This window comes from Phyllostomus hastatus, unplaced genomic scaffold, assembly GCF_019186645.2.
Source record: "Phyllostomus hastatus isolate PE091 unplaced genomic scaffold, TTU_PhHast_1.1 phas_contig_304, whole genome shotgun sequence".
NCBI lineage: Eukaryota > Metazoa > Chordata > Mammalia > Chiroptera > Phyllostomidae > Phyllostomus > Phyllostomus hastatus.
This window is the reverse complement of record NW_025333845.1, coordinates 1,060,827-1,205,005: the sequence shown is the minus strand read 5'-3', so window position 1 is coordinate 1,205,005 and position 144,179 is coordinate 1,060,827. Positions and strand designations below refer to the sequence as shown.

Genomic DNA, 144,179 nt, shown 5'->3' with positions numbered 1-144,179 from the left:
GCCAACATCATACTCAATGGGCAAAAACTAAAATCTTTTCCACTAAGATCAGGAACAAAATAAGGCTGTCCACTTTCACCACTATTCAATTCAATATAGTACTGGAAGTTTTAGCCACAGCGATCAGACAAGAAAAAGAAATAAAAAGCATCTAAATTGGAAAGGAGGACACAAAACTGTCACTGTTGCAGATGACATGATAGTGTACAGAGAAAATCCTATAGACTCCACCAAATAACTGCTTGGCCTAATAAATGAATTTCGCAAAACAGTGGGATACAGTCAATATCCAGAAATCAAAGGCATCTGTACACCAACAATGAAACAGTAGAAGCAGAAATCAAGAAAAAAATCCCATTTGAAATAGCAAAAAGAAAAATAAAATATCTAGGAATAAATCTAACCAAAGAGGTAAAATAACTGTATTTAGAAAACTACATAACACTTAGGAAAGAAATCAAGGAAGACACGAACAAATGGAAACATATACTGTGTTCATGGATAGGAAGAATTAATATCATCAAAATGTCTATACTACCCAAAGCAATCACACATTCAATTCAATTCCTATTAAAGTACCAATGGCTTATTTCACAGACATAGAATAAACACTTCAACAATTTATATGGAACTATAAACGACCCCAAATAGCTGCTGCAATTTTAAGAAAGAAGAGTAAAGTAGGAGGGATCATAATACCTGACACTAAACTATACTACAAGGCCACTGTAATCAAAACAGCCTGGTACTGGCATGAAAAAAGGCACATGGACCAATGGAACAGAACAGAGAGCCCAGAAATAAACCCAAGTCGCTATGGTCAATTAATATTTGACAAAGGGGCAGAAGCATAAAATGGAGTAAAAATAGCCTCGTCAACAAATGGTGTTGGGAGAACTGGACAGCCACGTGCAAAATAATGAAACTCAAGCACCAACTTATACCTTATACAAAAAATAAATTCAAGGTGGATAAAAGACTTAAATATAAAACGTGACACCATTGAAGTCTTAGAGGACAATGTAGGTAGGAAAATCTCAGATATTTCACTCAGAAACTTTTTTACTGACATGTCTCCTAGAGCAAGGAACATAAAGGAAAGAATAAACAAATGGGACCTCATCAAAATTAAAAGCTTCTGCACAGATAAAGAAAACAGTATCAAAATTAAAAGAGAACCAACTGTATGGGAAAACATATTTGCCAATGATACCTCAGACAAGAGTTTAATCTCCAAAATATATAAAGAACTTACACAACTGCACTCTAAGAAGACAAGGAATCCAATTAAAAAATGGGCAAAGGACTTGAACAGACACTTCTCCAAGGAGGACATACAGAAAATCCAAAGACACATGAAACAATGTTCAATATCGCTAGTTATCAGAGAGATGCAAATTAAAACCACAATGAGATACCACTTCACACCAGTCAGAATGGCCATCATAAACAAAGCAACAAACAACAAGTGCTGGAGAGGTTGTGGAGAAAAGGGGTCCCTAGTGCACTGTTGGTGGGACTACAGACTGGTACAGCCATTATGGAAAGCAGTATGGAACTTCCTCAGAAAACTAAAAATGGATCTTTCTACCTTTTGACCCAGCAATTCCACTGCTGGCACTATATCCTAAGAACACTAAAACACCAATTCCAAAGAACCTATGCATCACAATGTTCATAGCAGCACAATTTACAATAGCTAGATGCTGGAAGCAACCAAGATGCCCATCAGTAAATGAATGGATCTAAAAACTGTGGTACATTTACACAATGGAATTCTATGCATCAGAAAGAAAGAAGGAGCTCCTACCCTTTGCAACAGCTTGGATGGAGCTGGAAAGCATTATGCTAAGCAAAACAAGCCAGGCAGTGAAAGACAAATACGATATGATCTCACCTTTAACAGGATCCTAAACAACAAAATAAAGAAACAAGCAAAATATAACCAAAGACACTGAAATAGAGGACAGGCTGACAGTGACCACAGGGGAGAGAAGAGGGAATTTCAGGGGAGAATGGGAAGGGTTTACGGGAACAAATTTAAAGGACACATGGATAAAAACTAGGGGGAGGATGGTAATGGGAGGGAAGTGGGGAGGATTGGGTGGGTAGGCTGGTTTGGGAGTAAAAGGGAGAAAACTGTACTTGAACAATTATTAAAATAAAATTTTAAAAAAATTCACTGAGTTAGATAATTCACTTAATTAATTTAGTCACTGAGAATGTATTTGTTTTTATTAAATTTATTTTTATGAGGCATAATTGACATATAATAATGTGTAACTCCAAGGTGCATAACCTGTGTTGATTTAATACATTTATATATTGCAATTGATTATGAATGTAGCATTAGTTAACACCTCTATTATGTCACATTTCATATATGCGGTGAGAATAATTAAGATCTAGTCTCTCAGCAATGCTGAAGTTTAGGATACAGTGTTGTTGTCTGTAATCATTACACTGTGCACTAGATCTCCAGGCCTTACTTATCTATTAGTTCCAAGTTGGTACCCTTAATTGGCACATACTTAGTTCCTCACTCCCAGCCTCTAATAACCAACATTCTTTTCTCTGTTTTTATCTTTGTCGTTTTTTAACTTACATAGAAGTGATATTATACAATATTTGCCTTTCTCTATCTGACTTATTTCACTTAGCATAATGTCCTCAAGATCTGTACATGTTGTCACAAATGACAAGGTTTTCTTTTTTCTCATGACTAACATTCCATTGTGTATATATAAATAAATAGAAGCATTCAGTACTAAAATAAACTGTGAATTATGATTCTGATTTTAAAAATCATTACACACATATGGAAATAAAGGTGCACAACATCTTAATAACAGGTGTTTCTTAGTATCAGAAGTATATGTTATATAAAATGTTCTTTAATTTCATTCTTCTCTTTTGAAATTAAGAATTGTAATATTTGGAAAGTTGAAACAAATAAACACTTGTAAAACCACACAAATCTATATGCACTTCATCATACTTTTAATTGTCATGAATTCACTGTCAAATTATGAAAGTTAAAGTACAGTAATATTTGAAGACTATAAGTGATAATGTGTCTTGTGTCTCATAAGATAAACACTTTCGTCTTTGCTTTTTTTTAATGAAGGTGTTTATATGATAGTGTTTAAAATGCTGCTTGGTGTAACAGGTATAAAATAAATTTCACAAAAGAGGGAAAATTAGATAAGTATTTTCAACTTCTATTCCTAATGGTGGTGTATCTGTACTATGGGAATTACTTTCTGGACTGCCCTCAGTTGGGGGCCAGCTGTAGTTGGGAGTTTTATTTTTCCCAAATACTTATATGAAGCTTTGTAGCATGCTTTCCCTTAGAGCTCTGTGGTCCCTGGCGGTTCTTAAACTCTGTTTTACATTGAGATTTGGGAATCTGGACAATATGAAATTAAGCCTATGTCCTGTGGGAAGTCAGCAAGACTAAGCACTTCTGATTTAAGGTTTATAAGGTGAAAATAGGGTGCCACCATTACCTACATTCCTGGGCCCTCTCTCTGGCATGAGCATCTTTCACATTTCTTCTTGTCTGGAACTATACTGTGGGTTAAGTAATGTCTTTCAGATGTTTTGCTCCTAGGCTTATTGTGCAACAAAGCCTAGTCTTATTCCATTCTGCCTGTGTCATCACAGGGATCAAGGACATTGTTCTACAGAAGATGTTTTAGGTACTTTCTTAGTCTGGAAAAACTGGGAATAATATGTTCATCCCACTTTCAAAGCCAAAATAGTGCCAGCAAGGAATGTGTGGTTTTGTGTTGGCCAGGGAAAAGGTAGGTGCTCTCAAAAAGACTTCTTTATAGTACAGATAATTCTTCTCTTTATATGCATTCATTTTTATAAATATATTTTATAATGACAGTGACAGGGAATTCAGCAATAATAACCTTATAATGTCTCAGATCATAAAAAGATAAATAGGTGTATCTTTTTCCCTCCAAGTCACTATTATACCCTTCCCCACCCCCTTTCATCTTTTCAGTTCAGTGAAATAACTTAAATCAATCTATCAAACTCCAATTTACTTCTTTTAAAATCCAGGTTCTATCCTCATTAATGGGGTAAAATAGGTGACAATCTGGCCTATATACTAAAATAGTTCATGGGTCAATTAAGGGACAGTTCTAGCACAAGCCCACAGGTTATCACCATTTTTAAAAATGGGGAAAATTTTAGGGTAACAGAGAGGGACTTTCAAGTAGAAAACCTGGTTTGGCTTAAGAGAGGAGGGGATGTGTTTCACCAATTTTTAGTGCAGAGGTCACAGAATTCTGTATTTTTTTGGAAAGCTACTGAACCTATTGAATCTTGGTTAGATAAAATAGCTATGAGAATATTGAACTGGTTGACTTATTATAGGACTATATTTAAATTCAAAACTAAATTTAAATAATAAATAAGTAAATAGATTTCAATAGGTAAATATAGACAACGGAATAGTATTGCTGATTTTTTCTATAGGGATATGGGTAAATATTTGATTAAGTATGCAAGTTGGCTATTTATATAAAAAGGTAAACATAAAAGAACTAAAGCAGAAGCATAGGACGTTCTTGTACTAGGTGCCAAAGAATTCATTGGCTGGCACATGGTGAAGGATTAAAGGAATTTTAGAAAAATTAACAAATGGTTCTTGTCCTTTTCTGTCTGATTTATTTGGATTAGCATGATATTCTCAAACATGAAATCTATGTTGTTGCAAATGACAGTAGTGCATCCTTTTCTTATAGTTCAGTAGTATTGCATTGTATATATGTTCCACAGCTTCTTTATCCAACCACCCATCAAAGGACATGAAACAGAAAGCAACAAATGAATAAACAACAACAAAAAAATCTTATAGACATGGACAAGAATGTGATGGTTCTCAGAGGGAAAGCGGGTGTTGAAGAAGGTAAAGGAGGTTAAGCATATAGTCATGAAAGGAGACTAGACTTTGGGTGGTGATCACACAAGGCAACATGCAGATCAGGTGTTATAGAAGTGTATACTTGAAACTTGTAGAATCTTATTAACCAATGTCACCTCAATAAACAATAAAAATTAACTAATGGAATTGTCTAACTATAGTTAGAATCTATACGCTTGAAAAATTCAGTCTCCATGATAACACTATGTATGCCAAAATTTTAAATTGGACATTTTAGGAAAAACATTTCAGGACAACTATAACAACAACAACAACAAAAAGATGAAACCATCTAAGAGAATCTAGAACTCTCTTTTCTGGATTCAGCTTTCTTTTTCTTTTCTTTTTTTTTTTTTTGACATCCCTCTCCAGGGAATCAGGGAGAGGATTATTCAAATAATTCATAGAATTTTATTCTATGTCCCAAGCCCTAAATTCCTCTAAAATGGTATCCTAGGCCATCTCTAGAATGCATGGCATATAAGTGAGAGGAAAGTGAAAATCGAACCTTGGTGGCCTTCCTAGATGCTAAGCAGTGCCTGCATTCATCCTAATTTTCCTGGGCAGTAAGATCAAGCGAAAATCTAATGTGCTTGTTTTCTGTTTTAAATAGCCAGAGGCAACAATGTGTGTTGCACATATTTTTTGTCAAGTGGCTGCCCAGTGTGGGATGAGGAAACAGCAGAAGCAACAGGGATTGCATCAATCACTGTACTATCCATCGAAGACTGGAAGCTTAGGCATGTGATTCAGGTAATGGAAACTACTGTCATCAAGGAGGAAAGTGATATTGCGGTTGGTGTAATGTGGTATGCTTTTCATAGTATAGTGTTGCTTTGTTCCTTTCATTGAAAAAAGGCTCAATGTAAGACTGAAAGAAGACCTGGAGGTGGACTTCCCTTCCTGTGTTTTGTCACTATTGGAGTTCCAATATTTTCCTATATTCTGTCTCCTTTTTACTTCCCCAGAACCACAGGAAAAAAATTAGTGGGGTAAGTCTGAATGGTACTTGTAACCAAATTACCTTCATCTTTGAAAGGGAAAGTTTACATTGCCCTATACAACTCTCTTATATTTACCTAGAAGATGGCTGAAATACCAGGCAAGGAGAAATTATAAGAAGCAGGAGCTGTAGAAATCTCAAGTTAGAAACATGAAGTCTTATATTTCTCTGGAGGTGGCTGGGAAGCAAACAAACATAAAAACAAATAAGTGAGAAAATAAAGCTGCTGATTAACAGCTCCTTAGACTTTATAAAGGATTTGGAGAAGTCTGAGCTAGAAAAACCTGGATTTCACTCTGAATTATTAATAGTTTTGGGCAAACAAGTTAAACATCCTGTGCCTGAATCAGGAAACTAAGTGACTATCACTTACCCTGAACTCTGGAGTACATATTACTCTTTAAAGAAAATGACATTTTACCTCAGTGTTCAAAAAAGACTTATCAAGATGAAATATGACAGAGTGATTTTCAAAGAAGGGAAACAAATTGAGCAAAGTCAACATAGTATCGAGGGGGGAACCGCCCAAAACTGAGATAACATTCTGAGGAGGGCCCTTTGTAATACAGGCTATCTGTGCTAGGTGAGTGTTCTAGGAACCCATCTGTGTCAGTGTACCAGCTGGCATTGTTGTGAGAGGTTGTATTCTGCTTCAGCTCTTTCAATGCATTTGTCCATTTCATGATGGGTGATTTGTGAGCACACCTGCCCACACCAGGCTGAGTGTTAAGCAGTTTTTGACCCCAAAAATCCATGATCCCAATGCCCCACTCTCCCTATTCACCTGATTTTGTTCTGAATGATTATTGTTTGTTCCCCTGGGTTTAAAAAAATCCTCAAGGGGAAACATTTTGCCAATATGGAAGAGATGAAAGAAAACGGCAGAGCACTGAAAGGCATCAAAATTGATGAGTTCAAAAACTATTTTGAACAGTGAAAAAAGGTTGATAGGTGTATTGCATCAGATTGAGAGTACTTTTAAGGTGACTTGAGTTTAAACATGTGAGAATAAACACATAATTTTTTAATAAGTAAATTTCTTTTGGGGGAAGTCTCCATCATATGTAGTATTTTTGGACTGGCAAGTAGTCCAGCAAAATTTAAACATGGAATGTTAGGACGCAGTATATCATTCAAATCAGGACATTTCTGGGTGATTAGGGAATGGAAAGAAAATGGGAAAGAGTTTAGACAAGACCTAAATTTTACTTTTTTGAATGTCATGCCAAGAAATTTGAGCCTTAACCTCAAATTTATGGAAAGACATTGAAGATTATTAAGCACTGGTTTAAAATATCTTCAAGCCCTGGCTGGGTGGCTTGGTTGGGATATCATCCTTTACACTAACAAGGTTGTGAGTTTTATCCCTGGTCAGGGCACATAATCTAAGTTGTGGGGTCAGTCCCCGATCAGGGTGTATACGGGAGGCAACCAAGATGTTTTTCTCTCACATTCATGTCTCTATGTCTCTCTCTCTGTCTCTCTCTCTCTCTGCCTGTCTGTCTCTCTCTCTGCCTTCCTCTCTTTCAAATCAATAAGTGTATATCCTTGGTAGGGGTTAAAAAAATAAAATGTCTTCAAAATTATGCTATAAGACAAAATTGATTTGAAAAGAGGCAAAGCACAGAAATAGGTGGATGTAGCTACATGGTCTTTAAAACAGAACAGAATGGTCACAGAATAGAAAGGCTGGTATTAGAAATATTTCTGCATTAAAAATAGAATACTTTTATTGTCTGAGAATAGAACACAGATAACAGGCATGCTGAACCAAAGCAATTTGAGCTATAAAGAAATTATACCCAAGATGTGGTAGAGAGGCCCTGATGAAGATCACAAACATGTGGTAGATGATAGTACCCCCCCACCCCCCAAAAAAGACAGATCTCAGAAATAGAGCCCATTTTTGGTGTGGGATAGAGGCAGAAGTGATGAGTTTAGTTTTGGACATGATGAATTTAAAATAGAAATATCCAGTATGCATTTAGAAGGAGGACTCAGCAATTATGACATAGCTTTCTTAATAAATTACCTGAAAATTATCTTCTTGTTGGCTATACTCAAGGTCATGAGAGTGGACATATTTTCTATAGAAGGAATAAAGGGGGAGTCCAGAGAATATTCTGCTCCTGAATTACGTAAAGCCAAAAGACATGGAAAGAAAATAGATGACCCAATGACTTTGGGGGATTACAGGGTATTTGAGAAAGGGAGATCTCTTTATTTTTTCTCTTTCATGGGATAATCAAGTTAGATTGAACTTCTTGGCCACTGTTTTTGCATCTCATATCCATATAGCATCTACACTTGTATTTTGAGTTAGTATATCTAGTTCATCAGGTTACTAATCTAGGAGTAAAATAAACCTCTGGTTATTTTTCACAACTCTTTCCAGTAGCTATCATTAGCCTCACCTAAAATGAGCAACTGAGGCTTCAAAAATGAAATCATACAATTTGTATGGAAAGAGCTGAAATTTGAATAAGATCTTATTTAGCATAAATAACCATAATATCATTACATGTTGCCACACAACATGTAATAAATAAAATTCAGGCCATCTTTCATGCAATTATAACATGCTGTCACAAGCCATGTGCACTCTATCAAACCAGGATGCAGTGTAAAGATTTTGCATGAAAGTTAGAGTCATATATGAATATCTTTTATGTCCCTGAATCTAATTTTGTAACATTCAACATTATTGGATCTCTTTGTGTCTCAGTTTCTTCTTGTATTTGATGATAAAAAACAATCGCAACTTTATAATTATGACTTTAAAAACTTACATTTAGATTCTCTTAAAACTTTTAAAATATTACCTGTAATATAGTATTATTCAATAATTATATAGCATTTATGAATACTGTGCATAAATGAATATAGCATTTTCAAAGTCACTATTATTCAAAATCATTAGTACCATAATAGATGTAATTTTACTCCAAATTTAAGTTTTCATTCTCAAGGATGATCTGAATTAAATTTCTATTTCTTAATTTCTTCTCAGAATAGAGACTTCTGGAAAACTAATGTTCATCTATTGAATTAGTTATGCTGGCTTCTAACAATTCATATGTGGCTCCAAAATCTTTTATTCTTAATGGAATTCCTGATCTGGAAAGAGTACATGTATGGATCTCCCTCCCATTCTGCACAATGTATATCATCTCCCTTGTGGGAAACCTTGGCCTTGTGTACCTCATTCATCATGAGGAGGCCTTACATCGTCCAATGTATTTTTTTCTGGCCATGCTCTCCCTCATTGACCTCTTTACCTGCACCACCACTCTACCCAATGCACTCTGTATCTTCTGGTTTAATCTCAAGGAAATTAACTTCAATGCTTGTTTAGTTCAGATGTTCTTTGTCCATGGGTTCACAGGTGTGGAGTCTGGTGTGCTCATGCTCATGGCTCTGGATCGCTATGTGGCCATTTGCTACCCACTGCGTTATGCTACCATACTCACTAACCCTATCATTGCCAAAGCTGGGCTTGTCACCTTCTTGAGGGGTGTGTTGCTAATGATTCCTTTTCCATTCTTGGTCAAGCGTTTGCCCTTCTGCCAAAGCAATATTATCTCCCACACATATTGTGACCACATGTCAGTGGTAAAATTATCCTGTGCCAGCATCAAGGTCAATGTCATTTATGGTCTGATGGTTGCTCTCTTGATTGGAGTGTTTGACATCTGCTGTATATCTGTGTCTTACACAATGATCCTCCGGGCAGTGGTCAGCCTTTCATCAGCAGAGGCTCAGCAGAAGGCCTTCAGCACCTGCACTTCCCATCTATCTGCCATTATCATCACCTATGTTCCAGCATTCTTCACTTTCTTTACCCACCGTTTTGGAGAACACACTATCCCTCCTTCTCTTCACATCATTGTGGCTAACCTTTATCTTCTTCTTCCTCCAACTCTGAACCCCATTGTTTATGGAGTAAAGACAAAACAGATCCGAGACAGTGTCATAAAGCTCTTCCAGCATGAAAAATGTGCAAGGATCCAGGACAACAGAAATTAGAAAAAAGATGAATGTAAAACAACAAAAAAAGAAACTCATGAGTGGTGTCATACATTCACTCATGTGGTATCATACATTTTCCATTGTCTATCTCAGATGTATGTGGGGGGACCCCCAAAACCTAAATTATCTTCTGGAGGGTAGGCACCTTGTAGTACAGGCTTTCCCCACTAGGTGGGTGATCTAGGAACCCATTTGTATCATTTTACTAACTGACCCATTTACTAACTGGTGTTGTGAGAGGCTGCATTCGGTTTCAATGAATTTTTTTTTGAAAACTCTTTCAGTGCATTTGCCCATTTCATAATTGGTGATTTATGAATACACCTGCCCACATCACATGGAATGTTCAGCAGTTTTTGTCCAAAAATGGCATGTCCCCCACCCCCTACCCTCCCTATTCACCTGATCTTGCTCTGAGTGACTTTTTTTTGTTCCCCTGGGTGAAAAAAGTTTTCAAAGGGAAACATTTTATCAATGTGGAAGAGGTGAAACAAAAAAAATGGCAGAAGTACTAAAAAGCATCAAAACTGATAAGTTGAAAAACTATTTTGAGCAGTAGAAAAAGCATCTCAATAGGTGTAATGCATCAGATGGAGAGTACTTTGAAGATAACCTAAGTTTAAACATGTAAGAATAAATACACAAGTTTTTAATAAATAAATTTTGTTTTGGGGGCTACCTCTTTATATGTTTTCCACAACTATAGTGGGAAAATTTATAGTTAATTCTGGATTTATATCCTGGTCTTTCTCTTATGTTTTCTCCATCACCAACATAATTAGGTCACTGATATTGGCTCATTACAATTTTTCTCTAATGTGTCCATATAAGATATTTTATAAATGTTTTGAGAGAGTCTTTAAATGTCTCATCTATATTTGTAATCTTCATTTTAGATATAAAATGAAATGGCTTCTCAGGCAGGTCACTCCAGCCTGCACAGTGTTTGGAGCTAAAATTGAGCTTATGAATTATGCTGATAATATATAGGTGAAAATGGCAGTCAGGGATTTTAAAAGAATGGCATTTAGTAGAGATAATGTAGTAAAAACCATTTTACTCAAGAAATAAGGAATATGTTATTATATAGGTTAGTCCTCAAAAATGATAAATGCAATAGCTGACTCATAAAACCTACATTGTTTCTAAATATTAACTTATATTCCTTCAGTCATTTACTAATATGAGTTTTTTCTATTAAATAAAATTTTCTAAGAATACCCATGGACATTTACATAAATAATGCTCACAATACCAGGTGTGTGAAAATGTCTTCATATAGCTTCTCCATGATAGTCACTCACTTCAAACAGCTATAATAATATAGCAGGTTTATTATAGCTATTTTTAAACTTATTAATAAACATTCTAAGGTCTGATCAAGAAATTGAACAGGCAGCCTTCTGGTCAAATTGGCAGAGCAGGTAAATGCTGTGCTTTCCTCTTCCCAAGGACACATTAAAATTACAACTAAAACTATAGAACAACCATCATTGAGAATGAGCTAAAAACTAGCTGGACAAATGTTCTAAAACTAAGAATATACAGAAGAAGCCACGATGAGACTGATAGGAGGGGTGGAGATAGAAAAAAGTATGGTTCCACACCTAAATGTGGCAATTAAAAATCAGGAGAGCTATCTCAATTGTGGAGGTCCCCGCATGAAGATCAAGGAGCTCCAGTCCTTGCCAAGTCCAACACCAAGTTCCCAGCCCAAGGTTCCAGTGCCAGGAAGAGAAGTTACCATTACTTTTGGCTGTGAAAATCAGTGGAGGTTATGGCTGAGTGAGATGGAGGCTTCTGGTGTTCTAGGTGTTTCTCTTAAAGGACCCATGCACTGTCTTAATTGGATTCACTCAGTCTGAGCTTCAGTGCTGGGGAAACAGCTCAAAAGGTACTAGAGAAATACAGAAAGAAATTAAATTGTCTGGTTTTAGGATGAAGACTGAAGGCTCAGCTTTCTGCCAGAGAGAAGTACTAACAGAAGCCATTGTGCCTTTGCTGACCACTCCCCTGACACAGCCTGCTCTTGCAGGTGGGTGCCATATTTGAGTATCTATCAACCTCACTAGCACTGTTCAGTCCGCTGTTCACTCCACTTGCTTGTGCTGTTCACTAGTGACTCTCTGAGGTCCCACCTAATCCAACTTGTAGGCTCACTTAAGCTACTTCCAGTGGCTTTTCTGTACAAACTGCCTGACTTACTCATGTTGTGAATTTTCCTAAAAATCTCTCCAAAGTTCACAAACCCTAAACAAGCAGTATCTGGGTTTGGCATGACCTGCAATTCTTGCTAAGCAGCCCTAGGCATGGCATTAGTGGCAGATGGCCACAGATCATGGCTTAGGCTCTCCCAGGGACCACCAAGCCCAGCACAAAATGTAACCATCTGCATTTCACTTTTTAACAATTACAAAGTGGCCCTGAGTACAGAACAGGCAGCAACTGACCTTGGCCTAAACCAGAGCCTCTTCCAAGATAAACTAGAACCAACGCATCTGGTAGCCAGTTTCAGACCATACTAATGCACCACCCTACTACCTACACAAACAACGCACCCAAAGGGTATACTGGACAGGTACCTGGCTCCACTCAAGCAAATTCTGCTCAACATTCCTCCATTATATTCCTCCATTATATTCATGGCCAGTCCTCATAACCAATTAACATGAGGGTTAATCCCTTTCATAATGTTCCAACAACAATCAAGACTCAATTACAACAGGAGGGCACATACAACCCACACAAGGGACACACCTGGAACACCTGGCTTAAGTGACCAGTGAGACTGTGCAACTGGGCTCCCAGGGTGCTTACTACATAAGGCCACTCTATCAAGACTGGGAAATATAGAAACTCTACCTAGTACATGGAAACAATCACAGGGAGGCAGCCAAATTGAGGAGACAAAAAAAAAATAACATGTCTCAAATGAAAGAACATAACTGAACTCCAGAAAAAGAACTAAACAAAATGAAGACAAGCAATCTACCAGATGCAGAATTCAAAACTCTAGTTTTAAGAATGCTCAATGCACCCTGGCTGGTGTGGCTCATTGAGTTTAAGCCTACAAACCAAAGGGTGATTGGTTAGATTCCCAGTCAGGGCACATGCCTGGGTTGCAGGTCAGGTCCTCAGTTGGGGAAATAGGAGAGGCAACCACATACTGATATGTTTCTCTCTCTCTCTCTCTCTCTCTCTCTCTCTCTCTCTCCCTCCCTCCCTCCATTCCCTTCTCTCTAAAAATAAAGTAAGTAAAATCTTTTTAAAAGGTGTAAAAAAAGAGTGCTCAGTGATCTCAGTGAGAACTTCAACAAAGCAATAGGGAACATAAAAATGGAGAGAGGAGCCATGAAAAAGAACCAGTCAGAAATAAGGAATACAATAACTGAAATGAAGAATAAATTAGAGGGAAATGATAGTAGATCAGATGAAGCAATGGATGAAATCAGCAGTTTAAAAGTAAGGTAACAGAAAGAACCCAATTATAACAGAAAAAAGAATTAAAAAATGAGAATAATTTAAGGGCCTCTGGGTCAACATCAACTGTACCTACATTCATATCATAGGCATAACAGAAGGAGAGGAGAGAGAACAAGGAATTGAAAACCTGTTTAAAAAAATACTGACAGAAGCCCTGGCTTGTGTAGCTCAGTGGATTAAGTGTGGGTCTGTGAACCAAAGGGTCATTGGTTCGATTCCCAGTCAGGGCACATGCCTGGGTTGTGGGCCAGGTCCCCAGTATGGGGAATGTGAGAGGCAATCACACACTGATATTTTGATCTCTCTCTTTCTCCTTCCCTTCTTTGTAAAAATAAATGAATAAAATCTTTAAAAATTATGACAGAAATCTTTTCTAACCTGATGAATAAAATAGATATACAAGCTCAGGAAGTGCAGAGAATCCCAAACAAAATGAACCAAAGAGGCCCACACAGAGACACATCATAATTAAAATGCCAAAGGTTGAAGACAAAGAATCTTAAAGGCAGTGAGGGAAAAGCAGTTAGTTCTCTACAAGAAAGTTCCCATAAAACTGTCCGTTGATTTCTCAACAGAAACTTTACAAGCCAAGAAATACTCAAAGTGATGAAAAGCAAGAACCTACAACCAAGTGTACTCTACTCAGCAAGGTTATCATTTAGAATCAAAGGACAGATAAAGAAATTCCTGAACAAGAAAAAAATAAAGGAGTTGATCACCACCAAACCAATATTGTAAAAAATGTTCAAGGAATAATAAAATGTCAATAACCACATATCTATCAACAATTATATTAAATGTAAATAGTTTAAGTCTTCCAATTAAAGGACATAGGGTGGATAAATGGATTAAGAAAATAAGACCTAACATATGCTGCCTTTAAGGGACTCACTTCAGATTAAAATACACAGAGAGACAAAATAAAGGGAGACAAAAATGTATTGCATGAAAATGAACACCAACAAAAAAAAGAGAGAGAGAAAGCTGGTAGCAATACTTATACTACACAAAATAGACACTAACACAAAGACTATAACAAGAGACAAAGAAAGACCCAACAATTCCACTTCTGGTTATTTTTTTCCATTTTTAAAAATTTTATCGTTGTTCAAGTACAGTTGTCTGCCTTTTCTCCCAACCTCCACCCCCACCCCAGCCATCCTCACTGCCCTCCCCTGATTCTTCCACCACTTGGTTTTATCCATGTATCCTTTATTGTTCCTGAAAACCCTTCACACTCCCCCCCCCTTAACCCCTCCCATCTGACCTCTGGCTACTGTACATTTGTTCTTAATTTCAATGTCTCTAGTTATATTTAGCTGGCTTGTTTGTTTTGTTGATTAGGTTCCACTTAAAGGTGAGATCATATGGTATTTGTCCCTCACAGCTGTCTTATTTCATTTAACATAATGCTCTCCAGTTCCATCCATGCTGCCACAAAGGGTACGAGCTCCTTCCTTCATTCTGTTGCATAGTATTCTGCTGTGTAAATGTACCACTGTTTTTTGATCCATTCATTTACTGATGGGCACTTAGGTTGCTTCCAGCACTTGGCTGTTATAAACTGTGCTGCTATGACACTGGGGTGTATATGTTCTTTTGGATTGGTATAACAGGGTTCTTAGGATATAATCCTAGCAGTGGAATTGCTGGGCCAAAAGGCAGTTCTAGTTTTAGTTTTCTAAGGAAATTCCATCCTGTTTTCCATAGTGGCTGTATCAGTTTGCAATCCCACCAACAAGGGGATTCCCTGTTGGGTTCCATTTTCTCCATACCCACAGGGTTTCCCTTTTCTCCACACCCTCTCCAACTGTTGGTGTTTGTTACTTTGTTTATGATGGCCATTCTGACCAGTGTGAAGTGGTATCTCATTGTGGTTTTATTTTGTATCTCTCTGATGGCTAGTGATGTTGAGCATATTTTCATGTCTCTGAACCCTTTGTATGTCCTTCTTGAAGAAGTGTCTATTCAAGTCCTTTGTTCATATTTTTAATTCAGTTATCTGTCTTCGTATAGTGGAGTCATGTGAGTTCTTTATATATTTTGGAAATCAACCCCTTGTCTGTGGTATCATTTGCAAATATGTTTTCCCATATGGTTGGTTCTCTTTTCATTTTAATGCTGTTTTCGTTAGTTGTGCAGAAGCTTTTTATTTTGATGAGTTCTCATTTGTTTATTCTTCCCTTTGAGTCCCTTGGTCTAGGGGATATATCAGTGAAAATATTGCTGCATGGAATATCTGAGATTTTCCTGCCTATGTTCTCCTCTAGGACTTTAATGGTGTCTTATATTTAAGTCTTTTATTCATCTTAAATTTATTTTTGTGTATGGCCTAAGCTGGTGATCAACTTTCATTTTTTCACATGTTGCTGTCCAGATCTCCCAACACAATTTGTTGAAGAGGCTATTTTTACTCCATTTTATGCTTCTGCCCCCTCTGTCAAATATTACTTGACCATAGAGACATGGGTTTATTTCTGGGCTCTCTATTCTGTCCCATTGGTCTATGTGTCTGTTCTTATGCCAGTACCAGGCTGTTTTGATTACAGTGTCCTTGTCATAAAGTTTGATATCAGGTATTGTGATCGCTCCTACTTTGTCTTCTTTCTCAAAATTGCAGCAGCTATTTGGGGTTGTTTATGTTTCCATATAAATTTTTGAATTGTTTGTTCCATGTCTGTGAAATATGCCATTGGTACTTTAATAGGTATTGCATTGAATATATAAATTGCTTTGGGTAGCATGGACATTTTAATAATGTTAATTCTTCCAATCCATGAACACAGTATATGCTTCCATTTGTTTGTGTCTTCCTTAATTTCTTTTTTTCATTTTGTGTAGTTTTCTGAGTACAGGTCTTTTGCCTCTTTGGTTAGGTTTATTCCTAGTTATTTTATTTTACTTGTTGCTATATAAAATGGGATTTTTTTTCTGATTTCTGTTTCTGATATGTCATTGTTGGTGTACAAAAATGCCTTTGATTTCTAAACTTTGACTTTGTATCCTGATGTTCTACCAAATTCATTTAGTAGGTTAAGTAGTTTTTTGGTAGAGTCTATAGGATTTTCTATGTACACTATCATGTCATCTGCAAATAATAACAATTTTGTTTCCTCCTTTCCAATTTGGATGCTTTTTATTTCTTTTTCTTGTCTGATTCCTGTGGCTAGGGCTTCCAACACTATGTTGAACAGAAGTGGAAAAACTGGGCAACCTTGTCTTGTTCCTGATCTTAGTGGGAAAACTTTTCATTTTTGCCCATTGATTATGATGTTGGCTATAGGTTTCTCATACATGGCCTTTATTACATTGAGGATGCTCCCTCTATTCCCACTTTGATGAGTGTTTTAATCATAAATGGGTGCTGTACCTTATCAAATGCTTTTTCTGCATCTATTGATATATCATATGGTCTTTGTCTTTGCTTTTATTTATGTGATGTATTCCATTTATTGATTTGCAAATATTGAACCATCTTGGATCTCTGAGATGAATCCTACTAGATCATGGTGTATGATCTTTTTAATGTATTGCTGGATGCAGTTTGCTAATATATTTTTTAAAGATTTTATTTATTTATTTTTAGAGAGGGAAGGGAGGGAGAAAGAGAGAGAGAAACATCAATGTGCGGTTGCTGGGGGCCATGGCCTGCAACCCAGGCATGTACCCTGACTGGGAATCGAACCTGCAACACTTTGGTTCACAGCCAGTGCTCAATCCACTGAGCTACACCAGCCAGGATGCAGTTTGCTAATATTTTGTTGAGGATTTTAACATCTATGTTCATCAGAGATATTGGCCTGAAGTTTTCTTTTCTTTGTTATGTCTTTATCTGGTTTTGGGATTAGGATGATGCTGGCTTCATAAGAAGAGTTTGGAAGTCTTTCATCTCCTTGGACTTTTTGGAATAGTATGTGATGGATAGGGGTTAGCTCTTCCTTAAATGCTTTGTAAAATTTTCCTGTGAAACCATCCAGTCCAGGGCTTTTGTGTTTTGGGAGTTTTCTGATTACTGCTTCAATTTAGTTAGCTGTTATTGGTCTGTTCAGGCTTTCTGCTTCTTCTTCATTTAGTTTTGTAAGACTACATCTTTCTAGAAATTTGTCCATTTCACCTAGGTTTTCAAATTTCTTGGCATATAATTGTTTGTAGTAATTTCTTATAATACTTTGTATTTCTGTGGTATTAGTTGTAATCTCTCCTCTTTCATTTCTGATTGTGTTTATTTGGGTCTTCTCTCTTTTTTTCTTGATGAGTCTGCTTAAAGGCTTGTTGATTTTGATTATCTTTTCAAAAAACCAGCTCCTGGATTCATTGATACTTCGATTTGTGCTTTTAGTCTCTATATTGTTTAATTCTGCTCTGATCTTAGTTATTTCCTTCCTTCTACTTGCTCTGGGCTGTCATTGTTGTTCCTCCGGTTCTTGTAGATGTAGAGTTAGGCTGTTTATTTCTTTGAAATGTCTCTATCTCTTGTAGGTAGGCCTGTATCACTATGAACTTCCCTCTCAGGACTGCCTTCGCTGTGTCCCATAAGTTTTGGATTTTTGTGAGTTTGTTTTCATTTGTTTCCAGAAAATTTGATTTCTTCCTTGATCTCATTCTTAGCCTATTCATTGTTTAATTGCAGGTTATTCAATCTCCATGAATTTAAGTGTTTTTGAGCTTTTTCCTTGGGGTTGGTTTCTAGTTTCAGTCCCCTGTGGTCAGATAAAATGCTTGCTATGATTTCAGTTTTCTTGAATTTGTTGAGGCTTGCTTTGTTTCCTGTCATGTGGTCTATCTTTGAAAATGTTGCATGTACATTTGAAAAGAATGTGTATTTTTAGTTCTGGCCAAGATGGAGGCATAGATAGAAACCCTTCACTTCCTCACACAACCAATATAAAATCAATAAACAACCAGAAAATCAAACTGCATGGAACTCCAACAACCACAGAATTAAAAAAACAGTCAAGCAGAAAAGCTAGACTGGTAAGATGGAGGATGGAGAGAAACCATTCGAGGTGGTGGACCAGGTGGGTGCAGCTGGCTGCAGCAAGGTGGTAAGCTGTGTGGTCAGGGCTGACTTAAGGCAAAACTGAGACTCAGAGCTGGCTGTGGACTGTGGTGGTTGCCACAGTGGGAGAAACTCCCAGTCTCACATGAGAGTTCCTTGAAAAGTGGGCTAGAGATGAGCAGGGAGCTGCATTGTTCCTTCTCTGGTCCCTTCACCACAAGCAATGTGGCAGCACAGCAAGGAGGGTTGCTGTGAATACCTAAGGCCCTCCCCCTTACAACTTAACAGGGGCCCCACATAAAGAAATAGGACAAAATGAAAGAACAGAACAAATCTTCAGAAAGAGAGCCAAGTGATAAAGAGATAGCCAACCTATCTGCTGAAGAATTTAAAGCCCTGATAATCAAAATGCTCACAGAATTGACTGAGCTTAGTTGAAAATGCAAGATACCCAAAAATAAATAAAGCAAAATATTCAGGGAATCAACAGAGATAGGAAGGGAACCAGGACTCAAAGCAACAACTTGAAACAAAAGGAAGAAATAAACATCCAAGCAGAACAGAATGAAGAAACAAGAATTCAAAGAATTGAAGAGAGACTTCTGAACATTTTCAACAACCTGAAATGTTCCAATATCCAAATTATAAGGGTGCCAGAAGGGAAGAACAAGAGCAAGAAATTGAAAACTTATTTGAACAAATAATGAAGGAAAACTTCCCCAACTTGGCAAAGGAAATAGACTTCCAGGAAGTCCAGGAAGCCCAGAGAGTCCCAAAGAATTTGGACCCAAAGAGGAACATGCCAAAGTATATCATCATTAAGTTACCCAAGATTACAGCAAACAGTCTTAGAAGCAGCAAGAAGAAAGGAAAGAGTTACTTACAAAGGAGTGCCCATCAGACTATCAGCTGATTTTTCAAAAGAAACCTTACAGGCAAGAAGGGGCTAGAAAGAAGTATTTGAAATCATGAAAGGAAAGGACCTACATCCAAGAATACTCTATCTGGCAAAGCTATCATTTAGAATGGAAGGGCATATAAAGTGCTTCTCAGATAAGGTCAGGTTAAAGGACTTCATCATCACCAAGTCCTTATTAAATGAAATGTTAAAGGGACTCATCTAAGAAAAGGAAGATCAAAAATATGAATAGTAAAATGACAACAAACTCAAAACTATCAACACATGAATCTAAAAAAAAAAAAAGAAAAAAGAAAAGAAAAGAAAAACTAAGCAAACAACTAGAACAGGAACAGAGGAATGGACATCACATGGAAGGATTTCAGGGGTTGGGTGAAGGGAGGGATAGGGGGGAAAGGTACAGGGAAGATGCAGCCTAATTGGTAGGCATTAAATAGATGGGGAGAGGTAAAAAATGGTATAGGAAACAGAGAAGTAAAAGAACTTATGTGTACAACCCATGGGCATGAACTAAGGAGGGGGAAGCTGGAGGGTTGAGCAGTGAAGAGTAGAAGGTGGATAAAGGAGAAAATTGGAAAAAGTGTAATAGCATAATCAATATGCTATTAGTTTAGATTACATAGCTATGTAATAACACAATAAAAAAGAAAGAATGTGTATTTTGCTTCTTTGGGATGAAAGGTTCTATATATACATATCAGTTAAGTCCATTTGATCTAGGACATTGTTCAATGCCACAATATCTTTGTTGATATTTTGTTTGCAAGATCTATCCATTTTTGACAGTGAGATGTTAAAATCCCCTATTGTAATTGTGTTTCTGGCAATATATTTCTTGAAGTCTCTAACATTTTCCTAATGTATTTTGGTCCTCCTATGTTGGGTGCCTATATGTGTATAATGTTTATGTCTTTTTGATGAAGTCTTCCATATTCTTCCCTTGACTATTATGAAATGTCTTTCTGGGTCTCTTTTTATGCCCTTGTTTTGAAGTCTATTTTATCTGTTATGAGTATTGCTACAGTGGCTTTTGTTTTCCTGTTCATTTTCTTGGAATATTTTTTCCAACCCTTTGCTTTCAGTCTGTGAAGGTCTTTTGTTCTGGATGAGTCTCTTGTAGGCAGCATATGTGTGGGTCATTATTTCTTATCCATTCAGCTACTCTATATCTTATAATTGGAGCATTTAATCCATTTACATTTAAGGTTATTATTGATAGGTACTTATCATTGCCATTTTACTTCCTTCGTACCTGTTTTCCTCTCTCTCTTGTTCACTGGTTTTCTTCCTCTTCTTAAAGCAGTCCCTTTAGCATATCTTACAATGCTGGTGTGGTGGAGGTGTATTCTTTCAGCCTTCTTTTGTCTGGGAAGCTCCTTATTTGGCCTTCCATTTTAATTGAGAGCCTTGCTTGGTAGAGTTGCCTTGGTTGCTGGCCTTTGCTTTTCCTTACTTTGAATATCCCTTGCCATTTCCTTCTGGTTTGTAGTGTTGCCATTTAGAAGTCAGCTGCTAGCCTTATCAGGACTCACTTGTATGTTACTTCCTGTTTCCCCCTTGGTGCCTTTAGGGTTCTCTCTTTGTCTTTGTACTTTGCCATTTTAATTATGTTATGTCTTGAAGTGAGCCTCTTCTGGTTCCTGTTGATTGAGACCCTCTGTGCTTCCTGGATTTGTGTGATGTTTTTCTCCCATCAAATTAGGGAAGTTTTCCATAATTACTTTTTCAAACAGATTTTCTATTCCTTGCTCTTCTTCTTCACCTTCTGATATTCCTAATACATGGATATTATTATGTTTCAGATACAGCTTAATTGTCACTTGTCATTCACTTATAGGGTTTTGATATAAGTCTGCAAGCAATTGATTTATTATGGTCTTCTGTGCAGTCAAAACTCTCTGCTAATGATAATTTGTATTTGCAGCTGCTCCCCAGTGCTAGCATCACTGCCTCAGCTCCACTTCAGATCATCAAACATTGGATTTGCATAAGGAGCATGCAATCTAGATCCCTCACATGCGCAGTTCAGAGTAGGGTCCATGCTCCTATGAGAATCTAATGCTGCCCCTAATCTTACAGAATGTAGAGCTCAGGCAGTAATATGATCATTGGGGAGTGGCTATAAATACAGACGAAGCTTTGCTCACTCAACTGCCACTCACTTCCTGCTGTGCTGCCAGGTTCATAGCTAGGCCCAGGACTTAGTGAACCCTTCTCTAGCTATTCCATTTCTTCTTGTGATCCATGAGAGTGAATCATACCTGACTTCCAGTACAACAAAGACAATAATTCCTATTGGGTTAGGCAAATAACAAAAATGTCCATATTCATGATGGAAAGAGATACTGAATCACACATCTGAGATTTTGGGAATTACCATTTTCAAAAAGAACACCCAATCTTTTACAACACTTATGCCTTCCAATGTGTGAATAGAATCAAATGTGTATTCCTGAGACTATAATAAATTCATAAACCCTCGATGCCTCTTACCAATTTATCTTAGTTCTAACAACAACAAAAGTCTTTTCAGTTGTCCTAATTTTGTGCATCCCTTGATATGTATTTCTTGATAGTGAAACAGTTGACTGGATGTCATTAGGTCAGGTATTCAGAGTATTGGTTAAAAAATCCTCATGGCTATACCATATATATTTGCACAGCCATCAACCTCTAACTCCCTTGATATCATATTATTGAGCTGAATCTCTAAAGGAAAACATGCAGTATATTTCAAGGGGATATTGCACAGTATTAGAGATACAGGTGCTGGTATAGGATAAACACTAATGGAGGAGGAAAAATGTGGAAGTTTTACATTCTTACTGCCTATAAGATTATCTACAAATAAGAGAATGATTTTATTTATGAGTATTATATTGGTGTGCTTGAATGTGAAAAAATGTGACTGGTAGTGGGAAAAATGAACACAATAAATTATAATGAAAATTAGTGATTTTAATATGTATTGAAGAGTTTTGTTTCTTTCTGTTAACATCCTTTAGAACAGAAGTGGAAGTAACTTACAATGTTTAAGAAAGTTTCTGTCACTATCACACACATTCACATGTTCTATTTACTTTCTTTTAAGTAATGCAGAGGAATATCATGTCATTTTAGAAATATACCAAAAGTTCAAATTGTTATGCACACATATATATCAGAAATATCTTGATGCTCAAATTTTGAGATCATAATGATGATGATTTTAGCAATTATGAAAAAGACAATAACTGATTCAATTTTTACATGACATTATTTAAGAGTCATTTCTGCACATTTCAATTAAATGAAAAATAAAATGAGTAAGAAAGAGTTAAAAAGAACTAACATTCTATAATGTATAGAGGTATCCTGTTAAATTTCTTAATATATCCTTACTATACATGTTTTTCAAAAAGGTTTGTATATTACCATATTAGAACAAAAAATTTGCCACTTTCTTTTTTTTAAGATTTTTATTTATTTATTTTTAGAGAGGGAAGTGAGGGATAAAGAGAGAGAGAGAGAGAGAGAGACATCAATGTGTGGTTGCTGGGGGCCATGGCCTGCAACCCAGGCATGTGCCCTGACTAGGAACCAAACCTGCAATGCCTTGGTTCACAGCCTGCGCTCAATCCACTGAGCTATACCAGCCAGGGCAAATTTTGCCACTTTCAACCAATATTATGTAATAGTCATGTTCAAAACAGGATGATTCTGTAACATTATGATAAATAAAAGTACATCACAGGTGTTTACACAATTTTCTTAACCATTTTAGTACTCATAGACATATATATTCTTTTATTTTACAGAAAATGGTACAACAGGTATATATGTGGAGAATATCTTAGCAGTGTTTTTTTTTAAATTTTATCTTATTTTGGGGGAGGTGAAATACATGTCATAAAATCACCCATTTAAGTTTTTTGAAAATGTACAATTACTCAATTTTTAGTACGTTTGCAATGCTGTGCAGTGATCAGCACTATGTAGTTTTAGAACACTTTCATTACCTCAAAAGGAAGCCCCATTAACCATTAATCAGTTACACCTTAATGGCCTTTCCCTCTAGGACCTGGCAAAAGCTAATTTGCTTTGTGACTTAATGGTTATACCTATTCTGAACATTCCATGTAAGTGGAGTCATACAATATGTATCCTTTTGTGTTTGCCTTTTTTTACATAACAACATGCTTTCAAAGTTTATGTAACAGCATGAATTAATACTTCATCTTTTTTATAGATCAATAACAATCTTTTGTGGTAATGCCTAGATTTGATCATCCATTCAGCAGCTGATATCTGACTTGGGTTCTTTCCATTTGAGGCTCATAATGCTATCATGAAAATTTATATACATTTTTAAAAAGATTTTATTTATTATTTTTAGAGAGAGGGGAGGAAATGGAGAAAGAGAGGGGGAGAAACATTAGTGTAAGAGAGAAACATTGACTGGTTGCTTTCCACACGCACTGCTACTAGTTACCAAACCCATGACCCACGCATGTACTCTGATCAGGAATTGAACCTGCCACCTTTTGCTTTATGGGGCAATGCCCAACCAACAGAGCCACAAGGGTCAGCTCTGTATACATGTTTTTGTTGTAGCATTTTCTTTCAGTTACTTTGGGCATACTTAGTAGCTGGATTGCTGAGTCATACCATAATTGTGCTCAACTATTTGTGCAATTGTCATGCAGTTTTCCACATGTCCTATATGATTTTCTATTCCTACCAACAATGTACTATGTACTAGGACTCTATTGCTTCCACAAAATCTCTAGCACTGGCCAATTAAAAAAATGACAGCCAGTTTATGGGATATGATGGTATCTTGTGGTTTTCATTTGAATTTGGCTAATGAATAATGATGTTAAACATCTTTTCATGTACTTATTAGCCATTGCACATCTTTGTGAGAAAGTGTCTATTTAAAACTTTTATCTATTTAAAAAGATACAACACATTAGAAAGCAAACAGACAAATGGCAGCATTAAGTCTCATGCTATTAATCATTTAATCAAATATACATAAGTTAAATTCTCCAGTAAAAATGAAGCCACTGGGAACTATTTGCTCTGACTACCAATATTAACATTGCCTGGAAAAGCTAGGTAAGAGAACAAAATGCATATTACAGTTGTCTTTCCTTGAGTTCCTTGAGACAATAAACATCATTGTGTTACTCATCTTGAATTTTACTTGATAACAAAGATTTCATTTTATTTTTTTCTGGGTCACATCTTTATTTCATTTTTTAAGTATTTTTACTCTTTTTTATTTTTGTTCAATAACAAAGATTTTAAATATTAATTCCACCACTTTTCTCTTTAAGTTTCATTTATAGCCACTGGTTCATTATACTAACTGTAAAGCTGCCACAGTGTCCATGCTCTTTAGTTCTTCGGCCATTTGAAGCATTTGGAGACTATAACAGAGAAATATGTGACAAAAGTTCATAAATGAACAGTTTCTTCATGTTATCAATAGTTGCTGTTGATGTGTGGCTTGAAAAGTTTATACAAAACCTGTGTGAGCTCTTTGTTTTTGAGTGTATACACCATGAGGTTGAGGGCAGGAGGAATGACAATCTCTAATATAATGAGTAGCACTGGAATGATGGAAACTGTCACTGCTGCATAGTTAGTGATGGAAATAGTAACAGCAGGTGTATAGAATAGAATTAGGATTAGGTGAAATGTGCAGGTAGTTAGGGCCTTGGATGCAGTTTCTGCTGAGTTCAGCTTAAGCACAGAGTGAAGTATCAAAGCCTATGAAAAAATAGTCAGACCCAGATCACAAACCAAGGTTATCCAGGCCAGAAGTACCTGGTAGATTCTGCTGATTGTCCTGTCATCACAGGATAGATTAGTGATACCAGAATTAGAGCACACACAATGTTGTTTAGTTCTGAGATCAGTAGTGTCTCTGAGAAGCCAATACAGGCACTGGGATTATAGCAAGGGTGTTTCTGAGTGCCATGAACACAGTTGCCTTGACCACAAAAGATTCACTAATTATTGGTAGATAGTGTGGTGGTCAACAAATAGCTACATATCTATCTATTGTCATGCAGGCTAAGACACCTGATTCCATGGCCACAAAACAATGTAGGACATACATCTGCAGAAAGCACTCAGGGAGACTGATGGCCTTAGCATTGAACCACAAGATAGCCAATATCCTGTGCATGACAATGGAAGCCAGGCCTAGGTCTACTACAGCCAGACGCCCAGAAAATAGAACATAGGCTGGTGCAATGTTGGCTTGTGATTGATGACAATCAGGATAAGAATGTTGGCACTGAGAGCTAAGAGGTAAAGCAAAGTGAAGGGTAGGGAGAGCCAGTGCTGCCAGCTGTGAATGCCTGCGAATCCCATCAGAATGAATTCAGAAACCTGGAGCTTAGAGATGCTGGAGGCTTTGAGATTCTGGAACATTCTTCACAAAGAGGAAAAATATTCAAGTTTGCCGTTCTGAAGAATATTTATGACACTATTTTCAAATGAGTTACCTAATTATTTATATTGAAAGGGTGGGGTGAATTCATCATTGTTCATTGTTCTCATTCTGCCTTTAACATTTACTGAACTTATCTAAAGCAAGAGTTGTTATACCACATCCTTGTTACCTTTTTAATCATCACAAAACTCCATAAGACAAATCATATTATTTCCACCCTCTTATACCTGAGGATTAAAACATCGGGAATATCATGACCTTGGTCATTGCCTTCTATATTTAAAGTCATGGAATGTGGACAAGGAGAAATGATCTGATATCACAACCTATTGCTGCCTATTTCAGCAGCCCTTTTTTTTTGGGGGGGGCTACATTTTCTGTATTGAATTGCTTTAGCATATTTGTCAAAACATTACTTGAGTGTATTTGTGGGGGTTTATTTTTAGATTCTCTATTATGTCCTATTGATCTGTGTGCCCATCCTCTGCCAATACTACAGTATTGATTACTGCAGCTATATAAGTCTTGAGATTGTGAAGAATGTTTCTTCATTTTATTATGTGGTTTTCTTGTTTTAGCTATTATAGTTCTTTCAATGTTCCAAATGAATTTTTGAATAATCTTGTCTGTGTCAACAAAAAAATCTTGCTGGAATTTTTATAAGAATTGCATTACATTTAAGTGTTGGTTTGAGGAGAATTGGTATCTGAACACTGTATATATCTCCATTTATTGGATTTTTAATTTTTTATGAACAATGCATAGTTTTCTTAAATATAATAATATTAACAGTATTATAATATACCATGATGATATATTGTTAAAATATAATATATATGGTAACCATTATTCTACTTCCTACTTTTATGGATTTGACTACATTAAGTCCCTTATATAAGTGGAATCATACAACATACACACTTCTGTGGCTGGCTTATTTTACTTAGGATAGTCCTCACAGTCCATACATGATGTAGTATATTACAGAATATCCTTATTTTTATGCTTGGACACTATTCCATTGTATGTATATACTACATTTCTTTACCAATTCATCCATCCATAGACATTTAAGTTGCTTCCATATCTTGGATATTGTGAATGAGGCTGCAATGAACATGGGAATACATACACCTCATTGAAATCCTCCATTCAGTTCTTTGGGCTAAATATTCAGAGGTGGGATTATTGGATCATATGGTAATTATGTTTATAATTTTTTAAGGAACATCCATACCATTTTCTGTGGTGGATGCACAATTTTACATTTCCACTGACATGCACAAGAGCTCCAATATCTCCACATTTTTTTCAACAATTTGTTTGATTTTATAATGTCATCCTAACAGGATGTGAGGTGACATTTCACTGTGATTTTAATTTTAATTTCTCTGATAACTAGTGATGTGGGACATCTTTTCATATACCTGTTGGTAATTTGTAGGTCTTCTAGTAAACTAGGAGTAACGAAAAACATTAAAAAATTTCTGAAGTGAAAAAACCAAAAATTTATCAAGATATGGGTAATATAAGATTGAATTTGATATTCTTGATAGGTAATATTAGATGATCCCAGAAAGAGGCCTATTAAATTTGTGAACATGGAAGTCACTAGTGAAATTGGCAAAAGCAATTTTAGGTGATGAATGGGAGCACAGAGAGACTATTGAGAAATGCATCATTCAACATGCTCTATTGAACATGGTATATTCAAAATAGTATTTCCCAAAATATTTTATTGGCTCCTATCTAAAAAGGAGCTCTTCTTTCTCCTGGAAATATTCCTTTCATATGCTATGGGATTTGGTATCTTTAGAACGTGAAAGGATCCTGATGACACAGTCTCGTATCTGCTTGGTTTTTACCCCATAGACAACAGGATTCATAGTGGGAGGCAGGAGGAGATAAACATTGGCCACAATAATGTGGCAAGATGGAGGGACTGTATGACCCCCAAAATGGTGGGAAAAGAAGGAGAAAAAGGCTGGGCTGTAGGAGAAAACAATGGCACAGATGTGGGCAGTGCAGGTGCTGAAGGCCTTCTGCCGAGCATCTGCTGAGGAGAGGCTGACCACTGCCCTTAAGATCATGGAGTAAGAGATTGTGATGCACAGGATGTCAAAACCTCCAATCAGGAGTGCAACCATCAAACCATAGATGGCATTGACCTTGATATTTCCACAAGATAATTTTGCTACAGACATGTGGTCACAGTAGGTATGGTATATTATATTGCCTCTGCAGTAGGGAAGTTGCTTGGTGAGAAAGGTGAAGGGAATGATGAGCAACACCCCTCTCAGGAAAGTAACAAGCCCAACCTTTGCTATGACAGGATTGGTAAGGATAGTTGAGTAGCGCAGAGGGTAACAGATGGCTACATAACGGTCCAAGGCCATAAGCATGAGCACCCCAGACTCCATTCCTGTGAAGGTGTGGATGAAGAACATCTGGACCAGGCATTCATCAAAGCTAATTTTCTTGAAATGAAACCAGAAGATGCAGAGGGCTTTAGGGATTGTACTAGAGCACATGACAAGGTCTGTTAGGGAAAGCATGGCCAAGAAGTAGTACATGGGCTTATGCAGTGATTCCTCATAGTGGATGAGGTAAAGGAGTCCACAATTCCCTACCACAGCCACAAAATACATGGAGCAGAATGGGAAGGAAATCCAGATGTGTATATCTTCAAGTCCTGGGACTCCATTAAGAATAAATGAGGTTGGGTTCAGTTCTGTTTTATTCTGTGTTAACATGATCATTTAGGCTTAAATTTTTTGTGGATTTTTTCTAGAGTAAGAAAAAGAGAAGAGAAAATGTAATTTATGGTTTCTATGTCCCTCTTATCATATGATTTAAAAATTTATAGTGCATTTTAATGATCAAACAGCCACATTTTCTAAGTGCCAGGGAGTAGCTCTTTTGTTTATTTGTGGCTCATTTATTGATTAATTCTTCTGCTCATTCAACAGATTTTTGTCAGGCAGTCCAAGTTCATATCACAGACAATAATTTTACTTCAATCTTTAAAAAAGATTCTGATCCTCATAGATTTATATTAAAGTGTACTTCTGTTACAAATTCTGTAAGGGAAGTTTTTTAGGATACCTTACTTAACTATTTATTACTGTATGCATCTCTCTATTGATGTGATCTTGAAGAAAATTTCCTTGGTAACCTGATCAATGACCCAACAAATATCATTTCAACTTTATTCTTGTTGTTAATTACTGGATGATAATAGTTTTGATTATGAAGGTACTATTTTAAGCATTTGTAAATATTAAATTATTTATTCTTCTATTGAGCTTGGGGTTTCACAATTCAGTAAAATGTTTGATTTAATCTTTTCAATTTTAAGAAAACTCATTGTATTATTATACCTCATCTAGATGCATTTATATAAATTCTTTTAAATTTCTGTTCAGAAAAAACTTCTAGTAAAAACTGGAAGCAGCTGACAAATCGTTTCTTTTATTCTGTCTTTTAAGAGATCTTCCTGATTTATCTTCAGGCATTGCCCTCTAAATTCACCTTGTGTCTACAGAAAATACAAAAACAACAAAACATCAACCAAACAAACAAAAAAGTAGTATGATATTATGATATCCTACTGGAGAGATTGGTGTATTTTGTCTCAGTTATGCTAGTTTTTCTAGTAATATTTATCATTCAATATTATGTTAACATCTTTAACATATTATTATGAAAATAATAATAATTTTTATTATCTTCTCACTTGTTCTTTCTTATCTTTCAGGTTTACATTTTTATAACTTTAACAATGGAATCTATTTTAATTGGATTTTAGTGTAAGTTAATATGAATACAATTTTATATTTTTATTTCTAACCACACATCAAACTTATTTCTCATCCAAGAGCAAAATTAATTAATTTCAAATTCTGTACTTACATCAAAACCTATTTTCAAGCTAATTAAATTTGGGGGTTGAAGAAATGGCATTAATCTTTTTATTTTTCATAAATACTTTTTGAATACCTACAATATGACAATATGGAGAATGAGACACATTTTCACCTTTTAAGGAATTCAGAGTTTAATGGAGAGATCAAGATGCATATAAATAATCACAATAAATTTAACAAAGAACTATATGAGAAGTATATGCAAGGCCCTAAATGAGCACTAGACTACTGACTATGTTGAAGAGAAAGTGTTTGATACTTATTTTGAAGGAAGAAAATTGTGAGGAGACATATTTGTAAAGGGATTTTAAGAAAGAAAATAAACACTTAAAATGTAGAAATTGAAGCTATCAAGTCTGTGAGAATTCACTGGTGTGAAGGAAAGTGGTAAGCTAGATATTTGGCCAGGAGCTAACACATAAAGAATCTTGTGATTATCAAATAATAGGAAATATCTTGGTTATGGAGAATAAATAATAAATAATTCACAAGAATCCAGAGGGTCATGAGTTAACTCAATGGTGCTTAAGAAATTTGTTAGATACTGAAGAAGTCAGAATCCTCTTTCTACCCATCCCTCAAGAAAATACCCTCCACCCGTACTTCCCAACCCCTGCAGTGAGGATGAGAGAAAGAAGGGAAAAAATACTAAGTTATTGTAGTCTCTGCCCAACAGATAGCAAAATAAAAATTAATGAGAGATTCAGGCTGATTAGAAGAACAGATAAATCTTCAGATAGCACAAGAAATTTATGTAAGCTTTCTACTCAGTAGAATTCTAGAAAGAAAATCTGTAACCAAATTTGCCAAATAACCCAATTGGCTTCCATTAAACATCTTCCCAATAACCTATAGTTATCAGAAACAGAAAATAGTTTATCTGATTTTCTTTCCATAGAGGCATCGTCAACTAACTGTGATGGAAATTCCACCAATTTCTAAGGACACCTGGATTCCAGAACTAATTTTTATAATTCATTTAATCTCACTGAGCCTTTTTGGATCTCTCATATCCTCTAAGATCAGGAGTTTAAGAATAGTGGTAACTTAATGAAATATATGGATTTTAACCTCATTTTCCAATTCATAAGGATATACATGTGGAAAACTTTATGACTTCCTTAAATAGAAGATTGCCCATCCTTTTAATTATGGATGAAAATGCTTTTCAAGAAATACAAAGTCCAGAAATCAAATACTGAAAGATATGTTAAGCCATCTAATTTGTGACAAAGGAAACACTACAGATTGTGGAGAAAAAATGCTATTTTCAATATGTATTACTAGGCCCTGGTGGGCATGGCTCAGTGGATTGAGTGCCAGCCTATGAACCAAAGGTGGCCGGTTTGATTACCAGATAGGGGACATGCCTGGGTTGTGGGCCAGGTCCTCAGTTGGGGGTACATGAGAGGCAACCACACATTGATGTTTTTCTCCCTCTTTTTCTCCCTTACTTCCCCTCTCTCTAAAAATAAATAAATAAATTTTTCAAAAAAATAAGTATTACTGAGTTAATGAACATATGTAGAAAAAAACACAATTTGTTCCCTAAATCACATTTTTTCTCTAAATACACAAAAGCAATTTTAGAAAAATATTGGAACTAATGGTAAAATGCAAAACAAACATGTTTTTTGATATATGGAGTTGGCAAGTATTTGAAAACAAAACACACAAAAAAGCTGTCCATAAAAAATGACAGGTTAAATTAAGTTAAAATTACAATTTTGTATATTCTCAACCTGAGCAGCAATTCTGGCATGCTTACAAAAATTAACATCACAGAAAGCAATTGAGTACCAGTAAATGAATTGTGTTCCTTCAAAGGAAATAATCATTCTACCCTTCACTAATAAAATTGACTATTTTAAAATCATCATCTAAAATGAAATATAGTCAAAAGGAGATTCTACAACATAAAGTGACACCAAGACAGCTCAGATTTTTCAAAAGGTAACTTGATTTGGAAATAGGAAGGAAACACAGGTTGAACATGTTAGTATGCATGCTCTTCAAAGACCACTCACATGTCATCAGTTCAATGAAAATATTGGTATTAAGGACAGTGTATGCTTATATTTTCAACTCCAGTGTCCAGCAAATCATTTGGTACATATCAGATACTCAAAAATGAGTAAATAAATAGATGGATGAATGAATTATTAAATTATAATTTAAACAATATCACTTTGAATGCATAAAAGAAACTGCTATGAGAAAAATAATACAGAATGTCTTTCCTGAGTTTACCAGAAAAGATAAATAAATAAAGCATTTCTATCATAAAGTAGGGAAACAAAGAAAATACAAAAGAAATAGAAAAAGTAAGATGACAAAAGTAGAACACATACCTTGACTTTGGCAATAAATACAACTTACTTAAATTATCTATTAACTTGAACATAATTCTGGATAAGTTTTAAAAATTAATATACATTACAAAAGAGTATATCAGAATGAAAAGTATACAGAAAGGTTCAAGAATGTATATACATACACATGGTTTAGGTAAACAGATACCAAAGACTTAGGGAGGATATATTCATAGCAGAAAGAGAGAATTCAAAGCAGAATATTTTGGGGAAAGAAAATACTTGGTGGAGTGCAATTTAAGCTGATTGCAACAATTTGTTTCATTCTAAGTTTTGATAAGGTTTCTTCACGGCTCAAATCATGAAAAACAACTAAATTCATTTTCTTAATTGAATAATACAGAGGGAAAGTCCTAAAATGAGAACTCAAATTTACACTTAAAGCACATGGCAGCTTATTAAACTGACTTTAAATTTCCTACTTATGATAAGCAGTTTATTTGTAATTTAAAGTTTAACTTAGGAATTTCAAGGAGTATATTAATACCCATTTTGTATAAAAGCATAATATGTGATCTTCACAATATCAAAAACACTTTTTCTTGAAGATCAGGGTTGCTGACAAGGTTCTGTCTTTAGAGTTCATAAATTCATAATTCATACTGATAGTCAATATTATATTTTCTAGTTTTATTATACCCATATCATGAAGATATTTACATATAAGTTTAAAACAATATGTATGTATACAACATACATATATGAACATATTCATATACAATTACATTTGTAATAAAAATATTTATAATTTTTTCAATAATTTATAATGATTTAGCATAAACTGGTCAATCAAATCAATATTTTTTCTCCCTCTATCCCACTTGAGTACACTGAACCGTCTCTCTTAACTGAGATGTTCAATATCTACTTTGTCTATACATTGTATTATAAATAGCAGGGCCCAACGTCATACTGCAGCTTTTGGAGTTAGGGTCTCACAACAAGAATAGACAATATAGGCTCAATATCTTCATAATTTCTGCCCATAAAGAAAAACTACCTAAAGAAAAAGACACTATGTTTTTATCCAAGTATATTTCCTTAGTCTGTTTCATTTTAATTACATATTCATGTATAAAAAACAAGTAGTGAAAATAAGGCAAACATCAGTACTACTAATTAAAAATATTTATCTGGGATTGTATATGCACTTTCTGAAAGATGAACTTTTTCATATTAGATAAATATTCTATTTTTACTTCTGAATTTTCTTTTTATAGTTATAGATTTAGCCACAAAAGTTAGCTTTATGCTTACATAAAAATTTAGGTCCCTTCTTCCATAAATTTGAAAAGCTTTCCAAGATCTATGTTAGAGATCTAAATATAAAATGCAAATTTAAGCAGTTTTCTTTTTCAAAGCAAATTTAAAACAATTTTGATACATCAGAATTTAATTTCTTCTGAAAATAATGTAACTTGTACCATGCTGGCATGTAGACAGGGTTACTGGAATAGTAATATTAACTAACACATGACAGTCACCACTTATAAAATACAACTTTGATATCTCCTGTTAATCCTCATTCTTAAACCCTATGGGTAATAATCTTGTTTTTTTTTTTTTTTATAAAACCATCTCTACCCTTTAGGACCATGTCCTTCTTTTCATATGAGGGTTTTGGCTTCACATAGTTTTTGCTACCCAAAATAAATGAAACAAATTTATAGTTCCATCTCTCTAGAAAAAATTCAAGAGAACTAGACTATAAGTTTGAGGAATAAAGCTGAGACAGGTAAGACACAAGAGTAATCTGAAGATTAGTCTAGTGGTCAAGAACAATTTCATCGCTTCCTATTTTTCCTTATCATGGGAGTGATTCACCCCTGACTTTCACCACTATTGAAATAAGGATTCCTGCTTGGCTAGAGAATAACATAGACAGTCATAATCAGTATGATATTCAACTGAATTTTATTGCCCTATTTTGGAAAACACACATTTTCCAGGAATACTCAATTTCACACAGCACTTTCTGCCTTCAAATTGTGTGAATGAAATAAAAGATTCATACCTGAAAAAATACTAAGCAATCAATACATATACAAATCCCCTCTCTACTTTATCTTAACTGCCTATGGAAAAAATTCTGCAACTATCCTCTAATTATATGTCTTAAATACCTTAGTTTCTGGATAGCAAAATAGCTGAACACAATCTCTTCCAGATGTGGAGGATCTTGTTTATAAAAATCACAATTCTAGAATAAATGTGCATGTGTAGTCACCAAACTCTAACTTCCTTTGTTCTGTACTATTGGCTGACCCTTTAAATGAAAACTTGTATTATGTGTCCCAAAGGGATATTTCTAAGTATTATAGACACAGGTGTTGGTGTGGGAATCAAACTAACCTCTATGGGGAAAAAAAAAACAGCAAAAAATTTAAATAATTCGTGCTCAAATAACTATACACATAAGTGTGAATAAACACTTATGTGCATGTTTGTGTGTTAGCATGTCTGTTTGAGAATGTCCAGAGTGAAAATGAACACAGTTATTTTTAATAAATGATGATTTACTGTTTACCACGTATGTATATTTCTTTATTTGCCCACTGCTCTGTAAAAAATATTCAAGTAGAGAATTTTTTAAAATTCATAAACTGATTCTTTTCATTTTTTAAAAAAATTTATGTGTTTTTTTATCTCTCCATTTAATTAATATTTATTGAGAGTTTTCTACTCTCCAATGTAGGCTAGAAAATACATAAACATGGGCCCTGATTTGAAAAGCTTTCTTTAAAGGGAGGAAAAAGATGAATAATATGGTGGTCTAGAAAAGCAAGTTATCAAAAGTTTAGGTTTATTACATTTACTTAAGTTAGAAAAATAGTTACATGAATATATAAACATTGAAATAATGGTTATCATGAAAACAATAATTTTAAAAAGTAACTGATTCTAATTTTTTACCTATTTAAAGTATATGAAAGTAATGCCACCATATATTAGGACATATAGAAAGGTATTTTATTTTTTAAAAATATGTCTTGGTTTATTTTTTACATTTTTTTTTGTTCAAGTATAGTTGTCTCCATTTTCACCCCACCATAGTTCTCCATCCCACACATCTCTGCCTCCCATCCTAGAACCTACCCCTTTTGGCTTTGTCCATGTATCTTTTATGTATGTTCCTTGATGGCCCTTACCCTATTTTCCATTATTATCCCTCTCACTGCTCCCCTCTGGTTACTGTCTGCTTGTAATCAGGATGATGCTGAACATCCTTTAATATGTCTCTGGGCTCTTGGTATGTCCTCCTTAGAGAAGTGTCTGTTCAAGTCCTTTGCCATTTTTGAATTGGGTTGTTTGTCTTCCTGGAGTAGAGTTGTGTGAGTTATTTATATATTTTGGAAATCAAACCTTTGTCCTAGGTATCATTGCCAAATATGTTTTCCCATATGGTTGGTTCTCTTTTCATTTTAATGCTGTTTTCTTTAGCTGTGCAGAAGCTTTTTATTTTGATGAAGTCCCATTTCTTTATTCTTTCCTTTATGCCACTTACTCTAGGGGACATATTGGTGAAAATACTGCTGCATGGAATATCTGAAATTTTCCTGCCCATGTTCTCCTCTAGGACTCTTATGCTGTTACAACTTATATTCAAGTATTTTATCCACCTTAAATTTACTTTTGTGTATAATGTAAGTTAGTAACCAGCTTTCATTATTTTGCATGTAGCTGTCCAGATCTCCCAACACCATTTGTTGAAGAGGCTATTTTTACTCCATAATATGTTTCTGCCCCCTTTGTCAAATATTACTTGACCATAAGACTTGGGTTTGTTTCTGGGTTCTCTGTTCTGTTCCATTGGTCTATGTGTCTGTTCTTATGCCAGTACCAGTCTGTTTTGAATACAGTGGCCTTTAATACAGTTTGATATAAGGTATTTTTTAAAGATTTTATTTATTGATTTTTAGAGAGGGAAGGGAGGGAGAAAGAGAGAGAGAAACATCAATGTGCAGTTGCTGGGGTCCATGGTCTGCAACCCAGGCATGTGCCTTGACTGGGAATCGAACCTGTGATGCTTTGGTTCGCAGCCTGAGCTCAATCCACTGAGCTACGCCAGCCAGGCTGATATCAGGTATTGTGATCCCTTCTACTTTATTCTTCTTTTTCACAATTGCTGTGGCTATGCGGGGTCGTTCATGGTTCCATATACATTTTTGAAATGTTTGTTCTATATCTGTGAAATATGTCATTGGTACTTTAATAAGGATTGCATTGAATCTATAAATTGCTTTGGGTATTATGGACATTTTGATGATGTTAATTCTTCCACTCCATGAACATGGTACATGCTTCCATTTGTTTATGTCTTCCTGAATTTCTTCTTCATTGTTGTATAATTTTCTGAGTACAGGTCTTTTACCTCCTTGGTTAGGTTTATTCCCAGGTACTTTGTTTCTCTTGTTATTATAGCAAAAGGGATTTTTTTCTGATTTCTGTTTGCAATATTTCATTGCTATTGTACAAATTGCCTTTGATTTCTGAATATTGACTTTGTATCCCACTGTTCTGTAAATTCGCTTACCAGGTCAAGTAGTTTTTTGGTGAAGTCTACAGGATTTCTATGTACACTATCATGTCATCTGCAAACAGTGACAGTTTTACTTCCTCCTTTCCAATTTGGATGCCTTTTATTTCTTCTTCTTGTCTGATTGCTTTGGCTAAACTCCCAACACTATGTTGAATAGAAGTGGTGAAAGCAGACAATCTTGTCTCATTCTTGAAATCTGTGGGAAATCTTTCAGTTTTTGCACATTGAGTATGATGTTGGCTGTAGGTCACTCATAATGTTACTATGTTGTGAAATGTTCTCTCTATTCCCACTTTGCTGATTGTTTTTATCATAAATGGGTGCTGTACCTTATCAAATGCTTTTTCTGCTATTGATATGATCATGTGATTTTTGTTTTTCTCATCGTTTATGTTTTACATTTATTGATTTGTGAATATTGCACCATCCTAGCATCCCTGGGATGAATCCAACTTAATCATGATGTATGATCTTTTTAATGTATTGCTGGATGTGGTTGCCAATATTTTGTTGAGGATTTTAGCGTCAATGTTCATCAGTGATATTGGCCTGTAGTTTTCTTTCTTTGTTGTGTCTTTATATGGTTTTTGGATTAGGATGATGCTGGCTTCATATAAAGAGTTTGGGAGCCTTCCCTCATCTTGGATTTTTTTTGGAATATTCTATGAAGGATAGCAGTTAGCTGTTCCTTAAATATTTTTTTAAATTGTCCTGTGAAACCATCCAGTCCAGGGCTTTGTGTGCTGGGAGGTTTTTGATTACTGCTTCAATTTCATCTACTGTTATTGGTCTGTTCAGGCTTTCTGCTTCTTCTTCATTCAGTTTTGGAAGATTAGATTTTTCTAGAAATTTGTCCATTTCACCTAGGTTTTCAAATTTCTTTGGCATATAGTTCTTCATAGTAATTTCTTATAATCTTTTGTATTTCTGTGATTGTAATCTCTCCTCTTTCATTTATGATTATGTTTATTTGGGTTCTGTCTCTTTTTCTTAGAGTCTGCTTTAAGGCTTGTCAATTTTGTTTATCTTTTCCAAGAACCAGATCCTGGACTTATTGATCCTTAGAATTGTTCTTTTAGTCTCTATATGTCATTTAATTCTACTCTGATCTTTGTTATTTCCTCCCTTCTACTTGCTCTGGACTTCCTTTTTTGTTGTTCCTCCAGTTCTTGTAAGATGTAGGGTTGGGTTGTTTATTTGAATGTTTCTATCTTTTTAGGTAAACCTGTATCATTATGAGCTTACCTCTCAAGACTGCCTTTTCTGTGTCTCAATGGTTTTGGACTAATGAGTTCATTTTCATTTATCTCCAGAAAATCTTTGGTTTCTTCCTTGATCTTATTATTAACTCATTCATTGTTTAATAGCATGCTATTCAATTTCCATGAGTTGGAGTTTTCTTTAGTTTTTTTCCTTGAGGTTTGTTCCTAGTTTCAGTCCCTTTTAGTCAGAGAAAATGTTTTCTATGATTTCAATTTTCTTGTATTTGTTGAGGCTTTTTGTGTGTGTGTGTCCTATCATGTGGTCTATCTTTGAAAATGTTCCATGCTCATTTAAAAAGAATGCATATTTTGCTTCTTTTGGGTGAAAGATCTTATGTATACCAGTTAAATTCATTTAATCTAGGGCATTGTTCAATGACATAGTATCTTTGTTGATAATTTGTTTGGAAGACCTATTTTTGACAGTGGATTATTAAAATCCCGTACTATAATTGTGTTGTTGTCAATATCTTTCTTGAAGTCCTTCAAGATTTTCTTTATGTATTTGGGTGTTCCTATCTTGGGTGCATATATATTTACAATGTTTATGTGTTCTTGATGGATTCTTCTCTTGAGTATTCTGAAGTGTACTTCTGTGTCTCTTTTTATGGCGCTTTTTTTTTGAAGTCTATTTTGTCAGATATGAGTATTTTTTCCTGTCCATTTGATGTGTCTTGGAGAGAGCCTATTTGGGTTCCTCTTGATTGGGACCCTCTGTGCTTCCTGGATTTGTATGGCTTCTTCTCTCATCAAATTAAGGAAGTTTTCCATCATTACCTTTTTAAACAAGTTTATATTCCTTGCTCCTCTTCTTCTTCTTCTTCTGGTATCTCTATTATAAAGATATTATTACATTTCACGTTGTCCTGCAGTTCCCTTAACCCCTCTTCATTCTTTTTGAGTATTCTTTTCTTGCTTTTTCTCTGAGTTTTTTTTCTACCTTTCCTCCATCTCACTTATTTGATCCTCTGCTTCATCTAGTCTGCTTTGGATTCCTTCTACTATGTTCTTCAATTCAGAAATTATATTCTTCATTTCCTCTTGGCCCTTGTTGATTGTTTCTATGTCCTTTTTTTATGCTAATATAGTTTGCAACAAGTTCCTCAAAGTTTCTCTGTATTTTTTGGTAATTCTCAGTGAGCTCATTGAGCTTCATTATAACCATTGTTTTGGACTCATTATCTGTGAGTTGATTTGCCTGTATTTCATTTAGCACTCTTTCTAAAGATTCCTCACTTCCTTTTGATTGAGGGTTGTTTCTTTGTCCTCCCATTGTTTGTGAGACTCTTCTTGTTTGCTTCTGCTTCTTAAATTGATCTGATTTGACTTCTTGACTTTGTGGTGTGAATTTCTATGGTAGAGGTCTGTGAGAATCAGTGGTGCAGCCTCTTTGGTCACCAGAACTTGATGCTCTTGGGATGCCCTTTATGCTGTTTATGTTGATTTTCCAGATGTAATTTGGTTTTGGTTGTTGTTGGGTCTTCCTTTGGTGGGTCCTTCCCTCCAACTGGTTTACTGAAGGTCACACTGCCTACCATGTCTTGTGTGCTGTTGTACAGGTGAAGACAGGTTGTGCTGAAGCTGATTCTTCTGTCTGTCCAAGGTTATAAGGCTCCTCTCTTGCTATTGCTCAGTTGTTTGTTCTGGGTGATTTCTTCACTATTGACTTGTAATTCCAGATTGGCCCTGGGAGCAGCTTAGTGTGACTTCCATCCACTCCTCTGCCATCTTCCTCCCTCTATGTGGGCTGTCTAGGTATAATTATGTTTTGGTTGTTGGTGGCTCATTTGTTGGTGGGTTATTGCTTCTGGCTGGCTGACCGAGATTCACAAAATTACCATGTCTTCTACACTGTTGTACAAGTGCTGCCAGAATAAATCAAAACAACCCAGGACAGAAAACCCACACCAGTAAAAATACCCCACACCACAACTGCAATATCAACAAAAAAGAGAATAAGAATATTATATGAAAGAAAAAATAATATGAGGTGACTAATGGAAAGACAATGATTTTGAAAGAGTAGAGGTAGGAGAAATAATAAGAGTAGAGAATAGAAACAAATCTAAGAAAAGAACAAAATAAAATTTAAAACAAAAACAAGAAAGGGAAGGTTGGAGGTGAAATGGAGTAGAACAGGAGAACAGTAAAATATGAGGTTTGAAGTAAAAGCAGTGAACATCTGGGAATAAAATTGAATAAATGCAGCAAGAACTACACAACCATACTATCAATGACAAATGAGTAGAGATTAATAAAGTGGAAAGAGAATAAGGATATTATAAGATAGGAGAAAAGAATGTGAGATGACTAATGGAAAGAAAAGTTGTTTTGAGAGGATGGAGGGATAGAATAGTAAGAGTGAGAAATAGACACATGGTATAGAAAGGAAAAAAATTGAATTTAAAATAAAAATAAGAAAGGAAAGGAAGAAATCAAAGTTAGAGACAGGAAGAGTAAAATATGAGATTTGAAATAAAACTAAAATAAAAAATAGTGAAATAATTTTTAAAATGAAGAAAATGTTAAAATGTATGCAGGAGAAAAAATAATGAAAAAGAATGAGGTAGAATTCACCTCATTCTTCTGCAGAAATTTCAATTCAGAAATTATATTCTCCATCTAGATCATTTTCTGGTAATGTCAGATAAGATCCCAGTCTAGCTTTAGGGAGCCTGTTTCAGGCTACAGGTGATCCACTGTTTGTGTCTGTCTCCTTCAGGATGGTTGGTCCTTGCTGTTCCTCCCTGTTTTTATCAGTACAAGGCCTAGGGTTGGTTCATCTTCCTGGCTCTCCCCTGGGAAGTGCTATTCAGTCTTCAGGGAAGATGGTGGGTGTGTTCTCCCACTCCTGCACACCAAGTCTTGGTCCCAGATTATGTCCAATAATGTATAGTTTCTGAGGACTTAACTGTCCATTTCATGAGAGGGGCTAATCTGTGTAAAAGGATCAGCTCTTTCCTGCTTGGTGCTGATAGTATCTCTGTACAATAGCTGAGGATAGGTGGGACCCTAAATACCTCTTGCTGCTCAAATTTCTAATCTTTCTGCTCTGCTTTTTTCAGTGGAATAGGGTCCAAAGGGGAACCAGTACAGCTTTCACATCTATTAAAAGTTCAGAAAGAGCTCATGTGGAGATTATTTTTATTTCCTATGTGGATATGCACCAGCAGGGAATTCTTGAGTTTGGCCATAGTATTCTATGCAACTTTCAATCCTGTAGGTGGGCTTTGGGCACACCTTCTTCTTCCCAGAGCTTTGAACTCCGTGGTGTGAGGGACCTGCCTGACTGCAAAGAATCTCAAGTGCTCAGCTCTTGCCCATCTAGTTCCCAGACTACTGCTCTCTCAGGAGCCTCAGACCTGATCTCTCCATTTGGTGCACAGATCTCCTCTTGCCAGGTGCACTGGGTGGGGCCCTGCAATCAGTTTGCCATCCAGCTTTCTAATCTTTCTGCCTAGCTGGATTCTGTGGGTACAAACTGTGTTTTCAACCTGGTTTATTTGCTGAAAAGAGCAGCTGCACATACACGCAGGTTTCCTGTCCAGCCACATTTAAGTTCCCCTTTTAAAAAGTGTCTATGTGGCACACACACTGCAGCACCAACCACTGCCCAGTTCTCCATACCCTCAACCTCACCAAAAAGCAGAATCTCACTCTCAGTCAGAGCTGGCTGCAGCCTGCCACTGTATCTGACAGTTTTAGAAGATAGGATTTCTGTCTGGAACTCTCCTGGTTGATACTGCGGCTATAGATGTGTTGCTCATTGTGTGTGTGCAACCTGAGTCTCTCAGACTCTGTGCATCTTCCTAAGTCTCTCCTGATTAGGGATGGGGGTTCCCTGTGCAGGACTTGGGCTTCCTGCTTCTGGAAGGGAGGGAGCAACTAAGCTGCATTTTCTATTTGGTCTCCCCTGCTGCAGGCACCTCACACAGGGTATTTTCCCTTCAATTTATAAAATCTCTTACCAGATGGTACAAAGCATCCTCTGTACTTCTTGGCTTCAAAAATTCATATCAGCTGAGATTCCACTGATTGTTCAGGTCACTTGTCAGAAAATCAACTGAAATTCTGTGCTGGGGGCATGAGCAAGTGGGCTCATCTTCCACCTACTCTGCTGCCATCTTCCTCCTCTTCTTCTTAAGTCCCTTTAATATGTTTCATAATACTGGTTTGGTGGTGATGAACTCCACCTTTTTCTAATCTGGGGAGGTCTTTATGTCTCCTCCTATTCTGAAGGATAGTCTTGCTGGCTAGACTAATCTAGGTTGTAAGTCCTTGCTTTTCATCACTTGAATGTTTCATGTCAATCCTTTCTTTTCTGAAAAATTTCCATTGAGAAATTAGCTGATTGTCTTACAGGACGCTCCTTTTAAATAACTAACTGCTTTTTGCTTGCTGCTTTTCAGATTCTGTCTTTGTATTTTTCATTTCTTACTGGGTCTTTTTTTTTTTTTTTACATTTTCTATCTCCTTGTTGAAATTCTCACTGAGATCATCTATTCTTCTCCTAAGTTTAGTGAGCATCTGTATAACAAGTGCTTAGAGTTCTTCATCTATCAGATTGCTTGTTTCCATTTTGTGTAGTTTTGTTTTGGGGAAGTTTTGTCCTGATATTTTGGCTGCCTCCCCATGTTTATATCTATGTATTATATATATTTGCCAAGTCTCTCCATTTTGGCAGAGTGGCCTTGTATAGTAGGTGTCCTTTAGTATTTCTTTTTACCTGAACAGGGTGCTCCAGGGGTGTTGCTTCTGTGGGTTGTATGTCTCTTTTGTTGTATTGCTCTTGGTAAGTTGGTGGATGGGATTGATCCTCAGAATGAGTGGCTATGAGGAATAGCATTTACTACAGTGAACAAGCTGACTCCATGGTGAGATCATTTTAGTGAGACTCTAGTACCTGCTAAGTACACCCTTTGGAAGTGCCATTTGTGGTGCTAATTGGTTGGTGCTCAGGTATGGTTTGAATCTGGCCACCAGATTTGTTGGTTCTTGGGCCTCTTGTGGGGGGGCTATGGTGTAGGCCAAGGTCAGCCACTGCCTGTGTCTGGCCCAGTACCACGTGTTAGAGGCTACAAAGAGATGTGAGGTTGGTGGTTACCTGTGCTGAGCTTGTAGGTGCCTTGGAGAGACAGTACTATGTAATTCATTAGCTGTACCTTCATTTTATTCATTTTATAAGTTCTGGTTTTGGTGGATGGTTTAAAAAGGAACAAATGTTTCACACAGGAAGTGGGGAAATTGAGCAATCATGGAGGTGTGTGTTACCTGGTGAAAGACTATACTTGAAGAGCACCATCTGTTAACCTCTATGTTCTTCATTATCTACAACTGTGCCAGTTGCTGATAACATGTCACTGGCACAGGTGTACCACCATTATGTCAGGAAGGCTTTCTCACCTCTCCTGCCTGGGTCAGGAACAAAAACTGGTAATTAACCGGTGGACTCCTAAGATTCAGTGCTATTGCCCTGAGCATGTAGTCCAGTTGGTTAGAGTGTAATCCTGATATGCCAAGGTTGTGGGTACCATCTCTGGTTAGGGCACAAAAATGGAGCAACCAAAGAATGTATAAATATATGAAACAACAAATCTCTCTCTTTCTCTCCTCTCTCTTTCTCTCTCTCTATAAATCAATCAATAAAAAATAAAAATATTCAATTGTGTTGTGGAAACATTTTTCCAGTAGGCTCAACATTTTTCTAAATAGCAGCTCTTTATAGCTCTTTGTAGCTGCTATTTAGGGGGAAAAAAAAGAGAATATTTTCTAAAATGTCATTTTTACCTTGCACAATGACAGCTGCTACCACTCAGCTCAATTTAACAGAGCTGTAACACCGATCACACTCTGTATTATAAAGGGAAGGTACCCAGGCTTTCTGGATCATGATTTTATTCTTAGTAAATAGTTTAGGACATTAACTAATTGTTATAGGATTAAATTAAAATTCTGAGTATTCAGACAAGCTGTAGAATGTATCATTAGAATGCACATTCTTATTAATCATTGAAATATTCTGCTAGAATAATTTGCATAAGGAATAAAATACAGTGGTTGAGTGCCCAGCTGATGTAGGTGCTAGAACATACTGAGGCATTAACTTCCCAAAAGTACCATTAGGTGGCAGTGTTATTAAATTTTGCTCTGCTTTTTTTGTTTTGAATTTAACTTTCATTTCTCTTCCTGTTCCTGTGGGGAGCTCCTCCTTGGAGAGCTGAACTCTGGCTTGATGAGTGAATCTTGACTAGTCCTACACCTGATCTTCTCCACTGAATTTAGACTCCTGTACTTCTGAAGGTAAGTGGGCCAGTTTCTGAGGAGGAAGGAGGAGGCTTTGAGGGAAGATATTGAGTGTGTTTGGTGTCTTTAATGGTAGTTCTGAGCTGGCTCTGCTTGGGCGGGTTTTTGCTGAAGTGGCAGAAGGGGAACATTTAGTCTGGGGAAGAGTGACCTTTAAAGAAGTGAGGTTTAGAAGGGTAGAGTCTTATTTGTTCCTTGGAAGGACCATTATTTCCCCAGGCTGTGTTACCGTCATCTTCTTCTTATTCTGTAGTTTTGACTTTCTACCTTGTCAATTTGAAACAGAATACTCTCCCCCACCCCCACCCGCCATCAGGCAGATAATCCTTTCCTCTTTTTCTCCTCAGTGAAATCTGTTTTGATGGAGCCCTCTTTTCCCTCTTCATAAAGCAAAAGCTCTTGTTAGGTACAGGTGAAATGAGAGCCACTATCTGAATGCATGTGTGAGAGACGGGTCTCAGGAACTTGCCAGGAATCACCCCTTCTATTGCTATTGTTGTACTCTTGTCCTGGTAACTTTTGGGAAGCTGTGCACAATCTCCCTGATAAATTGCCTAGCCCTTTGGCAAGCCTGATGAGAGGTTGGATGATCAGGTTGCTGCCAATCTCTGTAGCTCCCATGTGGTCACTTATTTCTTTGGGGACCAGGCACAGGGAATTTGTTGTCCCCTGAGTGCCATGGCTTATTCTTACTTCAGTGTATCCCATGACCCTCTGGTGTTCCTTCCTGTTTTTGATGTTTTTGTTTATCATCTAGACATACCCTTCTATTGTTTATTACGTCAACCCCTAACTCAATTTTCCCTTGCAGTAAGCTAAGAAATGGATTTGGTAATTTTTCTGGGAAAAAAAAAAACCTCTATTCTTTGTCTTAAAGCATAAAAAAAGTTAGAGTTGATGTTTAGCTTCAAATGTACAATATCATGATTACACATTTACATAACCTAAAAAGGGATCCCTCAGATAATTCTAGTACCCATGTGACACCATATGTAGTTAATACAATTATTGACTCTATTCTCTATGATGTACTTTATATCCCCTTGAAAATGTTCTTTGTATCTGTGAGTCTATTGTTATTCCTGATCATTTATTTTGTTTTTTTTTGTGTGTGTTTTAGATTCTACATACAAGTGAAATCATTTGGTGATTGTCTTTCTCTGTCTGGCTTATTAATTCAGCAAAATATCCTTTAGGTCCATCCATGTTGTTGCAGATAGCAAGATTTCATTCTTTTTTATAGTTGAATTGTATTTCATTCTATGTATGCACCACTCCTTTATCCATTCATCTTTCAATAGAGACTGTTTACTTTACTTCCATATCTTGGCTATTGTAAATAATTCTGCAATAAACACATGGATGTATATGTCTTTTGGATTTAGTGTTTTGGATTTCTTCAAATAAATACACAGAAGTGGAATTGTTGGGTCCTTCCTTATCTGTTCTCATAGCTTTGATATTTAAGCCTATTTTGTCTGGTAGAAATATTGCTATCACAACTTTTCATTTGTTTTTATTTTCCTTTCAGTCTGTGCGTGTCTTCTTATTTGAAGTGAGTCCCTTGGTAACAGTATATATAAGAGTCAATCACTGTGAGTATTTAATACCTTTGCATTCAAAGTAATTATTGATAGATATGTATTTATTGCCATTTTACTATTCATAATTTTTATATTTTTTATTCTGCTCTTTAAAGAAGATGTTTTTATACTTGATTAACTTCTTTAGCTTTTTTTTTTTTTCTGGGTAGCTCTTTACCTGACCTTCAATTCTAAAACAAATATTTTTGCTGGGTAAAGTAAGAATGAATGTAGGCTTTTGCTTTTCATCAGTATGCAATTTCCATGCCAATGCCAACAAAGTTTCTGTTGATATATCAGCTGACAGTCTTATGGGAGTACCCCTCTAGTTAACTAATTGCATTTCTCTTGCTCTTTCAAGATTCTCTATTTGTCTTTAACATTTGGCATTTTAATTATGATGTGTCTTGGTGTGGGCCTCTTTGGGCACATTTTGTCTGAGACTCTGTGAGCTCCTGGACTTGTATGTTGAATTTCTTCACCAGGTTAGGAAAGCTTTCAGCCATTATTTTTTCAAATATGTTTTCAATTTCTCTTTTCTTTTCTTGCTCTCCAATTATGCAAATGTTGTTTTGCTTAAAGTTGTCCCAGAGGTTCCTTGTATTGCACTGTCCTCATTTTTAAGATATTTTTTCTTTTTGCTGTTTTGATTGGGTGTTTCCTTCTTTTTTATCTTCCAAATCACTGACTTTATTCTCTGCTTCATCTACTCTACTGTTGATTTCCTGTAATGTATTCTTTATTTTATTTAGTCTATTCTTCATTTCTGACTAGGTTTTTTTTAGGTTTTCTTTCTCCTTTTTTTATGTGTCTTATCTCTTTAAGTTCTCACTGAGGTCATCTATTCTTCCTCTAAACTCACTGAGCAATCTTATAACCAGTATTTTGAACTCTGCATCTATTAGATTGCTTGTTCATTTTGTTTAGTTCTTTTTGTGGAGTTTTGTTCTGTTATTTCATCTGTGATATGTTTTCTTGTCTCCTAATTACCACTACCACCACGTGTGAGTTTCTATGTATTAGGCAGAGCTGTTACATCTCCCTGGCTTGGTAGAGTGGCCTTGTGTAATAGGAGTCCTATAGAACCCAGTAGCTTAGCTTCCTTTATCACCTGAGCTGAGTATACCATGTGTACCTACCATGTGGGTTGTGTGCTTCTTTCTGCTGTAGTTGAGCCTTAATGATGTTGGAACATCAGTGGGTGGGATTAGTCCCAGGCCCATAGGATGGGAGGACTGGTTGAGACTACTGTGAAGAATTTGCTATGCTGGGCACACCCCATTAGCAGGACATTTTTCAGCAGGGCTCATGTACCCACCAAGTGCATCCTTGAATGTGTTGCTTATGGTGGTGGTTGACTGGTGTTTCAGCATGATCTGAAGTTATCCACTGGGTATACTGTCTCTGGGGCCTCCTGGCAGGTACTGGCCAAGATCAGCTGCCACCTGTACCCTGCAATGGGCCATCTGGCATGGGTTGCAAAGAGATCTGCAGATGACTGCTACTTTTGCTGGATTGGAGGTACCTGAGAGTCCAAACGGGTGAACCAAGGCCAGGTGATGCTTTTGCTGGGACTGTGTTGTCTTCACAAATGGTACAGAGTACACAGAAGTCAGATGCTGCTTGTTGGAGCAATTTCAGGAAAGTCTGTGGCATGAGCCATACAGATTGATTCTATGGAAATGCCTCTGGATGAGGTTGAGTGGGGCCAAAAGTTGTTTTGGGTGGGGTTTCAGGGAATCACCAGGGCTGGATGAACAGTGTTAGCCACACTTATGGATACTCAGATATGGTACCCATCTGCCAGCTCTGTGAGGTGAGGGCACAGCAAAGTAACAGCAACTTCTACCAGAACTTCTGTTGGGGAGAAACCTGCTCCTTCTCCCCTCATCCTGAAAGAAAGACAATTCAGTTCCTCCTCATATGTTCCTGGCACTTTTGGAGCTGCTGCCCCCATGCTGGCGCTCAGAGGTAGTAAGTTCAAATAAGTTTGTGCATAGGCCCTTTTAAAAGGAGGAGCCTGGGACTTCAGGAACCTCCATCTCAATCAGCCAACATCTCCTCTGCTATTCACAACCAGAAGTTATGGAGAATTCTCTTCCTGGTACTTGAACCCTGGGCTGAAAGTTCTGGTATGTCGATAATATCCCCAGTTTCTCAGAAAGGACTTCTGAAGCTGAGATTTCCCCAAAATTTTTATCTGCCACATGTGGGTGTGGGACCAGCCCATTCTTCATCTCCACCCCTCCTACCAGTCTCAGTGTGGCTGCTTTTTTATAGTCTTAGTTACTGAACTTCTGTTCATCTAGGTTTCAGGCAATTCCGAATGGTGGTAGTTCTGTAGTTTAGTTTTAATTTTTATGCCCCTGTGGGAGATGTGAGCACCGTGTATACCTACACTGCCATCTGGACTAAAAGTCAAAAGAACTCCATGTTAATTTCACCTTTGATCATTTTGTACCTTGATATCTCTTTCACATATGTTTTGATGTGTATTTTCCTTTTCTCCTTCTTTTCAGAAGTCAGGAGTCTGTGCATTATACATGCACCATGTCCATATCTAATCTGTATTAACTGGCTCCTCAGGAGTTATCAGAAGTCCCAAGTACAGGACAAAATAAATATTTATAAATGTTGAACATATTTCATTAAAACCACAAGAACAAGTGCGCGTACCTGTGGTATAAACTGTATTAACTTATATCAAACCTACAATAAATATTAAGTACCTACAAAAATTATATCTCCAGACATGAAAGAGAAAGTAAACATGCAGAAAGAGAAAGGTGTTATAAAAGAAAATAAAAATTACTATGTTATAAATGTAAAACATTGAAAGAACAACAATAATAAATCAAAAGGGTTACAACAGGACAAGTTATCTGTAAACCATTGGTAAAAAGCTTTGCAATTTTAAATAGATTTCAGATGAAGTCTCAGTGTGGGAAGATGATTTTGAGTAGAGTCTTCAAGGAAATGATGAAACCTGTCCTAAGTGATTAAGAATCATAAAGGTGGCAAGAGTGTGTTGTGGGGAAGTTAGGCTGAGAGGGTGAAGAAATAGAAGGGGATGTGTAATGTAACCTAACTAGACCATGATAAAGTTATTTGCAAACAGGGGGCTGCTCTGTGCACAGGGAAGAGCCCCAGAACAAACTCTGCTATTTAGATATCTCATTTACATAGAACATATCTAAATGGAATTCTGGGTGGAAATTGGATTTATAAAGTTTGATCTCCCCTTTGTGGAGGGAAACACAATTGTGTTGCTACCCGAATCTGTGTTTCCAGGCTGCAGCTCCTTTTGCTCCAATACATAATTTTTATTCTTTATTACCATTCGAAGTTAATTTTTGTTTGCATTTTTTACTCCATCTTAGGGAGGACAGATAGACTCTGGGGATAGGAGACAGGGCCTGCTGGCATGGTTCTTCAGGTGTGCTCTCAGTGATATCTTTTGCAGATACAGGAGGTACTTTTTCCTGTCACTTCAGTCTTCTAAGAAGCCAGACTAAGGATATGAGTGAAATTTTAGTAAGCACTAAGATGAGCATGAGCAGAATAGGAATAATGGGCCAGGTACAGAGGATCACCAGGGTGGAAAGCCCCAGGTACCTAGCAATAGCAAAACTACTGTCTCTTGTACAACCACCTGCTAACCACTGGAAATAACATCTAGGCCCCAGGTGTGTTTCAGCTCCAGGCCCAGAAAGGCAGCAAGGCCAGGCAGAGCAATGCCATGGATAACATCCAGACCAGCTGCAGTGACTAATGACCCCCGTCCTCTAGTGCTGACCAATATGTTGAAAACTTGACCCTGAGGAGACACATGGAGAAAGCTGGTGAATATTCTATTGAGATCCTCCCCTGAGAATTCAGAAAAAAGCCCCCAGGACTGAGGACCCAGTGAGGCTCTCTCTCTATGGAGCAAACCTGAAGCTTTCCTCACCCCCTTCTTTTCCAGGGCTCTCACGCTCTCACCTGAACATGCCTGAACCTTTTTTTTTAATTGTTGTTCAGTTTTTTTTTAATTGTTGTTCAGGTACAGTCTTCTGCCTTTTACTCCCATCCCAGCCCATCCCCCAGCCCTCCCCGCCTCCCTCCTGTTTCCACCCTGAACCTTTCTTTCTTTTCTTTCATCTCTCAAGGCACATGTCTCTCTCCTCTCTCTCTCCCCTCTTAAGCTCCAAGGGCCCTACTTTTGCCTCTGTAACTTGTTTCTTGAGCCATCTCTCCTACAGTTCCCTTCTACCTCTGTGATTTTCTAAATAAATTCTTTCTTATAATTGAGTCTTGGCTTTGAATGCTTCTCTTAGCCAGAACTCAAGTACCAAGGTTGTTGAACCAAGGTCCAGTCTGACTCCACTGGTTAAAAACTGGTGCCATTTTTGCCACTTACAAAACTACCATTGTTTATGTAAGCCTAGTAATTACAGAGAACCAATTACCTTGTGAAAGCCCATGAACACAACTTCCGGGGGCCTAAAAGAAGCATAGTAAGTTATGAGTTACATGTCACTTATGACAATTAAGGTCTATGATAACTGGTGTTTAAAGGCCATGTAAAGTCTCTGTAGTCCAAATGTATTTTACACATTTGTTCATTTTTACTGTCTGTGATGTTGCCTTGCAAGGCAGCCAACCTTCCACTTTATTGTGACCTGGTAGGTGCCCCTGGCCCCAACCCTCTGAAAAACAACAGCAAAACCCAGCCTACTTGATGAATAAGCCAATATTACCTTTACAGGAATAAAGAGCCTGGACCTGATGTTGATCCTTTGTTCCCACATGATCTAACTCCCCTCCTGTCTTCTTACTTCACAGTATGTCTCACTCTCTCATCCCCTGTTCTCTGTTTTTTTTTCCATCTCCTTGTCCTAAAAGCTGTCATCATCTCTCCGCTGGGCAACAGTGCATGCATCCTACTCACCTTCCCAACTCCACTGTCAAAGTAAAAATGTCAGAACTTGGAGAGAGTTTTTTAAAAAATTTATTTGAGCCAAACAGACGATATGCCTGGAAGCAAGACCATAACAGACTGAGAAAAATACTTCTAGAAAGGCAGTTTTCAACTTCTTTTATACATTTGGAATTAAGCAGGATAGTGAGGAATATTACACAAAAGTTGGCAAAAGAAAGGCAGGAATTACAGGATAGTCAAGATTATGTGCTCTCCTGAGGGTGGTCACACTTCTGAGGTCTAAAAATGGGACATTTCGAAGGTGTGCTAAACCTAAATGCACAGAAACAACAGACAGGCCTTGCTTAAGGCAAACATAATTCTTTGAGCAAAGAAGTTGTGTGCCTGAGGGTGACTTGTCCAGTTAGGAATATATGATCAGATCACCTTACGAGGTAACTATCCACAGAACCTCTCTTTCAGCTACTCCAACTAACATTGTACAACCCACAAAGTGCAGAGCCAATCATGTTCCCTGTGTTCTCTGGTGGGAAAATATGGATAATATCTTTTGCTCCTGGAAAAGAGTACCTAAATGTTACATATTGGGAAAATGCCATATATCATGGTCACTACTGGCTTGTGTGATATCAAAGGGCTGGAAGTTTTGTGTACACAAGCCATACTAGCATTTACAAACTAAGACAAGGTGATATATATCTTCCATTAACAGGTCATTTCCTCTACCTAATACTTTTTTTTTCCTCTCCCTCAGTTTTTTCATCTTTTTCATTGGTCAATTCAACCTTTATGTTTTCAAGATGGAATTATTGGACAACCCTTTATCTGCCCCCATTATTGGATTTCCCAACAGAATGCACATCTCTCTTTCAGCATTTTTTACATCATCTCATTTGCACATATATATGACTGAATTATCTAATTTACTACTTATTTCCAAGTGAATGTCAAGGTCCTAGTGGTTTAAGCTCTCTGTTTAGACTCACCGTGGTGTTTGAGTATTAACCCAGTTATTAGCATGTAATTCATTGTCAGTGATAATTTGTTGAATGATCTTTCCTCAGTTTGTCATTGGTTGATTCAGTGGAGTAGGAATACATCTCTGAAGGGAGATCCCAAATACTAGTTTCATTTCAACTCTCTGTATTGAAGATAATGATTTTCTTAATTCACTTACTATTTCTATGTATACATCTGATACTTTACTTTTGCTGCGTGTGCAAACACATTGTCACATAGTATGTCATGATAATACGAGAAGTTGTAAATGTGGAACAAGTGATGACAATGGTTAAACTGTAAACAAGCAAATGAAAGCAGGTCTTTCTGATAAACAAACATGACAGGAGGAGAGTGAGTCCTACTGATATTAGGGGTAGCACTGCCTGCTGAGAGAAGAGCTGGTATAAAATCCAGGAAGCATGAGTGGCTTGGTGCTTTTATCATCAAGGGATCGTATGGCTTAGGAAGAAAGAATCAAGAGAGATGGAGGGTCATAAAAGGACTTTGGTAGAAAAGATGTCAGGTCATTGTTTTTTTTTTTTTTAGTAAAATAATAAAAATAACAACAGTTTCATATATAAAGTTATAATTTGTCATTTGAGATGATCCAGAAGTTAAGTGTTTGAAATTTTTATGCAAAACCTTTATAACCAGGTTTCCAACTTTTTTCCTTGTTTCTATTATTTTTTTTCCTTCAATTTTGGTCACTGCCCACTTTGATTTCTAAACAGTTATCATGATTTACTCCTACCTCTCTTACTCTGCTTCCTTTTAAACTTTGATATAAAGTCAGGATCTGTGAACAAGAGAAACTTTGGACATCAGGACAAGTAGGAGTAGGGGAACAGCTGCGATGGCTTCAGGAATCCTGGTGAACATGAGGGAGGAGGTGACCTGCCCCATCTGCCTGGAGCTCTTGACAGAACCCTTGAGCCTGGACTGTGGGCACACCTTCTGCCAAGCCTGCATCACTGCAAACAACACAGAGTCCATGGTCAGTGAAGAAGGAGAGAGTAGCTGCCCTGTGTGCCGAATCAGGTACCAGCCTGGGAACCTGCGGCCTAATAGGCATGTGGCCAACATAGTGGAGATGCTTCAAAACGTCAAGTTGAGCCTAGAGGAGGAGCAAAAGACAGATCTCTGTGAGCGCCATGGAGAGAAACTCCTGCTCTTCTGTAAGGAGGATGGGAAGTTCATTTGCTGGCTTTGTGAGAGGTCTCAAGAACACCGGGATCACCACACTCTCCTCACGGAGGAGGTTGCTCAGGAGTACAAGGTAACAGACCAGGATGGAGCAAAGACAGGACAGAAAATAGTATTTGATGGGAAATTTCTGCTTTGCATTTGGCTCTAATTACCTTGCCAATGTATTCTTGAGGCCTGTGATCACATTTCTCCCTATGCTCAGCTTCCAAGGTCAGAAGGACTTTTCTGTGCATTCCACACAATTACAAAATGATGTGCAGATTCAAAACCAGAAGTTGATATTTTTATAGCTTGTGGTAATAAGTGGAGGTTTAGTGTCTAAGCAAAGCTGTCTTTGCCCCTTTGAACAGGAAGGGTAAGTGGGCAGCTGGGTGGATTCATGTCTAAGTTCTTTCCTTACTGCAGGATCAGGTTTCTTCTTCAAGGACACAGGGAATCAGTCTCCTCCTGATATGGGAATGGTAATTTCTATCACCTGAATCTTAGAGAAAATATTCACCACATCAGGTTTCCTTTAAGTCACAGATTCTAATTGTTGTTTCATAGTTACTGTATACTATAGTTTCTTCAGAGATTGGCCTGATTTTTCCCCAGTTTTCCTCTATTTTGATGCTGAAAATGCCCATAGCTTGCTTGACTCTGATGTGGTTCCTCTTCACAGGAGAAACTCCAGGCAGCTCTGGACAGGCTGAGGGCTGAACAGCAGAAAGTTAAGAAGTTTGGCGCTGACATCAGAGAAGAGAGAACTTCCTGGGAGGTAGGAGATACTTCTTGAGGGAGTTAGATAGGATTTGGGTGGATTTTAGTCCCAAGGAGCTCCCTTCCTCCTGTTCCCTGACAGTCAGTATGTCCAGATTTATTGATTAATCATTCTTTATCCTTTCCCTGAGAGGGATTGGGACTGAAAATGAACCTGTCACAAATTAACACAGATATTTGTAAGTTAGTGATTCTCATAGACAGCCTCTTTGGTAAGGATAGCTAGTGACTTCTCTGTTCATTTTTGTCATTATTTTGAGCCTTTAACTCTTCCAGGGGAAAACAATTGCCAATGTCTCATGGCTCTGTCCTCTGGTTCTCAATGTTAGGCTGAGGATGGAGGTCATGAGTAATGCAGGAGGCATGACAGTCCTACACAGCTATGTGAAAGCTGAACCACATCCAGGGTCCCATTGTGGTGCAGGGTTGGCCTGAATAACGCAAATTAGAGGCCAATATTTTAGAATGTGATTAAGAGAAAGTAATAGGAAATATTACTCCCTATAGGAAATATAGTCCCCCCCCGGCATTGCTCCCCTGCTTCCATCTCCCTTCCCTGTGAGAACTTCCAAATCAAATAGTTCTTTATTCTGGCTCCCAGTCTCTGCCTGATAGCCTGAGTTCCTCTCTCTTTTTGATTCCTGAAGAATCAAATAGAAAGTGAGGTCCAAAGTGCCCAGGATTGTTTTAAAAAACTGAGAGACATCCTGTACAACAAGGAGCAAGAAGAAGTGAAAAAGCTGGAGAAGGAAAAGAGATATATTTTCCATGTCCTGGAACAGTCTGAGAGTGAGCAGGTCCAGCAGAGCCTGTTGTTGAGAGATCTCATCTCTGAGCTGGAGCTTCGGTTACAGGGGTCAACGATGAAGATGCTGCAGGTAAGACTTGGGAAGAAGCCTCAGCATCTGAACTTGAGGAAAATGAACACTAAATTTCCTGCACTGCTGTGTGGCTGTGCTGTTTCTGGTGGTGACACTGAGGTTCCCTTGGTCTTCCAGTAAAATTTTCCTGCATTTCAGAGTTTATAGGAATAATTGTGTGCATGAGTAACAAGGAAAAATCTTGTTTTTTTTTAAATTAATGTATCAATTTCAGTGCAAAAATTTGACTATGGATAAAAGGTCCATTGTGTTTAATTATATTCTATAGGCCCATATATCTATGGGTATACAATATTTTTGTGATACCTCTTCATGATCCAAGATTTTTTTCTTTAGAATGAGTTGAGATTTTTCTCCTACTTCTGTGTTTTTCTGAACAAACAGTTATGAAGAATTGGTAGTATTTCTTTAATGATTCAATAGATTCACCACTGAAACCATCTTACTCTGGGCCTTTCTTTTTGGAAAAGTTTAACTTTTTTACTTGTATTAGGTTTTCTTTTTTAAAAAAATATTTCTTCAGTCAATTTTTTTTAAGTTTCATGCAGCAATTAAAGACATTTATTTTCATTTTTTAATTTTAATTGTTGTTCAAGTACAGTTTTCTGCCTGTTACCCCCTCCCAGTCCACCCTCTCAGTCCTCCCCACCTCTCTCCCATCTCCACCCCCTCCCCCTTGTTATTGTCCATGTGTCCTTTATATTGGTTCCTTCAAACCCTTCCTCCCTTCCCCTGAAATTCCCTCCCCCTCTCCCCTCTGGTCACTGTCAGACTGTTCTCAATTTCAGTGTTGTTGGTTATATTTTGCTTGCTTGTTTGTTTTGTTGATCAGATTCCTGTTAAAGGTGAGATCATATGGCATTTGTCAATTTTTCATAATGTACATCATTGTAGAAATTTGTCCACTTTAATGTGTCTGATTTGTAAACATGATGTTAGTCACCATAATCCCTTAGAATTTCTTTTATTTCTACAGTACTGCAGTAATTGCCCCTCTTTTATCCCAATTTCAATGATTTTATTTTATTTTTTGTCAATTTAGTTATGTTTGGTTAAATTTATTGATGTTTTTCAAGAATAAACTATATTGTTTTATGAATCTAACTATTTTTAATGTTTTTATATAATTGATTTTGCTCTTATATAGTTTCCTTTGTGTTTTTAGATATGTATGCACATGCATATATGAGTATGTGTGTATTTGTTTGTGTGTTGTATGTTTGTGTGCTTATTGTGTTTAATTTATTCTTCCCTTTATAGTTTTTTAGTGTGGTAATTTAGACCACTGATTTGAATCTTTTTAAAATTTTTGTTCAAGTACGGTTGTCTCCATTTTCACCCCACCATACCCCCCTACCCCACCCATCCCCCCATCCCACTCTCTAACCTACCCCCTTTGGCTTTGTCCATGTGTCCTTTATACATGTTCCTTGATGGCCTTTCCCTTATTATCCCCTATTATCACACTCCCTGCTCCTCTTTGGTTACTGTCAATTTGTTCTTAATTTCAATGTCTGTGGTTGTATTTTGCTTGCTTGTTTGTTTTGTTGATTAGGTTCCAATTATAAGTGAGATCATATGCTATTTCTCTTTCACCACATGGCTTATTTAATTTAGCATAATTCCCTCCAGTTCCATCCATGCTGTTGTGAAGGGTAGGAGCTCCTTTCTTTCTGCTGCATAGAATCCCATGGTGTAAATGTACCACAGTTTTTTGATCCACTCATTTACTGATGGACACTTAGGTTGCTTCCAGCCCTTGATTATTGTAAATTGTGCTGCTATGAACATTGGGGTGCATATAATCTTTTCTGTTAAAGTTTTTAATATATAAATGCATTTAAAAATTATATTCCCCATTTGGTTTATTTACCTTTTAAATTCAATTCCTATTTTCAGATTTCCTTTTTGATTACTTTATTGACTCTTGGGATATTTGAAACTCTTGTTTAATTTATAAACACTTGGTATAAAATTTTTATTCTGCTGTATCTCATATTTAATTTCTTTCTAATCAGAAAACATATTTTAGGATTTAAAACTATTAAATGTATTGATGCATGTTTATTGCTTAAAATATTGCATGCCCAAAATTATTACATAAATTTAATTTTAAATGTGTTGTGTATTCATTGGGTGGCAGGGTCTATAGATGACAGTTAGGTAAACCTGGTTCATACTGTTGGACATTTCATCTACATTCTTGATGATTTCTTTATTTATATGTTTTAAAACTTTTTACTTTATTTTTCCATTACCATTTACCCTCTTTATATATTTATATCTTTGATTTTCTTCCTTCTTGTTCTTAAGTCCCTTTAACATTTGCTGTAATACTGTTTGGTGGTGATGAATTCTTTCAGCTTTTTCTTCTCTGAGAAGCTATTTATGTCTCCTTGAACTCTAAACAATAGCCTATAAATCTAGGTTGTAGGTCATTGCTTTTCATCACTTTCAATATTTCATGCCGGTCTCTTCTTGCCTGAAAAATTTTCATTGAGAAATGAGCTGATAGTCTTATGGAAACTCCCTTAGAGATAACTAAGTGCTTTTCTCTTGATGCTTTTCAGATTCTCTCTTTGTAGTCTTCATTTCTCACTGGGGATTTCAATGGTTTCTATTATTTTTTTTAAAAAAGCCCATATTCATTTCTTTTTTTTTAAGATTTTATTTATTTATTTATTTTTAGAGAGAGGGAAGGGAGGGAGGGAGGGAGGGAGAGAGAGAGAGAGAGAGAGAGAGAGAGAGAGAGAGAGAGAGAGAGAAACATCAATGTGTGGTTGCTGGGGGTTATGGCCTGCAACCCAGGAATGTACCCTGGCTGGGAATCGAACCTGGGACACTTTGGTTCCCAGCCCGCGCTCAATCCACTGAGCTACGCCAGCCAGGGCTGGTTTCTATTATTTTTTATGTTTCCAATATCTTTGCTGAAGTTCTCACTGAGATCATCTATTCTTCCCCTAAGTTCAGTGAACATCCTTATTAACCAGAGTTTAGAATTCTCTATCTGGTAGATTGCTTGCCTCAATTCTGTTTATATATTTTTCTGAATTTTTGTCCTGACCTTTCATTTGGGACATGTTTCTTTGTGTCATCATTTTGGCTGCCTCCCCATGGTTATTTCTATGTATTATGTATATCTGCCAAATCTCCTCATCTTGGCAGAATGGCCTTATGTAGTCAGTGTCCTTTGCAGTGTCCCTGTTCATCTGAACTGGGTGCTCCAGGGGTTTTGCTTGTATGGGTTGTGTGTATCTTCTGTTGTAGTTGAGCTTGATTACTGTTGACCGGTGGGTGGGACTGACCCTCAGGCTGAGTGGCTGTGAGGAATAGTATTGGCTATAGTGAACAAGCTATTGTAACGGTGCTGACTCAGTGGAGTGGATTCACTTTAGCAGGTCTCTAGTGCCTGCTGAATCTGCCCTTTGGGTGTGTCATTTGTGGTGCTAGTTGGGTCGTGCTCTGGTGTATTCTGAAGCTGGCCACCAGGTTTTTTGGTTTGGGACCTTGGGAGGGACTCTGGTGTAGGCCAAGGTCAGCCACTGCCTGTGTGTGGCCCAGTGTCACCTGATACAAACTACATGGAGTCGAGGGGTTGGTGTTTGCCTGTTCTGGGCTTGGAGATGCCTTGAAGAGGTGTTGTGGTTAACCAAGGTCAGATGATACTATTGTCTGTCTGCAACTGCTTAGCAAGAATTAAAGGGCGTCTGAACTCAGCCACTGCTTGTTTGCTATTTGTGGACCCTTAAGAAGTTTTAGGAAAGTTAGGGTGTTGGCTGGTAGGTGTCCCTGTATTTCTGAAAGAGATTTGGCTAGAGGTTTTAATTGTGTTTGGTGGTTTCAGAGAATCACTAGAATGGAGCAAGAGTGGTGTTAGCCAGGTTAATGAAGACTCAGATTTGGCATTGACCTGGGACTGCAGGCTGTGTGAGGGCAGGGCTCAACAAAAGTAAAATGGCACCTGTTGGTACTTTAGTGTTTGGGAGAGTTTCCCATCCAACCCTCCACCTGAAGCCAGACAATTCAGTTTCTCTCTGAATGTCGCTGGCCTTTGTTAGATTCTGCCCATACTCTGAGGCATAGGACAAGTGTTTGTGAGGGAATCACACTGTTCTAGCTCCCTTTAAGGAGACACCTGGTTTGCAGCAGCCCTTCATCACATGTGGACTGAGACTGCTGATTTTCACAGCCAAATCAGGTGGGGATTCCTCTTGATACTCCTGTCCCAGCTTGCTCTGAGACTGGGACTCCTGGTTCCTCAGTAGGACCTCTGCAGCCAAGATATTTCTCCCATTCTTAACCTCCACATGTGGGCGTGGTACCAGCAAGCTTAGTCTCTGCCCTTTCCACCACTCTTGAGATGGCTTCTTCTTTATATCTTTAGTTATAAGAGGAGTTCTGTTCAGCTTGTCTTTGTGTGGTTGCTGGAAGAGATGAGCACAGCATTTACCTACTATACCATTTAAATGAGAAATCTATCTTTTTAATTTTGCCATATTTGTATCTTTGAATACAAAACACATCTGTTGTAGATAGCAGTAATTGTAATAGCTTTTTATCTAGTCTGTCAACCTCTGTTTTTAATAGGTGGATTAAGACAATAAAATTTAATGCAATCGTTGATGTAGCCCTATTTAAGTTATATTCTTATTTGCTTCTACATATTGCCTGCTGTTTTAACTGTGCTCTTTCTCATTGACAAGCTTCTTTTGAGTTAAACAGATATTTTTAGTATAAAATTTTAAGTTTTACTATTTTCTACTTTTGTGGTGTTTGCTTTTCTATTTACAACATGCGTCCTTTTTTCTCATGATCTACTTCAGATTAATACTAAATTAATTCCAATAAAATATGGATACTAGCCTCTGACATCGCTTTATATTCTTTCAGCAACAACACAATGATGGTTTAACATGGGCATTTGATCCAGTGCAAGCCAGTGCCATAAGGACCTTGGAATTTGATGTAACTGGGAAGACAAGTTCTATTTTTTTTTCAGGAATTTATTAGAGGAGATACATGTTTTCTTCATGAACTGAGGATAAAGTCAACATAGAAGCATAAATAGAATTGGAGAATGACATAGACCAGATCTTGATGACAATGTTGGAGCTTCAAAACTAAAATTTGATTAAAATCACAACTGTCCCCCAAATTCCTCTTCTCTACTTCATCCACTTTTCATGGCTTTTGTAATATACAACAACAAAGCCCTAACACAGACAGCAAAGTAAATTTTTGTGTATAGACCCATAAGTTGGCCTGCTTTTTGATGTCATGGAAGAAGTTAGTCTGAGATAAAAAGAACAAATGTATTGGAACATATGCATTGAAAAAATAAATCAGTGATGGTAAATATGTTCAGATGACTAAAACTGATAACGGCGTGGACTAAATTGGCTTGGTAGAGAATGAAATGTCAGTAAGCATTGTAATGTTGAGGACAGTGACTGAGTGGATATTGGTAACATAGACAAAGGGGTGTAAGGGAGGAGACAATTTGGTTGGTGAAGCGTAAGGTCCATTTGAGACATCCTAAGTTACTGGTTTCTGTGCTTCTTTTCTAGGAAATATATTATCCTGCATTTAAGAGTCAAAACTGAGTAAAAATAAAGGTTTGGAAATCAATTGTACGTGTAGTGTTTAATTTAGGGAGTGAATGAGGTCAATTATAGACATTGTATAAAATGACGAGAGATTTGAAAAGAGCGTACATTAATACACTTGTTTGCTAGTACCCTTACTAGAAGTCAAGTTCTTGAGGAATATTATAATTACTCATCTTTGTTTCTCCCAATTATGGCATAATTCTTGACAAATAATAATACAATGCTTTATATTCACATTGAATAAATGAACAACCATGACTTATTCAAATCATCTTAGGGGGAGCCTTATGAAAAATAGGGAAAATATCTTGGACCTGATATTTTCCTCCGAGTTTTTAAGTCTTATCACCAAGTACTGGAAGATCATGCTGTGCTTCTACAAGGGTCAAAATTCTTTCTAACTTGTAGGAAACCTGGCAACTTTAACTGAACATTTTGGAATAAGTGACCTGGGTCTTGTCTTTAACTTGGGCTCACATTGGGACCATATCTATTCCCATCATATTATGGGGAGGTGGGGATGAGGTGAAGCTTTGTAAGTGAGGAGGCTTATTACTTATTGACTTACATTTTCTCTTTTCTCTTTAGGATGTGAATGGCATCTTGGAAAGGTATGTGTGGGAGATCAGAGATGAACCGTTTGTGCTATCAAATAAGGTTTAAAGCCATTAAAGTTATTTGGTGGTTTTTTAAGTATATTTTATTGATTATGCTATTACTTTGTCCATTTTTTTCTCCTCTTCATCCCCCTCACCTGGACCCCCCTCCCTCAAGCATTCCCCACCTTAGTTCATGTCAATGGGTCCTGCATATAATTTCTTTGGCTTCTCCATTTCCTATACTATTCTTAACTTCCCTCTGTCTATTTTGTGTCTACAATTATGCTTCTTAATCCCTGTACCTTTCCTCCCATTCTCCCCCCTCCACCTCTCCACTGATAACCCTCCATGTGTCTCCACTTATGTGATTCTATTTCTGTTCTAACTATTTGCTTAGTTTGTTTTTTTTTGGGGGGGGGAGGGGGGAGTTCAATTGTTGATAGTTGTGAGTTTGTTGACATTTTACTACATAGTTTTGATCTGCTTTTTTCTTAGATAAGACCCTTTAGCATTTCATATAATAAGGGCTCAGTGATGATGAACTCCTTTAACTTTACCTTATCTGGGAAGCACTGTATCTGCCCTTTAATTCTAAATCATAGCTTTGCTGGGTAGAGTAATCTAGGTTGTAGGTCCTCGCTTTTCATGACTGAATACTTCTTTCCAGCCCATTCTTGCCTGTAAGGTTTCTTTTGAGAAAGCAGCTGGCAGTTTTATGGCAATTCCTTTGTAGGTAACTGTCTCCTTTCCTCTTGCTGCTTTTAAGATTCTCTCCTTATCTTTAATCTTGGGTAATTTAATTATGATGTGTCTTGGTGTGTTTCTCCTTGGATCCAACTTCTTTGGGATTCTCTGTGTTTTCCTAGATTAGCATGTCTAGTTCCTTCACCAGATTTGGAAAGTTTTCCGTCATTATTTTTTCAAATAAGTTTTTAATTTTTCTTGTTCTCCTTCTGGCACCCCTATGATTCAGATGTGGGGATGTTTAAGAGGTCCCTAAGCCTCTCCTAATTTTTTTTTTAATTCTTGTTTCTTCATTCTGTTTTGGCTGAATGTTTATTTATTTATTTTGTTCCAAATCATTGATCTGAGTCCTGACATGCATACCAGCCCACAGTGTCCACAGCGTTATGGATGAGATGAAATAAATTCACGTGGATTACTGAGCCCTGTGGAGGAAAAGGGACAGTGTGACTTCTTTCTAAAAGGGAGAGCAAGCCTCAGAGTGCCTCGGCCACCCTCTCAAGAGTAGAGTGCTTGACCCTTTCCTTGACAAGCTTTTATTGGATACAATTTACATATGAATACAAGGTGTATACATAAAGCTCATCAATCTTTGCCAGGCAGAAATGATTAAACAATAGGTAACATTCAAAGAACTCTGGGGGCCTATTTTGAGTTAGGATAAGATAGCTAAAGGGCCATAAAACTTTGGGGAACAAATTCACTTCCTGCATGGACCCTCATCATTTAATTGAGAGCTTCTAAACAAAGCAGGTTTCACAGGATTTTACATATTCTTTCTTAGGCCTGATTGCCCTAGGGAACCTGCCCTTTTCAGTACAGGGCTGCACCCACCACCACTCGCATTATTTCAGGCTTAAGTCAGGTAGGAGAAGTAAGGCAGCCAAGAGACTAGGAGACTTCTTGCAAACAGAATGAGGACTCAGGCTATGTCAAAGCCAAGGGGTGAGGGTCCATCACCTCTTTTCTGTACCCCCGACGTCCTTCCCTAGGGGCCCCCTGTGATCGTGCCTGTCTTAGGTCATCCTTTCCTTGAGGAATCTTACCTGTCATTGGCTAGCCAATCAAGCATTGGGGGCCAGGCAGGGTAAAGTAAAAGGTGCAGAGGTAGCACCCCTGCCAGGGAAATAAGCTTTGCCTCTTTAGTGGCTTATGGTCCAAAGGTTGTTCACTCAGCCTTAGCCATGGGTGGGGGGAGGGGGTGGTTACAGCTCCTGAAACCAGGCAGGGCAGTTCCTAACAGAGTCCCAGTTTCTTTCCCTGGGAAGGGTGCTACCCACCCTTGTTGTTGGTTCCCTGTATATTTTTCTTTATTTCACTTTGTATAGCCTTCACTTCTTTCTTTATTTTTGATCATACTCAGTCATTTCTGTGAGCATCCTGATTACCAGTGTTTTGAATGCTGCATCTGATAAGTTGGCTCCCTACTCATTACTTAGTTCTTTTCTTAGGGTTTTGATGGGTTCTTTCATTTGGGCCATATTTCTTTGTCTCTGCCCACCATTTACATTGTAAGGGGAGGAGCCTTAGGTATTTGCCAGAGCAAGGCAACCCACTTCACTGCATTGTGGTGCTCTATGTGGGGGAGGGGTCAGAGAGGGAACATTGCCATTTGCTTGGCTCTCACTCCACTCTCAATCACTTCCCCCACTTCCCACAAGCAGATTGGGCTGATTCCTGGGTGGGCAGGCTTGTGTACATTCTAAGGTCCCATAGGCCCCTCCAAAAACTCCCTGTGAGACTGGGGGTTTTTCCTGATGCTGCAACCTTCACAGGTTTTCACATACAGAGGTGTAGAAGTTTTAGTTTCTTACACTGGAACCCTGGGTTATGTAGTCTATCTCACTCCCCAGTTGTTCCTCCTGGCTTATCTGCATACGAATATAGGATATCTTGGTCTGCCAGCTCCCATCTTTTCACATGTCCTCACTGCCCCATCTTCCCATCTCTGCCTCTCCTACCAGTCTGGATAAACGTTTCTTCTTTAACTCCTTGGTTGTCAGACTTCCATACAGTTCAATTCTCTGGAATCTCTGGTTGTTTTTTGTTTTTAAATTAGTTGTTAACTTTCTTGTGGTTGTGTGAGGAAGCAAAACACATCTACGTATGCCTCCATCTTGGCTGGAAACCCTAAAATTATTTGGTGTTTAATTAGAATAAAATATTACTAAAGGAAGAAAAATCTGGGTGCAGTTTTATCTTAAATTTATTTCACATATTATGGTTTGCATGTTATATAACTGTTGAGACTGGACAAGATTCTATGGTAAGGAATTTAGGCTGGGGGAGTTGCAGAGTTTGTGACAGTAGCACTTAGGGATGAGACGTTGCAGCATCATATCCATGTGATTTTGGAAACCTTACTCACCCAGTGTGCCTATATTTAAATGAGTATTTCATAGCTGCTTGATCTATTGTGGGTAGGCTATGTCTTCTTTATCTGCCAAATACCCAGAATTGGAGATAACTCTTTTATATTTAAATTTCTATTCTGGGAATAGGAGAGATCTAGTACTTCTACATGGTTCTCTTTATTTTTCAAAAACAGACCTCAATCTCAAAGAATATTTTGGTCCTGGTGCAAACAATTGATCTCTCTTGGTCATGCATTTTTGAAGCCAAAATGAAAGGGCCACACCTTTTTATCTAAATTTGCACACCTACCTGGCTGCAGCAAGCTCTTCAAACCCATGAAATTTAGACCACTATTAGTATGGTATATATAATGTCTTCTTTTCCAAGTATTACAATTTGCCCCGGAAAACCTGAAATGTATTCTTAGGGCCTCCCCACTGGGGAACAGACTTTAAAGGTCTTGATGCCCTCCAGAGAGTGTTCCCTCACTTGATGTATCTCAAACAACTAGGAGCTAGGTTCTGCAATCTCACTTTTGTGCAATATCCCTCACATCCATTCAGTGACTTTTCCTCACATTATTTTATTTTTACAAACCAAAGTTTCCTTTTTTAAAAAAATCATGTAAATTTATATGATTCGAGGAGTTAGAGACATATTGGTTAGTTATCATTTTGAAAGGAATAAACTGTACTGCAAGGTCAAGGCCTTCCTAAGAACACACAGTATGTACTGAAAAGTTGGACATAAGCACTTCCTTTGGCTACAGGGTCAGGTGTCTATTCTTTCCTTTCTCAGGGTCTACATGGAAGGAGGCTTAAGTGCTTAATGGGTTGAATACACAGAATTCAGTAGTTTTGGAGAGACAAAAAATGTAGGGATCTTTTTTTTTGTCATCCTAGTAGTCAGACCTTCACTCTGAAGAGGCCAAAAATTCTCTCCAAGGAACAAAGGAGAGTGTTTCGAGTTCCTGACCTGAATGGGATGCTACAAGTCTTCGATGGTGAGGAATGCTGAGCAAGTGGGTGGCTGTGGGGTTCTTGTGATGGTGGGAGTTAAAGAGGGAAGAGAGTTTAGTTTCTAAATGTGGATAGAGGAGACAAAAAAGGAGGGGTATCATGTGCTCATATTTAATGGGGAGTGAGCAGCTGTCCTATTCATCTCTCATTCTGCCACTTACTATCACACATAGCCCCCAGTCTCTCCCCTCACCTGGAGAGGAAATAGATTCTAGTGCTAACTCCTTTGCTTATACTTAATATTATGTATTTTTTTTTCATTTCAGAGCTGACAGATGTGCGCCGCTATTGGGGTAAGGAAAAATCACTGTATCATGAAGCCTCTGCCCTCATTCTCTTTCAGAATTTTGGGTTTCCTATTATGTCCCTTGTTTTAAGACCCAAGATCCCTCCCCCTCAACACACACACACATTATGATTCAGCAGTGTTATACCTATTCTGAAGAATAAGACTAGGTTCTTCCCAGTTTCTATTCATGTTATTCTCAAGATCCCAGTACAATGTCACAAGTACAAATACATCATATCCCTCACCAAACCCTGTAATTTTCCTACAGATCACATTACCCTGGACCCTCCCAAAGACAGGCGAAATGTTGCCATTTCTGCAGATCTTAGACAAGTGAGATATGAATACTACTGCAATCCACAAGTGCAACTTGCATTCCCTTTCAACACTGGTATTAACCAAGAAAATTGCTTCCATCAGGCAAGCAATTATGGTGTAGTTGGTGTACCATCTATCACATCAGGGAAACATTATTGGGAGGTAGATGTCTCAGACAAACGTACCTGGATGTTGGGGGTGTGTTCTGAAAAATCTCCTAGCCTCAATCTGTTGCATGAGCTCAATGGAATGTTTGTTGATAGAAAAGTTCAGAGGTATCAACCTTTTAGTGTTGGTATCCCATCTACACTCACTGGGCCAGTCACAACCTGTACAGGTGGTGGCTATTGGGTTATACATTTAGAAGAAGGATGTAAATATAATGCTCTTGCAAAATCTTCCTTCTCTAATCTCTTCAAAGTAGCCCTCAGTCTGACTGTTCCTCCCCGTCGTGTTGGTGTTTTCCTAGACTATGAGGCTTGCACTGTCTCATTTTATAATGTCACAAACCATGGGTTTCTTATCTATAAATTCCCTTCATGTTCCTTTTCTCAGGAAATGTATCCATATTTCTGCCCTATGACATGTACTGTCCCCATGACACTGTGTTCACCAAGCTCTTAAAGCTCTTGCACCCTCACCCACTTCTTTGTAGTGCCTCTGGCCTTGGGTGCACCTAAGGCACTGAGCTTTTCTGCACTATTCTCACCAACTTTTTATTGCTGCCTTCCCCTTTTTTTTATTTCAATAGCCTTCATTCAACAACAGAGTGTAAAATTTGCCCTGTGTCAAGCATATTTTCCTCAATGTCCTGTATGCACTAGTAAAGAATCTTAATTCACTTTTTTTCTGTCATCCCAAATAAAATGACTAATGCCTCAAAAAAAAGACCTGTATGGCCCTTATGCAATTTTGTGAGAATTAAACAACAAATGTTTTCAATAAATTCCATCTTTTTAAACACATAAGCAGTAATCACATATGCTGTCTCTTCATTTTTTGTTTGCCTCTAACTGTGACTTAAATAAATGATTTTAAGAATACATATTATTTTATTTTCAACCTTATTACCCTTACTTTGTTTTAAGAAATAACTTGATGAAAGAATTATAATTTAAAATGTTTTTAGCTAATTGTAAAATAAATGTTTTTACCGTTTTTAGCTACCTAACTCTCCATCCCCCTGCCCCCACCCCATGTTTCTGCAGTAATTCTATTTCATTGAAATTGAATTTATATTAGTTTTGTTTACTCAGTTTTAAAGACTTACTATTCACAGTGATACGATGAGTCAGAAGTACAATTGTGGGTTTTCCTAACAATTGTGTAGGGAAGTGTGTTGTTGCTCAGGTCAGCCTGACATTTTCAGTGAGTTGAAAATTCTCAAGAACAAAGAGAAAAGTCTGCTTTTCCAATGAGATGGAATGTGGACTATGTTCATTCAGGATTTGGTGGGATCCCAATGTCTATTGGTTTAAGTATTAACCTCATCTAAAATATAACCCAGGCATGTGCCCTGACTGAAAATCAAACCAGTGACCTCTCAGTTCACAAGGCAATGCTCAATCCACTGAGCCACATCAGCCAGGGCATTTTTTAAAAATAGAGCATTATTTTTTTTTGCATGAGTGCTAAGCTAGAAAATAAAATGTAGTCATACTAAATAATATAAAAGAAGGCAAAAAAGGAGCAAAAGGCAACAAAGAATGTATATGAAAAATATTAAGCAAGTAAAAAACTAAAATATAACGTGTATAATCATATTATATGTTAACATATAACAAGTGTTGGCAAGAGTGTGGAAAAAAGGAACCATTTGGCACTGTCCATAGGAATGTAGGGTGGGGCAGCCACTATGGAAAACAGTATGGAGATTCCTCAAAAAATTAAACATAAAACTACCATACAACCCAGCAGTTTCACTTCTGGATATTTATCCCCCCAAAATTTAAACACTAATTCAAAAACATACATGTGCTAAAAAACAAACTGAAACTAACCAAAGTGGGGGGAGGGATAATGGGGGAAAATAAAGGAAAGGCCATCAAGGAACATGTATAAAAGACACATGGACAAAGTCAAAAGGGCTAGGTTCTGGGGTGGGAAGCAGGGGTGGGGGGGTGAAAATGGAGACAACTGTACTTGAACAACAGTCAAAAAATTTTTAAAAACATACATGTGCCCCCTATGTTCCTTGCAGCATTATTTACATTAGCCAAGGTATGGAAAGGACTGGGTGTGCATTGATGGATGGATAAAGAAGATACATATATACAGTGGAATATTACTCAACCATAAAAAACAATGAAACCTTGCCATACGTGACAAAATGGGTGAACATAGAGGGTGTTACACTAAGTGAAATAAATTAGAGAAAGATAAATATGGTATTACTTCACTTATGTATGGCCTGTAAACAAAACAAAACAAGTGAATAAACCAAAACAAAAACAGACTGATAGGCACTGAGAAAAAACTGATGATAGCTAGAAAGGAGAGGGGTGAGAGTGGGTTAAATAGGTGAACAAGGATTAAAAAACGTACTAAAAAAATCTGGACTTGACATAGGAAAGATGGCAGGCAGCACTGACATAGACTTTATAAAAATTATTCTAATAAATCTAATTCTGCTGGACTATAATGTGTAAGTTAGTTCTGGAATATCAGTTCTGTTTCACTGAACTTCCTTTTATTATGGTCATTGTCATTTAATAAAAATGCCATCTTCTTGTATCTATTGAAAATATCAAACATATTTTTCTTAAATTATCTTAATTATTGAAATATATCATTAATAAATAAAGTAATTTTATGAGTCCATAGAAACATTGGGTTTTCTATTTATCAGCCTTTAAGTGAACATAAATGAGCTCAAGATTATGTGGAAAACCAGACTTATAAAGAAGATCCTTCACATTATTTTCATAATACCTCAGAGCTGATAGACCTTAACTTTTATATCAAACTGGAAGGTGAGTGACAATAGACAACATATAATAGAGTTACTAACATTCACTGGGCCTGCACTCCAAATGAATCCTCATTTTTAAGTGATAGTACATAAAATCTTCCAGCTACTTAATGAAATACTCTGATCACAGACTCAGTGGCAATCAGCATAGATCATAATAAGGTACATCAAATGTGCTAAAAGAGTTCCTCTCCACCAAACCAGCTTTGTAAGAGATGCTAAAGGAACTGCATAAAGAAGAAATATATAGAGAGAAGAATACAGGCACAAAGAGAAAAAATGGCAATGAATAAGTACCTATCAATAATAAACTTAAATGTAAATGGATTAAATGCTCCAATCAAAACAGGATAGTTGAATGAACAAGAAAACATGACCCACATATGTGGGTCTACAAGAGACATACCTCAGAACAAAAGATATACACAAGCTGAAAGTGAAGGAATGGAAAATGGTATTCCATGCAAATGGACATAAAAAAGAAGCTAGTGTAGCAATACTTATATCAGACAAAATAGATTTTAAAACGAAGGCCATAACAAGAGACAAAAAAAGATGACTGCATAATACTTAAGGGAATAGTCCAACAAGAAGATATAATCCTTGTAAACATATGTGCACCCAACACAGGAGCACCTAAATCTATAAAGAAAATCTTGGAGGACTTTAAGAAAGAGAATGATAGCAACACAGTCACTGTAGGGGGTTTTACCACCCCACTGTCAAAAATGGATAGATCTTCCAAACAAAAAATCAACAAAGATATTGCAGCATTAAACAACACACTAGATCAAATGGACTTAACTGACATTTAGAGAGCATTTCACCCCAAAGAAGCAATCAGACAAAAAGAGTTAAAAGCCATCCAAATTAGAAAGGAGAAAGTAAAACTGTCATTTTTTGCAAATGACATGATAGTGTACATAGAAAACCCCATAGGCTTCACCAAAAAATTACTGGACCTAGTAAGAAATTTGGCAAAGTACCCAGATAAAAAGTAGCCAGATGGCATTTTTGTTTTTGTTTTATTTTGTTTTTATTTTAATTGTTGTTTAAGTAGAGTTTTCTGCCTTTTACCCCCATCCCAGCCCAACCCCCAACCCTCCCCACCTCCCTCCCATTTCCATCCCCCCTTGTTTTTGTCCATGTGTCTTTTATACTTGTTCCTCCTGCAAACCCTTCCCCTTTTCCCCTGAGATTCCCTCCCTTCTGCCCTCTTGTCACTGTCAGCCTGTTCTCTATTTCAGTGTCTTTGGTTATATTTTGCTTGTTTGTTTGTTTTGTTGTTTAGGTTCCTGTTAAAGGTGAGATCACATGGTATTTGTCTTTCGCTGCCTGGCTTATTTCACTTAGCATAATGCTTTCTAGTTCTCGATGGCATTTTTGCATACCAACAATGAAATATCAGAAAGAGAAAGCAAGAAAAATTTCACTTATTAAAGCAACAAAAAATAAGAAAGTACCTAACACAAAATCATAAACAACCTGTTTACAAGATTTTTTAAATGTTTACAAAATTATAAACAACCTGTACTTGAAAAACTATAGAACACTGAAAAAAGAAATTGAGGAAGATACAAATAAATGGAAACATATGCCATGTTCATGGATTGAAAGAATTAACATCATTAAAATATCCATACTACCCAAAGCTATCTATAAATTCAATGCAATCCCTATTAAAACTGTAATGACATATTTCACAGGTAAATAACAAATATTTCAATAATTATATGGAGCCAGAAAGACCCCAAATAGCTTCAGCAATTTTGAGAAAGAAGAACAAAGTAGAAAGGATCACAGAACCTGATATCAATCTATATTACAAGATGACTGTAATCAGAACAGCCTGGTACTGACATAACAGACATAGATCAACAGAAAGGAAGAGAGAGCCCAGAAATAAACCCATGTCTCCATGGTCAATTAGTATTTGACAAAAGGGGCAGGAGCATAAAATGGAATAAAAATAGTCTCTTCAATAAATAGTGTTGGGAGAACTGGACTGGTACATGCAAGAAAACAAATGAAACTGGACCACCAACTTACACCATACACCAGAATAAATTCAAAATAAATTCTTTATTCAGAATAAGATTATAATATCATAGAAGTCCTTGCAGGAAGCATAGAGAGTAAAATTTCATATATCCCCTGTAGCAATATTTTTGCCAATATATCTCCTAAGGCAAGAGAAATAAAGGAAAAAGATAAACAAATGGGACTACATTAAATTAAAATGCTTCTGCATAGCTAAAGAAACCATCATAAAAATAAAGAGAACTGACTGTTTGGGAAAACATACTTGCCAGTGATGCATCAGAAAAGAGTTTAATATCCAAAATATATAAAGCACTCATACAACTCAATACCAAGAAGACAAACAGTCCAATTAAAAAAAATGGGAGGGAGGTGGGGAGGGATGGTGGGTGGGCTGGAATGGGAGTAAAGGACAGAAAACTGTACTTGAACAACAATTAAAATAAAATTTAAAAAGATAGACAAAGGACCTGAATAGACATTTCTCTAATGAGGACATACAGGTGGTCCATAAACATATGAAAAAAATGCTCAACATCACTAGCCATCACAGATGCAAATTAAAACCTCAATGAGATATTACCTCATATGTGTCAGAATGGCTATCATTAATAAATCAAAAACAACAAGTGCTGGCCAGGATGTGAAGAAAGGGGAACCCTAATGCACTGTTGGTAGGAATACAGACTGGTACAGCCACTGCAGAAAACAATATGGAGATACCTCAAAAAATTAAAAATGGAACTGCCTTTTAACCCAGAAATTCCACTGCTGGGAATATACCCTAAGAATCCTGAAACACCAGTTCAAAAGAACTTATGCACCCCTATGTTCATAGCAATACAATTTATAATAGCCAAGTGTTGGGAACAGCCTAAATGCCCACCCGCAGATAAATGGATTAAAAAACTGTGGTACATTTACACAATAGAATACTGTGCACAAAGAAAGAAGGGATTCCTACTCTTTGTGACAACATGAATGGAATTGGAGACTGTTATGCTAAGTGATATAAGCCAGTAACTGAAAGGCAAATGCCACATGAGCTCACTAAGAGAAACCTGATGAACAAAATAAACTAATGAGCAAAATAGAACCAGAGACATGGAAACAGGGAATAGACCAACACCTGACAGAGGAAAGGGGGAAGGGGGAATGTTGGAAAGAAGGAGAAGAGATTAGTCAAAGAACATGTATGAATGACCCATGGACATGGACAATGGTGTGGAGATTGTGGGAGTTGGGGAGAGTGACCTGGATGGAGGAGGGCAAAGGGCGGAAATTGGGACAACTGTAAAAGAATAAACTAGAATAAAAAAAGGTGGTGCTGATTAAAAAAATTATTAGGATAAAGTTGTTCTTCAGATGCTTTCATTTTTTATTTTGGTAAATGTTTTATGTTCGTTTGAGAAATAAAAACTCTACCTTAGAGTTGTTGGATGGTGTTTTCTGCGTAAACCAGTTAGGTTAGGTCTCTTATTGTGTTCAGATTTTCTATAGCCATTTTGGTTTTCCTAACTCTTTTTTCTTCCATTACTAACAGGATGTTTTAAAATATCCAACTGTTGATTTATTGATTTCCCCTTCTAGTCCTATCGGTTTCTCCTGTTTGTATCTATAATGATATTAAGCACATACAGGTATAGGTATTTTGTATTTTACTATTGAATGACTGCTGTAATTATGAAATGTTGCATTTTATTACTCCTAATATTTACTGTGTTTCTAGTGCTTCAATTAATTCATTAATGAGTTAATTAGTTTGGGAGTCATTAACATACAGTGGTATTTATGGCCATTAATACTGAAATGCATAGAGGATGAGTGAAAAAATGAAAAAGAACTGAACCCAGGGATATGAAAGAAAAGCAGAGGAACAATAAAATCAAATGGAATTACAGAAGATGTTCAGTGAATATAAAGAACAACTTGGACTTTGTGATGTGTTCTAGAAATTAAGGAAAAGGAGTGTTTCTAGAAAAAAGAGTTAATTATATTAAATATTGAGGGACTTCTGTCCAAGATGGAGACATAGATAGACACACTGTGCCTCCTTGCACAACCAAGATAGGGACAACAACAATTTAGAAAAAGAATAACAACAAGAACTGACAGAAAATTGAACTATATGGAAGTCGGACAACCAAGGAGTTAAAATAGACACGTTCATCCAGACTGGTAGGAGGGGCAGAGTCGGGCAGCTGTGAACGAAGCGTGGTGCAGAGAGCAGAGAGCAGAGAGCATTGGGACCTGGTGCATAAAGCATCTGGGGCACGCAAGACCACAGTGGGCAAACTCTGGGTGTGCAAGCAGCAGCTGGCAGACCCCAGCCAAGGGGTGGCAACTGGCAGACTCAGCAAGGTGGCAATTGTGAAGCAAGGCACTGCATGCAACCCAGGCTCCCAGCACTGGGAAATAGAGTCTTGGGGCACTGATTGAAAACACCTGTGGGTTTGAGGAGCAGGGAGAGACTCCCAGCCTCACAGGAGAGGTCGTTGGGAAGTCCCACAGGATGCACAAGCCCACCCACACGGGAATTGGCACCAGAGGGGCCCAGTTGGCTCAGGGGAAGCAGCAGAAGGGACTGAGATCCAATGGAGAGCGGAGCAAGAGCCATTGTTCCCTCTCGGACCCCGCCCCCAGATACAGTGTCACAACCCAGAGACTGGGGTGCCCCACCCTGGTGAACACCTAAGGCTCCGCCCCTCATACATAACAGGCACAACCAGACCAAAGGGGAAAAAAAAAAGATAGTTCAAACAGAAGAACAAATGAAAGCCTCACATCCAATACTTTTAAGCGACCGAGAGATAGCCAACTTATCAGGTGCACAGTTCAAAGCACTGGTGATCAGGATCCTCACAGAATTGGTTGATTTTGGTCACAAATTAGATGAAAAAATTCAGGCTACAATAAGTGAAATGAAGAAAAATGCACAGGCAACCAATAGTGATAGAATGAAAGCTGAGTCTCACATCAATGGAGTGGACCAGAAGGAAGAAAAAAACATACAATCAGAAAAGAATAAAGAAATAAGAATTCAAAAAAAATGAGGAGAGGCTTAGGAAACTCCTGGACATCTTTAAACATTACAAAATCCGAATTATAGAAGTACCAGAAGGAGAAGAGGAAGAGCAACAAGTGGAAAACTTATTTGAACAAATAATAAAGGAGGATTTCCCCATTCGGTCAGAGGAAATGGACTTCCAGGAAGTCCAGGAAGCTCAGAGAGTCCCAAAGAAGTTGGACCCAAGAAAAAACACACCAAGGCACATCATAATTACATTAGCCAAGATTAAAATGAAGGAGAGAATCCTAGAAGCAGCAAGAGATAAGGAGACAGTTACCTACAAAGGAGTTCCCATCAGACTGTCAGCTGATTTCTCAAAAGAAACCTTACAGGCAAGAAGGGGCTGGAAAGAATTTTTCCAAGTCATGAAAGACAAAGACCTACATCTGAGATTGCTCTGTCCAGCAAAGCTTTCATTTAGAATGGAAGGGCAGATAAAGTACTTCTCAGATAAGGTCAAGTTAAAGGACTTCATAATCACCAAGCCCTTATTTTATGAAATGCTAAAGGGACTCATCTAAGAAAAAGAAGATAAAACATGTATAGTAAAATGACAGAAAACTCACAATTATTAACAACCACACCTAAAGCAAAACCAAAAGAAACTAAGCAAATAACTAGAACAGGAACAGAACCACAGAAATGGAAATCACATGGAGGGTTAGCAACAGGGGAGTGAAAGGAAGAAGGAGGGGGAAGAGGTACAGAGAATAAGTAGCATAGAGCGTAGGTAGAAAATAGACAGGGGAGGGCAAGAATAGTATGGAAAATGTAGAAGCTAAGAAACTTATGACAAATGGACATGAACTAAAGGAGGGGAACGTGGGTGGGAGAGGGTGTGCAAGGTGGAGGGGAGTGAAAAGGGGAAATGGGACAACTGTAATAGCATAATCAATAAAATATATTAAAAATTATATTCAATATTGTTGAGAAGTAGAACAAAATGGGCATGGAGAAGAACCTGATAGATTTAGTGACATAAAATTTATTTATGAAATTGACAAGAGCTATTTCAGTGATATGAAGAGATAAAAGATATTCTCAAGAAAGCCAGAAGGGGGTAAGAATTATTTTGGATGAGTAAGTGAAGAAAATGAACACTGGCAATCTTTTAAAAATGTTGCTATCAAGATGAATGAGAGGAATCAAATATACAAGATTGGTTTTCTGATAAAAATTTATTGGTTTTGTGCCTTTATAAAATAAAAAATACCAAAAGAAGTATAAAATAGAAGTTAATGAGCATAAATTAACAGCATTGCAGAAAACTAGTGTGAATTCTTGGAAGCTGGACAAAAAGAACCAACTCTGCAATGTTTTTTATGATATCTGTGACAATGCTACAAAACCATTATTTTTGTGGTATCTTACCTTCATGTTAATTTAGAAAGACCTTGAATATTATAAAAAATGTTTCAGTAATTATCTTATTTTCTTTCTAATCTCAGAAGAAGAGAAGTAACTATTGCTCTTCTTAACTTTGTACTTATAGAAATATTTATTATAATATTGTGTAACTTTCCTCAATAGTCCTACTTCTCCTCCTAACTTTGCATATTTTGAAAGTCACCTTGAAGAAAACAGACAGCCCACTAGTTTGGAAGAAAGCAATTACTTGAATGGCTCATGCCAGGCAAGATCTGATCAAACACTATGTAACTAGGCTTTAAAAATTTTTTAATTTTTTTATTGTTGTTCAAATTCAGTTGTCTCCATTTCCCTCACCACTCCCCCCTCCTCGCCTGTTAACCAAATTATAGAGGTTTGAAGTGTATGATACTATAATACATAGTCTGTGTATATTTCTTATAAGACATCCACAGACTTGATCTCATCACACTAATGATTTCATAATACACATTTTACTTTAATTTCTTAATACTTAAGAAATTATTGATAAGATGTGTGTGGGGGGGTTCCACCCACAGAGTCCCCCTGGATGAGAATAAGTCTACCAAGACATGATCTGCTTAGGGAGGAGAGGTGGCCAATCTCTCAGAGGAGAAGGGCCATGAGCCTGTTCCTCAGTGGGCTTTCACTAGGTTCAGTTTGCACAAGAAGAGAGGTAACAATCATCAATCATCATTAGGCAGTAATGACCAAACAATAGATAACATTCAAAGAACTATGAGGGCGTATTCTGAGTCAGGGTCAGTTAGCTAAAGGGCCATAAAACTTTGGGAAACAAACTCATTTCATGCTTGGACCTTTATCAGAAAATTGAGGGCATTCTTAGCAAAGCAGTTTCACAGGATTTTATGCATTTTTTTCTTCGGCCTGATTGCCCAGGGGAATGGGCCATTCCTGCCCAGGGCTGCGCCACCCTCCAGCATTGTTTCAGGTGTAAGTCAGGCAGGGGAAGTAAGGCAGCCAAGAGATTAGGAGACTTCTTGCAGACAGAATGAGGACTCAGGCTATGTCAAAGCCAAGGGGTGAGGGTCCATCACCCCCTTTTCCTATAACCCCCCAAATCCTCCCCTGAGGGCCTCTTCGAGACTGTGCCTGTCTTAGGTCATGCCTGCCTTGAGGAATCTTACCCATCATTGGCTAACCAGTCATCTGCCCAGGGCCAAGCAGAGTGAAGTAAAAGGGGATAGAAGTGGTGTCCCTGATAGGAAGATGAGCTTTGTCTCCTTAGTGGCTTATGGTCCCAAGGTCTTTTACTAAGCCTTAGCCATGGTGGGTTACAACTTCTGAAACCAGGCAGGGTGGTTCCCAACAAGAAAACAAGACTTTTGAGGGTAATATGAATATATAGAGCATTTTCCCCAGTCATATCACAGTTATCAAACTGAAAATTCCATTCACAAATAAAAGAACAATTTGGGTCATTGGCCTCAGATTATTAGTTTTACTAGGTTCAATATTCTGAATCATTGCTCCAGCTTTCCATTAGTATTTTTCTTTCTTGGAATCTGCTATTACTGAGACCTGAGTTATACAGAGAACCCAAAGGTAAAAAGCTCATGGGGAGGGTGATGTGCCAGATAAATAATTTTGGAATTTTGCAAAAAATTAATGGGAATGGAGTACTGATCACACTCACTTGCCAAGGTGAGAAACTATTCTTGGAAAATCTTCTCCCTAAGCAGACAGGGAAAAGCATTCTTTGCCTTTCTTTCCTATCCAACACAAATGTTCTTTTGATATATTATGGGACTTGATGTCCTTAGATCCTGAAAGGATCCTTATGGCACAGTCTCGTATTTGTTTGGTTTTCACCCCATAAACAATAGGATTCTTAGTGGGAGGTAGGAGCAGATAAATATTAGCCACAATGATGTGGCAAGAGGGAAGGATTGTATGGCCCCCAAAGCAGTGGGAAAAGAAGGAGAAAAAAGCTGAGCTGTAGGAGAAAACAATGACACAGATGTGGGCAGTGCAGGTGCTGAAGGCCTTCTGCCGAGCATCTGCTAAAGAGAGGCTGACCACTGCTCAGAGGATCATGGTGTAGGAGACTGTGATGTACAGGATGTCAAAACCTCCAATCAGGAGTGCAACCATCAGACCGTAGATGGCACTGACCTTGATATTTTCACAAGATAATTTTGCTACGGACATGTGGTCACAGTATATTATATTGCCTCTGCAGTAGGGAAGGTACTTGGAGAGAAAAGTGCAGGGAATAACAAGCACCACCTCTCTGAGAAAGGTAGAGAGTCCAGCCTTTGCAATTCCAGGATTGGTGAGGATAGTTGAGTAGTGCAGAGAGTAGCAGATGGCCACATAGTGGTCCAAGGCCATAAGCATGAGCACTGCAGACTCCATCCCTGTGAAGGCATGGACAAGGAACATCTGGACTAGACATCCATCAAAGCTGATTTCCTTGAAATGGAACTAGAATATGCTAAGATCTTTCGGGATTGTACTATAGCATATGAAAAGATCAGTAAGAGAAAGCAGGGCCAAAAAGTAGTACATGGGCTTATGCAGAGAGTCCTCATAGCAGATGAGGTGGAGAAGTCCACAGTTCTCTACCACAGCCACAACATACATGGAGCAAAATGGAAAGGGAATCCAGAGGTGCATGTCCTCCAGTCCTGGGATCCCATTAAGAATAAATGAGGCTAGAGTCACATCTGTTTGATTCAGCATTAGCATGATTAAGTCAGTATGATCATTAATCATCTTATAGAATTTATGGATCCTCCTAGATAGAAGTAAGAGAAGAAAACATTTTGGTTATTGTCACTGTCTTAATTTCTTTTGCCTCCCCCCAAAATATCTGATGTCAAAACAACCCACTTTTTCTACTTCTAGGGAATATGAGCATTAACATTTTTTAAACCAAGTAGATTTTTTTCTGTATGTATATAAGCATTTATTTATCAGTGTAGAAAAGAAATACTTTTTAATGATTAATAGTTGCCTAGTTTTTCATTCTTATTGAATTTATTGGTTAATAAAATCATACAGATTTCAGGTGTATAATTCTACAATACATCATCTGTATATTATATTGTGTGTTTACCACTCCAAGTGAAGTCTCCTTGCATAGCCATTTACAACCCTTTCCCTTCTTCTACCACCCGCGTCACCACTCCCCTGCCTCTGGCAATTACAATACTGTTGTCTGTGTCCATAAGTCTTTCTTTTGCCTTTCTTTGCTTAATCCCTCCATCCTTCTCACTCAGCCCCTAACCTCCTCCCTTCTGACAGCTGTCAGTCTGTTTTCCATTTCCAAAAGTTTGTCTCCACTTTGTTAGTTTATTTTGCTTTTTAGATTCCACATATAAGTGAAATTATATGGTATTTGTCTTTCTATGCCTGACTTGCCCAGGTCTTCAGCTGATAAATGGTAACTGTACTATAAAAGATGAAGTCTTTGTTATTATTTTTCTGAAGCTATTTTAAGATATATTCTGTAGATATTAAAACTATACATATATTCCAGTCAGAAAAATCAAGATGAAAAATCATGAAACTTTAAATAAATTGTACATTTTGAACAAAAAAGTAGTAATTGTTGGGAACTGCCCTGACTGGTATCAGAAGCTGAAACCCCTGCCTAGGCTAAGGCTAAGGGAACGCCCTTGGAACCATAAGCCAGCAAGGAGACAAAAGCTTATCTCCCTGGCAGGAATGCTGCTTCTGCTGCTGAACCCCAAAAAGCTTGGTCGGTTAGCCAAAGACGGGTAAGATTCCCCACGGGGGGAACGACCTAAGACAGGCACGATCACTTTGGGAGGCCCCCCAAAAGAAGGACTTGGGGGGCTGCAGCAAAAGGGGGTGATGGACCCTCGCTCCTCGGCTTTGACATAGCCTGAGCCCTCAACGTCTGAGAGAAAACCTCCTTGTCTCTCAGTTGCCTTAGTTCCCTTGCTCCACCTAAGCCTGAAACAATGACAGGGTGGTGCAGCTCTGTACTGAGAAGTGCGGATTCCCCGGGGTGATCAGGCCTAAGAAAGAACATGTAAATTACTGTGAAACCTTCTTTGTTTAGAATGCTCTCAGTTGAATGAGAAGGGTCTTAGGAGGAAGTTATTTTGTTCCTCAGTCTTACAGCTCTTTGACCCCCAACTCAATAGACTGGCAGAGTTCTTTGTTTTCTATGGTTCCTTACTTCCCCCCTAATGAGTACTGTACTTTACCTGAATTATTATGCAGAATGAGCCCAATAAAAGCAGGTATGGACTGTAAATCGGCGCGCTCCCCACTGGGTGGGTGGCCATTTCGTCCCTACTTCCCCACAGAAACTAGTTTGTCTCTGTGCATGTGTGTTTTTTCTCGCGTGTTTATCGTCGAGCCATCCACAGCGTTCCGTGGTCACTGCTGGCCGGTGACCCACGCGCAACAAGTAATGTTTCTTGCATGTGAGCAACAAGAGGCTGGAGATGGAGCAAGATTATGACACACTTTATGAGTCTCTGAATAGCAGGATTCTCCTAAGAAATGGTTAAGCTGAAGGACATATTTTGGCTACCTGTTGTTCAATATCATATTAAAAATTTCAGGAATAAGAATGCTCTGACAATTCTTAAAATAAAGGTTAATCACTTTGATTTAGAAGAAACAAAAGAATTGTACTAAATATAAAATCAGAACATCCATGCATAAATCACTGTAAAATAAGCAAAACATTTCCATCATAAAACAGAGAAGGCAAAAGATGTCTAAATAAATTATTAAAATAGTAAGGTGACAACATGCAAATCATGTACATTGCTTTGAGCTGGTAAGGTAGACTACTTAAACTTCCCTATATAAGTCTCTCAATTTTGTAAAAGTACACATAAACAACTCAAAGGGACACATGATTAAAAAAACAAAGAGCTACATGCAGTGATGTACAATTGTCATAGAAAATACACACGAAATTTGGAGTTGATATATTAATTCCAGATGCTATAGAAATCAAAACAAGATAAAGTAGGGATAACTTTTTTTTTTCAAGAAATTCTAGGTAAAAGTCATCAGATGAGATTAAATTTTTTTGTTTTAACCATGATAAATGTACTCTATTTTTATAAGAATATTTTTAAACCAAATCATGGGGGAACAGAGACATTCTTCAATAATTTATTCAAATATAGTAGGTATTAATATGCAAACTTTTCAAAATAACACTTAGATGTTATGAAAACTCCAGTTTTCAATTTAATGCTACTGTTTTGGTTTTAAGCTACCACTTCCGCTTACTAATCTGCACTTTAGAAAAACAGTCAAAATATGGTAGTTTAAATTATATGAATAATGTTTCCCCTAGGACCAATATTGCAATCCTGAGTTCATCAGTGTTTTAAATACACTTACAAATTTGTTAATAAATAGGTTTACAACATCATACACCTCAAATAACTGTTACATATATCATTTACCAAAATATAAGTTCACATGTATGCAGCACAATTAATTGCAATATTGGGAAGATAAACTTTGTTTTAAAACATTCTGGCACTTTTGTACTCACCATTATTTCCTTTTTGAAAAAAACAAAACCTTTAGTCTATAAACTCTTACTTATCTTCTTCAGTCTGGATCTCCTTGTATCTCTAAATATTTACCCACTTTTCCAGCTTTGTTTTTATTTATTTTTTTTAAACAAATCTTGATGATTCTGGAAAATGCTCAATTCTGTCTTAATATTTCCCCTATAATATCTACTATAAAATAATATTCTGTATGCCCTCTTTTTCACAAACCACTTAGAAATGGATTTATTACAATAAATTTTAGCTCCTACACAGGTTCGATACATTTGCTAAATGGCCAGCTAGTGGTACAAGCTTAAACCAAAGTAACATAGTGTTAATAACAAATTTATTTTATTGTTTTAAAACAAATTTAAATTTTTTTCCATCTTAAGTTCTTTTCTCTCTTTTTCTCCATATGTAAAGTGGAACTTCTCCTGTTGCTGACACCTACATTATTATATTTAAATACCTTAGTTTTTGCAGGACACATCAATATGAAATATATCTGCTTCAATATCCCATAAACTTGGCTGTCTAATCATCACAATCTCAGAGCAAATTTTAAATTGAGTTTTCTTTGATAAGAAGACTGTTGACCTGAGTTTGAAGGAAAATGAGTGCTATATATCTCAAATATCCCAAGAGCACATTTTAAGGACTCAGAGACACACCAATGATATTGGAATCAAGCTAACCTCCAGGTTACTAAATCATGACTGATAAATATGTAAAGACATACATATATGTATGTATGCCTGCATGAATGGATGCACATGCACTTTTATATTGATATGTGAATGTTGTCTGTAGATAAAGACCTGGATATAAATTAGAAACAAGTTATTTTAATAGAATGCAGACAACTGTACTTGAACAACAATAAAATTCTTTAAACAATGAATCTTTGAAAAAAGAAGAAAATTAATGATTTAACTACTGCAGTTTTGTTTTATTTCCTATGAAGATTTGCAAAGACCCTGGGGGAAACAAGTGGAATACATTTAAATTATGTCAATGATTTATTCACACATTTATTCAATTACTCTTTAAAATTACTTTTTAACATATATTTTCTTGTCCTTCAAGAGAAGTAACATTTATTAGTATATCTATTAAATATATTAATATGAGTATATGCCCAGGTACATGCTTTAAGATAAATGAAATAATGTTATCTCATTACCCACATATATTGCTATTTTTACAATTAAGAGTATACAATTAGTACATTAAATGTTCTTCCAAAGAGGGATTTTTAAGACTGCATACTTTTTATTAAACAGATGAATAGTATTTATTTAAAATTTTCTGTCTTTTGATATTCTAGTTTCATTTTATTTAATAAAAATTTTGTAATAAATTTTTCAGTAATCATCATGCTAGTTTTCTAATTTATCTAAAACATGTCCCTAGCAGTGTATAAGAGTTTGCATTCTAGACCATGCCAAGAACAAGTTTCTTTAGGTTCTTTAGGAAGTCCATATTGATGTTATTAGAGAAACTGATATTTCAATGACATTTAAATTTACAGTTGCCTAATAACTAATGATATTGATTTTTTAATTCCTTTATTTGTAGCCTTATTGCACTCAAATTTTAAATGTTATTATTATTTTTTCCTTATGGACCTCACTGAGGTTTTCTTTTTGATCCATATAATTTCTTGGAGAACAAGAAACACATTGTAGACATAGAATAAAAGTTAGGATCTTGTGGTATCACAGAAGCAGTAGCTAATAGATTTTAGAGAATTAGGTATGGCCAATGATACAATATATTGTCACATAGTCCAATTACAAAAAGTCACTGGTGGCTTTGAAAACAGGTATTTCAATGGAAAGTTAAACTTGTGGTTGAAGCCAGATTATAACATAGGAAAAAAATAGGAGTCAAACAGCAGAAATAATTAGTTCCAAAAATGTTTTTCAGAAACTTGCTTTAAAATGAAAAGTCATCAAGATAAAGGAAAATTTTGCTATTGGATAAAAAAGCAAATGAATTCACATAGGTTGTGAACACAAGATATAGGAGTAAGTGTTAGATAGTTTGAGCTCCCAAGACCATATTTTGAGAACCTTGCTTGACCAGAAAAATGAATTGGTAATGAACAAATAGAGTAATAAAGAAAGAAACATGGCTGTAGATGTGAAAAGTTTGTGTGAGAATTAGAATTTGAGACAGTTTACTTCCTATCATTTCACTTTTCTTATGGAATAAAAAATAGTGGAATATGCAACCATTAGGGGCAAAAGGTATATAAGAGGATTGAGAATATATTTTAAAAGATCTTATTATTGCAAAATATGCAACAGGTAAAAGCATAGTCATATAGCAATGACATCCCAGTTAAAGTGTGGATTATGTACAAATTGTGCTTGCAATCTGCATATCTGTATACTTTGTTCAGATGTGTTCCACAAAGAGAGTATTAGGAACTTATGACACAGGGTACAGAAATTGTTCCAGAGTTAGGGTTGTAGGGTGTGTGTGCTATCAAGGTGAACAATTTAAAGCATAAAAATAAATTAAATTCCTAAACTATGGTGTTTAAAATTATATAAAATTATTAAAAATATGTTAAGAATATTTCAATTTGAAGATTAGAATGTGAAGTTATTTAAAAACAGTACCAGCCCATGCACTGGCAATCTTCTTATAAAACAGTGTAATAATTATATTTTCTTTGAAAGACAGTGTTCTGTCTATTTTATTGAATTCTAATATTTGCAAACTATCTATCCCCACTGATATAAAATAACACAGTTAAAAAATTTATATTCTTGAGAATGGAAACTTTAAAAATATGGTCCTTAGTGTTCTGCCCTCAGGACTGACATCTCCAACAGTGGGAAAATCTGTGAATTTCTAGGAGGGGATTTTTGTGTCTCCTTCACCTAACATATGGAATGGCCTACTGAAAGGGTGACAAGCAGACAGTGTATACTGTGAAAAATTCAAAATTTCAATACTCATTTGTTAATTAAATGTATTTGGTCAATTTTATAAACCTATTCTTTTTAGAAAATAGAAGGATCGATATTTATAATAACTGCTTTCCAATCTCAATGTCACAGATACAATTAAGAACTTTCCCCTACACAGGGTTAGCTAGGATTGAGGGACTAAGATACATTTAACCCTTCTTTTTTATGAATAAATAGAAAAATGAATGGCAAAGACTTCCCTCTCTGATTGATTTAGGTAAGTGATCATCCTTCACAGGTTCAGGAGACAGAAGTCAGTAACTTCTGCAGGTCCCTACCAGTTGTGCAAATGCGTAAGAATATTTGGAAATTGCTTATCAGGGAGTGGTATCCAAGTCACTTGAACTTAGTTTGCTTCCCTAGATGATAGAAACAGACATAAACATGGGATGGATATGTTAAGTTTACAAATAAGAGTTATTTCTGACTTTTCCTATGATCTCATCCATAGAACTCCTACTGGTCTGTACCAAGAGATCATAGTTTTCAAGCCCTTGCTCTGCCACTAGCTAATATTGTGGTTATTGTTTCTTCTTCTTGGTTTCAAGCTCTGATGGCGAAATATGGAAATTAAGCAAAATGATGTGCCTTGCAGCTCTAATTTCTTTCTCTGTGGCATTATGGTCCCATCTTTTGATCCTTGCAGATGGCAAAATATAGCCTAAAGTGTGAAGTTAGAAAGCCATGCTTTCTGTAGTGGGAGAGGGCCAAGAACTGAGGAAATTTTCTGTGACTATGCAGAGGCTCTTCTAACCCAAGTTGTAAGAATTTTCCAATGTTACATTTTCTTAGATTGAAGATAACAATGCTCAACCAACCTGACCTTTTCTGTGATTTGTTAACCTTGGAAACGATCTAGAAAGTACTGTGGAAACCATCATCACCCTATTAAAACCACTTTCCAATCTCAAATACTGAGGATTATTTAATTTTAAAAAGCTTCTTTTCTTTTGGACTAAGTCCATTCCATACTCCTGGATCACTCAAATGCCTTGACCCCAGTTTCCTGCCCCCTTTGAAATACCCTGACAACCCTCTCTCGAATCTCTTTGGTCTTAACTCCATACACCATAGGATTAAGAGCAGGTGGGAAAAGCAGATAGACATTGGCTAAAAGAATGTGAATATGGAGTGGAACATGGTGGCCAAAACGATGGGTAAAAAAGGAGAAGAGTGCTGGTGTGTAAGAGATTAGAATGACACAGACATGGGAACCACAGGTCCCTAGGGCCTTGGATCGAGCTTCATGAGATGAGAGGCGAAAGACAGCTCGTGCAATGAAGACATAGGAGAGAGCAATACAGAACAAATCAACCCCAATGACCAGCAGTGCTGCAGTCAGTCCATATACACGGTTAGGCCTAGTATCTCCACAGGCCAGCTTTACTACAGCCATGTGCTCACAGTATGTGTGTGGGATCACATGGCTTTGACAGAAGCTTAAACGTCCAATGAGGAAGGGGCATGGGAGCATGAGCATGGAGCCCCGCACCATAGCTACCACTCCAACTCGGGCAATGATGGTGTCAGTGAGGATAGTGGTATAGCGGAGTGGGTAGCAAATGGCCACATAGCGGTCAAAGGCCATGGCCAGCAACACAGTGGATTCCATCATGCAGAAGGCATGAATGAAAAACATCTGTGCCAGGCAGGCAGAGGCAGAGATGTGTCCAGCTCCACACCAGAGGATGGCCAATAGCTTGGGAACTGTAGAGAAGGAGGCAGCCAAGTCAATGGTTGAGAGCATACACAAAAACAGGTACACAGGCTTGTGCAGGGCTGGTTCAGTGGCAACAACAACCAGGATGATTATATTGCCCACAATTGTGGCTGTGCCCAGGCAGAATACGGGAAGTGAGAGCAGCAGGTGGAACTGTTCCAGGCCTGGGATGCCCAGGAGGAAGAAAAGAGAAGGGTCCAGGTTAGTGTGATTAGGAGACTCCATGATCTGGCCAGGAGTTCTGAGGAGCATTTCTGATCAGAAACTGTCCCACTGTATCAGATAACCTGAAGAGACAACACCAAACAGGGATATGATGAGACTAGAGTAACACTTGTTAGCTATTAGCTATATAATATTAGGCAAGCTTCATCATCTACCAAATGGGATTAATAATAGTATCATTCCTTAGGGTTGTTAGGAGAATTGTACAGGTTAATATTTGTAAAGAACTTTGACTAGTGCCTGACACAACATACTTGTTAAATAAAATTAATGAATGTGAGAAAAGGCTCAAATAAGCATTTAAATAAATTAAAGCTGTTTTATATCTAAGGCCTATTGTACTCAAAGGAAGATATTAGACTTTCCCCTTCCCCTTCCCCTTCCCTTCCCTTCCCTTCTATCATCTCTTTCTCAGAAGAGATTACATGGGATCATTTGTCCAGAATGCAAACTGCCAACACAGTCCACTGGATAAAGTTGGACATTTTTTTTGTCTTTGGACAGAGAATGGATTGTGGTTTGGGATCTAGTGTTTGGTAATTATTTCTGGTCTTAGTACCACCATAGTTGTTTCCACTCCTTTCACCAACCAAGAGGCATTTCCTCATATCCTTGATCTATCTTCATTTGAAATTCCAGAACATGCTTCATGAACCCTCACATGTCCATTTCCATTTCACAAGATGTTGAAGTTAACCCTTTATGGACTTTGTTCTATTTCTGAAAGAGTAACTTCTAGCCTTTTCTGATCTACTTCTGCATTAACCTTTCATTCACATTCTACCTGTGGTTTTTGGTGATTTCAAAGAAAAGATGTAGCCAAATCCTTCTCAATCATCTTTTCATAGTGTTAGGAAGTGATTTTACAATTCTATGTTAACTCACAGAATTAACAGTGATGACTCATCTCTCCTTGTGGAAAAATCTTATACAACTATCTCATTTATCCCACCTTTCCCATACTTCCACTCCCTGGGAGAACACAGTTCACAGCAAGGAGTGCTTAAACCAAAAGGACTTATGCAGAATGTATTAAGGCATAATGGTAATGGGATAGAAACAGAGGTCTAGTCGTTAAGATAAAGTCTGAGAAATCAGTTTAACTGGAAGCCTTCAAAAGGGGAGTGAGAACTTTACTGCCCAGAAATTTATATCCATTCATTCAACTACAAATATTTCATGTGCACCTCTGATTTCACTAGCTCTATTCTCAAAGCTGGACAACCAGTACTTCAATAATCAGTAAAAAAAAAAAAGACACTGATTTTAGGAAATTTGAGGAGTGAGAAAATAGTTATCAAAGACAAATCAACTCTGCCACAATTCTTTCTTACACCATATGTGAACTCTCCTATTCCTTAATAGTCCAGGTTCTCTGTGTGTATAGTCACCAGGAAAAAAGAAATCAGAGGTTTCTTTTTGTACTGCACAACAGGTTCTTCTTTGCTGTGTAGGTGGGTTTAAAAGACACAGCAACATTTGATAACCCAAACATGCTGGTAAACAAAACCAACTATTGTGTTTGTCTTCACAGACATAGGGACTAACTGAAGGAGAAGAGATTGGTGACAAGTGCTGTTTTAATCAGCTCAGAGCCAATAAACAATATGACCTCCACAGAAGAGACATAAATGTGGCTTGTACAGGTAGGTGCATATGAAGAGTCTTGTTTGACAGTGCTCTGTGAGCTTATGTTTGTGAGGGAAGATGCAGCCAAGATCTAAGGATCTGATCAATTTGATCTAGGGTCCTATCTTACCTAAGGAGAAACACATCAAGGGGAAAGTTTGAACTTATTCAAAAATGTGACTATTATTGATGTGATTTAAGCTCCTGGAACTACCTAATATTCAGGCAAAACTGTAGTACAGATTTCACTCTTGTGCTCAAATATTCATTGAAGAGGCAAAATATTTTGGAGGCATAGCATCTTGGAGTTTGTAAAGCAGGAAGTTGTGGTGATAAAAAAAGACTGTTGGCATTGGAATCCATAAAACTGGGAACAAATCTTTCTGTTTACTCTTACTGGCAGTGATGCCTTAGACAAGTCAATTTCCTTGTAAGATCTTAGTTTTCTGGTCTGTAATATGATAATAATAATACTCTGTAAGGTTGTTGAAATTTGAATAAAACACCTTGTACAGTTTCTGGCCCATAGAATGTGCTCAGTAAATGTCATTGCCTTCATTTTAATAGGAAAGTAACCTCATATCTAATTCAAAATCTTCATGAAGTTTCTTTAAACAACTAGAGTCTAGTCTTAACTTGGACATTTATAAAATGAGAGTTGTTTCATTGTAGAGCAAACTTAATAAAATCGATGTTTAAATTGTTTTTTTCTATATGTCCTTTTGGGTCACCTGACTGACAATCAATAAATAATTGGAAAATAGCTTCTCTGGCTGCTCTCAGCCAAATAGATACACTCAGTTCTGGGTTTTATGACACAAGTTTACTTGTTGAAATAATGAATACCTCTGCTCTATTGGGTAGCTCAATATAGAGAATGGAGCTAGAATCAGTGGGAGCAGCAGTAAAGACTTGTTCACTATACCACCCCGACCATTTAGTTTATGCCAGACATCCTTACAGTTTTCAATCATCTCATAAATTCACTCCACACAAAGTCAGAAAGCTTAAATTAACTTAAAGATTCTTTATTGAGATTCCTTACTCCTCTTTAGGTCTCTGAGTTCATACTTTTTCTTGTAGAAACTAAACTGAGCACAGATTACCACAAATCACTGATCTAGACTGGCTCCTAATTTGATTAATGTAAGTGAACTTTACTTGAAGTTCCTGTGGTCTGTAAGGAATTCCAACCTTTACACATACCAAATCCTTTATAGAGCTGTGTGTGCTTATCATCTCACTCAGCCTCATGACCACCCCAGCTCACAGGAATGAGCCTGTAATTGCATACCATCTCTTGTATAAAATGTTTTATAACATTAATAAATATTTGTGACCATTCTTACTCAGTTTGAACCTATCCCTCTAATTCAATCATTTACCTAATTCTAATTGTGACATTAGAGCCAATACCCTCAGTAAAATAAAAATTCCAACACAATTTGAGGGAAGGATTGGGAATAGAGAAAACTCCATATCTGAAACTGCACCACAAATCTAAGGCCGTCATTTCTTCTGCACAATAGCACAGCTAAACTTGGGATACCTCTGCCTATTATGAGGACACTAGGCCATGACAAAACCCAAGGTATTCAGTAGCATTCTGCTGATTCTCCCTGCTTAATTTACTGCATTTGATCTCTGACTGTCATTAGGCAGACACATTTTTCTCTCAAGTGCTTAGTGAATAATTATTTCTTTTTATTAATTTCAGGAATATCATAGTAAATGTTTAAACTTTCTTCACAATGCCTCCCATTTTCCTGGTCCAGCTAACAGGTTATTTACTTCTTTCTTTTCTGGCAGCTCCCAGCTCTGCTCCCTTTTTCACCCACTGAGCATAAATAACACCAAACTAAAACTCATATTTTAGGAAACCTTTTAAATAATATTCCAAATTAGGCTACACAGAGTTGTTACGTTGCAAAATCCCCTTTGCTGGCCTCTAAATCTCATTCTTCCTGCTTTAAAGTAGACTTCCCATCACCAATTATACAGATAACTTTCTCTTAAGGGATACAAAATGTCTTTTAAAGACTTTTCCTGACACAAACTCACATGTCTCCAGGACAGCAGGAATGAGAAAGCACAGTATGCTGGAAGCATCCTCAGAAGATAGAAAGAACATTTCTAGTCTCCCACCCTCAACCAGTTGAATGCTGAGCCAAGAGGTTGTTATACTGATGAAACATACCACACAGCCCCACTTGGGAGTTTGGTGGTTGGCACTGAGCTTATGGCTAAAGCCATCGGGGGAGCTTTTGTGTTCCCTAGGATATCGAGCATTCAAGCTTTTCTCTTTTATTTGACCACATAAGAATACAAAGGTGAAAGTAGAGGCTTTCATGAAAGAGTCAGGGACTCTTACTCCCTTAGAACCCTCTATTTTTCCATTTTTTTTTAAATTTCAAAGTCATTTATTTTTAGAATTAAAGTATATAATAGCCCACAGTTTTTACATTTTAGCTTCAAATTCTAAAGTATATCATTTATATTGTCTGTACTGAAATGCTGATAGAATTTTCTGATAGCATGTTTTTGCTTTTATTTTTATTTTTTGGAAGTTGGACACAGGGGTCAGTTCTTTGCTAGGTGTCTGACATTGGAAACTTACTTCTGAGACTGTGCTGTAAAAAGTGGCTAATAACATCTACATCACATGTTTTTATTTTTTTTATGATTAGTTCAAATTGCTTTATTTATTTTTATTTATTTTATCTTTTTTCATTTTTTTGTGAAAGGGTAGTATGTTTTTAATTGAGAATGTTTGCATTGTGATAATTCATTGAATTGTTCAATTTTAATATGTGTACTTTTGCCAAACATATATTACATATTTCATACAAATTTATTAATATTTTGTGTTTTAATTCTCCACATCTCAGATACACCCCCTCCCCCCCCACACACACACACACACACACACCCTTCTTACTGGTACCTATTGGTTATGTTTTTCTGATGGAAATTTTAATAGTACAGAAGCTAATGTGTTATCTTAACTTCTCTCATTGCATCATTAATGTATATCTAACAGAAATTTGGGATGTGTGGGAGAAGAAAAGGGATAAATAAAATAAATATTAAGAATGGAAAAGATGACAGAAATCAGACATAGCAACTATGAAAGTATATTATTTTTCATGTTTTAATAGCTCTTTTGAGATATGATGCACATACCATAAAATTCATCCATTCAAAGTATATAATTCAAGGTTTTTAATATATACAAAAGAGTTGTGTAAACATTGCCACTTTCAATTCGAGAACATTTTTATCCCACATCCATTAGCAGTCACTCTCCATTTTGCCCTACCAACCCCCTCCCCACTCTAGAAAATCCCCAGTCAACTCTGTCTCTAATGATTTTCCTGTTCCAGACATTTCATAAAAAAGGAATCATACCATACACCACTTTTCACTTACTGGTTTCTGTGTATGATTTCTAAAACCCTTTCCATTTTAGAAATAAAATGTAATGAAACCACCAAGTTACCTAATTTTCCAATTAAAAACAAACATAAGTAAACATCTATAAGTGTTTTATTATTAACTAAAGCACAAAAAATACAAACATTTAACAAATATTTTCTAACCATCTTAATATTCAACTAAACCTCAAGCAACAGAACTCTGTGATAATTCTATGGATGTTACTATAAAAACCTAATGAAAATAGGTATATAATTTTAGATAAATTATATACTTTTCAAAAATATAATGGCAAGCAAGTGGTGTTAGATCTGGGAAAGTAAAAAATGAGAAATGTGTAATAAGCCATGATAATTTGGAAACAGTTATAAGTGTTTCTAGAGCAAAAATGCAAGCAAATCCACTGTCACCCCCACTCCATCCATACTGAGCACTGTGCTGGTCAGAGCCATGCAGTAGGGAAAAAATAGTTAAAAAAATGTGTGAATGATAGTAGTACTTTTGTAGACAATGTACAGAGAATTTGTTAGACTTTACAAGAGTTCAACAAGATTGACAGATACAAAAGCAACATAAACAGATGGGCAAATTTTATGAAAAAAATATGAGCAATGTAAGAGATTTTATGAACATAACATATATGATTAAAGGGAATCTTTTTTGACAGCATGGGTGGACCTGGAGAACATTATGCTAAGTGAAATAAGCCAGTCACAGCAAAACAAATACCATATGATCTCACTAATGTGTGGAATCTGAAGGGTTAAGAGGACATTGAGAATCCTCCCTTTTCATGCCCGTACCATGACCTTTTTTTCCCCAAGTGTTTGTGTATGTGCATTCTTTCAGGGAGAACTGGCTCTTCTCCCAGAAAGATCTGTACTTTCTTAATGTTCATGCCTCAGAAAACATCCGTGATGGAACCTAGCCAGTTTCTTGAGGAATGGACTGAAGGCCAGGTCACACAAGGCCCTTGGCTCATAACCATCTTTGTTTAAAATATCATTTAAGCAACCCTGTAAGCAAGCACTGCAGAATCTCACCCAAGAGAAGTATGCTTCACTTGAAGCTTTCCCAGTCAGACCCTGAATGCTGTCTTCAAGATTCCCCAGCATCTATGTTTGGGTGTTGGTGAATTCCCATCTGGTGATGTATGATCTTGACTCACTTTACTCTTGCTTAATAAAGTGCTTAATTATCCATATTTGACTTGGGGTTTTTATGGTCTATGAATTCAAGTCATGAATTCACCATGGCTTGAATGAATTCAAGCAGTCCAATTTGTGGCAATGACGACAAATTGGACAACTTGACCTTGTATGTGCCAATTAGTGGCACAGAATATAATAAACACAATAAACTAATGAACAAAATAGAAACAAAAGCATAGATACATTAAGCAGACTGACAGCTGCTAGAGTGGGATGGGGACTGAATGAAAAATGGTAAAGAGATAAACCAAAGAACATTTATGCATGACCCATGGACACAGACAACAGTATGGGGATTGACTGTGGGACAAAAGTAGGTGGTACTGGGTGGAGGTGGGAAAAGGAGAAAAAGCAGGGATAACTGTAATAGCATAAACAATAAACAAAAAAAATGTAAAAAAGAGAAAACCACATCATGATCTTAGATGAAACACTAGATACCTTAACCATGCCTCCTCAAATGAATCTGTACATTAGATGTAAGCCCAATGAACTCCTCGGAGGAATTTTGTTGAACTTATCAATTACACTTATATACAAAAAATAAAATTCTAAGTACAACCAAGTATGTAAGAGCAAGATGGGAAGAACTGCCCTACTAAACTTTAAGAATTATTTGAAAAATTCAGAAGTTTATGTCAAAATTGTTATAGAATATGAACTGGAATAAAATAATGAAAATTCCAGAAAGAGATCCACATTTATTTGGCATATGTGATCCAGAAAGTATAGAATGTACTAATTAGTAGCTGAAGTTATCTATTAATGTATGTTTTTTATTATGAAATTTTGTTTTTCCTTTTTAATTTTTTATTAATATATTTTAAAACATAATGAACATAATCATTTTATGACCCATAGACAATAAATATTTTATTTTTTATCACTTTTTTATTGTTCAAATAGAGTTGTCTCCATTTTCCCACCACCTCTTTCTACCACCCCACCCCCCATCCTCCCCCCTTTGGCTTTGTCCATGTGTCCTTTATACTTGCTCCTTGATGACCCTTTCCCTTCTTTCCCCCGTTATTTCCCTCTGCCATCCACTCTGGTTACTGTCAGTTTGATCTTTATTTCAGTGTCTCTGGTTACATTTTGATTGCTTGTTTGTTTTGTTGATTAGGTTTGACTTATAGGTGTGATCATATGGCATTTGTCTTTCACTGCCTGGCTTACTTCACTTAACATAATGTTCTCCAGTTTCATCCATGCTGTCACAAAGGGTAGGAGCTCCATCTTTCTTTCTGCAGTGTAGTATTCCATTGTGTAAAAGTACCACTGTTTTTTGATCCACTCATTTACTGAGGGGCACCTACGTTGCTTCCAGGACTTGGCTATTGTAAATTGGGCTGCTATGAATATTGGGGTGCATAGGTTCTTTTGAATTAGTGTTTCAGCATTCTTAGGATATAGTCCCAGGAGTGGAATTGCTAGGTAAAAAGGCAGTTCCATTTTTTGTTTTCTGAGGAAATTCCATACGGTTTTCCACAGCAGCCGCACCCATCTGCATTCCCACCAACAGTGCAGTACGGTTCCTTTTTCTCCACAACCTCTCCAATAATTGTTGTTTGTTGATTTGTTTATGGTGGTCATTCTGACTGGTGTGAAGTGATATCTCACTGTGGTTTTAATTTGCACCTCTCTGATGGCTAGTGAAGCTGAATTTCCTTTCATGTGTCTCTGGGCCATCTGTATGTCTTCCCTGGAGAAGTGTGTGTGCAGGTCCTTTGCCCATTTTTTAATTGGGTTGTTTGTCTTCCTGCAGTGGAGTTGTAGGAGTTCCTTATATATTTTTGAGATCAAACCTTTGTCCGAGAAATTGTTGGCAAATATATTTTCCCATATGTTTGATTCCTTTTTGTTTTGCTGATGTTTTCTTTAGCCATGCAGAAGCTTTTTTATTTTGATGAGATTCCATTTGTTTATTCTTTCCTTTATGTACCTTGCTCTAGGGGATATATTGATGAAAATACTGCTCTGTAGAATATCTGAGATTTTCTTGCCTATGTTGTCCCACAGGACTTTCATGGTATCACAACTTATATTTAAGTCTTTTATGCATCTTCAGTTTATTTTTGTGTATGGTGTAAGTTCGTGATTGAGTTTTATTTTTTAGCATGTAGCTGTCCAGATCTCCCCACATTATTTCTTGAAAAGGCTACTTTTACTCTATTTTATGCTTCTTCCCCTCTGATCAACCATAGTGACTTGGGTTATTAATATTAATAACTGAATATTAATCAACCATAGAGACTTGGGTTTATTTCTGGGCTCTCTCTTCTGTTCCATTAGTCTATGTGTCTGTTCTTATTCTAGTACCAGACTATTGCCTTTTGATTACCATGGCCTTGTAATATAGCTTGATGTCAGGTATTTTGATCCCTCCTACTTTGTTCTTTCTCAAAATTACTGTACCTATTTGGGGTTGTTTATGGTTCCATATAAATTTTTGAAATGTTTGTTCTATATCTGTGCAATATGTCATTAGTATTCTAATAAGTATTGCATTGAATCTATAAATCACTTTAGGTAACATGGACATTTCAATGATGTTAATTCTTCCAATCCATGAACACAGTATATGCTTCCAGTTGTTTGTGTTTTCCTTAATTTCTTTAATATTGTGCCATTTTTTGAGTACAAGTACTTTACCTCCTTAGTTAGGTTTATTCCTAGGTACTTTATTTTTCTTGTTGCTATAGCAAATGGGATCAATAAATGTAATACATCACATAAACAAAAGGAAAGATAAAAAATCATGTGATCATATCAATAGATGGCAGAAAAAGCATTTGATAAGGTGCAGTGCCCATTTATGATAAAAACACTCAACAAAGTGGGAGTAGAGGGAGCATACCTCAACATAATAAAGGACATATATGAAAAACCCACAGCCAACATCATACTCAATGGGCAAAAACTAAAACCTTTCTCACTAAGATCAGGAAAAGGACAAGCATGTCCAATTTTACCACTTCTATTTAACAAAGTACTTCAGCATTGGAAGTCCTAGCCACTGTGATCAGACAAGAGGAAGTAAAAGGCATCCAAATTGTAAAGGAGAAAATAAAACAGTCACTGTTTGCAGATGACATGATAGTGTACATAGAAAACCCTGTAGACTCCACCTGAAAACTACTTGACCTAATAAGTGAATTTGACAAAACAGCAAGATGCAGAATCAATATTCAGAAATGGAAAGCATTTTTGTACACCAACAATGAAATCAGAAACAGAAATCAGGACAATAAATATTTTAAATGAATTAAAAACAAAGTCTCTAAACTATTAAAAAATAAAAAAATAAAAATAAAGTTTCAAAATATTATAGGCCTGTATCTTGATGACATTGGGAAAATGAGAAAAATAATACAAAAATGTACAAATCATAAATGAAACATGTTTTATGTTTTATATGTTTTTTTTTCATAATTTATGTTAGTATAGCATGGAATAATAGCATTCAAAGGAAATAGATTAGGAGAAAATTACTGAAACATGTATAAGTGCAATGTATTTTTAAAAATAAAATAGGTTCAAATTAAATTTTCATGAAAGTCACAACCAATAAGAAAATTAGGTAAAAATATGTGGAAAGAGATTTTACTTGTTTAGTTAATGAATTTAGCAGAAAAATGCATAATAAAGAGTTGTCATTTTACATGCCTAAGAATATAGGGAAATGGAAAATCTCCTGTATTGTGTGTGGATGTGTAAAATGACAGAAATATTTTGACAGAAATTTTATATGTACTTAAAGTGAAAGTATGTATAATTTGAGTAAGCAAATTTGCTTCTTTGTGTATATTATGCTGTAGGATATTTCAACATTGTGATATCATGAAACTTCAAAGAAAAGAAAAATTTTTAGGCATTTTGTTAAAAGGAATGAGTCTCCTCCTAACTAGAGGCAGCTTGGTCTCCATAATAATGCTCCATTGACCCTTGCCTTCACTCCCACCTAACCTCCACCCTTATCACACCCCTGCCCCCAACTGCCATGAAGACTGAGGAGAACAATAGCTTGACAGACGTGTTTTATTTATTTATTTATTATCACTATTTCTTTTTTTAAGATTTTATTTATTTATTTTTAGAGAGGGAAGGGATGGAGAAAGAGAGAGAGAAACATCAATGTGCGATTGCTGGGGGCCGTGGCCTGCAACCCAGGCATGTGCCCTGACTGGGAATTGAACTTGCGATGCTTTGGTTCACAGCCCACACTCAATCCACTGAGCTATGCCAGCCAGGGCTATTATCACTATTTTTTATCACAAAGGGTATATCATGGCAGACCATTTAGGACCTCTAATACAGTAAACCTCTATTCTTTATTTGTGATAGAAAAAAATAACATTCACCTAATTTTTTTAACTGTGATACATTCAAACATGGAGTAGTATGTTACAGATAAAAAACTAAGTTATGCAAGATGTTGAATGAAAAAGGTTACACAGTAAACCTTCTATATTTAAATACACAAAGCAAGATAATAGATTTTAGTAGCTCATCTATAATTATTAAAGAAATAAAATGTCTAAGAAGAATATATATTAAATTTGTGTCATTAGTTAACTCTCAGCCAAGAAAGAGTATGTATTCTTCTGGCATTTATTTGGCAGAAGGCAGAGATGGTAGAATTCTACACAGTGAGAAACTGCCTTACATTCATTAAGAGATATTTATGTATGTGGAAAATTTATTGATCATCTAGGCCAAACTAAACTAAACTAAACACAAAGTACATTAATTTTAGATGCTTTTTGTCATGATAAACTGTATAACAAAACAATGCAAAAATCAGTGATTTATGAGATAGGCAGAATGTCTTCTACTCACCTCAAAAACATCCAAGTCCTAGCCTCTGGAATCTGTTTGGTTACATGTCAAAAAGAATTAAAGTTGAAGATGGAATTCAGTTTTGTCAACTTCTGACCTTCAGACAGGGAGATTATACTGGGTTATCTAGGTGGGCTCAATGTAATCAAAAAGGTCTTGAACAATAATAAATAAACAAATAAATAAACAAACAAACAAATAAATAGTCTATAAGTGAGAAGCAGGAGAGAGAGCAAGAGAGAGAATCAGAGGGATGGCAAGGTGAGAAGGACCAAATTTCTTGGTGGCTTTGGAGATGGGGAAGAGTGCAAAAAGCCAATAAATTAGAGTGCCCTCTTAATCTAAAAACAGAACAAAACAAAACAAGAAAACAGACCTTCCCCTTGATTCTCCAGAAGAAAAGTAGCCCTGCTGACATCTTGATTTTTCACTGAGACCCATTTTAGACTTTTGGCCTTCTGAATTGAAGGATTCAGAATGGAAAGATTATAAATTGGTGTTGTTTTAAGTCTATAACGTGTGATGTTATTACAATAACAGTAGGAAATTAACCCAGTTTATAATAACACATATTTGGTTTCAGTTCTACTTTAGTTTGGCTAATTCTAGGCTGGACTTAGGTGAATGGATAACTATTATATGAGGCAGGTTATCTGAGCTTGGTTCCAGAATTTGAATTGAATTCATGTCAGTTCCAAGTGTTTTTACCCTAGAGTCCAGGCTAAGGTGGCTAAGGCCACTCAGGACACACTCTTATCAGAATAGATCCCTGGCACACAAGGAGCCCAGCCCAATAGTACAGACACATTCAAGGCCTTTGCTTGTGTTACATCTGCAGCCTCCTGATGTTCAAATCAAGCCATGGTCAAGTAGTATGTCAATGGAGTGGGAAAATACATTCTACCCAGAGGGACAGGGGAATCATATTTGCTAAATAATAACCCTCACTATCACACATGATTTTTATATTCACTGAATCTTCCTAATAAAGACTTAATAACTGGTTCCACCTTAATTTATTTGGAACTTTATCAAGAAATGTTAAGTTACTAATGGCAATGTAGCCTGTTTTATTTGAGCCCCATACACCACTCATCTCTACCCCTCTGCATCTACAGATGTACTGTTTACAGAGACTAACTCCCAAGTTCACTAGCTTTCTGTTTCTTCTCATATCTGAATATTTCATATTGAAAGACATATTATTGGTCTTTATTACATATATGTGCTATACATAATTGTGTATATTATACATATATTTATAACTTATGTATGTATCACATATGTATTATCAATTATTACATGTATTGCAAATTATTTTTATTTCTTCTCTATACAACTATTATATTAGATTTTTATGTCTATAAAGTAGATTAGGCTTATACTTTCATAATTAAGAATTATTTAAGGGTAGTTTGGGCTTGGAAAGGATAGACCCACTGCCCTAAAGTATACATTAACACAAAAGAGAAGAGTTTTCTCTATTCAAACCAGGTTTCCACAAGAAATTACAACCATGCCCTCACCATCTCAAAATGAAGGAGAACAATATTAATTAGTATTTCTATCAAAGAGAAAGAATTTAATGCAAAGAGTTTAGAATTTTTAGGCAATCTCTAGCTATATAGGGTAAAGGCATCACCAAACAGCTTTTTACATTCTAATGGAAGTAGGAAGAAAAAAACTACACCAAGGTGAAAAGACTTCCTTTTAAAGACATTCTTTAAATATAGAATCTTGAGAACTTGCATCAACATCTCTGATCAACTGCAACTAAACATGAATGTGTTATCAGTTTAAATATATAAATAGTCCCCATTTGCAATGTCCAAAATGCAACTGGCTATTCATTAATCCAGTGCTTCTCAAGGTGGGGTTCTCAGAAAAGCAGTATCATCACCCGAGGACTTGTTAGAATAACAAAATATTGGATCCCTCCCCAGATGAACTGAATCAGAAATACTGGGGATTGAGATCAGCAATCTGTATTTTAAAATGTTTTCAAAGTTTGAGAATAACCACTTTAATCTTTCTAGCAGAGATTATATAAAGAAATTCATTATGGCGGTATGTGATTGAAAAATTATTATCTTTGTGTCTTCCAAAATTAGTGCCCATTTAGAGAATTTTATTCTTATTTGATAGGAATTTACCATTTCTTGAATCAGTCATTTATTCTCTTTTTATAATGGTATAGAGGTGCCTGAGTTTCCTTACAAGCTGCATTAATTGTTTTGCATAAAGACTATAGACAATTATCTATTGAAGAATGACCTTATTCAAAATTCACCATTACAGGGTAAAAGCTATCCCTACACAGGTATCATCAAATAGAGGGAAGTCACATTATACCATCATTACATGAAAACTGGAAATGATCAAAACTATCCCATCTCCTCAGAAAACTCCCTTTCAGGTCTTGTTTCTTGTTGAATAAAAGGCCCAATGGGATCCCCTAATGAACTATTTTTTTTTTATATAGCTCTTTCCCTAACCTCTGGAGAGTCATGGCTATACCCAGAGTTCTTTGATGACAAAATCATAGAGTTAAAATTTGCCTTATATAATGTGATAGCCTTATAAGAAACCTTATATATTGTGTCCCAAGAAAAAACTCAGAAGGAGAGCCAGGGTGGGCAGGGAACCCCTTCCCAAAGGCTGACATCAGTTCAACAATGATAATAACAATGAAAATAAATGTTGTTTCATGAAACATGAGATAGGCAGATTCAAACTGTAATATCCCAACAACAAGGCTCTGGTTATCAGAAGAAGGGAGGCTGGTTGAAAGAATATAGTGGAACATTTCCAGGTAAGTTCTGATATAAATCATTAAAACTACCTGTACTTCAGTAAGATTGATTTTCCTAAGTGAATTCTATCTGTAGCCCCCACAAATTCTATTTCGCTGGAACTTATTTGCTAGCCACCCAGCAACTTCTGTCCCAGATACCTAAAAGTATTGACTTGGTTCTGAAAATTAAGCAAGTTTACAGAGGATGTAGGGGGTGAGGAAGTAAAAGATTTCACAAATCATTTTTTACAGATATATAGAAATATTGTCATATATGAAGAAGTTCATTTTTTACAAACCCTGGCTAATAGTGAATACTTAATAACCCTAAATGAGAGAAATTGAGTAAAGAAAGGAAACTTAGCTTCCGTGCTATGTAATAGAACACAGATAGATATGGGCAGAGCCATGATGTGGACAAAGTAGAGAAGTTAGGATAAGATTGAGTTAAATGTAGATAATTCTTAAGTTTTTCAAGAAAAGAATGTGAAAAGCATTTAGGCAAAAAAAGCTGTCAGTCATGGGTTCACTTCTGACCTTGTCTCCAGAACTCTGTGCACTTGACAACAAGGTCACAGTGATTTTCTCACAATTCCTTAAATATACATAAGTTTTCTAAGTATCAGAAGGTTTTAAACCCTGGTATTTCTCATATGCAGCCAGGACTCTGAACCACTTTTTGACTCAATAAAGTATATAGATATAAATTGGTGGCAGGGAAATGACAATTTCAGATCACATGTGGTTTACAGTGATAAAAATAGAAGTTTAAAAAGAAATTATACTTTCACAGACCCAAATAAAAGTAGGGAGTGAGTCATTTGAATGTGTGTGGAGAGATGATGCAGCAAGGATAAACATCCTGAGGCAACTTACCATGCTTAAAGAAGAGCAAAAAGGCCAAGTATGGAGTGAGAAGGGAGAGTGGTAAAGCTGAAGTCAAATCATTCCTTATATAGATAGCATCAGTATTCATGATCAGAGTGCATCAGAGTGCTTTGCGCATGGCAGACTACTGACTTTACTCCTTAAATAGTAAGAAACTGTAGGTATTGCAATATCATTATATTTACATTTTTGAAGATAATAGGGCCATTTAAGGGCAATAATCCATGTGTAGGCAAAAGAGAAACAGAAAGACCAGTGAGGAGGTTATTTCAGTAGTCCAGGTGAAAACTAAATGTGTCTTGGGTAGAATTGCAAGTGTAAATGAGAACAGTGGGAAGTCCCACTAGAAGAAGTAAAAACATTTATTCAGGAGAGAGGGGTATAATTACAGAAAAAGTTTTGTATAAGAAAAGGAAATGTGATTCATTTCAGAAGCAGATAAGTAAACTTGAAATGAGGCAGGTTATCCTTTTTAATAGGAATGCACAGTATATGGGTACCAATGCAGTCAGTGCTATTTTAGTGATGGAGTAATTTTAAAACATATCTTTTGGTTTCTTCTGTTTTTTTTTTTCTGGACATATTTTTAAATTTTTTCCTGTATTTTCATTCTTGACACTATTACAGATGTCACCATTTCCCCTTCCCTCTGGCCATCCCCACACTGTTGTCTGTGTCTATGAGTTATACATATATGTTCTTTGGCTAATCCCTCACCTTCTTTCATCCAGTCCTCCCCCTACCTTCTGAAATGAATTCTTAATTTTTAATTTGGAATAATATAAAATGATATTTTATGTTCGACTTGTCAAAAGTCATCTTTCCTTTCTCTCCACATACGCTGTTGTACATATTTCAAAAAAGAAGTTGCTGATCCTCTACACATTTATCAGAAATTTATTTTCTGAAAGGAAAAGTTACTAACAATGAAGGTTTGAATGATGTTTTTATTAATTTTAGGGTAATTTCAAGAGAATTTTTGGGTTTCCTTAACCATTAATAAAGGAGAAATGGAATAAAAATATTTTCCTTCTGTCATCTGGATTTAAGTAAAATGTTTGTTTTATCCATTAAAAGCATTATTTTCCATTGTCAATTTCCACTTACTCTAAACATGTTTTTCCAGGATTACTATTTTCTCATTACATTTTGTGAAAACAGGACTCTAGATTTCCTCATAAAGATAAGTTTTCTCATAACTTCTCCATAAGATGGTAATAGGAAAGATGGTGTTAGTGAATATATTACTGGAAAGAGAAAGAAATCTGTTTAATTAATAATAAGACCTGAAGAATAAACCAGTACTCTTAGGTAGCTCAGTGGACTAATTTGAGGTTAATACTTCATGACTAAACAAAATTCAATCTACACAGGAGGTCCAGTTGTTGTAGAGAAAGGTGAACATGGCATGTAAAAAACCTCAAGGTGCTGATCAAATGCATAAGTGTTTAGCTTGAGAGGTAGTGACAGGCACCCACTTAATTAATGGTGTCATTATTTGGACAATACATCTTTTATACTTTGTTCAAAATGGATAGAAACAGGATTATGACCAGAGAAGATCCCTGAAAGGGGGACAACTTATAAAAACAAAAGAAACTCAAAAGAGAGTTTTTTTCAACTTCTCAACAGGGATAAGGAAGCTTATTTCCTCTTTATCTAGGAAGCTTCCTAATGAGAAGATCCTGGTTCTTCTATCCTTGAATCAATAATAAGAATTATTTTATCCTAATATTACTCAAAACCCTAGAAAACAAATTAAATGTAGAATTGCTGAACTGTGAGGTGAGAGAGTAAATGTCCTATTCACAGAGAAGAAAACTGAGTGTCATTTAAAAAAATGATTGTGAAAATAATAGAGGTGCTTTGAGATACACCTAAAGCTCAATTGCAAACTCCATGATCCCAAAGAAGTGTTCTCTCCCTCACTGAGCCCCATTTTAGTAACTCATTAAAAGCCAAACTTACAAAACTACCCACTACCTGTATCTCATTGGCAGGTGTCTAAACTTTAACAACCACCAACAGCTTCTACTATGCTCATCTTCAACCATTCCAGAATCCTGACCTTTACTTTAATGGGCATCCCAGGCTTAGAATCACAGCACTTGTGGCTATCTCTTCCTTTCTCCTTCATGTTTTTGGCTATCCTCATTGGCAATGGTGCTATCCTCATCTTGGTGGCCACAGAACCCACACTTCATACACCAATGTACCTGCTCCTGGCCCTGCTGATGGTGGCTGACCTCATATCTACTCTGGCTCTGTTGCCCAAGCTTCTCTGCCTCTTCTGGTTCAATGATCAGGACATAGCTTTCAATGCTTGTTTCATCCAGATGTTTTTCATCCATGGAGCATCTGTGGTACGATCAGCTCTACTTGTTGCAATGGCTTTTGACCGCTTCGTGGCTGTGTGTAAACCATTGCACTACAACACAATTCTGAACCATTCCTTAGTTGGACGCCTGGGACTAGTAGCTCTAGCCAAGGGTGTGATTCTTGTCCTGCCTATGCCTCTTCTACTTCAGAGGTTGACATTCTGCCACATGGTCATTCCTCACACTTACTGTGACCACATGGCTGTGGTAAAAATGGCCTGTGACCACACAAGACCTAATCGTATCTATGGGCTCTTCGTGATTCTGCTCGTGGTGGGACTTGATTTGCTGCTTATTGGCTTCTCGTATGGTCTCATCCTACAGGCTGTGATACGTCTTGACTCTCAAAATGCCATCTTCAAAGCTCTCAACACCTGTTCAGCCCACCTCTTTGTCATCATTGTCACTTATGTGCCTGCACTGTTTTCCTCCTTCACCCACCGCATTGGTCTCAATATCCCACCTGAAGCCCACATTCTCCTTGCCAATCTCTACCTTCTTCTACCTTCAATGCTCAACCCCATCATCTATGGTATAAAAATGAAGAAAATACAAGGCAAGGTGGCCAAATGCCTGTGCAAAAAAACTTGCATAGGCTATGGGTCCACACAACAAACTTGAGAGTAATAAAACCTTTGAGCCTTTGCCCAACCATTCAAGACCCAGCTGTATCTCCAAATGAGTTATGAAAGAATAGACTCATATTCTTTCATATGAGTGTATGTGTGGTGGCCTTCATGAAGACCCAGTATATTTGTTTATCTCATTGATCTACAAATTAAAAAAAGGGAGAGGCTAAGAAAGCTCTTTCTATGACTTTTAAGAGGCCCATGATATGGGCCTCTTAGTAACCTTCACTTCTATGTGCATGTGTATTAACTACACACAAAATTTCTCTGTAAATGATCCAAGATTATCTTTCCTTGACTTGATAGAAAGTTTATACTTGCTTCAGTTCTCTCTATTCTATTTCTCTAAGTCTCTGTGTCTGTTTCTAAGTAGTGTGTTATTGCTGAAAGGAATCTGACATACTCATTTCTTTGGATACCACCTTAACATGTAATAACTTTTTAAGAAACTGGTCTTTGCACCAATAATTTTTAATGTAATGGCAATACAGCATGTTCACAAAACCAATCAGATGATTGGGATGATGTGGATGCCTATGACAAAAGTGAAGGAAATTGAAGATTGCATAAATAGACTCAGGGACTGTTTAGATACATATAACAGAAAGTTTCACTGCAAAGAAAAATACCTGTCCAGGTGACTAATTAAAGAGACTCTAATGATCAGAATCTTCATCTTAAAAAAGCATATGTTATGACAGTGATCAGAAGGGAGAGGGGAGGGGATAAAGGGGGAAAAGGGTGAAGGGTTTACAGGAACAATTATAAAGGACATATGGACAACAACAAGGGGGGTGGAAATGGGGGAGGGAGGTGGGGAGGGTTTGGGTGGTGGGGAGGGGGGGGAAAGGCAAAAATCTGTATTTGAAAAACAATTTTAAAAATTGTAATAATAATTAAGATGGAGGCATAGGTGGGCACACCATACCTCCACACACAACTAAGATTAGAACAACAACAATTTAGAGATAGAATAACACCCAGAACTGATAGAGAATTTATCTGAATGGAAGTCAGACAGCCAAGAAGTTGAAGTAGACCTGTTCATCCAGACTGGTAAGAGGGACAGACGAGCGCAGGTCGCAGCTCAAGGAGACCTGGGCGCATAAGGCAACCGGGAACGCATAAGCCATCCGGGGTGCACAGCGGGTGGACCCTGAGTACGAAAGGGGAACTGGCGGACCCAGTGAGGCTGCGATTGTGGACCAGGGCAGAGCGTGCAGCCCAGGATCCCAGGGAAGGGACTGAGATCCCAGGAGAGTGGGGCTGCCGCCCTTGTTCCCTCCCGCCCCCGCCCCCACATACAATGTCACAATCTAGCGACTGGGGTACCCAGCCCTGGTGAACACCTAAGTCTCCTCCCCTCACCATAACTAGAGCAACCAGACTGGGAAAAAAAAAGAGAGAGAGAGAGATGGCTCAAATAGAAGAACAAATCAGTGCCCCAGAACTCATCCTTCTGAGCGACCAAGAAATAGCTAACCTATCAGATACACAGTTCAAAACACTGGTGATCAGGAAGCTCACAGAATTGGTTGATTTTGGTCACAAATTAGATGAAAAATGCAGGTTACCATAAAAGAGATGAAGGAAGATGCACAGAGAACCAACAGTGATAGGAAGGAAACTGGGACTCAAAACAATAGAGTGGACCAGAAGGAAGAAAAAAAAAACAAACAGGAAATAATGAAGAAATAAGAATTTTAAAAAATGAGGAGAAGCTTAGGAACCTCCAGGACATCTTTAAACATTCCAACATCTGAATTATAGGGGTACCAGAAGGGGAAGAGGAAAAGCAACAGATTGAACACATATTTGAACAAATAATAAAGGAGAACTTCCCCATTCTGGCAAAGGAAATAGACTTTCAGGAAATCCAGGAAGCTCAGAGAGCCCCAAAGAAGTTGGACCCAAGAAGAAACACACCAAAGCACATCATAATTACATTAGCCAAGGTAAAAATGAAGGAGAGAATCCTAGAAGAAGCAAGAGACAAGCAGACAGTAACCTACAAAGGAGTTCCCATCAGACTGTCAGCTGATTTCTCAAAAGGAACCTTACAGGCAAGAAGGGGCTGGAAAGAAATATTCCAAGTCATGAAAGACAAGGACCTATATCCCAGATTACTCTATCCAGCAAAGCTTTCATTTAGAATGGAAGGGCAGATAAAATGCTTCTCAGATAAGATCAAGTTAAAGGAGTTCATCATCACCAAGCCATTATTTTATGAAATGTTAAAGGGACTTATCTAAGAAAAGAAGATAAAGAAAAAACATGTATAGTAAAAGGACAGCAAACTCACAATTATTAACAACCACATGTAAAGCAAAATCAAAAGAAACTAAGCAAACAACTGGAACAGGAATGGAACCACAGAAATGGAGATCACATGGAGGGTTAGCAGCAGGGGAGTGGGAGGAGGAGAGAGGGGGGAAAGGTACAGAGAATAAGTAGCATAGATTGTAGGTTGAAAATAGATAGGGGGACGGTAAGGATAGTATGGGAAATGTAGAATCTAAAGAACTTATAAGTATGACACATGGACATGAACTAAAGTGGGGGGAAGTGAGTGGGAGAGGGTGTACAGGGTGGAGGGGAGTGAAGGGGGGGAAATGGGACAACTGTAATAGCATAATCAATAAAATATATTTTTAAAAATTGTAATAATTTAAAAAAGGAAAAAAGCATATGTTAGAAGAAAGATATTTGTTCCTGAATCAATATTCTAGGATGATACAAGTCATATATAAAGCACTGCTGTATTGAAATGCTTTTAAATCACTGTACTAAATGAAATTCCTATCTAATCATTTAAATATATAGTTATCATAGGATCAAGTTCACAATGTAATAAGGCAAATACAAGATTGAATAGTTAGAAAAAAATGACCCATTCCTAATGAAAGGTAAATAAAATAAAACCATTAAGTATAATAAGTATTGAAAAGTATGAGCCCTGGCTGGCGTAGCTCAGTGGATTGAGTGTGGGCTGTGAACCAACGTGTTGCAGGTTCGATTCCCAGTCAGGGTACATGCCTGGGTTGCGGGCCATGACCCCCAGCAACCGCACATTGATGTTTCTCTTTCTCTTTCTCCCTCCATTCCCTCTCTGAAAAATAAATAAAATCTTAAAAAAAGAAAAATGTTATAGTCTCACTTTTAGTGCAATTTAAACAATTGTGATATTGACTTTAAAGTCAAGAAAAATAATCCTAAATTTATAAATACTCCTTAAATCTCTATCACTGTGCTTGAGAATCTTAAAAGTATAATCACTCTGAAGATAAGAGTAGTGTGTGTACTCTATCTCTAGTCAGGACTTCTAAGAAGTTCTAGCCTATTTTCTACTCAGGTGGGCTAAACAATCTATAAGCCTTAAGAGCATTTGTAACTCACATGACCTAGAGAGAACAGAGAACCCCCTGTACTAAATACATTTTTCCTTTGTGTTTCATCTTGTTCTGCCTAGCCTTCAGAGTAGGAAGATGCCTACAGAACAGAAAAATAAATCATATCTATATCAGAGAAGGAAGAATCCACTTTCTTCAAACTGTTCTGCTGTTAATCTCTCTTAGTAAAAAAATGTCCTAATTTATTCTTAACTATGAAAGTGGTTTTATAAAAAGTGTGTTAGGGGAATGTTGGCCTGGGGGAAGGAAAAAGTATAGAGTCAGATAATTCATCTGTGGTGGCTTCTCTGTGCCTTTTTGTACTTTTAAGCCAGATTTCCCTTTGAAGGTGAGAGCATGCAGAGAGAATTTATGACTAACACTGACTTTTGACTATCATCACATGATATCAGCATGTCAGAGTTTAGAGAGAAACTAATAAAATAAAAGTAATGAATATTCTACTGTCATCAAAATATAATCTCAATGACAGAGAACACATAGCATTAAACCTTGGATAAGCAGATGATGACAGTGGATAATAAAAGAAACATAAGAAAAGTTCAAGGCTATAACTAAGGCTGGGGTAGCTCTGTCTCAGGAGAGGAGTGAATGGAAGACTCCTATATTATATTCTTCACATTCTATTAGTTCCAGCAGAAAGACCATCTGTTGAGGTGGATTTGTGCTAGTTATTCTAGGTATTTTTATATATAAGATCCCATGGAATCATTTCAATTTTAACTCAAGTTATGTATTAATATTCATTTTTCAGATAAAGTTACAAAATCTCAATTTCTTTGTAACTTTTCCATAGTCACACAAGTAGCAAGTGGTTAAGCCTGAATTCAAATTATAATATTTCTGATTATAAAATATTTTCCACTCTATTATGCCCATGTTGCCTCTCTAAATACAGCCAAGAATGAAGAAGTTGTACAGCAAAACTAAGTAGAATATTTAGCAGAAATGGCTTAATCAAAAAACCCAGGCAACTATTGTGTGCCTACATCATTCTTAACACCAATAATGAATTAAAGATGTCTCTAGGTTGTGATATAAATGGTTACCACTATTTGGAGAACTGAAAACATCTTCCTTTTCTAGTTATTCTGTTTTTAATGCCCCAACCCATTCCCATCTGATCTCCTCTCTTCTGAGACACTTGTGCCCCTAGGAGATGGCTTTGATAGAATGCATTGTCCAGTCTCTGTTGAAATCTACCTTATTTGTTTTGTCCAATGATGCTATGTCCATCTGAGTTCCCAAAGAAAGAGGTGTTAAGAAAAGATAAAACATATAATAATTTTATTAGTGAAAGTATGTGTGTGAAAGAAACTAGGGAGACAGTGAGGGAAGGGTAGGAAGACCATAAGACTACAGTCAAAGTTTGACCCTAAGTGAAGGAGGGAGAGAAGGCTGGGTAGAAGTGATCTAGATTTCCTGCAGCAAAATCATTGGGAAGTTTTTGAGCTAAAATCAACAGACTTTTATTTAAACTCTCTTTTGTGGGTCTGCACCTTGTATCTCTATGGCCATTCTCAGTAATTGCCTGGAAGTAGCCTCTGCTTGGAATGACCTTGACAAGCAGAAGGAATTCTCAGGCAATTATAATTATGCTCCCTCTAATACAAAGTCTGTGAGCTATCTTCTGGCTGCCACAATCCAACCTTTGTAGAGCACAAATATATTTCTCTAATGGGTTTAAGAAAGAGCTTCTACATGATTCTTAAAGGCCTTTTTTCCCCAAGGGAAGACTCAGGAGAAAGGTCAGTGGGCAGAACTCTAGCCATTGCCTGAGCAGTTGATCTCAGGGCTGCAGCTAATACTCACCTTTGTCCTTCTCCACTCTCCACTCTAAATGTCCCTCCTATTTGCTATTGCTAGGTCAGGTACTAAGGCTTACCTGGTTGTATAATCCTTAACTTCATTTATGAAATTTCTAAACACTTAATACTCATATTCTTCTCAGTTTGGAAATACTCTGTATGTTCATTTATAATGGGACAAAATAGTACCACCAGGTAGCTAAGCAAATCACCTAGTTTTACATGTTCTGTTCTGCTGACATTGTGTAAAAACATCCCTATCTTCTCCTGCTGATTAGAGTACAAATGAAAGAAATTTCACAAACTTCCAGAATCAGGGTGACAAACTGCTCAACTACAAACATTTGCTTCTATTCATGAAACATATGAATGACTAAGACAGTATAACCATGAACCCAGAAAGAGCCCACAGAGTAAAGCCAGGAACTATGAAGGAATATTTATGTCTGGGATGTAAAACCTCATTCAAGGAACTCCAGCTATAGTTTGCCTGCTCCATTTGTGGTAGGTCATTACAGAGCAATGGAAAACTAATACATGGTCAGTCCCATTCCTAAAGGAATTAATTCTTGTTTATCTAACCTTATATTCTAACACCTTTGACCAAGCACACTCAACATTCAATTCCAGAGATTGTTCCTGTCTTCTACCAACACATGACAGTGAGATCTTTTAATTATTTAGGGTTATGGTCTTTTTATTCTTGCATGAATTTTAGAATGTACCTAGCTGTGTTATGTAGTGATTTAACCCAGTGTCTCAGTCATATACATTCAGGAAAAGAAGAGGAAGAGGAGGAGAAGTTATGTCATGGGATGGGGGCAACTGTTGTCATTTAGGGCAGAGACTTCTGTAGAGTGTTTTAGCACAGAAGTAGTCCTGGAACTTTGCAGGGAATCCCTGCCTATTCAGAAGGTCCAAAGAAAATTTCTGAGTCATCTTCAGCAATATCAATCTGGGTGTTAATGCTTTTTGTCTCACTTTTCAAATTTTCACGTTTTTCTACCAAGACCTGATCTATACATGGCAAACCTGCCTTAGCTGAATGTTAGGACATCCCTGGAGCCTTGAGACTCTCACAATTGGGTCTCCAGCCTGCCATGCAATTATATCTGCCCTTCCAGTGTAAGTGATGAAGATTTCTTAATATACTACTACCACTTAGGCTCTCTAGTTCTCCATTTTAGCTATTAAATGCTTATTATGGACTCTGTCATCCTATAGGGCATAAAAACAAATTCACAGTAACAAGTAAATTTCCATATTTTAGTCACTGTTTCCTCTATATTCTTCAAATGCTTGCCTAATTGTATTTGACACAGAATTTCCCAGTACTGGTAAAATATTTGGCAACTGAACCACTACCTCTTTCCAGGCACTATCCTGCTCCATTTGCTAATTACAAGAGTATTCTCTGCCTGCCAGGCAGGAAGTGAAGTAGTCCCAATTTCCTGACTTGCCACTTGTACCACTCTCAGTGTCAACTTGTATTAGTCTGGGTCCTCTGCAAAGCAGATACCAAGATGGAATTCAACATGCAATATCTGTGTGAAAAAAAAAGAAAAACAGACAATCTGTGTAGATGAGATAGCAGGAAAACCACAATATAAGCCCCCTAAGTTAAGGAGAAAGAGAGAAAAGGCTGAGTGGAAGTATGTTAGATTGCCATGCAAAGACAAGATCAGCTGACCAAGGAGCCTACCAACATGTCTTATATTCCCCAGGAAGGGGTCTTAGCATCCTTGTCACACTCAGTCATTGGTTGGGAGAATTCTCAGGGAGACATTACTTGATGAAAATGCAATGATGGATTTCAAATTGTAGTAGTTGGGTTCTTCAGTCAATTAGCTCCCTATAGCAGGAAGTCTGTGAGGCACATTCACTTGCTTATTATAGGACACTAATAGAATTTGGAGGGCAATGGAAAAGGAAATTCCAAGTAACAATTTTCCAACTCTCATCCCCCCCCCCTTCTTCCCTCTTTCTTGTGTCTTGGCTTCCTCTGAGGCAAGGATCAGAACACTCTTTCTGTAAAGTTTCAGATAGTAAACATTTTTGTCTTTGTGGGTACAATGATCTTTGTCACAACAAATCAACCCTACCACTGTGGTGAACAAATGGGTGGCTGTGTTCCAAAAAAATCTGTATTTACCAGAACAAGCAATAGGACAAATCTAGCCCGTGGACCATTGTTTTCCAACCTCTGTTCTAAGGCCACATTCTTAAATAAAAATAAATATTGGAATCATTCCAAATGTCTACCAATACAGGATTGGTTAGAGCATATCATGAAATAGTTTTAAAAAGGAAGGGGAGAATGAATCTATGCATAGTATCATTGGTTACAGTCAATAATATGAGGTTAAATAATAAACCACAAAATAGTATTATAAACATGATTTTATTTTATAGTCATAATACTTATAGTATTTGTTTATATAAGGAATAGGTGTGAGAGCATGTCCAGAATTTTGAAATGTAAACTTATTTGGAAATAAGTTCTTTAAGATGTAATTAAGATAACTTTGTACTGAATTAAGCTGAGGCCTAATCCAGTGCCTGGGATCTTTATAAGAAGAGAAAAATTTGTACAAGATGGATGATATGAAGATACACATGGGGAAAAAGACATGTAAAGATAGAGACAGAATTTGAAGAGATGTGTCTTCAGCTAAGGAATACCAAATATTGTCAGCAAACATCAGAAGCTGGGAGAAAGGTAAAGAAAGTTTCCCCTCTATCCCAAAGCATTTAGAGGGAGCATGGCCCCACTGAAAACTTGATGTTGGACTTTTAGCCTGCAGAATCATGAGAGAAAAAAATTGTTGTTTTAAGATAACTAGATTGTGATAATTTATTACATGAGCCTTATGAAACTAATACAATGTCAACTATTGCCAGTCAAGTTGAATAGAATGTTTACATTATCCACATTATATTTTAATGTTTATATTTCATATAGTATATTTTGTTGACCAGACAAAAAGAACTATAAAAAAGGAGAAATAGAATATATATCCTTCCTTATAATAATTCCATATCTACATGTTTATACTTCAATAATACTTGGCATGTGCAGGAAAAAGATCAATATAACAAGATGCTCTTATGATCTTTTTGAACAACAAAAGCCTGGAACAACCATCTGCCCATTAATAGGTGACAGCTGAAATAAATTTAACAAACATACAGAGAAATACTAAGGAGTCATGAAAAAGAATAAAATAAGTCTATATCTGCTCTTATGGAACAGTTGCTGGGAGATGTTATTACATAAATTAACAAAGTAAAAATGTATAATAATTTTTGTATAATTAAGCTATAATTTAATTTTGCCCAGAGAAGTTATTTCTTGTTTAATTTTCACTACGTACTTTTTTTTCATAGAAGACATGTAAAAATACCGATGTTATCTTAAGGTTGCATTTTTCTCAAGTTCATTCAGTTATTAACTAAAAATTAAAATATTCTACCATGTCTCTAAGCTATAGCTTGTTACATTAGACAATCCTTGCACACCACTTCAAAATCCCCTTGGTCACACCTTATTCAGCCTCTGTTACAGTGACTAGTTCCATGCATGTGTAATCAGACAGCCAATGTCCGGTCAAGTCTAGTGCCTAGCACTTCTTGCCATGGGGCTGCATTTAACTCCATGGCACAGGACACCCCCAGCCACGAGCTCTGCTGTCATGCATACACAGCCCAGAAGAACAGGGAAGTTAATACTTGCGGTGCAGTTCGTGATCCATTGAGTATAAGCCTTTCATCCCCCAGGAAAGCTGATTGTGAGATATTTCATAAGGCTCCTCAGGTGTCCTGGAAAGGACACCAGATTCCACTAGCAGTGTAAAAATGGATTTAAAATCCTTGTATTGGTTTTTCCTTTTTCCCAGTTGCACTATGCCTGTTTTGCACTCCCACTCTCTGTGATCATATTTCTAAATAAATCGCCAATAAGCAACTTTTTGTTTTAGGTTTTGTATTTAGGGGAACCCAGGTTTGGAATTTCCAATGTTGAAAAACCTTCTGCCCAAGTACCCTACACTCTACTCAGAAGTGTCACTCTCCTGATCATTTATTAGAAAATGCTTGTATAATTATTTATAATTTATTTGAGAGCTTGGGACCATTTCAAATTCTCCAGAGATAATGGAAATAACAAAAGTGAAGGGTAACCTGCATTAATCCAAAGTGGAAATACCTGACAAGCACAAGTGGTTAAACTTGACCTAAATATGAAACATTTGAACATTTTTCTAACTTTTGCATTGCTAGGAAATACTCTATAGATGTGACAAGCAAAATGGTTAATTAACATTAATGTCATGTGTCACATTGCCAGCAAGCCCACAGGAGAGGAATCAAGCTCACACAACAGTAAAAATAATAAACCATGAATTCATAACACTTTGACTTTTGAAAGAGGAAGAAAGTCCAAACTAAAAAGGACAAGCACAGTTAGCCTTTTTTCTTGTGTTTTTTTCTGATTTCTTTAGTTCTCTCAGTTTTCCCCAGGATCAATTGCTGCTTCCAGTTTTCCTGGCACAATTCCCACAATATGTATTTTGTTCAGGTGTAAATAAATCACTTTTGTAAACTATCTCACCAAAGACAAAGGAAAATGAAGTAATAATAAGAAGTTGGTAATATTTTATAGCATGTGCACTGTGCTTCTGTATCTAAATACCATTAGAATCAGATGAAAAAAAACACTCTCAGCTCTCTGTAAAAGGTAAATTTGGTTAACTAAAGCTGGTCAGGCTAATGTTGCCTCAGGCTCTTTCACAAGCTGACACTAATTTGTCAATTAAATGATTAATCATAAAACATTTTGCTGAGTGATTTTTGTTGTCACTATATGTCTCTATACGTTTCTGGTGCTTTAAGTATCTACTCTTAATATTCATTTCAAATAGGCAGCACTGCTCCTGCAAGGTTTCCTTCATCTCTGATCCTCTATTTATAGAAAAGGTGCTCCCTATATAATCCTGAGTTTTTTCATTTCCTGAAGGTTGTGTCCATTATTTCAACCTCTAAAATAGCCCAGCTTCCTCAATCCCTGTTATTGAATTGTTTAGTGTATTTGAGCCTATCACATCAGGTACCAAATTCTGGGGAAGTTTTGTTTATTTACTGTAGTTTAAATATTTTAAGTCTCTAAATAGTGGCTTTGTGACCTTAATGGTAGGTATCTTTTTCACTAAATTCTACCTTCATATATTAGTTCTACCATATGATGAATAACCCTACAATCTTTCTGTTTCCAAACCACATACATCTTAAAATATTGACCGCTATATCTCTAACCAGTGTCAAGAGTGATTAACGATATCCTCTGAATTTAATAATACTGGAACATAGGATCTGAGTTTTACAAGCTGTTCCAGGTACCTACTCATGACTTGTTTTTGGATTCCTAGAGAAATCACCTTGCAGAGGTCTGTAACCAAATATTTCCAGTATAAAACTGATCTTTATAACTGTAACCACAAACAAAACATTCTCAGAATTGTCTCTGGAAGTGATTCTTCTCAGACACTGGAAATAGTTGAGACAACCAGAAAAGTAGACACTAGGAGTTTTTACAAGTGTAAAATTAGTTAAAATGCATAGCAATATTATAAGCTTAGAAACTTCTAGTTTTCTTTTTCTTCTGAAATTTCTTTGGGAATTGAATATGATTCTTGTCCATATTCTCTAGTTCACAAGGAAGCAACAAATGTAAAGCAGCAGGGATAATAAAAGGGTCTAGACACAATTTTGCACTTTTAATATCCCTTCTCACTCCTTATCAATAATCTTCACTTTCCATCTCCCCTGTAACACACAAATACAAATACACACCCACATTGACTCACAACTGGACTTACCTTTCAGAGTGGTGGACAAGTTATTTTTTGTTCTTATGTTCTCTCCATAGAAAACACTATACCCCATTTTATATGCATTCAGTTTGTGCTGTTGTTTGAAGTGTTTTTGCATACATTATCATATATAATTTCCCCAAACACCATGTCAAGTATGGAGAGATGCTATTATTTTTTTTTTCTTAAGGGATAGTTGCCTTGCTTTGGAATTACTGAGAGCAAGGAGGACTCCTGTATCTTAGCATCTTATTCAAGGCTTCAGGAGGTTAATCTGACAATATGACAATTTCTGCCACTAACCAAATTCCCTCAAGAACTGCATCCACTTACTCTGTTTTCTTCATACCTACCACTGCTGATAATCAGCCAGGTTTCTGACCATGGGCAGTGGTTATGGACTCCTTTTTCCAGCATACATATTTAGTCACTTTTTCCCGAAATTCTTTGGTTTTCACTCCATAAATAATAGGATTGAGCATTGGAGGTACAAGGAAGTATAAGTTGCCAAGAATGGTGTGGACATGAGGTGGAATCCCCCGACCAAAGCGGTGAGTGAGGAAAGAGAAAAGCGAGGGAGTGTAAGAGATAAGCATAACACAGATGTGTGTGGTACAGGTGTTGACTGCTTTGTGGTGGGCTTCCTTAGAAGAGAGCCGCATTACTGCCTGGATGATTAGCACATAAGATGAGGCAATAGCTGAGATGTCTAGTCCAACAATTAACAAAGCCACCACCAGACCATATATCCTGTTGATTGTGGTGTCCACACATACCATCTTCACTACAGCCATGTGCTCACAGTAAGTCGCAGGGATGACATGATTGGTATGAAAGGGCACCTGCTGGAGGAGGATGGGCATGGGCAGAATGAACAGGATGGCTCTCACTAAACTCACTAGGCCAATGAGACCGATGCGACTATTGGACAGGATGGTGGCATAGCGCAGGGGCTCACAGATGGCCACATAACGGTCAAAGGCCATGGTCATTAGGATGGCAGACTGCAAGGCAGAGATGGAGTGGATGAAAAACAGCTGGGCCAAGCAGCCCTCATAGCTGATCTTGCTCAGGCCAAACCAGAAGATGCAGAGCACCTTGGGAACAGTGGTTGTGGACATGCCCAGGTCTGTGAGGGCCAACATACAGAGGAGCAGGAACATGGGCTTGTGCAGGGACCTCTCTGTGGAGATCGTGAAGAGGATGGTGCAGTTTCCAAGGATGGTGAAGAAGTACATGGAAGAGAAAGGGATTGATATCCATCTGTGTTTGTCCTCCATCCCAGGAATGCCTTGCAGAATGAAGAAAGAAGGATGGCCCTGGGAGGCATTGCAAGTAGTCATGGTGGCACCCTGACAAAGTACCTGAGAGGATCAATGAAAAAATTGTGTAGCATCAGTTTAAACACAAATTGATGTATTTAAAGTGAAAAACAAAAGCTGGAATATTAACTTCCATAAAAATGACTCTGAAATTATGATAACAGTATTAGAGTAATGAAGTAAGATATTACAATATTAATATCTAAGAAAATGTCTTTTGATAATGTTTCCTTAAGGAAAAACTGATTATTTCATGAACAAAATAAACATTACACCTATAAGAATATGTTAATAAGTAAATGTATATCCTCTTAAAGAATATAACTTGAAGTATGTAAAACAAAAATGGATAAAAATAAAAAGAGAAATTGGCAAAATTTTACATATGTGTCTTTGCAGGCAAAAGATCTAAAAGATCAACAAGAGTTTTAACAAAATAAGGTAACTTAAAAGCATGGACAACAGTGTGGTGATTGCTGGGGGAGGGAGTAATAAGGGAGACAAGTGGTAATGGAAAAATACAATAAAAATAATGTAGAAAAAAGCTTATAATAGAATTGTTCATCCACAAATTAAAGAATACACATTCAGATCAGATAAGGGACTTGTGAAGACCTTTTTAATGTTAACTGCACAGTGATGACTAAAATGAAGCAGACAATGGGGTTTTGAACACGTGCACCTCAAAAAATGGGCTACTAGAATGTGAATACAAAGCCCAACCTCACCTAGAACCACTTACCTGAATGTAAGGTAATGTGAGAGAGGGAAGGTGGTCCCACACCCCTTTTAATGTGAGTGTGTATGTGCGTCCTCATGTATGTAGGTATATCTTACTAAATATTCATGTTGTTCTTGGAGAGCAAACTCATGGCCTTGCATCTCTACTCTCCCCTTTTTGGAGCACCTGGTATCCATGCTGTGGTCCTTTAAATAACCTAAGTAAGGGCCACTAGGGGGCCCAGGATTAGCTCTTTGCTGTTCCCTCTTTCCCTAAACACACACACACATGGCACCACTACAATTATGTGTGATATTGACCCTGGAGGTTTCCCTCAGCTCCCAAGAGATAAGGCTGGTTGGCTTTAGGGATTCTAGGAATGTTCCAGTCTTTGCTAGTCCTAAAGGAACCTAAGGAGAGAGAGGGTGGAGTTATAGCCGGGTATGAAACTTGTCTAGGGCCTTGAAGTTTGGGTATTCCAGAGGCTCCCATTCCCAAGCATGTGTAGGAGAGTGAAGCATAAGTAGAGTCTCTCCATGGCTGGAGTAATCATTCTCATGAAAGTAGCAGAGGCACAACCCCTGCTGTTTTTAGCAACCTCAAGGTCCTACTATTCCTAACTTCTTCCTGATTTTCAGGCTCTAATCTTTTTCTCTGGCCAATCAAAGGCTTTTTCCCTGACATTTCCTAGCCCATTTTCTTTAATTCATGCCCCATTCCCGTCCCCAGCCTCTCATAGTCCAGCATCTCCTGAACTTCTGAGGCTAGATGTTGCCATATGTTTTTTCTGGTTAGTCCAGAAGAACCAAGTTATTAAGGTTTGTCAAAAAGTATTTGCTAAGTTTATTCAAACTATATAAGACAGAATAAAACAGTTACAAAACACTAAATGAAAGCAGAACTCAGAGAACCAGATTCTAGTTCTGCCCAGACAGGCCTTATAGGGACTTTGTTCAGAGTTAGGTGTTAGTAGGAAAAAAAGCAATGACAGAGTAAAGCAAATGGCAGAATAAAAGGCCTGAGACCATTAGTATATCAACAAAAAGGGCCATAAAGAAGCAAGTGCAGATACACCTGCTTATGGACACATCCACACAACTTCCCCCTGCAGAAATAATAACATACTCTAATAACATGCAGAAATTCTGGCCTCAGTCATCTTTTCTCTCTATCCCAAGGTGGTCCTAAAGAGTGATAATGACAAGTAGCCACCAAAAATATACTCTCGGGTTATGGACAGGTGGTAACTTTTTGCCTCAGCTCATGGAAAGAGGCCTTAGAATCAAATGAATCTGATAATAATAATTATTTCACTGTAAGAAAAAAAAATAAAAGTTTAACATAAACATTTTCATCTTTGCTCCAATAATATCTTTTACTCCTTGCCACTCAAGCAATTCCATATTCTCTTGTAATTACCTTACTTCCTCTCGCCCTGGATTGTGAATTTCCTGACTGGGCACTTTGCCTTCCTTATTCTCTTATGAAAATCAATGCCTAATATACCTGGTATATACTTGAACCTTAACACATATTTTTGAATGAATAACTATAAGAATAAATAAATGAACTGTGTTTCTAAAGTTCTTGGGAAAGCATTATACTCTTTAGATAGTAGATTAGAGATTTCTAAGGACTGTGCAGAGATAGGAATAGGTAGTTACTTCTTAAATGGTTAGAGTTGTTACTTGTGGTGATGGAAGTTTTGTAAATAAATAGTCACAATTGTTGCCCAATATAATGGTTTGAAAATACAATTTGTGTTATATGTGTTTTACAATAGCACAATAAAAAATTTGGTCTCTGTTAATACAATCCTTATTCTTCAGATACCACATTACAAAATAAGTCAATTCTGTGTGGGCTGAATCTCAGACCTTAGAAAAAGAAAAAGATATGAATCCTGAAGTCCAAGGCTAAAATCACTGCCCAGGGACAGACTGCCCAAGTCAAAGGGCAGTTATATTCTTGGCAGGTAGAGCATCCTGCCTCATATTGAGTGTCTTGTCTAACCAGAGGATTTCATTGTATCCTGACTGAAGGTGACACTTCCTTTGCATTTGGTCTAGACATCCTGTGCATTCCAGTGACTCAAGTCACACTCTACAGGACCTACAATACTATATTTATTTCTTGTTCAGTTTTCCTAGGCATATTGAATCTGATCATGGCCCTGGATTTGCCTCCCAAGCTATAGTCAATGGGCTCAATCAGGGAATGTAGGATAGACTCTTCATGCTTCAAATCACACCCAAGCCACAAAAGAAACTGAGTATTTTAATGGATAATTAAAGAACAGGCTTATGCAGCTGATAAGGGTGGACAAGACAACCCCAGCATTCACTACACAGCTCAGGTCAGCAATCTGGGGTTTAAAGGCAATGATTCCCCAAAAGTTCACTTGTCATTTGTGCCCATGCGTGATCAGCTTTTCTGCCCAGTTGATTTAACTGCACGTTCTTCTTTTAAAGTTTTGTTATCTCAAACTTTGTGGGAGATCCTGCAAGGGCCTTACAACCCAGTCACCCCTTTCTAAATTTCATTAGATAAGGGGTTAAAATGACTAGTAAATAGCAGGGATGGGAGATACATTTTTGTGCTAACAAACTCTTAAACATGTTGTATCTTTCTGATTAACTTGTCCAAAAATTTTTTTCTCTATATTTTTTTTCTCCCTCTTGCATAAAATCCTTCTGTACTGAGAGTTCTGGAAGACAGTAAGGGATTAAAATGTAAATTTCATTATTAAATGGGACATACTGATAATGACAACAGGAAAAAAAAAGTTAAAACCCTGGTACCTGGGGAGGTACAGAGGGGTGGCACTAATGACTTTTCAGATCTTTCAGAGCTGCTCCTGAAAGCTTTCCCCTCCTCCTTAATAAAAACCCATGGTACTGTCTTTTCCAGCTGCTGTGAATGCTTTGGATTCAGTCTGACTGCTGAGTTCACAATCTCACAGCTCTATGAGATAAAAGGGGTTAGATTAGTTCCTGCACTTTCCACATAGACACTTGCAGATGTCATCCACATTCACCAGGTTGGAACACTGGTATCCTAGAGAAACAGACTGTCTGTGGTAGTTCTGAAATCAAGGGCTAAAGTGAATTATTCATCTGGTCTGGGAACACTGGGGCAGAAGCCATGTTGTGAGCAGTGTTAACCTGCTGTCTGATTGGTATACATCCTATCTTGGGTGCCCTCACATTGTTGTACACACTATTTCTGGGAGACAACATGTGTCCCTGTGATTATACTCCTTATATGTATACCCTGATACCCTGACATTGCCACAGGCTCCCAGAAAATTTCAGGTCAGGTTAGCTGTAACTGTGCAAGACGTGTGTTTTTCCTGAATTAATAATGCCTTAGACCAGATAAAAAGGGATTCCTAAAGAAACATTGTTGGGAACCGCCCTGCCTGGTATCAGGAGCTGTAGCCCCCACCAAAGCTAAGGCTGAGGGAATGACCTTGGACCATAAGCCAGCAAGGAGACAAAAGCTTATCTTCCTGGCAGGAGCACTGCTTCTGCTCCTTTTACTTCACCCTGCTTGGCCCCCAATTCTTGGTCAGTTAGCCAATGACAGGTGAGATTCCCCAAGGGGGGAATGACCTATGACAGGCATGATCACATGGGGGACCCCCAAGGAAGAACTTTGGGGGCTACAGCAAAAGGGGGTGATGGACCCTTGCCCCTCAGCTTTGACATAGCCTGAGTCCTCATTGTCTGCGAGAAAATCTCCTAATCTCTTGGCAGCCTTACTTCCCTTGCTCCACCTAAGCCTGAAACAATGACAGAAGTGGTGCAGCCCTGTGCTGGAAAGGGTGAGTTCCCCCAGTGATCAGGCCTAAGAAAGAATGTGTAAAATCCTGTGAAACCTGATTTGTTTAGAATGCTCCTGATTAAATGATAAGAAACCAAGTAAGAAGTAAGTTTGTTCCTTAAAGTTTTTTTCAGCTCTTTAGCTATCTGACCCTGACTCAAAATAGGCCCTCAGAGATCCTTGTTATTTGATCCTTACTTCCTGGCAATGAGTAATGAACTTTACCTGAATTCCTGTGTAAACAAACCCAATAAAAGCCATTGAAGAAAAGGCTCTTGGCCCTTCTGGTTTGAGAGATAGGCCACCTTTCCTCCCCAAGCATATCATGTTTTGGTAGGCTTATTCTCATCTGTGGCAGACGGGGGCTCAGTGGACAAAGGTCCCCCACAAAATGTAAGGAAAAAGCTTCCTGTCTCTCAAAGGTAGACCCTAGCAGTTTATGGGACATATTTTCCCAATGTAGTGACTGTTGAGATTCATGGTTACATTTAATCCTTCAGTCAGGTCTCATCCTGTGTGGAGTGATCTTGATCATTACCTTGCCCACCAAGCCTAGGACTAATTACACCGTTCTTGACATAACCCCTTAGGGTCTTACCCATTCAGTTTCATGATGGTTTAGCCTATGTTTCTAGCTCAGGTGCTAAAAAGTTAAGGTGGAGTTGAAGAGCCCAGCTCCAGGCTGAGCATATGCATATAATATTTTAGGATCAGCCACTGGCAATTACAATGGCATTGGCTTGTAGGACAGGCCTCACAGGACACAGCTGACTTGATGCACCACCAATGCATTGCTGTCTCAAAAGGGAAGTGCAGTCTAGGACTCAAGCCATTCTCTTTTGCACAGTTGTGCTCCTACCCCAGGCCCTCCATTTGGAGATCTCCTCATGGGGAAAGTTTGAAGACACTATTCTCCACCCTGACTCAGTGCTCAGTACTTTTCTACTTATAGCCCTTCACCCATGAGCTCCCACAGGCCTCACATTTATAAAAATGCAGGAGCCTTTAATCAAGGCTCCCTTGTCAGACATCCTTGTCTTGTTCCTGATCTTAGTGGGAAAGCTTTTAGTTTTTCCCATTGAGTATGATGTTGGCTGTAGGCCTCTTGTATAAGGCCTTTATTATGTTGAGGAATGTTTGCTATTCCCAACTTTGCTGCATGTCTTTATCATAAATGGGTGCTGTACCTTATCAAATGTTTTTTTCCACATATATTGATATGATCATGTGATTTTTGTCTTCCTTTTTGTTTATGTGATATGCATTCATAAATATTGATTTGTGAATATTATATTGTCCTTGCATCCCTAGGATGAATCCCACTTGATCATGGTGTATTATCTTTTTAATGTATTGCTGGATGTGGTATGCCAATACTTTGTTGAGGATTTTAGCATCTGTATTCATCGGTGTTACTGACCTGTAGTTTTCTTTCTTTGTTGTGTCTTTATATGGTTTTGGGATTAGGATGATGCTGGCTTCATAAAAGGAGTCTGGGAGACTTCCATCTTATTGGATTTTTTGGAATAGGCTGAGAAGAATAAAGGTTAGCTCTTTCTTAAATGTTTTGTAAAGTTCTCCTATGAAACAATCTGGTCCAGGACTTTTGAGTTCCAGGAGTTTTTTGATTACCACTTTGATTTCATCATCTGTTATTATTCTGTTGAGGCTTTCTGATTCTTCTTCATTCAGTTTTGGAAGATCTATTCAACATAAGATTGGAAGTGTTAGTCACAGCAGTCAGACAAGAAAAAGAAATAAAAGGCATCAAAATTGGAAAGGAGGAAGCAAAACTGTCATTGTTTGCAGATGACATGATAGTGTACATAGAAAATCCAATAGACTACCAAAAACTACTCAACCTAATAAGTGAATTTGGCAAAACTGTGGGGTACAAAGTCAATATTCAGAAATCAAAGGCATTTTTGTACACCAACCATGAGATATCAGAAACAGAAATCAGGAAAAAAAAATCCCATGCTATAGCAACAAGAAAAATAAAATACCTCAGAATAAACCTAACCAGGGAGGTAAAAGACCTGTATTCAGAAAACTACATGACTCTGAAGAAGGAAATTAAGGAAGACACACAAAAAAATGGAAGCATATACCATGTCATGGATTGGAAGAATTAACATTATCAAAATGTCCATATTATGCAAGAAATTCATAGATTCAATGCAATACCTATTAAAGTACCAATGGCATATTTCACCGATATAGAACAAACATTTCAAAAATTTATATGGAATCATAAACTATCCCAAATAGCTGCAGCAATTTTGAGAAAGAAGAACAAAGTAGAAGGGATCCCAATACCTGATATCAGACTGAATAACAAGGCCACTATAATCAAAATAGCCTGGTACTGGTATAAGAACAGGCACATTGATGAATAGAACAGAAGAGGAAGCCCCCCAAGAAACCTAAGTCTCTATGGTCAATAATATTCGACAAAGAGAGAAGAAGTATAAAGTGGAGTAAAAATAGCCTCTTCAACAAATGGTACTGGGAGAGCTGGCAGCTACATTCAAAAAAATGAAACTTGACCACCAACTTACAACATATACAAAAATAAGTTCAAGGCAGATAAAAGACTTAAATATAAGACACTATAAAAGTCCTAGAGGAGAACATAGGTGGGAAAATCTCAGTTATTTAATGCAGCAATATTTTCACTGATATATCCCCTAGACCAAAGGACTCAAAGGGAAGAATAAACAAATGAGATCTCATCAAAATAAAAATCTTCTAAGTGGTTAAAGAAAATAGAATTAAAATGAAAAGAGAACCAATGGTATGAAAAAAACATATTTGCCAATGATATCTCAGACAAGGGTTTGATTTCCAAAATATATAAAGAACTCACATGATGATACTCCAAGGAGACAAACAAACCAATTAAAAAATGGGCAAAGGACTTGAACAGATATTTCTCCAAGGAGGACATACAAAGGGCCCAGAGACATATTAAAAGATGCTCAGCATCACTAGCCATCAGAAATATGCAAATTAAAACCACAAAGAGATACCACTTCACACTGGTCAAAATGGCCATCATATACAAATCAACAAACAATAAGTGTTGGAGAGGATGTGGAGAAAAGGGAACCCTAATGCACTGTTGGTGGGAAGGTAGACTGGTACAGCCACTGTGGAAAACAGAATGGAATTTCCTTAGAAAAGTAAAAATGGAACTTCCTTTTGACCTGTAATTCCACTGCTGGGGTCACACCCTAAGAACACCAAAATACCAATTCAAAAGTGCTTATGCCCCCCAATGTTCATTGCAGCCCAATTTACAATAGCCAATTACTGGAAGCAACCTAAGTACCCATCAGTAAATGACTGAATCAAAAAACTATGGCATATTTACAAAATGGAATACTACACAGTTGAAAGAAAGAAGGACCTCTTACCCTTTGGGACAGCATGGATGGTCCTGGAGAGCATTATGCTAAGTGAAATAAGACAGGTGATGAAAGACGAATACCATAAGACCTTACCTATAAGTAAAACCTAATCAACAAAATAAACAAGCAAGCAAAAATATAACCAGAGTCAGTAAAGAACAAGCTGACAGTAACCAGAGGGCAAGTGGGGGGTGATATGGAGGGAAAAGAGGGATGTGTTTTCAGGAATATGTATAAAGGGCACATGGACAAAATCAAAGAGGGGTAGGATGAAGGGTGGGAAGTGGGAATGGCTGGGGTGGGGGAAGTGGTGGAGGGAAAATAGAGACAACTGTATTTGAAAAATAATTTAAAAAATTGCTCAGAAAAAAAAAATGGCTCTCTCGGCAGGGAGACAACCTCTGTATTCAAGGTATGGGGGGAAAGACCTCAGAGCAGAAAAACAAATGTTAATTATCCTTCTGCCAAACATGACATTATGCCAAGACATCATCTTTAATAAGCTCATGCAATTTTATAGTATTTACATTTAATGTGGAAGCTGCATGCTTTTGGTGTTTAATATACTCTAGGAAGGCTAGAATTAACTGATGATAACTTGCGATTGTCATCTGTGCTCTCAAAGATGTTCTCGGTACCCTCATGTCTTTCCTTTCAAGTGGAATCTAATCAACAAAACAAGCAAAATATAGCCAGAGCCACTGACATTAAGAACAAACTGACAGTAACTAGAGGGAAAGTGGGAGGGGCTATTGGGGGAATTAGAGGGAAGGGTTGTCAAGGGGTGTGTATAAAGGACACATGGACAAAGCCAAAGGCAGGTAGGATGGAGAGTGAGAGGTGGAGATGGCTTGGGTGGGGGGAGTGGTGGTGGTGGGGAAAAGAGACAACTGTACTTGACTAACAATTTAAAAAACATAAAAAGGAAAAAGAAATCCATGCCATTTTGTACTGCTGAGTTCAGAAATAGTCTTTTTATCCTTGTCTTTAAATAATATTATACTACTTTACATACAGTATAAAATCTTTTTAAACAGAACACTTTCCATTTCCTAACCTTTTGGCTACAATTGTCATACTTTTCACTTACCAAAAAAAAAAGTCTTTATTTTGCCCTGTTTAAGAATATTTCCATTGTGCCCTGGCTGGTGTAGCTCAGTGGACTGAGCGCGGGCTGTGAACCAAAGTGTTGCAGGTTCAATTCCCAGTCTGGGCACATACCTGGGTTGCAGGCCATGACCCCCAGCAACCACACATTGATGTTTCTCTCTCTCTCTTTCTCCCTCCCTTCCCTCTCTAAAAATAAATAAATAAAATCTAAAAAAAAAAGAATATTTCTATTGTATACAGAATTGTGAATTGCTATTTATATATGCATATATATATGCATGAAATCTTTTTACTTAATTTTTTTCTTAAAATGCCATTCCATTGCCACTTGACCTCCATTGTCTCTAATTAGAAGTCTATATCCATTCTATTCTTTTTGTGTTTTTATTTCTAGTGGCTGTCAAAGTTTTCCTTTAATGTCAATTACGGTATGCTTGAGTGTGATTTTCTTTGCATTTATTCTTGCTGGGTTTATGTCTTTCATAAAATTAGGGCTTTGGAAAACTATATTTGAGAACAGTATAAAATTTTTGTAGACACTTAGATTTGCCATTAGATTTTTTACAACCAAAGTACAGAACTCTATTTCTTTTGTTCAAAATTATACTGTTGTAACAAGTGCCTAGCACATTGCAGGTAGTAATAATTATTGAATGAATTAATATTAAACCAGGTTAACACATCATGATGCAGTTTAATAAATGATACTGAAAGCCTTATCTTGATTAGCTAAGTAAGAAAAGGTTAATTTTTTAATGTACCCTATGTCAAACTTTCATCTACAATTAGTTCCTATATGAATGATATCCATTCCCAAGTTTCCAAGCAACAAATTTCAATCTACTATTCATTTTATAACCAAAAATTCATCTGTTGAAAAGATTACTAAAGTTCAGTACTGGATGTGACAAGAAATATTTGAAAAATAAATGAGAATACCCCCATCAAACAGAGAAAAGACAGAGATAGGAAATTTATCAAATATTTTAAATATACCAGAACCTTTATTAGGCTCATTTAAATAAACCATTTAACCATTATTTTTTACCTGTACAGCCACAGAATGAGAGGCAAGGTCTTACTCTGATTTTATACATAAGAAAATTGGGACTCAAAAATGTGCAAGTTCATACAGCTAGTTAAATGGTTGGGTTGGAGTCAGCTCCTATGTAGCTTCAAGCCCAAGACCCTTCTCTACAATATTTTTTTCTTGTTTTTGAAACTTTGCAATTGTCGTTTTCTGTTTGGGTCAGCATGCCTTCATTTTCTTCTTACAATATCTGTTAGAAAACAGCTTCAATATAAGATTTTATTTAACATGTGGTATTTTAAAGCAAACAACTCCTGCATATTTTTGTTCTTAAAGATGTATTTTTTACCCTCCTTTGCTATTATTGTTTAATCATCCATATATTTTTCTACCACATTTTTGTTGCTCTGGCTAGACTATAATGAAAATAATTTTATTTTTAAAATGTAAAAAAATAAAATTAGGACTGTTTTGGCTAATATCACTTTGAATATTTTTGTATATATGAAAATATACAGTTATGTGTATATATATATATATATATATATATATATATATATATATATATATATATGGTTTCCTTTGCTGCTCTTTCTGGAATCCCATTTAAATGTATGTTTTTCCTTCCATTTTGTCTCACAAGTGACTTGTGGAGCTAATCAGGTAATGCTTTATTGTGGTCTGAAGCCAGCCACTTGGTGCATTGTTTCTCGGACCTTGGAAGATTCTGTTGCAGATCAATGTTAAGCACTGCCCATGACTGGCCCTGGGCTACCTGTTAGGAGATACAAAGTGTTCCATGGTTGGTAGCTGATTCTGATGGGCCTGGGTGCAAGTACATAGGGTCAAGCTGTGTAACAAGGCCTACTACCACCAGTATTGGGCTTGGGAAATCCCAGCAAAGACCCAAGGAACCTTGAGACTTGCTGCCACCTGTCAGCTACCCAGTGAAATTTAGCCACTGAAAGAATCTCAGAATTTCTTTTTCATGTCTTGGCTATTGTAAATAATGTTGCAATAAATATATGGGGTTATATATTTTTTCAAGTTAGTGTTTTAACAAATTATTAAGAAAATTAAAAGGTTACATTGATGTAGGCATATATTTATAATATACATGTACAGTATTATAAACATATCAAGTATTTTCATAGTAATATATTGATTCAATGCAATCAAAATAAAAATGTGTGTGTGTGTGTGTGTGTGTGTGTAAATTGAGAAATGCTTTTAAAACTTGCATGGAAATGCAAAGTGTAAAATATGGCTAAGAAATTTTTGAAGTAAACTTGAAAGTCTTACTTTCCAATATCATGACCAGAAATTCTTAAATGCATTTTTCAGTATTGGTACAAGTTTATACAAACAGAATAATTTACAAATATCTCAAATTCAAGGACATAACTTAAGCCTCTGAAAATTCGTCTCAACTGACTGTGTCTGAATTGTCTAGACTGTATCTCCTTGGGACCCAATAGCCAAAGCCTACTAAAACCAGCAAGGTCATTCCATCTCAAGGGAAAGGAATTAATGTGGTTGATTTCATCTCTTGTCAGGGAATGGGAAATGGAGAAGTCCATATGATCTATCTCTTAGGAATACAAGAAACTACATAAATGTTTTTATTTCACCTCTTACAGAACTATTCCCAGCCAAAAATTGTACTTGCTTCCTTTTAAATAGATAATTCCCACTATCCTAAAGCAGGAGACAGAAGACGTTTGGTGAGTAAAGAACTACAGTCAATCAGGGAAGAGGAAAGCCCTACAGAGGCTCTATGATTTATTAAATAAGGTAGCCTTGCATTTATCCATCAGCCAAGTCGGGTCTTTGCCCTTGAAAATGTGACTCTAGTAGAAGGAGCCCTTCTGACAGCACTGATTCCATAATAAGTTGACAGATGCTGGTAGAAAGCTGCTGATTTCAAGTGTAGACCAACTAAAGTGATCATTACTGCAGCAGGGAATTCAACAGAAAAGAAGAGCTTTTGGGGTAAAGGAACTGAGGTCAGAATAGGTTGTGACTGAGGCAGCAGGATGTTTTCATTTGACACCCTCTTTGTAGTTTTAATAATTAGTGGTTTATTTTTCTCCCCTTTAAATTTACTCTTAGCGACCCAGAGAAAAGTCGCTTCCTGTCAGGAGGCAGTGCATCTGTGCTCCAAGAGATGGGGTTGCAATGTAGACTAAATTACAGAGACACCTTGGACTTTCTCAATCTGATTTTCATGACACAGGAGATGATGTCACAATCATTTTAGGAAGGATTTCATTAACTCTGTTATCATTATTCTAACAAACTCAGTGCCTGTAGGAGTTTAGTCTACATCAAAACCTGGAGATAAAGCAAACTATACATTCTTATGGATGAGGAAAAAGGGGTGGGGGTGGGGTGAGGACTGCCTCTGGACAGTGGGAGCTAGTTACATTCCTCCCAGTTTGATGCTTCATTCACTTTGGCTAACTAAGGACTCTGGCAATGACAGAAGGATTTTCTAAATGAGAGAATCTCACTATGTCAAACTCTGGGGTTCTGGCAAAGATATCACAAATGCTATGTCTCAATCCAGTCTTTTCCCCATGTACACAGAACTACAGATTCTTGCCAAATGCAATAATATCGAGCTGTTTTAGCTTATCCATAAAAATCTACTTTCTTTTTCTAAAGGCTTTTTGAATGACTTTGTAAGTATGTAGGGAGGGTAAGAATTAAATCTTTCCAAAACTGGCCTCAGGATGGCTCAGGTTGTGCTGGGCTTCTCCATTGTTTCACTCCTGGTACCACCATTACTGATTCTCTTCTCAAAAGTACTTATTAAATAGATCACACAATGGAATTAACTATCAAAGGATATTTTCAATGCAAAAGGCACGTTCAAAGAAAGGGGACAATAATGGGTCAATTCTATAGGTGCCAGGTCATCTAGGGGACAGGAGGTGCTTTGAATGTAGGCACCCTAATGTGACAGTTGCAATCTTCAACCATGTCTAGTACCAGGGTGGAACTGTTGTCTTTCATAGCCCATTCTGACATCTGATTTGTCTTCAGGGATCAAAAGCCAGTGGATCCTATACTGAGGAGACCATGTATAACCTGAGCTGTTACAACCCCAGTTCCTTTATCCTTGTGGGAATACCTGGCCTGGAGAAATTCCACATATGGATTGGGATTCCCTTTTGTATCATCTATGCTGTGGCTATTGTGGGCAATTGCATCCTACTCTACCTCATTTCTGTTGAGCACAGCCTCCATGAACCAATGTTCTTCTTCTTGTCTATGCTGGCTACCACAGACCTTGTTTTGTCCACTGCCACAGTGCCCAAACTGCTCAGTAACCTCTGGCTTGGCTCCCAGGAAATAACCTTCTCTGGTTGTCTCACCCAGATGTTCTTCCTCCACTTCAGCTTTGTGGTGGACTCAGCCATTCTGTTGGTCATGGCATTTGATCGCTATGTGGCCATCTGCTTCCCCTTGAGATATACTGCCATCCTGACTCCGCAGGTGATCATCAAGCTTGTGGTGAGCATTGTTGTGAGGAGCTTCTCTGTTATCCTGCCAGATGTTTTTCTGCTAAAACGCTTACCCTTCTGCAGGACACGTATCATCCCACACACATACTGTGAACATATAGGGGTTGCTCGGCTTTCCTCTGCTGACATATCCATCAACATCTGGTACGGATTTGCTGTGCCTCTCATGACTGTCATCTCAGATGTTATCTTTATTGCTATTTCCTATACTTTAATCCTCCGTGCTGTCTTTCACCTCTCCTCCCAGGGTGCCCGCCAAAAGGCCCTCAGCACCTGCGGCTCTCATGTCTGTGTTATCCTCATATTTTATACACCTGCCTTCTTCTCTATCCTTGCTCATCGCTTTGGGCACAGTGTCCCTCGAAACATGCTAATCCTACTTGCCAATCTCTATGTGGCTGTTCCGCCTGCTCTCAATCCTGTTGTTTATGGAGTGAAGACCAAGCAGATTCAGGACAAATTTATTCTCCTTTTTTCTTTGAAGAAAACATGAGTGGGGAGGGCCACTGAAGGAGAAATTTAGGTAACATTGATTAGATGAAATTTTATATAACACAGGAAGGCATAAAAATAAAGCTGTAATTCCTATTAATTTGATATTTTAGAGTTTTACCTATGTGCAAAATAGAAACTGAAGAGGGGAGAAAGAAAATCTTTGAGACTTATAGAAAATCAAGGGTTTTCTTGGTTTAGTTTTCTTTCCATTTATATGAAAAAGGATGGTGGGTATAGAAGACCAAGGTTCACATTTTTCTTACTGCTGATTTTGAGATATTTCCTAACATGCAATTCATCCTTGTGTTTCTCAGTTTCTGAGTTAAATGAAAATAGTCTTTCCTTTTAAGTAGTTATAAGTTCTCTGTACTACACCTATCAAACTTACTCCTTCACACTTCAGTCCTGATTCTATACATTATTAATTTCTTCTTCTGCATCCTTTACTTGGTTACTTGTTTCCTACCCAGTTCTGATTACATAGAGTTGATTATCTTTTGTATCTATTTTCAATTGCATCTCCAAAGAAAGTTTTACTATCTTTGGTTTGTATTTTATGAGCATTAATATTTTTATTAAAATAATTATGAAAAGGCAATATTAGTTCATTCATTTCACAGATGAGAAAACTGTGACTTAAAAGATTACTGAAAGACAGGTAATAGATGCAGGATCTAAAACTAGTTCTGTCTAATTCTGAATTCTTCATCCAATTGCTTTTTAGATATCTACTCACTTCATGGCTCATAAAAGTTTCAAATGTAATTACTCTAACACTAACCTAAAAACTCGCTAACTTCCTCCATTAAAAAGTGCTCTTCTTTTTGCATCTTTTTTTGTTGTTCAATTACAGTTGTCTCCATCCCCCCATTACTCATTCCTGCCCTGCTCACCCCTCACCTTCCATATTCAATCCTCCAGAGGGCCTAGACACATATGAAAGAAAGGATACTCAGCATCACTAGTCACCAGAAAAATGCAAATTAAAGCCACGAGATACCACTTCATACCAGTAAGAATGGACATCATAAACAAATTGACAAACAACAACTGCTGGAGAGGATGTAGAGAAAAGGGAACCCTAGTACACTGTTGGTGGGAGTGCAGACTGGTACAACCACTGTGGAAAACAGTAATGGAATTCCATCAAAAATCTAAAAATGCTAGTGCCTTGGACCTGACAATTCCATGGCAGAGAGTATACCCTAAGAATGCTGAAACACCAATTCAAAAGAATGTATGCACCCTAATGTTCATAGCAGAGCAATTTACAATAGCCAAGTGCTGGAAACAACCTGAGTGTCCATCAGTAAATGAATGGATCAAAAAACTATGGTACATTTACACAATGGAATACTACACAGCAGAAAGAGCTCTGATCCTTTGTGACAGCATGGATGGAACTGGAGAGCATTATGTAAGTGAAATAAGCCAGGTGGTGAAAGACAAATACCATATGATCTCACCTATAGGTGGAACCTAATCAACAAAGCAAACAAGCGAGCAAAATAGAACCAAAGACATGGAAATACAGAACAAACTGACAGTGACCAGGAGAGAAGAGGGCAGATAACAGGAGAAAGGAGAAGGGTCCAGTCAAGGAACAGGTATAAAGGACTCATGGACAAAGACAATGGGTGTTGGGGGGATTGAATGTGGGAGGTTGGGGTGGGTAGGGCAGGGGGAGGCTAACGAGGGGGGAAATGGGGACATCTCTAATTGAAGAACAATTAAAAAACTTTTAAAAAATGTGCAGATCTTTTTTGTTGCATAGAAAAGTTCAGGTCTTTCTTTATACAAGTGCTTCATCCTGAATTGTGTATTCCAGTGAATGTAAAGACATAAATGTCCTTGGAGAGTCATTTGTCCATAATTCAAGAGTGCAGATTATTTCTGGAAAGTCAGAGCTTCAGTCATAGTAGCAATAGGGTGGAAGGAAGGCAGAGATAAAAGGAGAATTTTAGAGATTAATTTCTCCCATTTTCCATGAATGAGTGCTAAGATATAAACATATGCATATACAGAGGTACTGGAAATTTCCAGGTTGGAATCCTTTGTCTCATTAAAGGTCATCCAAAGTGAGGATGGTGGGAATTCCTAGAGACAATCAGGACTGAGAGAAGATAATACTTGTCCAAAATGCACATTTTTTTCTAGCTCTGAATTGATTAGGAAAGAGTTGGAAATAAAAATGCAGAAATACATTGTAATCCCAGGTTCTAAATGAACATATTGCCCTCCCACCTCATTGGAAGAAGAACAGGCTTTACTCTTTGTTCTTGAGAACTTTCAACTCACTAAAAATGTAGAGCCGACCTGGGCAATAAAACACTTCCCTGCACCATTGTTAAAAAATCCCACAATGGTACTTCTGATTCATTGTGTCACTATGACTAAGGTTTTAAAGCAGAGCTAACATATAAATTCAATTTTAGTGAAATAGAATTACTCCAGAAAAATGAGAAATAAAGACTCATTAGAAATGGTAGAAACATTTATTTTACAATTGTTAAAATTTAAGGAAAATTATAATTCTTTCAAGTGATTTTATTTTGTAAAGCAAGAGTAATAATGTTGAAAATAAACTAATAGTATGTTTAAAATTATGTATTTCAGTCACAGTGAAACAGGAACAAAAAGTGAACAGACAGCATACTTGATTACTCCTTTTGTGCTAAAAAAAATGACAGAAGTTACTGTAAATATTCTGCTGTTTAATTTTCACAATAAACCAGGCAACTTTTGTTAGTTTCACTAATGAGAAACTGAATCCCATAAAATTTATTGAGGGAGATTATTTGATGAAGGCCAATATGTAGCAAACCAGAATTATAATAAAATTCTCAGTGTCATACATGCACACAGTTATCTGTCACAGGCAGAGCTGCAATAATCTGGACAGCAGCACAGAGGTATCTGGCACCTGAAACATGAGACTTCAGAAAAAACCACCCTTGTGCCCCTGAAGGCACAAACCTCTTTCATGAGACACTGGCACAGATTATATTTCTCAGTCATCAGTAGAGAAAATGTTTATTAGGTTTAGACATGTTTTATACTTAATGACGTTTTTCTTTGATAATGATCCGAATGATGGTATGTTTTTTATACCAGGACAATTTTTAGTAAATGAAGCCAGCATTCAAATATCTTATTCAAAGTTACACTGCATGAATTGGGAGAGACTGGACTTGACTCAGACACTGTGAACCCAAACCTTCCACTTAGTACCTATTATTTATGACCCTGTCTCCTTCAGTCCTTGATGAAGAAACATCATAGTTGAACTGACACATCACTAAGAACTCATTTGTAGTAAGTATTTCCTATACAAAATCTTGAATAACATACAAAATAAGTTGTTGAAGAGCTTTCCTTTTTCTTCTCAGTGCACAGGAAATGAAATTGTAAGAATTTGGTATAGATGTCACCTCCATACAGGTCTTGTTTTATGATGCATTAGTCATTTTCTTTGGGATGATAAAAACAGTGAATTAGTTTCTTTACTAATACAAACATGACATTGGGAAAAATATACTTGACACAAAGCAAATTGTAAACTCTATTGTTGAATGAAGGATGTTGAAATGGGAAAAAAAAAACAGAGGCAGCAATAAAAAGTAGGGACAATAGTGCAGAAAAGCTCAATGTGTTAGGTGCACTCAAGGCCAGGGGCACTACAAAGTAGATGAGGGTGTAAGATTTAAGAGCTTGGAGAACACAGTGTCATGGGGCCAGTACATGTCATGGGATTAAAATATGGATCAATTTTCTGAGAAAATGAACATGAAGAGGATTTCTAGATGAGAGACCCATGGTTTGTGACATTATAAAATGAGACAGTGCCAGGATCGTAGTCTAGGAAAACCCCAACATGATGGGGAGGAACAGTCAGACTAAGGGCTAATTCCAAGGGATCAGAGGAGGAAAATTCCATGGAAGCATTACGTTCAAACTAATTCTCTAATCCTATAACCCAGAGGCACTGTTTAGGTTGATCACTAGAAGTATCAGAGTCTTTTTTACCATATACCCCCAAGTACCAGACCTGTTTCTCTGACACATCCACCTCCCAGTAATGTTCCCCTGATGTGATAACCAGTGAGCCAAGTACAGCAGAAGCCTTCGTATTTGCATCGAGATGGTGCTCATATCTCACTTGCCTCCGATTTGCAGAAATGGCAACATTTCGTTTGTCCGTGGAAGGGTACAGGGTAATGTGATCTGTAGAAAAATTACAGGGTTGTTTGAGGGATGTGACATACCTGTTGAGAATAACATGAGTGGAAACTGGGAAGAACTTAGTTCTATTCTTGGTAATAGGTATAACACTGCTGAAGCATAATATGTATGTGGTGTTGGAAAGGAATTGTAGGTCTCAAAATCAGAGACAATAAAGAACACAAAATTCTGAAAGAAGATGAGGACAGGGGCTTTATGATACTTACCCTGATATTGACTCACATCTATGAGCTCTGAAATGATAAAAATTCATAATAATAAATATAAGCAATGGAGTCAGCACTACAATCTACTTACTCTCTACATCAGGGGAAAGACTGGGGTCTATGTGAGGTAGTAAATGGAATAATGAGAGGCAAACAAGGCAGCTAGTTACTCCCCATTAACTATAACATAACAGCACATGATAACCCTCCTCCTTTGTTTCCTCTATTCACACCTACAAACTGAACCTTCTTCCCTCTTTTACTCCCACCATTGCCAGACCTCCACAGCCACCCACCAGCTCTAGCATTCCTCACCATGAAACACTTGCAGCATCCCACTCAGGCCAGGAGCTTGGAACACTATCCTCTATTCCTTGGACAGTTTTTGACTTCTTGAGAGAGAAAGTCTTACTCCTAGAAATGACAAAAAGCGATCCCCACACCTCTGAATTTTCTCTCTGCACAACTACTGATTTTGTCTATTCATACCATTAAGCACTTGAACCTCCTTCTATGGACCCCTGAGAAAGGAGAGAGTAGATTCTTGACCTTGGAGCCAAAGAAAAGTATTCATGTCTAACTTTACAGTACACAGTGTGTATTCTTAGGAAGGCCTTGACCTCACAGAAGCACAATTTATTCCTTCCAAAATGAAAACTAATCTCCATCTCTCTCTAACCTCTTGGAATCATATAGAATTACATGAAATAATTTTTTAAAGAAAACTTTGCTTCCAAAATAATGTGAGGAAAGTCAGAATGGATATGGAGAGATATTACATGAAAGTGAGGTTGCAGAACCTAGCTCCTAGTTGTTTGAGGTATATCAAACGAGGAAATCCTGTTTAGACAGGATCAAGACTTTAAAGTCTGCTCTGAACTAGGGAGGCTCTCAGAACAAAATCTGAGATTTTAGGTTCTCTGGGAAAACAGAGTAACACTTGGAAAAGAAGACATTATCAATACCATGCCAATAGTGGTCAGAATTCTGTGTGTTTTAAAAGTTTCTTGCAGCCATGTATATGTGAAAATTTAGACACAAGGATGCTGCCCTTCCATTCTTGCTTCAAAAGTGCATGGTCAAGAGGGATCAATTGTTGGCACCAGAGCCAAAATATTCTTTGTGATTAAAGTCTGTTTTTGAAAAATACAGAGAACTGTATGGAAGGGACCTTGTTTCTTCAATTCCCAAGGGAGGAATTATATTTAAAAAGAGTCCTCTCCAATTTTGAGTGCCTGGCAATAGAAAAAACACAACTTACCCACAATAGATCAAGCAGCTATGAAGAATGGGAACCTAAGTTAAATATTTGAATGCTGGGTGAATAAAATTGATGAATTCATATGGCTCTGGCACTACAACATCTTATCCATAATAGCTGCTGACCCAAACTCTGCAACTCCCTGCTCCCAACCTAAATTTGCCACCACAGAAACTGGTCCATTTGTAATAGTTAGAGAACACTCAAACTGTGATATGTGAACAAAAATTTAAGATAAAACCACACCCAAATTTTCCTGCTATGAGCAATATTTTATTCTAATTAACCACCAGATACGTTTAATGGCTTTTAACCTCTTTTCATGGCACAAAAGGACCGTCTCTGGTCTCCCACACATACCCTTCTGTGATGCCATTCACATCCTAGGCAGAAAAGAGAAAACACACATCAAGGAAGTAATAAGCATCCTCCCTTACAAAGCTTCATCACATCTCTATTCCCAAATACAGTCGCAAAGTGAGAACCAAAAAGTAAAGAAAAGACTTAAGTCAATCATTCAAGAAGACTCATGTGAAGTCCTCAGGCTTCCTAAAAGGTAGAAAAAACTTTCACCTTGTGGAACCACAGCATGAGGCTTCCAGCACCTGGACATGAAGTGCATTTAGGAAGAAAACATAAGACCCATGATATTTTCCCCATGTTCATAAGGCTCCTCATGAGATGATTTCAATAATTTATGACTTGTTCATTTATTCAACATGAATATAAAGTGATATACAATTACTTGTCAAGCATTATGCCATAATTGGAAGAATCAAAGATGAATAGAGTATTCCTCAGGAAGTTTACACAACTTCTGCTGAGGGTACAAGAAACAAATGCATTAATGTAGGATTGTTTCAAGTCTCTTCTCATTTGATACACTGTGTATAATTGGCCTCATCCACTCCTGAAATTCAACATGTGCAATTGATTTCCAAGTTTTATTTTTATTCAATTTTGTCTCTTAAATGCAGGTTAATACATTCCCTAGTAAAGAAGGTTCAGGAACCAGTAACTTAGGATATTTCGTATGTACTTTACTCCACCAAATAAATTGCTCCTGCCTCCCTTGTACCCCTTTGTTCATGTTACTAATATCTCCTTAGTCACTGCCCTAAACACTACAACATTTACCTGCATTTCATTCTCTACCAAGCTAGTTTAGTCCACATTGTTAACAGTTGTTAGTCATCTGAACTTTTTTATCATCACAGATTTATTTCTTTGAATACATATGTACCAATATATTTGGTTTTCTCTATCTCAAACCAACTTCTTCCATAACACCATAAACTAGACAAACTGCTGGGTTTACACACACACACACCACAATTGCTTTGCTCTCTTTATTAGCACTTTGTGGCAGTATGACAAAAACCAAAAGTGGATGAAGTAGAAAAAAAGAATTTGAGGGAGAATTTTTAATTTTAATCAAAGCTAAATTTTGAAGCTCAAACATTGGCTTCAGGATTTGGTCTATGTCACTCTCCAAATTATATTTATGTTTTCTGTATTGACTTCTTTCTTAGTTCATGAAGAAAACATGAATTTCCTTCCATAAATTCCTGAGAAAAAGAGAACTTGTCTTCCCATTATATCAAATAATTCTAAGGCCTGCATGACACTGGCCTGCATTTGATCAAGTGCCCATATTAAAGCATCACCATGTTGTTGCTGTTACACAGAAAGAAATATTGGAGGCAAGTATCCAAATTTTACTGGAATTAATTTTTTATTAATCTGAAGTAGATCATGATAAAATAGAATGCATGTTGTATTCAGAAGAGCAACCACCACAAAAATAGGAAATACTAAAACTTAAAATTTTATACTAAAAATAACTGTTGAACTCAAAAGAAGCTTGTCAATGAGGAAAAGAACAATGGAAATTGCTGGCAACATATAGAAGCAAATAATACAATATAAATTAAATAGAGCTACATCAACAATTGCATTAAATGTTATTGTCTTAGTCCACCAATTAAAAGGCAGAGATTTTTGTACTACAGATTTTTGTACAATTGCTAGCTACAAGAGATATTTTGGATTCAAAGATACAAATATGGCAAAAGGAAAAATACAGAATTCCAGTCAAAATGGTGGAGCAGGAAAAAGCTTGGATTGTCTTCTTCCACAACCATATGAAAATTACAATTAAATTAAAGAATAACCACCCTTGAGAACCACATGAACAGGAACTAAACAGAACTCCTATAATGAAAAATGTAAAGAAGAAGCCAGCTCCAAATCAGTAGGAGGGGCTCAGACAAAACTGGGTGGTAATATACACTTCTGTGGAGGGTAAGAAATAGTAGGAATATATTGGCTGCAGAGGTATAACCTGAGAAATGAGAAGTCCCAGCCCCACATCCAGCTCCTCAGCCATGAGTGCCAGTGCTGGGAAGAGGAGTCCCCACAATATCTGGCTGTCAAATCCAGCACAGACTCGGTCCAGGTGAGGTGGAGGACTACTGAAATACCAGGCATCTTCTTAAAAGACTCTAGCACAGAGTCACTTCCTCACAACACTTGTCCTAAGTTCTAGAGAAGAGACAGAAGCTTGAGAAGTACCAGAGACATACAGGGAGAAACTGAATTGTTTGATGGGGCACCTCTCCCAAGGACTAAAGTGCTGGCAGGTGCCATGGTTCTCTTGTGGAACCCTGTCCATGCATAGCCAGCAGCACAGGCCAGGGCCAAATCTGAGTCCATTAACCAAGCTAACACCACTCTTGTCCCATCCTGGTGATTCTCTAAGACTCCACTGCACCCAATTTAAGCCTCTGACTGAGTCTAAACTGAACTTTCCTAAAATCTCTTAAAGGTCCACAAACCCCAAACAAGCAGTGGCTGGCCTCAGTTCGCCCTTTCCCTCTTGCTAAGTGGCCCCAGAGTGGAATTAATTTTTTATTAATCTGAAGTAGATCATGATAAAATAGAATGCATGTTCTATTTGTGGCAGTAGTGGCAGCTGACCTTGGTTAACAGCCTAAGCATCTCCAAGTCCAGCAGAGAAACCACCAACTGCAGATCACTTTGTTGCTCCCAACAGGTGGTGCTCTGACAGACAAAGGAAGTGGCTAACCATGGCTCACACCAGAGCCTCTCCAAAGAAGCACTACAATGAATACACCTGGTGTCCAGCTTCAGACTAACCAGAGTACCACCAAATTAGGGCCACAAATGACATACCCAAAGGGTGGACACAGCAGGCACATGAGCTCAACTAAAGTGAATCCCACTCCATGGAGTCAGCTTCTTCACTGGAGGTAATGCCATTCCTCAGTCACTCAGCCTGAGGGTCAATCCCAGCCATGGATGTGCCAACAGCAATTAAGGCTCAACTACAGCAGGAGAACACATACAATCCACACTAGGGACACCCTTAGAGCTCTTCACTCATGTGAACACAAAAATGGCAAAGGATACTACTATATAAGGCCACTCACCCAAGACTGGAAGACATGGTAGATATACCTAATACATAGAAATAAAATATGTAAGCAGGCTAAATGAGAAGACAAAGAAACATGTCCCGAATGAAAGATCAAGAAAATACTTCAGAAAAATAACTAAACAAAATGGAAGCCAGATGCAGAATTATAAACTGCTGTTATAAGAAGGCTCGCTGAACTTAGGGAAAGAACAGATGATCTCAGTGAGAACTTCTATAAAGAGACAGGACCCATAATGAATTAGATAGAAAGTATAAAAAAGACTGAGTGAAGAACGCAGAGAGAGAATCTTAAAAGCAGCAAGAAAAAAGCAGTTGGTTACCTATAAAGTTTTTCATAACATTATCCGCTGTTTTCTCTGTGTAAACTTGGCATGCCAGAAGGGATTGTCATTAGTCAAGTGATAAAAAACAAGGACCTACAACCTAGATTACTCTAGCCAGCAAAGCTATCATTTAGAATTGAAGGAGACACAAGGAGCATCCCAGATAAGAAAAAGTTTTACAAGAAATGTAAAAGGGTCTTAAGAAGAAGAAAAAAAAGTATAATGGCATCTATAGACCCTTTCACACAATGAATGCACAATACACATTCTTTTCAAATTTATATAAAGTTCTTTGTATATATAACATTTTAGGTTATAAAACAAGTGTCAATACATTTAATAAGTGAAATAATAAAATAAATGTTTTTTGATTAGAAAGGAATTAAATTTAAAATATTCAGAAGAAGTATAAATCACTCTGTGTTTGTAGTTACACATTATTTTCAGAGATACCAAGAGTTGAACAACAAACAAATCACAAAAGAAATTTGAAAATAAGTTAGATCGAATCAAAATAACAAATAAATAATCCAGAATTATAAAATATAGCAAAAACAATGTATTTATATCATTAAAAATTATACAGAAAAGATTGTGTCAAATCACTGGTCTAAATTCTCACTTTAAGAAACTAGAAAAACAAGTCCTGGCTGGAGTAGCTCAGTGGATTGAGCGCCGGCTGCGAACCAAAGTGTCGCAGGTTCGATTCCCAGTCAGGGTACATGCCTGGGTTGCAGGCCACGGGCCCCAACAACTGCACATTGATGTTTCTCTCTCTCTCTCTCTCTCTCTCTCTCTACCCCTCCCTCCCTTCCTTCTCTAAAAATAATAAATAAAATCTTAAAAAAAGAAACTAGAAAAACAACAGCAAATTAAATACAATACACACACATGCATACACACGCTCATGTATAAATGTGCATATACACTAGCACAAGGAAACAATGTAATTAAGAGCAGAAATCAATGATATAGGAAGGTTAAATAAAGATAAATCAATAAAACTATTCAGTTTATTCTTGAAAAACATTGATAAAATTAACCAAACATAATAACAACAACAACAAAATCACCTTATAAGAAATAAAAGAGGGGACATTACTGTAAGTGCTGTAAAAATAAAAGAGATTCTGCCCTGGCTTGTGTGGCTTAATGGATTGAGCACCAGCCTGCAAACCAAAGTGTCGCCTGTTTGATTCTGAGATCAGAGCACATGCCTGGGTTGCAGGCCAGATTCCCAGTAGCAGGCATGTGAGAAGCAACTACACACTGATATTTCTCTTCCTCTCTTTCTACCTCCCTTCCCCTCTGCCTAAAAATAAACAAATTCTATTAAAAAGTAATGAAAGAGATTCTAAGGGATTATTATGACTAATTTCATGTTTACAAATCTCACAACTTATAATGGACAAATTTCTACAGAGATGTATTTTATCAAAATCTGACTCAAGAAATGTTAAAAATCTTAAGAAAACAATATATTTATATTTTAAACCCTTCCGAAAAAGAAAGGCCCAGAGTGAAATGGTTTCACTGGTGAATTTACTGAATTATTAAAGAATAAATAATACCAATCTTTCATAATTGCTTATTCAAAAAATACAAATGAGAAAAAACCCTCAATTCATTCTATGAGGAAAAAACAAAACCAAAACTCTTGGAACACGAGGTTTCTGAAAACTGTTCTAGGCTAGATCACATATAGGGGCCTATAGACTATAATTAGAAACAATGAATTTTCTCTCCAAGGTCAAAGTTTTGCACTACAATTGATATGTTAATAAAAACAAGTTTTCCCTCATTATTCATGCATTCAATTATTCCTATAACCTCTGAAATAGATGCAGGAAAAGGTTACTGCAAGACCATGGGAACCTCAGTGTCACCACCAGAAACAGCACAGCTACACAGCAGAACAGGAAACTTAGTCTTCAGTTTCCTCAGTTCCAGGTGCTGGGGCTTCTTCCCAAGTCTTACCTGCAGCATCATCATTGACCCCTGCAACTGATGCTCCAGCTCTGACATAAGATCCCTCAAAAACTGGCTCTGCTGGACCAGCTTACCCTCAGCCTGTTCCAGGACACAGAGAATATCTCCCTTCTCCATCACCACCTTTTGCAGCTCCTTCTGCTCTTCAGTATCCAGGATGCCTCTCAGTTGTTTAAAACAATCCGGGATGCTTTGGATCTCATTTTTGTATTTGATTTTTCAGGAATCAGAAAGAGAGAGGACTCAGGCTGTTAGGCAGAGACTGGGAGCCAGAAAAAGAAGTATTTGATTTGGAACTACTCCAGGCCTGGAGTAGTTCTCACAAGGAAGGGAGATGGAAGCAGGAGAGCAATTCTTGGGGACGCTACTTTTTCCTACCACTTTCTCTCCAGCACATTCCAAAATAAAGGCCTCAAGTCTGCGTTATTGAAGCCAACCCTAAATAAAATAGGACATCTGGTGTGGTTCAGCTTTAACACAGCTGCCCAGAACAATTAATCTTCCCTGCATTACTCCTGACCCCCATCTCCACCCTCAGCTAACTTTGAGCACCGGGGCACAGAGCCATGAACCACAGAAAATTGTATTCCCCTGGAAGAGTTCAAGGCTCAAAATAATGACAGAAAGGAACACAGAAGTCACTAGTCATTCTCACCAGAGAGTCTCTCTGAGAATCACTAACCTACAAATATTGTTACAGAACAATCAAGGGGAGCCTGGAACTATATACTACTACCGAAAGAAAACCCCCAGGTCCGTTATGTCCGCTGTCTATAGGAAAGATGTCTCTCAATGCCAGAGATTCGTGAAAAGGAAAGGAAATGTTTATTTAATGCTGTGCAGACTTAAAGTAGTGACCTAATGTCTTCATCAAAATCCTAAAGTCCCTTAAAACACCCACAAACAGACACAGTCCTTCCTTCCCCCTTTGCCCAGTCCAGAGTACCGTATCTCAGGAAAGGAAATAGAAGTCCATGGCTCAGGCAGTCCCTGGTTATTCCTAGTACTCCGTCTACACAGGGAGACCTCCCTGGGTTCCTGGCACCCTCAGCTGTGTCGCTGGGATCTCTGCTAAAACTGGGAGGTGGTTCCCCCTTCTAAAGCTGTGGGGGTCCCCACTCTGGCAAAGGCACATGGTCCTCTCTCTCAGGGCCACGGGAGTCCCCACTCAGCCAAAACCACGTGCTTCTCTCTTCAGTGGCTGCCGTGTCTGGGTTTTAAATCCCCGAGCCAATCTTCCTCTGCAGCCCCATTTCCGACTCCTCCCACACTCGGCCACACTTGCTCTCAATCTGCTGTCCTTTCCAGCTTTTCTGGTCACCATCATGGGTCTGGGCAAGTGTGACCCCATGTCATGGAGCCAATCTTCAAGCTCCCATGCAGGCGTTGTAACTTGGGGGACCTGTCCCCCAGTCACATCTTGAGGGGGGTCCCTGTCCATCCCCCTGGCCCAGAGCATGGTCATAGCTATTTAGTATATTCAAGCGACCAGCCAAAGGCTATAGGTATGTTAAATGACCATGCCATGGATTAGCTGCAAAGCTGCCCTGCATGTTCTTGCTCTGTGTGCCCCTTCCCCCCAACTCACACCTGTGGGGGAAGGGGTGAAGACATCTTAAAATCTCCTGGACACCTTGAGTTCTGGATCCCATTTCAAATGCCCATTTGGGATCCCCCTCTTGGCTGCAGCCTGTAACAATATCTGTGTTAATTTGTGACAGGTTCTATTTCAGCCCTACCCCTATCAAAAAAAGGATAAAGAATGCCTAATAAGTGACTGGACATATCAACTGTCAGATAACAGAAAGAAAAGAGCTCCTTGGGACTAAGACTCAAGGATCTGCCCAGATGCTTGTCTAGCTCCCTCAGGAAGTCTCCTACTATCTCCCAGGAAGGTCTCTCTTCTCTGATGTCAGCGCTCAACTTCTCACCTTTCTGCTGCTGAGTCCTCAGCCTGTCCAGAGCTGCCTGCAACTTTTCCTGTGAGGGAGGAGCCACACCAGAATCTAGCTGTGGTCATTCTCAACAACAGAATAGAACAGGAGTCCCTCCTGGGAAGCTGGCTTGAGCTCCTAAGCTCCACTTCCTGTCTCAAACACCACCCCCTATGGCCCTGCCCTCATCCACACCAGGTAAACAGTGGCCAGCAAGTGAAGCTAGCCTGAGCTCTGCCTCAGTTTGCGCCCCCACCAACCCATTCCCCACTGCCCCGCCCCCGACTCCACCCCTCACCCCCCCCATTCCATCCCCACAACCTGAGCTGCACTTCCTGTCCCTGCCCCTGACTCCTTCCTGGGAAAACAGGTCCCTGGTACCAAAAAGGCTGGGGAACACTGGAATAGAGGACAAATAAGGAAAAAATCAAGCTGATCTCTGAAGAAACTAGAGTTTACAGGAACTGTGAAACAAACTGTGACTTGAAGGAACTGTGATGTGGTGAATGTGTTCTTTAAGACTCATGTGATAGAAGCCACCATTCCTATGTCAGGAGAAGACTGATTCTCTTTGTCCTAGAAGAAACCTGATCCGGTAGTAAGGAAAGAATTTAGGCATCAATCCACCCAGCAGCCCACTTACCCCTCCTGTTCAAAGGGGCAATGACAGCTCTGCTTGAGCACCTAACTTCCACCTATTAGCACAAGCTATAGAAATATCCACTTATTGTTTGAGTCTGCTTATCATTTTGTAGTTGTGTGGAATGCACAGAAATGTCCTTTGGGCCTAGGAGGGTGAGCATAGGAAGAAATGTGATCAAAGTAGTCTAGCTTGGGGGCTGGGAAAAGCAGCAACACAAGGATTGAGAGTTATTTTGGATATCAATAATGGCAGGCAAGCTTCATATCTATGTGCAGAAATGGTTGTTTTGGATATCAATAACAGCAGACTAGTCTCCCAGTCTGAGTGGAGCCAAAAAGGTATGCATGACTTT

The 144,179-nt window shown here is 37.3% G+C and overlaps 8 protein-coding genes and 2 pseudogenes across 11 annotated transcripts; 4 read left to right on the top strand and 6 right to left on the bottom strand.

Moving 5' to 3' along the window:
• The first annotated feature begins 8,999 nt into the window (after positions 1-8,999).
• LOC123819255 (olfactory receptor 52N5-like) lies at positions 9,000-9,971 on the top strand. The gene has a single exon (XM_045839563.1). The coding sequence runs from the start codon at positions 9,000-9,002 to the stop codon at positions 9,969-9,971; it is 972 nt and encodes a 323-aa protein (XP_045695519.1).
• Positions 9,972-24,844: 14,873 nt separating this feature from the next.
• LOC123819254 lies at positions 24,845-25,801 on the bottom strand (annotated as a pseudogene).
• A 1,809-nt stretch (positions 25,802-27,610) lies between these two features.
• Positions 27,611-28,582, bottom strand: LOC123819292 (olfactory receptor 52N4). Its single transcript, XM_045839593.1, has one exon. It carries the CDS (start codon positions 28,580-28,582, stop codon positions 27,611-27,613), a length of 972 nt encoding a protein of 323 aa, XP_045695549.1.
• A 15,513-nt stretch (positions 28,583-44,095) lies between these two features.
• Positions 44,096-66,486, top strand: LOC123819199 (tripartite motif-containing protein 5-like). 2 transcript variants are annotated; one of them, XM_045839495.1, is made up of 9 exons: positions 44,096-44,223; positions 45,758-45,821; positions 52,522-53,008; positions 53,600-53,695; positions 54,345-54,575; positions 60,776-60,798; positions 64,788-64,888; positions 65,171-65,197; positions 65,462-66,486. In XM_045839495.1, exons 3-9 carry the CDS (start codon positions 52,586-52,588, stop codon positions 66,133-66,135), a joined length of 1,575 nt encoding a protein of 524 aa, XP_045695451.1. In that variant the 5' UTR covers positions 44,096-44,223; positions 45,758-45,821; positions 52,522-52,585; the 3' UTR covers positions 66,136-66,486. The 2 variants fall into 2 exon arrangements, with proteins under 2 accessions (XP_045695451.1, XP_045695452.1); XM_045839496.1 differs by having other exon boundaries at positions 52,464-53,008.
• Positions 66,487-76,676: 10,190 nt separating this feature from the next.
• Positions 76,677-77,693, bottom strand: LOC123819253 (annotated as a pseudogene).
• Positions 77,694-84,469: 6,776 nt separating this feature from the next.
• On the bottom strand, positions 84,470-85,453 carry LOC123819209 (putative olfactory receptor 52P1). The gene has a single exon (XM_045839508.1). The coding sequence runs from the start codon at positions 85,433-85,435 to the stop codon at positions 84,470-84,472; it is 966 nt and encodes a 321-aa protein (XP_045695464.1). The 5' UTR covers positions 85,436-85,453.
• A 16,814-nt stretch (positions 85,454-102,267) lies between these two features.
• Positions 102,268-103,230, top strand: LOC123819252 (putative olfactory receptor 52P1). The gene has a single exon (XM_045839562.1). It carries the CDS (start codon positions 102,268-102,270, stop codon positions 103,228-103,230), a length of 963 nt encoding a protein of 320 aa, XP_045695518.1.
• An 11,458-nt stretch (positions 103,231-114,688) lies between these two features.
• LOC123819251 (putative olfactory receptor 52P1) lies at positions 114,689-115,666 on the bottom strand. The gene has a single exon (XM_045839561.1). The coding sequence runs from the start codon at positions 115,664-115,666 to the stop codon at positions 114,689-114,691; it is 978 nt and encodes a 325-aa protein (XP_045695517.1).
• A 13,162-nt stretch (positions 115,667-128,828) lies between these two features.
• Positions 128,829-129,767, top strand: LOC123819207 (olfactory receptor 52H1-like). The gene has a single exon (XM_045839507.1). The coding sequence runs from the start codon at positions 128,829-128,831 to the stop codon at positions 129,765-129,767; it is 939 nt and encodes a 312-aa protein (XP_045695463.1).
• Positions 129,768-132,262: 2,495 nt separating this feature from the next.
• On the bottom strand, positions 132,263-142,025 carry LOC123819210 (tripartite motif-containing protein 5-like). Of its 3 annotated transcripts, XM_045839510.1 has the most exons (4): positions 141,325-142,025; positions 134,218-134,244; positions 133,818-133,993; positions 132,263-133,239 (listed from the first exon to the last, which is right to left on the bottom strand). In XM_045839510.1, the coding sequence occupies exons 1-4, from the start codon at positions 141,365-141,367 to the stop codon at positions 133,219-133,221; spliced, it is 267 nt and encodes an 88-aa protein (XP_045695466.1). In that variant the 5' UTR covers positions 141,368-142,025; the 3' UTR covers positions 132,263-133,218. The 3 variants fall into 3 exon arrangements, 2 of the variants coding, with proteins under 2 accessions (XP_045695466.1, XP_045695465.1); XR_006785800.1 differs by lacking the exons at positions 132,263-133,239; positions 141,325-142,025 and adding an exon at positions 134,533-134,631 and having other exon boundaries at positions 133,560-133,993; XM_045839509.1 differs by lacking the exon at positions 132,263-133,239 and having other exon boundaries at positions 133,560-133,993.
• Between the last annotated feature and the right edge of the window lie 2,154 nt (positions 142,026-144,179).

Coding starts and splice junctions, on each gene's coding strand:
- LOC123819255 (XM_045839563.1), top strand. CDS start 9,000: ATGCTGGCTTCTAACAATTCATATGTGGCTCCAAAATCTTTTATTCTT.
- LOC123819292 (XM_045839593.1), bottom strand. CDS start 28,582: ATGATCATGTTAACACAGAATAAAACAGAACTGAACCCAACCTCATTT.
- LOC123819199 (XM_045839495.1), top strand. CDS start 52,586: ATGGCTTCAGGAATCCTGGTGAACATGAGGGAGGAGGTGACCTGCCCC. Junction 54,576..60,775: donor CAACGATGAAGATGCTGCAG/GTAAGACTTGGG, acceptor TTTTCTCTTTAG/GATGTGAATGGCATCTTGGA. Junction 64,889..65,170: donor GATGCTACAAGTCTTCGATG/GTGAGGAATGCT, acceptor TTTTCATTTCAG/AGCTGACAGATGTGCGCCGC.
- LOC123819209 (XM_045839508.1), bottom strand. CDS start 85,435: ATGGAGTCTCCTAATCACACTAACCTGGACCCTTCTCTTTTCTTCCTC.
- LOC123819252 (XM_045839562.1), top strand. CDS start 102,268: ATGCTCATCTTCAACCATTCCAGAATCCTGACCTTTACTTTAATGGGC.
- LOC123819251 (XM_045839561.1), bottom strand. CDS start 115,666: ATGACTACTTGCAATGCCTCCCAGGGCCATCCTTCTTTCTTCATTCTG.
- LOC123819207 (XM_045839507.1), top strand. CDS start 128,829: ATGTATAACCTGAGCTGTTACAACCCCAGTTCCTTTATCCTTGTGGGA.
- LOC123819210 (XM_045839509.1), bottom strand. CDS start 141,367: ATGGAGAAGGGAGATATTCTCTGTGTCCTGGAACAGGCTGAGG. Junction 134,245..141,324: donor TGTCCTGGAACAGGCTGAGG/GTAAGCTGGTCC, acceptor TTATCATTTCAG/AGCTCATAGATGTGAGTCAA. Junction 133,994..134,217: donor AGATGTGAGTCAATATCAGG/GTAAGTATCATA, acceptor ATTTTTCTACAG/ATCACATTACCCTGTACCCT.